This window comes from Astatotilapia calliptera, chromosome 18, assembly GCF_964374335.1.
Source record: "Astatotilapia calliptera chromosome 18, fAstCal68.1, whole genome shotgun sequence".
Lineage (NCBI taxonomy): Eukaryota > Metazoa > Chordata > Actinopteri > Cichliformes > Cichlidae > Astatotilapia > Astatotilapia calliptera.
The window spans coordinates 8,510,094-8,654,272 of record NC_137439.1 but is presented as its reverse complement, the minus strand read 5'-3'; the positions used below and the strand labels follow the sequence as shown (position 1 = coordinate 8,654,272).

The 144,179-nt window shown below is 39.2% G+C and overlaps 4 protein-coding genes and 1 long non-coding RNA gene across 16 annotated transcripts; 4 read left to right on the top strand and 1 right to left on the bottom strand.

Annotated features, from left to right (window-relative positions):
* Positions 1 to 21,435: 21,435 nt before the first annotated feature.
* pold3 (polymerase (DNA-directed), delta 3, accessory subunit) lies at positions 21,436 to 27,422 on the top strand. The gene is made up of 12 exons (XM_026150737.2): positions 21,436 to 22,091; positions 22,605 to 22,660; positions 23,067 to 23,166; positions 23,274 to 23,313; positions 23,552 to 23,684; positions 23,843 to 24,089; positions 24,168 to 24,240; positions 25,032 to 25,179; positions 25,415 to 25,518; positions 25,818 to 25,906; positions 26,025 to 26,106; positions 27,018 to 27,422. Exons 1-12 carry the CDS (start codon positions 22,035 to 22,037, stop codon positions 27,218 to 27,220), a joined length of 1,332 nt encoding a protein of 443 aa, XP_026006522.2. The 5' UTR covers positions 21,436 to 22,034; the 3' UTR covers positions 27,221 to 27,422.
* Positions 27,423 to 33,081: 5,659 nt separating this feature from the next.
* Positions 33,082 to 37,558, bottom strand: LOC113011233 (sodium- and chloride-dependent GABA transporter 2-like). Its single transcript, XM_080293155.1, has 6 exons — positions 37,386 to 37,558; positions 37,168 to 37,302; positions 36,900 to 37,037; positions 33,685 to 33,763; positions 33,383 to 33,515; positions 33,082 to 33,296 (listed from the first exon to the last, which is right to left on the bottom strand). The coding sequence occupies exons 1-6, from the start codon at positions 37,537 to 37,539 to the stop codon at positions 33,090 to 33,092; spliced, it is 846 nt and encodes a 281-aa protein (XP_080149281.1). The 5' UTR covers positions 37,540 to 37,558; the 3' UTR covers positions 33,082 to 33,089.
* A 16,103-nt stretch (positions 37,559 to 53,661) lies between these two features.
* On the top strand, positions 53,662 to 75,407 carry LOC113010145 (kinesin-1 heavy chain). Of its 2 annotated transcripts, XM_026149035.2 has the most exons (26): positions 53,662 to 54,049; positions 61,808 to 61,895; positions 62,016 to 62,089; positions 62,173 to 62,277; positions 62,818 to 62,866; positions 64,291 to 64,346; positions 64,444 to 64,531; positions 64,624 to 64,748; positions 64,958 to 65,062; positions 67,146 to 67,291; positions 67,578 to 67,726; positions 67,829 to 68,016; positions 68,330 to 68,398; positions 68,613 to 68,819; positions 70,113 to 70,256; positions 70,376 to 70,567; positions 70,658 to 70,775; positions 71,287 to 71,342; positions 71,819 to 71,928; positions 72,145 to 72,246; positions 72,398 to 72,458; positions 73,118 to 73,189; positions 73,383 to 73,487; positions 73,653 to 73,869; positions 74,409 to 74,544; positions 74,803 to 75,407. In XM_026149035.2, the coding sequence occupies exons 1-26, from the start codon at positions 53,924 to 53,926 to the stop codon at positions 74,804 to 74,806; spliced, it is 2,892 nt and encodes a 963-aa protein (XP_026004820.1). In that variant the 5' UTR covers positions 53,662 to 53,923; the 3' UTR covers positions 74,807 to 75,407. The 2 variants fall into 2 exon arrangements, with proteins under 2 accessions (XP_026004820.1, XP_080149280.1); XM_080293154.1 differs by lacking the exon at positions 53,662 to 54,049 and having other exon boundaries at positions 61,323 to 61,895.
* Positions 60,260 to 60,535, top strand: LOC145422017 (uncharacterized). Its single transcript, XR_013903385.1, has 2 exons — positions 60,260 to 60,395; positions 60,449 to 60,535. It is a non-coding gene; the product is annotated as an uncharacterized LOC145422017 (long non-coding RNA).
* Positions 75,408 to 79,816: 4,409 nt separating the features above from the next.
* Positions 79,817 to 140,805, top strand: LOC113009932 (rho GTPase-activating protein 12-like). Of its 11 annotated transcripts, none has more exons than XM_026148606.2 (19): positions 79,817 to 80,013; positions 90,051 to 90,819; positions 126,000 to 126,266; positions 127,967 to 128,182; positions 128,557 to 128,637; positions 128,924 to 129,052; positions 129,205 to 129,267; positions 129,693 to 129,767; positions 130,372 to 130,433; positions 132,909 to 132,990; positions 135,050 to 135,151; positions 136,010 to 136,108; positions 136,598 to 136,700; positions 137,051 to 137,170; positions 137,592 to 137,690; positions 137,883 to 137,960; positions 138,548 to 138,682; positions 139,061 to 139,166; positions 139,445 to 140,805. In XM_026148606.2, the coding sequence occupies exons 2-19, from the start codon at positions 90,124 to 90,126 to the stop codon at positions 139,617 to 139,619; spliced, it is 2,688 nt and encodes an 895-aa protein (XP_026004391.2). In that variant the 5' UTR covers positions 79,817 to 80,013; positions 90,051 to 90,123; the 3' UTR covers positions 139,620 to 140,805. The 11 variants fall into 11 exon arrangements, with proteins under 11 accessions (XP_026004391.2, XP_026004395.2, XP_026004393.2 ...); XM_026148607.2 differs by having other exon boundaries at positions 79,822 to 80,003; XM_026148610.2 differs by lacking the exon at positions 127,967 to 128,182.
* The last annotated feature ends 3,374 nt before the right edge of the window (positions 140,806 to 144,179 follow it).

Genomic DNA, 144,179 nt, shown 5'->3' with positions numbered 1-144,179 from the left:
AACGTTTTGCGGTGCTGCAAATGCTTGCATTTGATGCGGTACTTGGATTGTTTTGCCACGAGTTCCCGGCATGCAATGCGCAAAAATCACGTGATTGCTAAACAAGGGGGAGGGTCCATCCGGCCTCCTCGGCTGTAATTGGTCCAGCCCAGAGTCGATCATGACCAATTGGCCAATCCAACACCTTTCATTATATATACCCTTCCTAAAAAAAAAAAAAAAATCCATCGGCCCATAACAACAAAAAATCGCCAGCGGCCCACCGGGCAAATGCCCGGTATGCCCGATGGCCAGTCCAGCTATGCCTGTCATCAGCTATAAACACTTGCAGGACGTTTAGGAATACTTAAGTAAATTTTGAGCTTGTTAGACAAATGAAAAGTAGAGTAATTTGAGGCTTTGTTGGATGTGAAATGCTCCTGAATCATCAGAACTGGTTGAGGAGTCACCCAACTCCCTTTGAAATTGACTCGTAGCTAATAAAATGTGAAATGTGTAGGCAGGAAGTCAACTGAGACTTCCAAGGAACATTTATTTATTAAATTTATTTATCCAACGCACATGTACAATGACCCAGTTAGAGTGAGCTGAAACCCAACAATCAATCAGAAGGTTACATTTCCTTCAGCTTTCAGTCAGTTTATCGTGGTTTTGAGTTCCTATTTAAAATCATTTCTTGTTTATTTTGTACTTTCAAGTCACTTAGCACTACTGTGAATTTGACTTCCTGTTGTCACCAATTTTTCCTCCTTTTTCATTTTCGGTCCCACCCTCATTTGTTCCACCAGTGTTGAATTTGTCTCGCACGTGTTCAATTATCCAGGCGCTGTTCCGGCTCCTGTGTTTCTTTCTGTCACCTGCTAGATTTTCTTGTTACCTAATGCAGTCAAGCCTTGCAGCCATCCTCCTCGTTCACTTTCCCTGGTTATAGTACATGTATACTTCTTGTATAGTTTGTGATCCTTTCTGTGAATAGTAACACAGTTTCGGATTAATTAACTGAATGGCTGCGCAGTTAGTTGAGCAACAAACTGGCAGAAGAAAATAAAATTTATCTTCAATCAGTCTGAGAGAAAGAGTCAGTAGAGATTTCTGTGATTTTATTAACGGATACTTTCTCTTTCATTTTGAGTCAATCGTAAATATTCAGTCCCTGTAATATTCTGGATATTCATAATTGAGCTATTTGTATCTATTAGAGCTATTTCTTATATTTTGTAACTTTGTAATATATTGTATTATTGAATATAGTTCAGCCTGTTACTGTTCTTATTGTCTTGGAGCAATTGTAACCACATAATTTCCTTAGGGATTAATGGGAAAAGTGCAGTCCCCTTTTATCACTCTGTTACAAGAGAAAGGGTATAAAGTATAAGCAACAATCAATTAATAATCTTCGGTAAACTCTGCATTAAAAGAGTTGCAAAGGTACCTATCTAACTCTAAAAGATTATATGTAAAAGCGTGCTACACTGAAGTGTTTTCCTCTTGGAGAAAAGGACCACAGAGCTGTCAATAAACTGCAATCACCGGAAGATTTAAAAATAAAAGCCATGCTGATGCTTGGTCTTAAGCACAGCTTGGTATTCAGAGCCTTAATAAGTAACACCAGTTCCCCTATCGAGACATGAGCCTTCTTCTTCTTCAAACCGGCACAGATTTCATGAGAAAGAAGTCAGTTCAATTCAGTTTTATTTTTACAGCACCAGTTCACAAAATCTAGGTAATTTCTGAATAGCTTGTGGCCATGTATTACAGTTTTTCTCAGTCGCTTTGGTGCGTTTCTCAGATCAGAATTGAAATTCTCATAACTATTAGTTCAACCTCCGCAACACTCAGTCATTTGTGCACATCATAGTAGCAATTTCTCCTCTCTCTGAACAAACTGCAAATGATTTTGGACATGAATCAGTTGCTTCCATACATTTCCCTGCTGCTTTCTGACATTTCCATTTGCTTATGTCATGTCAGTCAAAAGTAATCATACCTATGGATGCTGAATAGTCATTCCCAATAAAACTAATAGTCATACATCCATTGCTTGAGTCATCACACACAAAATTGTTGAACTAGTTATCACATGCCAAATATTGGCCATCTGTCAAGCAAATCCTATACCTTTCTGTATCATTGTTCCTGGAAATGTCTCCGAAATTGAACAATTGATCTCAGGTGAATTACAGCTGTCACTCATGAGGAGGCTCTACCAAATGGGTGATTTTATGTTTACATGTATTCTACAGTGAACAAGTGACTGTAGCATATTTTTCTTTTGCACAATTCTGTAGGATTACAAACACTTCTACACAATGGAAATGTGAAACGTACGTATTCAGTGTCTCAGTTACTCCCAAGACTCCCATAACATCTACAGTGACTTTACTGCACATTTCAGATGGCTGTACAGGTAGGCCATAGTGCTGTTGTCAGCATTTTCAGGTGTCACCAATTGTTTTTGCAATGGGAAACACTGAAATTATAAACTGTCATAGTGGAAACATGACAATGCCATTTGACTATCTTGTTCATAAAGATGGTGTCAAGACTTTTCATTTTGATGGCACTGACAGTTTCGTTGACATGGATACTTGCTTTTGAGGTATGGATAATCAATTCTGTGCATGTGACGTGCTTTTGCAGGCTATCCACTAGGTTTTGCAGTTTGCACTAATTGTTTTGGGAAATGCACTAACTGCTGTGCAAATGTTAATGGTGTTCTGAGGAACGCACCAAAGCGACTGAGAAAAACTGTAAGTTGTTAAATGGGAGGGACTGAAAGCAATCAGCTCAACATGTCAGACAGCAGGGAGCTTATTGAAATTTAGCAACATCTTTTTAAACTTAGAAAAGAGCTATCCCAACACATTAGGTCAGCTCACCCCATCCACATTTTTTTGGGAAGGTCACTTTGTTCTTTAACTATATATATATATATATATATATATATATATATATATATATATATATATATATATAATATATATAATATATATATATATATATATATAGATAGATAGATAGATAGATAGATAGATAGATAGATAGATAGATAGATAGATAGATAGATAGATAGATAGATAGATAGATAGATAGATAGGGTTGGGATTATATATACATAATTCCAGTGGCCTTTTTGAGGTTAGCTCAACTGTTTTGTTTTGTTTTGTTTTTCTTAGTGTTTTTTTCTTAGTGTTCAGAATATCTTTGTTGGTAATTAAAAATTATAATTACCACTTATACATGCAGACATTTGAAGTTGCTGGCTGGCATTAACATATGAAGTTTTAACTCTGAGATCTTATTCATCATTAGCTTACCTCACAGATGTAAATGCCACAAAAGAGCTCCATAAACACAGAAAAGAGCACACATGACAGATTTATGCTGCGCAGCCTCCTCCCACCCCCCACAGTGCAGTGGAAGTAGTTAAAGCCACCCTGTGCCCTGTGCAGACAGATCTAAGCATCAGATTCTCAGTTTTTCATTTGATGTGGTTTCTGGATGAGTGAGCCACACGACGACATGCAGAGAGTTGATATGCAGCTCACTCTGAGGAGGATAATCGTCATGCAGATCTGGCTGCAGAAATCCGCAAAGAAGCCTGTTGGGCTCTAAGAGTGTGTGATTACCATGCAGACCTAGTAACCAGAGTCAGAGAAGAGGTCGTGTGGCTGTGGGGCAGCTCCTGAGTGGGTGAGAACATATCCACAGCCCTGAGAAGTCTGTGTTTCCTGTCCACTATTAAAATTATATGAGCGCTCCTCTGTTTGAAGATTTCTGCACGCAGCCGCTTAATGAAAACCAAACAAATGCGGAAATATTTCTATTAAAGTTGAGCAGACTGACAGACGGCCAACTTCATTAGAAGAAACTATTAGCATTCATAGAAGAAGAGATGTTAATAATGACTTTGTGCGAGTCAGTGGAGCTGGAGACTGAACCTTCATGGTTGGAGGAATCAGAGGTAATGACATGAAGGAAATATCTGCTAGAGATCTACCAATTATGACCCTTTTTAGCTGTAAACAAATCGTTGGGGGACTCTTTAATTTCTCACAAATATTTAAATCTAATCAAGTGTGTGATTCCAAAATTTTATTTTTTCTTCATTTAATTTCAAAGTGCAACTAGTGGGACAAAGAAACGTGTGTTATTCACACTGCAGGGTTTTTCATCCCTTAAATGTAGTTTAAAGTTGACCTATAGTATGTGTGTTTTTCTTTTTTTTATGTCATATGCTGTCAAAAGTGCTGAAAGCTCATTGTAGACATGGCTGGTGCTCCAAATAATAAGGTTGGCCAATGTAATTATTTCCTGTGAGCTGCAGACTCTTCAAACATTGAAATTCAAACACTAAATTTAAACACGTGTCACTGGAATCCTTAAAATTTAAAACCTACTCAACAGAAACTTACATGTCAGTTCAAAAATTAGCTTCTAATTGTAACACTGATTTTAAGGGATTTAGTCCTACAATAACAATATTGTTTTGTTTGTTATTTTTTAATTTCAGTAAGTAAATTATTTACTAATGTGAGATTTATTTCTGTTTACTTCTGTTTCTGTTCATAAATACATACTACATATCTTCCACCAATTTGTGTTTTTACAGTGATGTGGAAAAAGTATTTGGCCCTGTCTTGAATTTTCTATTTGTTATGCTTATATGTTTCAAACAAATTAGAATATTATGCAACGATAACATGCAGTTTTTTAAATGATGATTTCATTTATTAAAGGCACAATGCTATCCAGACCTACCTGACCCTGTGTGAAACAGTCACTGCCCTCTAAACCTTATAATTGGTTGTGTTACTCTTCTCTTACTTCTCTTTCGCTTACTCTTGTCAATCTTCTTTGTAGTGTTGTTTTACTTCAGTCACACTGGAGGCCATTCAAGCATGAACAGCCTGTATAAGTTCATGCCACAGCATCTCAGATGGATTTTAATCCAGACTTCGGTTACAGGAAACACTTAGAAACACTAAGTTTCAGGGTGTGAACTGATGGCCAGAAGCAGACTTCACAGTTCCATCAATTATGGCAAGTCGTCCAGGTCCTGAAGCAGCAAAGGAGTCCCAGACCATCACACTACCACCACCATGTTTGACTGTTGGTAAGATATCCTTTTAATTAAATGCGGTGCAAGATTTCTGCTAGATGTAAAAGGACTTCATCAAGCTGTATATGTAATAATAGACGAGGCATTGCGTTGGAGGCATGTCTGTAGGCCACCACTGTTCCAAGAATTTGGAGAGACAAGGAATCACTTACATTCACATCCAAATAATTAAAATGACAAAACAAGACTTTATTTTTGGTGTTTGCTAAATGAGAGTGAGGAAATAATGCACAAGGTTTTTAAATTCTTTGCAAAGAGGCAAAACTGTCTTATCAGAGCTCACACAAATGATTTTTCTGAATGATATGCACCATCTTGTTTGGAAATTGCACCATTCTTGCTAAAATGGTAATGAGTTGTTTGTACAAATATGAAAAGCAATTTCAGAACTCCCGCACTGATGAATGCAACAATGCAACAACAACAACAAATCCTTGTATCCTATTCTGCCTCTTCCTTCCTCAGCACCCCCTCACCCTAAATCCCTTTCTTAGCCAGGAATATTTGATCAGGATTATTTTCCAAGTGATTTTTTCCCTCTGATTTTATCAGGATAAAACTGAGGTCATCGGTGTCGAGTTATGGTTATTGTTCCTTTTGTTGCAATTTTTGCATCGATAATAGCAAAAGGACATCACAGGCAGGGCAAGGGGTAAAAATCCCCCAAATCATAAAGCCGTCTTTATGTGGGAGATTTAACGGTAGCAAGTCTTCTAATCACATGATCATATCAGTTTTTTACTTCCTACAGTCTGAAACCACCAATATAAGTGTTCCACTTCAAAAGAGCAATGAAGTCATCATTTAGAGATATGTTGGGAGGTTAAAACACATACCAGGAGACTAAAGAGTTACTCATATTTTGGGGATATTTTTTAAGTTTGTTTTCAAGCTGATCAGGAAGTACAGTGGTGAGGTGGTTAGCACTGTGTCCCTGTGCTTGAATTCACCATCTGGCCGGAGCCTTTCTACGCGGGTTCTCTAAAGATACTCCAGCTTCCTCTCTCAGTCTAAAAACATACAGTTAGTGGGCTAAGTTAACTGGTGGTTCTAAACTGCTCATGTGTCATGTAGGTGTGAATATGAGTGTGAATGGTTGTCTATGTCTCTGTGTTAGCCTTAACAAACTGGCAACCCATCCAGGATATACCCAGCCTATTGCCCTATGGAAGTTGGGATAGGTTCCAGTGACCCTGAACTACATGACTGTAAGAAAACTGATGGATGGATAAGTGGATCTTCGAATGCTTAAGGGGTACAAGGAAAATAATTAACACAAGAACGCCAGAACACACTCTGATCTTGATATTGTCCATAGTTACCCTTTGTTAAATTTACCACAAAATAGGAAGCTATACAAGTGTCACGGACTCGGCTCTGGGGACTCGGGGTCCATGGGCAGTGGGGACTATGGTTGTTGTTATTATTATTATTATTATTATTATTATTATTATGATTTGGTGTGTTGTCTGCACTGCCCCTGTGCACATCTGTATGTAGGCAGGTATGTGTGTGTATTGCCTTTCTGCTGTGGCCATGTTACAGGCACCTTCAGCCCTGGGGGCGTGGCCACACCCGAAGTCCTGGCCGCACACCTGCTCCTCATCTGGGCTCGTCGGGGGAGCTATTTAGATGAGCGATGGAGCTGGATTATTGCGTTTGACTACACGTCAGTCTTCTAGCACAGTCAAGTGTGAGTGTATGCCTGCTGGGACAAGTGTGTAACGGCTGCCTCTATTGTTTTCCCCTCAGGAGGAGTGTGGGACGAGAAGGAGCAGTGAGCACGGGGAGTGCAGGGACACTGGGGCAGAGAGCACTACACGGGGACTTTTGGAAGAAGACACTACACGGGAGTCTGGGAAACGGGGGATTTATTGTTGTTTACTTCACCACCTTGTAAATAAACACTGTTGCACTGAAGAGTCCGGCGTTTGGGTCCTATTTCCCCATCCCCCCACGGTCTGCCAGCCAGACCGTGACAACAAGTGTACATACATTTACATACATCCATTTTCTTCCACTTACCCAGTTCAGTATCACTGGGACTTAGAGCTTATCCCAGCTGTCTCAGGGCAAAGTAAAAACTGCCAGTATGTTACAGGGCTAAGATAGACAGAGCCCAGTCACTCTTTAGAATCACAGCTTAACCTAGCCAAGAAATAACCCACAAAAGCAATGAGAAAACATTCAAAATCCACACAGAATGACCTGGACTTAAACCCAAGCTGGACCATTATCCAGCTTGCTACTACAGACACATAGACATATATTGACTAACGAAAATACAATGTTTTGTCCTGGGCCATGTTGGCCCAGTGTTCTTAGTTTTCTTGTATGTTTGTATTTTGTTCCTTATTTAGGCAATGTTTTCTGAGTTGCCCTGTTGTGTTGTTCCCTAAGTGTTTTCCCTTCATGGCTTTTACCCCCTGTGTGCCCCTCTGTGTATCTGTGAGCCCTCGTCTCTCCTTTGTGGTTGTTTCATGTTTCCCCAGCCCGTTATGTCTGTGTTTTCCCCGTGCTCTCTCTCCTCCTGTCTGAACCTCTGTGCACTTCCTGTTTACTTTGTGACTCTCACGCCTGTACATGTCATGTTCAGTTCACCCCGCCCTGTCTCGTTATGATTATCAGTGTCACCTGTGTTCCCCGTGTGTTCCCACTTTCCTCGTTAACCCTCTGTGTATTTCTGTCTGCGTCTCCCTCTGTTCGGCGTGACGTTGTCCCTCATGCTGTGTGTGGAGCTCCCTGTGTCTCGCTGTAAGTGCTTAGTTTGTGGCTTCCCAGTTTAGTTTAGTTTGTATGTTTGTTCTACCGGCAAATAAAGCTGTGTTTTGAGTTCATTCCCTCGAGTCTGTGAGTCCTGCATTTTGGGTCCAACTCCCGCCTGCCGCACAGCGATTCATGACATGTTTGGCTTAAATAAAAATTAGATCAGTGTGGAAGTGCCACAAATTGGGGATTCATACTAAAGGAATTAACACATTCTCCTTACAAGCAAAAGCACCCCATGTTAGCACTACCTCTCTGTGGTGACCCTTTGTGAATGAGCAAGCAGCCAAAAGTAGCTTAGAGTCACAGATTGCATTTTCTCTAATGACCACTTGACACGGACTCTCCAGTGCCTTGCTGCTACAGAAGGTTTTATTCTCTATAGCTAAGTTCGCCTGTTTATGTATGCAGGTTTATTTTATCAATTGATTTTTTGAAACCTCCTGTTTACATTTTGTTAAGGCTGTACAATTTTTTTTTTTTTAATACACTTATCTGAACAATACACCTATGTACTGGAGTCAGATCCTAGAGCTTATTAAATTGTTTGTATTTCTGATACTGATTTTTTTTTTTTTTTTTTAGTTTTTTGATGGGCAAGCCAAAACACACTTTAGAATTTAATATGCTGTTATGATGTGGCTATACTATGATTCTCAGGGCCCTGTTGAGATTGTGGACACCGGGCTGAAATCGTGACATTTTGTTTTTGACACAGCCATTGTAAGTGCTGAGTCTATCTGTCACCCTTTCACCATCTCATGTTTTGTGTAAACCACCTGGCCAGGGTTTTGGCTGTGCATACGCCATCCTCTGCGAGAATAACAATAGCCTAGGGGCTAGAATCCGGTGTCTATTGTCCTGATGTTGTGGACGGCAGCTCAGCCGGCGTTTATCATTTTCTATGCAGCGAGCGGCCGAGCAGATATTAGCTTGGCCTTATCAGCAGGCACCACAAAGGGCTGAGGGTGAAGTGGAGCGGATGCTGAGAGGGGAAACAAAGCTCCTCGGGGAGGCGGCTAATGATTGTCCCCGTTGACAGAGCCTGACACTGGGCCTGGGGCGCAGCCACAACAGCCTCTCTACGGAGGAACCGCCAGGAACAGTTACTGTGTAATTTCAATGTTAGCAGCAAAATCTCATCAAGAAAATCCCGGGTACATAAAATCTGTGACATCAGAATGGTTAATTATAATTCAGAGTTGAAGCAGCTGGTTGTTTGGAAAACAAGACTAATAACTACAAGGTCACTGGATCAGATTGAATGGGGGAGCTATGAGATGCAGACATGAATTATTTCTACTGCTTCATATTGAATGGACTGAAGTGAGTTTGAATATGTGCAGTTTTTCTCTGAGGTTGCAATCAAATACCTGAAAACATCCTTCCTATTTGTTTGGGAGTTTTATCCGTTTTCCTTGAACTCAATGAAGTCAAGGAAATATGAGCAGGAGAATTCATAAGGACTTTGGAAAACAGAACCAAACATCACTTTCAGAAGGCTCCTTAATAATACAGTATCAGACGTTGCTGCTATGGGTCTACTATAGTGAAACTACACTGGCCTGAAAATGACCAACCAAAAGTTCATCCTAGATTATTTGCACCGTCTGTTATTACTGTGATGTTTTATGCTGGCTGAACCAACATGCACAACCTGTTGAAAAATATCCCTTTATTACCAAAGGATGGAACTGGTGACCAAACACTAATAACACCTAATGTACCAAATAAGGGCATAAGCAATGCAAACTGACTGACTGACCAACCCACACATCTAATCCCTCAAACTAGAAAACAACATTATAACAGGATTAAATAGAGTAAATAAATTACTAAATAAAATAGAGGTGCATTCAGAGTTCAACTGTGGGTTTAGCAAACTGTTTAAAACATATCAGCAGGTTATTGTTTGGTATGGTCATGCAAGCAATAATTTAGACTATCCAGTCACGCTTTTGTGGACATCACAGTGAATTGTGTGATCACTATTTCCTTTCCTTATTTAAAGGATGATACATCATTTCTTAAAGTGCATTTCTTTAACATTTGGAGAATTTGACCAGCTCTTATTTTCCTTCCTTTCCTGGGTCCTGTCACTGTGTTAGGAACCTTCCAAAGCTAAATTAACTATCCTGTCACCACCATCCAGTCCTGCTTTTGTTTCCTGCGTTTCACCCCATCAACACCAGATATCTCCAGTCTTCCCAATCACCTGTTTGCACACAACCACCTGATAGGTTGCCAGTCCTCCCAGTCAGCTTATCTGCGGCCCCCCTCCCCACTTGGCTTCCTCTGTGCATATTCTGCAAATACATCCTTCCCAACTGGCTGGGTTTTCTGTAAGTGTTGTGCCATTATGTTCCACCGTGTTTATGTTTATATCCAAGTTTTGGGCATGTTTTGAATATATGAACTCATTTTTGGTTGCTTCTCGTATTTTTCCCTGCCATGGAGGTTATATGATTAGCTTGGTTTGACTGTTTGCAAGATTGACTGATCCAAGAAAGCTGGGTCAGTCATCAAAGCAAAGAAAGCTGCTCAGTCCCTAATAAACCGTCTCCTTCCTCAAGAAGCTGTTTTAAAGGGGATTAAACCCACAGGGTCGGCCTTCTATAGAGGTCTGGAGATGAATCAGAAAGGGATTAAAATCAGACAGCAGGTAACAATGACACAATAATTATATTCATTTATGACTATCTTGAATGATGAAGAAAATAATCAAAGCTAACCCTGTCAATGGTAACATTATGAAGCTGGCACTGTACCTTGTCCCTTCATCCCAGCCTGTACCTGGGGCCAACACACTATCTCCCCTGACTGATCTATTATAAATAATTGTGGCAGCATGATTATTCTGAGCATTACAGATTTTATTACATGATTCTGGGGGGGTTTTTTTCAGCGTTAAAAAAATTGCCAAAAAATATCATATTACACCTCCCTTAAAAAATGTTGCTGGTCTGTCTCGCTAACATAAAATCATAGATGACTTTAAACTTCTTGAACCTGAATAATCAAAAACCACAGTTGATGCTATTCAGACTTGCCGAGGCTCACTCCTCCTTTAATGGTGATGTTGTTGTTGTATTCCTTTTACTGTTTTGGTGCTTGCTGTTTTCAAATGTGCTTATAAATAGCTCAAACTTCATAATTTTACATTATACAAATGGTGCCTGTTGATTTTTATACAATATGTACCAACCTTACCAAATATATGCTTAAAGACATTCATAGTGGTTCTTCTCATATGAATGTTGTTGGTCTTATAGATAAACTGACTGTTGTTCTGCTAACTTTTAAAAGTGATAAACTTCCTGTCACCAAGTGTCATCAACTGTTTTGGTGTCTGGCAGGTCTTTATATGCACCAGTCTGTTTCTCCAGCTGAACTCTGTATGATATGATATTTTTGGCCTAAACCTCCACAAATGCAGCTCCTCGTTTCTGTCTTGGCGGTCCTGACCTTTTGATCTTTGTCTTCAACGAAGACCATTAGAGTCTATAACCTTTAAAACCCTCTCATTATTTTGTATTTCTCTTCCATGCTTTTCCGTCTCCGCATGTCACAGCGGCGTTTTTTTTTTACCACAAAAATGTACAAAAAGTGTAAATTTGGCTGAATTCAGGAGACTTTAGCTCCTAAGTAAGAGGCACTTTGTTGAAGGCTGGATTAACCTACACGGTTTGTTGCCGGATTTAAAGTGCTATGTTTTTCTTTTTCTTCTGCACCTGCAGTGACAGCTGTAAGAACTTCAAGCACATTTTCATCTACTTTTTTTCATTGTCCACATAAATCAGAAAGCAGAAAACATTGCAAAGAAGTTTTTTAGACTTTGCAACGCTGGGAAACAAAACCTCGATACAGGTTTTTATCCTGGATACAGACACAGATAAAATGACATGGACTTTGTGTCAAGTAAAGGCGTGTGACTTAAACAGACAAAATTGGGGAAACAAAATTATCAGTTACCTTCATCAGAACTGTGTACCGTAATGAGGACACTGTAAGTGCCATATATCTTTTTTTTGTGAAGGACTGCTGTTTTAATAATATCATCATAATATCATCTTCTTGTTATCTTCTTCACACACACACACACACACACACACACACACACACACACACACACACACACACACCCTCTCACATCATCCATAGGTGACTGAGACAGGACTCTCTTCTAGAAACTCTAAACCCACCGGCACAATCTACATTTCAAATGCCTTTAATTTTAAATATGTTCATATTGTCTATTTTGTAAAATAGTCAGATAGTCTATTCTTATTTAATTCACTTAATGTACAGAATTCACCTGCTTGCTGCATACATGCTACTACTGCATGTTCACCTAATGTATATATTATATATAATGTTCTTCCTCTCGTGTCAGGTTACATTTCACTGTGTGTTATACTTGTATAACTATGCATGTGACGAATAAAGAACCTTGAACCTTGTTTAGTATAATAGTTGTAGCAGTCAGTAAGCATTTCTTTTTGTGCTAAATCTGGCTGAAATCCCAGCTATTCTCTAGTAATGAAATATCCCCAGTGAAAAAAAAAATTCAAATTGGTGATACTGTATTTATTTTGGGGTTTTTTAGCCAAACATGTTTATGCAGTAATTTGAAATAAAATGCTCATTATGCAAAACTGTCTGTATCACATGAAAATGAGTCTCAACCTTATTAGACATTTATAAGCTACAGTTAGATGTGATTAAAAAAAATACAAGTCTGTGTTTCTGTGTGTATATTTCAAACTCCTGTCTATGTTTAACACTACCACACGTCTCATGTCGATTCCCTTTTGTTTTCTCTCTCTTTTCATTGTTATATGCAACATAATCAGGGCATCCGTGTAAGGTCTTTAGTAGTAGTGCACAGATAATGTGCAATATATTTAATGTGTATTACACATAGAAATTCTGAAGCATTTAAACAGTTCTAATTTTATTGAAATAAAATCTCATAAATACCAGTTTCTGGTTTTATAAACTGTTTATCTAACTCAGTTTGCTCTGAGGCTGAAGTCTACATCAGCCTCAGAGCAAACTGACTCTGGGAAAGAGGTACGGTACACTCTAGATGCCAGTCCGCCACAGGACTAATACAGGGAGGCAACTGCTCTCGCTCAAATCCACACCTACGTCTCGCATATTTTTGGGCTGTGTGACGAAACCAGAGGAGAAAACCCACGCTGGCTGGAAGGATTATATTTTCATACTGAGAAAAAATTATTAATAATAATTACTTATTGATTTCTGACAGAAGGATAGCAGCGTGAGTGAGAGGAATGGTTTACAAGATGGTAGTGAGACCTGCTATGAAGACTGGCACTAATTAAAAGACAGGAGGGTGAGCTGGAGGTGGCAGAGTTGGAGATGTTAAAGCCTTCACAAAAGACAAGATTAGAATTGAATACATGAGAGGGAAGCTCAGGTTAAGCATTTTGGAGACAAAGTTAGAGAGGCAAGGCTGAGATAGTTTGGACATGTGCAGAGAAGGGATTGTGGACATACTGACCATGTCACAGTCCTGGGTCTTAGTGTTTTGCGTTTTAGTTCATTTTGATGTTTATAGTATGTTAAGCTCATTAGATCTCCTATGTTCATTTGCTTATTAGTTCCCCCTCGTGTTTCCAACCCATGTTAAAGTCTCCCCTGCTCTTCATGTGTTTCATGTCTGTGTCTTACGTTGTCAAGTTCTGGTTGTCATGTCTGCGTCTCATTATGTTTCCTATTTTATTTGGAAGAGATCCTGTGCTTTTATATTATGGTTTATGTTTTGAGTCCTTTGATGTACTGTTTCTTGTTTCCCTAGATGGTTATCTTAGGTTTAGCTCTTTGGCTTTGTTATATGGCTTCCCTGTGTTCCATGTTATGTCTACTGTGATGTTTTGTACCACGTTTCAGGTTCCTATGTTCTGTCTCCCCAGTTGCTGTTAAGTTTGCGTGTTTTAGAATTCAGTCAGTGTGTTTCCTGTTTTACTTTGAAGGTCCATGCCTCATGTGAGTGTTTCTAGCGTTGCTTGTCTCGTCAGTCCTGATTTCTCCCAGCTGTGCCCTCCTTCTGTGTCTCATTCCCTCGTTATCCCTCTGTGTATTTAAGCCCTGTGTTTCTCTTTGTCAGTGTCGTAGTCTCCCTCATAGCTGTGTGATTTTTCCCTGTGGCTCCTCGTGCTTTAGTCTCCCCAGTTTAAGTTTAGTACTGTTTTTTGTGTTTCACTTTATGCCAGCATTAAAGCTGTGTTTTTGAGTTTACGTTTCGTCTCCGTGAGTTTGCGTTTGGGTCCTTCTCCTGCCTGCCACACAGCCGAAACATGACAGACCAAAGGTTGAAGATGGAGCTGTTTCTTCTTTTGTTGGTTATTTCCTTTGTAACATTTATATCTTTCAGAGGTCTCTGTATATCTGAGTATGTTATCCATCTCAGTAGTGTGTGTGTGCGTGTGCGCCCGCCCCCAAAAGACTATATTTTAAGTTCCTGCTCTGCAAATATTTTGATCTTTTCACATTCTTGTGACTGGTTTTTAGTTTACTTTTTGCAATCTGCCTGCCTCACAGTCAATTTGTGATAATTTGGCCTTTATTGCTGTTTATTGCTAAGCTTTTCAAAAAGACTGTAGACAAACCACATAAAGAATGTTCCTTTTTTGTGTCTGCTTGAAAAAGGTCAGGTCTTCTTGCACTTCTCTTGCCTACAGTGTGCAACAATGTTCTGTTTTGGCGTCTTTATTTTTTCTGTTATACCTGCTCTCTTTACAGCACATTTGTAAAAGAATTTACACTTTAAAGCTCTCAGATCCTTCTAAGTTAAGGATCTTGCGGAGATGTTTTGACCATTAAAAGGTAGATATCTGTCAGCTTTTTTCAACAGTGCGATAAACAGGTCCCTCTTGTGCCCTCTGATGAGATATGTCCCTAATATAATTGAAATCTTGCTAAATTATTTATCTGGGGCCTTAAGGTGATTTGGCTTTGACTTTGGATGCTCATGTGAAATCTCTGATACATTGTTCCAAGATTATTTGTCATGCCTTCATTCCTCCATTATTCACTTGTCTAAACAAAACCTCCTCGGATCATCTGCAGTTTGATCTGCTGCGATGCTTCTCACACGTCACACCGTTGCTGATTCTGTTGCAGTGCCACCCCATTAACTTCAGACTCCACTTTCAGAAGATTGTGGTTTTGACTTGTACAGCTTTGCATGGTCAAGCACCAACATATATCACAGAACTTTTACATCCAAGCATCGCCAGTGGGTTCCCTGAGGTCATGTGATCAAGGGCTACTGGCTGTGCATGATACAAGGCTGAAAATGAAAGGCGACAGAGCTTTTGCAGCAGTGGCTCCCAGACTCTCCCCTACTGAGATTGAGAACTGTGGACTCAGTGGTGTCTTTTAAAAAGCAGCTAAAAACTCACTAAACCTGCTTTTGGTTAAGTCAGCTTACAGTTTTGTAAACTGGTAATGAAGAAAGTGGCTATGCCTTAAACAAAAACAAAAATGTGTTTTACATTTCAGCAGCCACCCTTTGTTATGGACCATTTACTGTATGACTAAAGTGGCATGTGCTTAAGAGGTTTCTTCTCAAGCTACAGTCCACTATTATTATTGTGATGTTTCTGAGCAGCATGCTGGGTGAATGTATAAAGCATGTTTTGTTGATAAATGTCATCACTCCCACTGTTACAGTACCTCCCCACCTGCAGCGAAGACAATTAGAATTCAGACTTAACATCTTATCTAATGACTACAATCCTCTCTGTAGGTGGCTGTGAGGAAAACATAACATAACACATAAGTGTGGGGTTCCTGATATGACAAGCAGTTGAAGCTTTTGAACCAGGCACCCGTAGGAGGCTGCACAGTGTGTCACTTGTTTGCTGTTGATGTGTGGAAATCTGTCTGATCTCTACATGTTGTTTCACACACATCTTCTTCCCTGGCAGTTGCAATGGGGTGTGTGACCGCTGTCAAACACTCCGAGGAGGTGTCGGCGTCTATGCATCCGCAGAGATATCGTCTCCTCTGAGCAATCAGTAATCGATTTTAGATCCTAAAACCAATCGGGGATTTGTGTTGAGTGAAACCTAAAACCTCGTGTAGAGGAAAGGCTTCAAAAATGAGCCTGCAGGCAGCATGATAGATATCTAATACATTCATTATGCATTTCTGAGAACAGATATCTTCCCTGTTGATCTGAAGGAACAGAGGAGTCAGAATGTGTTATCTGAGGGCATGAAAACAGCGGCAGAAAAAAAATCAAAAATGTTACCATCCTTTGAAACGTATATAAGATATTTCTTAGAGCTGAATAAAAGATTCCTTCTTATACCAGGATATTGCTAATAAAAGAATCCATTATCAAGGTTTAACCTTGGCCAGACAGAGAAGATCTCATCAGATTGATTTCTAAAGCTGCCATTTTACTGTCCACACATAAAAACAGGACTTTGTGCTTTGATACGATGTGTTTTGATTTTGGTTTTTTGTTGTAATTCTCCTTTTGAAAATTGTGTTTGTTTTCTGCCTTTTGATGTTTGTCTGAACTGGGTCTTTAGATTTTAGATTTGATCAGATCCAAAAACCATACCAAAGCATGGGCTCTTTAAGCACACACACGCAAGTCAAATATTTTACACGTCCCTTTGAGTATCTGAGTGTGCTGAGACTAATGGATCGTGTTGCCGCTGCAGAGCACTGCAGAGATCTGTCTGCAAACTATTAGAGAGATCATTCCCTCTCTTCTTCACAGAGACTCAAAGAAGAAAAAACAGTGATAATGGGAAGACCAAAATTTGTTTAATTATGGGGGGGGGTTTCAAGTAGAACTAGACCCAGAAACATTAAAATAAAAAATACAATGTTGAGGCACGACTGCGGGGTTTTCAGGTCACATTTGAATAATTAATCCAGTTCTCAAACGTTTTCTGGCACGCCCCATTTCAGAAGCCAAGAAAAACTTCACTCCTTGCACAAAATTTTCCCATGATTAACACTGAAAAAGGATTCAAGTCAAACTTTAGTAAATTAACAGTAAATTATGTTTTAATCTCTTTTCCCCAATCCGCATACAGTCCGCCCCACAGTTTGATTAATGGATGAATAAATTACTCATCTTAGAGTAACTTTTCTGTTGATTTTGTGCAGATCTGCAAATACACTGAACTGCATTGGTGGTTCAGATTTGAATTCAGATTTTGTAAATGTGTAATCTGGTATGTGTGGTGTGATCCTGATCAAGGTTCTTGTTCAGGTGTTCCATAAATGTAAATATATATACATAAAAAAGAAACTGACCTCTGTGTATTAACGCATCGTGTAGATACTGTATACTTTTAGTTTTCCAAAATAAACTCTAGGCCAGTCAAAGTTAAGATAAACATAAACTGATACGACTGTGATGATGTGAAAGCAATTTTAGTTTTTCCACTTTCTTTTATTCGGTGTGGTCGTTCTTTGTAGATTGGTAGATGTACATTTTATTGTTTTGTATTTGCTCATTTTTTATTTTTTTATTTGCATTCTTTTATTTTGAAAGCTGTTCAGTCACCTGTTAGGACCCAACAGGAGTTGGATTCGTGACAAAAGCGGACCAGCAAATCAAATTATATCACGGGAACTAGAAACAAATGAATTTAATTACATTTTGGGGGCCATGGCAGGGAGGTCAGGATGGGCTTGGTTTTTCATACACTTAAATGCTGTGAGAGTTGTGGGAGGAGACGGCCAAAAAGAGCATCCCAGTAATGGTGAGGCTAGTTTGACATTTTATCCTTTCTCCTCCAGTGTCTGGGAAATCATCCTGGTTTACCATCCTTCTTTCTTGCTGCAATCAAAAGTTCTTCTCTGTTTTCTTTCAATATTTAAAAGTTCTGAGGATTATTAAAAAGTTAAAATCATAGAAGCTTGTAGTATGTCATAGAGGAATATTATGAAGATCACAGTCACATCAGTGACAAAACAAAACTTGTGTGATTGCACAACACCGCCCAAATAAACTGTTCAGCCACAACATTAAAACCACTGAAAGGTGTAAGAAACAAGAAAGATTTGATACCATCTAATGTTCTGCATGAGTTTCTGCAATGATGTGGAGCACTACATGTCAGGGTAGCATCTACACTGATGCCACTGCTGCAGGTCAAGTGTATCTAACGTCAAAGTCATCCCTGATAGCAATCATTCAAAGAACTTAACAAAATGGCCAAAGGCCCTGATCCAGATTTTAAACCTACCACATGTGAATCCTGCTGAGCATTCAGGACGCGCCTGAACAACCTCAGTTAAGGAAGCACCCCCACAGGACCCAAAGCCAACATCCACTTCCTGGTGCCAGACATCACAGATCACCCTCAGCGGTACCTCGTGCACGCCCTGATGGATCAGAGATGTTTTGGCAGCACAGGAGGCAGCCACAGAGTGTCAGACACCTGCAGGTACCGCCGACACTTATCAACATTCCAGATGTTACAAGCATAAACGTATTTTTCTGTCCACGTGAACCAGCATGTTAAATATGGCACAGCCACTGCATCCCAAAGAGATTGCATCTGTAATGTAAAACTTTGGACTGAATTTCTTATCTAGAGTGACACGTCCAATATTGTTTGTTTGTTTTGCAAACAAAGTGTAAAATAAAACCAATAATAAACCCCTTGATCCACGCAAATACAGCCAGTCACGGTGTTGATGTAATCGGGGAGTGAACAGTAACAAATGCAATATAAAAAGTATCATAAACACTTCAGCAAAAGGAGCAATAACACTGTATCAAACATTACCCCGATTCTGAAAGCAGCTGTGATGAGCATTGGCTTTTAGAGGTGCAACCAAAGGAGATCCAGATTTTCTTTCACGTGCAGGGCTGGATTACAGAGGTTTACTTTTGACCCATTAGTTCATAGCAGAGAGGCAGTTGAGCCAACCAGAGGGGGGCACTGGGACACTCAAGTGACATTCTGGTGTGACAAGAGGAGGGCTGCGGTTTGATATCAATTCACTGATTTTGCTTACAGTGAATCAGATCGGCTGACTGAATCTGAATCCTTTCATTAAAACAACAAACCTTGTTTAACCCGACCTGGTTTAGTGACCTGATTTTGTAAAATTGACTGGTGTTATGGAAACATCTATTTAAAAAAAAAAAATACATCTTTCTTTGAAATACAGTGGATTGATTTATGATTTGACATCCAAGTGTGTATACCTTCATAGATTAGGATTTTTATGTAAAAGCACATTATATATAGACTAGTCATGTTCCACATGCTTGTGGACACAATTTTGCCTCTATACACCACTGCAGTGGAACTACATAATTCCAGCTATGATTTTTATTTAAAATCTTCAGACAATGAAATTTGTTTGTACAAAAATATAAGAATGAAAATACGGTAATAACTGACTGAAATCTAGAAGCTCATGGAAATTAACGAATGCTGTATTGTATCCTCAGGCCTTTACTCAAGCCATTTTCAGCTGCTGCATGTTTGCGCCTTAAGTTTTGTCTTCACTAACTAAAAAGCCTGGTCTGTTGCGTTAACATCAGTTGCCTTTGAACTTCTGCCTTTGGAATTCTGAGAATTCCAGTGAAAATGTCAACCTGGAATAAACAGAAGGTCTCTTATCTGTTTAATATTATCATGGACTAACAAGGGAACGGACCTCGCATAAAACTTTTTATGACTCAATTTTCAAATTACTATTATTAATCTCTGAAACTGGAGGACTATGTATAAAACTGGCTAAAAATCCTAAATAGCTACTGCAATACTTTTGTTCAACTTAAATTAAAGCTAAAAATCTGGACTTCAACTGCTTATTGATTCTTTGATTTAAAATCTGTGGTGCTGCACATGGGCAAAACTGCAAAAAAGGTCTTTGTCCAAATGTAAGTGTAGATTCCATCATCTTTAAGGGGATTTTAATTTCAGTTTTTCATATATTGTTTACGTTTTTGCACTCGTACCATTGCAAAGAAGTCCACAAAAAAAGCCAAAAAGGTAAACGTGCTTGTGTGCAGCACAATGAGAAGAAAGACAAAGAGGATCACAATGTTTCTTCATTTAAACCAAATCTGATCCACCTGAGGATTTCAGTGTTGCTCTCTGTCTTCAAGGTGAGACAATTATTCTTGTACTTTGTCATCATTATGGGAATATTTTTCCCTCCTCTGCTGCACGTCGCTGCCCTTCTGTTTGACATTTCTATTAGAAGTTACCGTGCAGGCTGACTCAGAGCTACTTCAATCTAAATATTACATCAGATAGACTCTGAGAACACACCTCAGATAATCATATATACAGCGTGTCACTCAGATTTGACAGCTACATCTCATTAACAAGGCTTTTTGGACCAATAGGTTTGCATGTGCTAGAGTTGAAATCGAAATGGTCCGATAATAATATGGATTCGCTTGTTTAAAACCATTCTTACTTTTCTACTTGTTTAGCACATTTGTTCAGGGTTAGAAATGTTCCTCTGGTACATTATTTATTTATTTATTCAGCTTCTTAATTTTCTTGATTGATCCATAAGAGACAAAAAGTCTCATTTTTTCCCCATCAACATGGGAGAGTCAGTAAACTTCATTCTGATTAAAGGAAATAAATAACTTTGAACTTTTTGAACCTACTCTTTCAGATTTGATACAACAGAAATGAAGCACACCAATGCTGTGTCGATCCAGAGGCCACATATATATCTGGTCGATGCATTTGCGAGATTCATATTTTTTGATTTCTCCAGTGCCTTTACTACAATCCTTCAATGGTCTTGTGTTTTTGGAGTATCTCTCCTGCCGACCACAATATGTGCATCTGCAGAAAAGTGTCTCTAACACAGTCCTGAGTGTACCATATACCTTGTCTACGGCAGGCTTCAGACATCAGCACAACAGTGACACTTTGTTCCTGAAACTTTTTGACGACACAGCAGTTGAGCACGAAGAGAAAAGAGGAACAGTTTTGGACCTCTTCATCATAATGTCACAAAAACCATTGTAGAGTACACTAGGGGTGGGAGAGGGAGCCAATCAACACCAATAATTATAAGGAGCACTGAGATGGAAGTGGTCTTCAACCACAGATACCCTGGTGTGCAGCCCAACAGTAAGTTGGACTGGAATAGCCATATACAGGCGATGTACAGTAAGGAAGAAAGATTAGATTAGATTAGATTAGATAGAACTTTATTAATCCCTCGGGTGGGTTCCTCTGGGAAATTCGATTTCCAAAAAAGCACAGCACCGACAGAAGTTACATTATTTCCTTACTTTATTTCCTAACGAGCCTAAGGTCATTTAACATATGATGTTATCACATCATATAATCCTATGTTTTGAGCACCATACCTTTTTTCTTGTGACCTGAGAAACTTGCCTGAAAGCTGAAGACACACTGGGCAAACCATTTTTGTTCTGTCATTTTCAAAAGAGTTTATTATTGCCTGAGTTAGAAATATCAAGCGGACTCCCCATGAGGAAAGAATGGACTTCTCTACTGAACAATCTGAGGCTGCTGCTGTTGTAGTTATTGCTCTTTGATATGATGGAGGTGCAAGAAGGTTGCTTTATTTTCTACAAACTGTTCCTTTGCCTCCCACATAGACGGTGAGGTAAAACTGAAGCACATTGTTGGGCTATTATAATAAGAGATAGCATTAAAGTGGCCCCTGGAGACCCATCATCATTATTGTTTTCCACATACATAGGTGCATTATAGTGCCCATAATGAACTGATGCTCTCTCAGCTCCACTGCATTCACATTGTGGATTTTGCTGTTTCAGAGAGTTTGCACTAATTTTTAACTGTCCCGTGTTGGTTTTGGGGTACAAAAAACCGTATTAATAGTGATAATGTATGTGGAATATAGTAAAAAATAAATGAATGAAGCTCCTGGTTTTTTTTTTGTTTGTTTGTTTGTTTTTTGGTTGTTTTTTTTTTTACTTCTATCATTCATTTGATCCAGGGAGTGACTCACAGCCCCGTCTGGCCTGCAGAGGGCAGCCTAAAGCTTTTCACCTCACAGGAAGGACGGGCGGACACGTGACATGCAACAGGAAGTAAATAAACTGCTTTCCCGCGCAGTTAAATTGGAACAGCAAGTCGTCTGCTTTCAAGGAGAATAAAACAAAATGGATGAGCTTTATTTGGATAATATTGACGAATACGTCAATGACCATAATAAAATAGTAAGTGCCTTCTTAATTCGCGGTATTTCATTTTGTGCGATGAGGTTTTCTGGCTGAGCTCTGGCTTCGACATGATTGGCTGCTGAACTCCGCTCAAAAAAACTGCCGTTTTAACTTTGTCTGGTTTTCACGATAATTTATGTGTATCCAGGGGCATTTTTATCAATTTTGGAGATGTTCAGGGGTCTTCGTGTTAATTCGGCTCTGCTATGATGTAGTAAATGGCAGTTGAATTGAAGAAAAGCTTATTTTTAGTTGACCAATTTCAGTTACTGCTGGAAACCGCCAAGTGCGTGACAAACACTGCTGTAGTAAAGACATTTCAAACACTGACATGAAGTCGATATTTATTTATATCTGATAAGTATTAGATATTTCCCAGCTCATGTAGCTTAATGGAAAGCAACAATAATCGGTACCTTAAAGAACAAAGACAATATTTGGATAATATTTATTATCCGTCATATAGTCTCTGTGTAAATACAAGTGTCCTGTGTGCTTTCTCTACACCAGGTAACCTATAAATGGCTGAGTCTCACTCTTGGAGTTCATGTCAACACAGCAAAACAGTAAGTGGTTACTTTGACATGCCAGGAACTAATAAAATAATATATGATACATTTTTACTATCTTCAAAATGTCTTGTTTGTCCAAGCAACAATCGCAAATTTACATTAATTAGGGTTTACTGTATTTAGCGCCAAAGAAGCACTACATTTGACAGTAACAGTCCAATGGAACGTCGCTTGAGTTTTTCTGCACTTGAGTTGCACCGTTTTTGTTGTGGTAGTGAGATGAAGACATGCGCACGTTTGCATGTTTTGGCATGTGTGTGCATGCAAAAAAAAAAAAAGGTGCTGTGTGTTTTCTTTTAAAAAAAAGATCATTAACACTTTGTCATTGGCTGATAAATACATAAATGCCATAAACACAGATTTACCTAGGAAATACATTTAAGTTGTGTCTTGTGTTCAGAATGCTCTACCATTACCTGGATCACAAGAGGAAGGAGAGTTCAGCTCAGCTGCATGCCACCTACCTTGTGTCAGGGAAATTTGTGGACAACGGTCAAACGGTGAGACCTGTTGTAGCATTTTTTGTGATTTCTTTTCTTTTCTTTTTTTTCTACATGCCCAAAGCTGCAGCTTTAATGATTTTTTTTACACTGTGTTTGCTTTTCAGAGTCACAAGGTGTCTGTTGTGAGAGAGGACCAGCTGGAAGGTGTGTAAATATTAATTCACATGACATCATTCGGTTGTGTTGCTCTGTAACAGCAAGGTTGGCTCGTTGTTTGATTCTAATTTCGAAAGTAATATCCTCAGTTCATAATCATCACCATCAATAAATAGTATGCTTTTATGTCAGTGAGTCTTGATTTTCTTTGTATTTTGTTTTATTTAATGACATATTTGTTGTAAATGAAGCAGCAGTGTGTCACGTTTGCCGTTTTCTTCTGCAGATTTCAAAGCCAAGATGAGCTTGGTAGTCAGCGTGCACGTCTACAGCGTCCAGAGAGCGTTGCTTAGAGACAGCGGCCCACTTTACGCTGTGGACTACGACGCTGTGAAAGACAATCTTAAAAACTGCAGCAGGTATGCTAATCATGGTGTTTTTTGATTTGCAGTGACCAGTCATCAGCATTTTTACACCATCTGTGTAAAGATTAGTTTAGCCACTATTAGAATGAAAACATAATTAATGCATAATGTTATTTATATTATTTAATAGTTATTTTTCTTTTGCTTTTCAGATACAGCGCAATCCACTGTGCCAGCGCAGTGCCCATGTCTTCTGTGGAGCTGCAGCAGGCGAGGGAAGTCCAGCAAGCTCCTACACCTGAGGCTGAAAACAAAAAGGCTGGCATGAATGGAGACACCAGCCCAGTTTTAAAATCATCCGCCAAGCCTCCAAAAGGCATCATGGGAATGTTTGCTAACAAATCTGCTCCTAAGAGTCAGGATAACACCAAAGAGATGAAGCCTGAAAAGAAAGAGGATGTACGACTTTGTCAGTTGCTCTTCAGGGTACTCGAGTTTTTGCTCTGTTTGTTTATAATTGTGTTTTTTGTATTTTAGATCGAAGCACCCAAAAGCAAACCAGTCGCAAAAGCCAATCCAGTGGCAAACTTCTTTGGGACTCAAACATTAAGTGAGTAATAATTAAAGTATTGTGTGTCTGGTGTGCTTTATTAAAAGGGGGATTAAAATTCATATGTTCCATTTAGACTGCTGTTATTTTGTTTTAGGTTTCTATTTTAACCTTGAAACTGTTGTGCTCATAGTTTGTTTTTATTATTATTAGTAGTAGTAGTAGTAGTAGTACTATTTTGCTCTTTATTTGACACACGATCTGCCTTTCAGAGCAGTTGTACAAATCACATCATTATATAAATGAATGTTGTCTTTGTCATGTTCTTATTTCACATAAACCTAGTAAAAGCATCATAATTGAATGTGTTCCTCACCATGGTGAAAAATAATCAGCGAGTGAGCCAACAAGTTTTAAAAAAAGTACCAAAGTGCTGCAGGTTGTAATCAGCAAAAACGGTTTTGTCTTGCATAGAGTGTAAGGTTTTGAATGTATAGGCTGTAAAGCAGAAGCCACTTGTGAACACGATCCAGAAACCCTGCCATCTTCTCCGCCAAAGCTCATTTAAAATGGTCTGAGGCAAAGTGGAAACCTTTCTGGTTAAAAATAAAAATGTTACCGGTAAGTTTTACTTGGAAAACATGGATGCCACGTCACAACTTTTTTTGCTGCAGTGATCTGATGTTTTCAGTGTTTTGTTGTGAGTAATTGAGTTTGTATTTTAAATCAAGTTTCCACGTTTATCGATGTGCATGCTGTTTTGCGACATACAAAAGTAACCCAGAAAGATGAGCAGTAATTATTTGATTTGAATATGTTTACTGAATAATTGTTCTTTTTCACTACTTCAGAGAAGCCAGAGAAACCTGTGAAGGAGGAGGAAGCACCTCAGTCATCTTCCAGAGCAGCGCAGCAGCATGAAAGGTCAAAACCAGAGGAAAAGCAAGAAACCGTTGCTCCAGTGGAGCCACAAATAGACACAAAGAAAGACTCCAGAAGGTGTGTGCTGGTATTCATGTGGGAAATGTGACAAATTGAATTAAATATTCCTTTCAGTACATGAGGAAATAGTTTTCTAATCATGAAAAGAATCTGCTTTCCTCAATCAAGTCCCACTTCCCTGTCTCTAATTGTTACTTAGAAATGTAATTTCAAAAGTTATAAAGGGTGTTTATTTCTGGCTTTAATCTAATTTAAATTCTTTAATTCCCTTTTTTTTTTTTTTTTTGGATAGCAAAACTAAGCGGCTAGAAGATTCTGACGGTGAAGAGGAGAAGATGGAGAAGAAAAAGAGGAGGAGGATTAAGAAACCGGAGCCAGACAGCAGTGATGAAGATGGTTATACTTTTATTTTATATTATTCTCTTATTCTGATGTTTTCTATTTTGAAAACCTATTTATTTTAAAAGTGAACAAACAGTGATATAATTGGATTAAAGATATAAATGTATATTTTGTATTAGTTTTGCTGCTGTAGGCACACTAAAAGCAATTCCAAACATTGTAATTAATTGGATTGGCAAACGGCTTGTGAGGACAAAACTTTTATTTCAGTTCATTTCAGTCTTTGGGAAAAGAAGAACTTATAAAAGTAGACATTTCAAAATTGATAAGATAATCTGTTTTCCCCCTTCCAGTTATTCCAGACTCTCCACAGCCAGTCGTGACAAGAGAACCATCATCACCAAGTCCTAAAAAGGAGGTTGAACCCGATAGACATTCCCATGTAAGTGTTTGATACTCTAGTTTTGATATAACTGGAAACTTTGGTAGTCTTTCATTCATTTTTTAATGTATTTTTTTTTATGTATTTAACTCGGAGCATGCGTCTTGTTATTCTACAGCCGAGCAGTTCTGAAATGAAAATAAGGAAGAGAAGACAAGTCATGAAGTCTCATACCTTTCTGGACGATGATGGATGCATGGGTATGAAAAACATACAACAGTGAAAATCCAACCAGTGCAGATAATAATCAAACACTTTTAATGTATTTATATATAGTGCTACAGTATATGTGACTGTTTTTAAATAAAGAGGTCAGGGTCTGTACAAGTAATCGATATGAGACAAAAGCTCAGGGCTGGGAGATTTCCGCTGCTGTTGTTAGTCCTGTCTGCATATAAAGGATATTCCTTATATGCTTATACTCAGGCGCACAGTCGCTTCACTTGTTTATACTTGTTTATGAGGAATCTATACATCCAGGGAAGAGCAGTAATATTCTGTGAGAAATGTGTACAATGCTCAACTTAATGTTTTTTCTCTGAGAGATTTAATAGCTGCTTTTATATTTTTACAGGTCTGACTTTTATTATTATAATAAAATCTAATCTAACTATTATATTTAATATGATTTAATTATATTTAATATTAATCTAAATCTACAAGCTAAGTTACTAAATCTTTTAGGTAAATCTATTTGAGTGCACCCCATCCATTACATTAACTCATCAATGCATGCAGCAGGCTTCAGTTCAACACTGAGATGACGGTTGTCAACCTGCAGCAAGCTGTGCAATTTAAAATCATAGATAACTAAGATCATAGTTTAGTATCATTTCTGCATACAGAGAGCTGTGTTTTATTTTGTTGAAGGTGGTAGATCAGAGCAAGCGCAAGGATCACTTTTTGTCCTTCACTCCACCTGAACTCTTTTTAACGGCAACGTGTCTTTGCTCTTTGACAGCATCATGTTCGCTGCTGCTGTTCCATCAGTCTTACCAAGAGAAACGCAGCAATCTAGGCTGAATCTGGCAGTGTCCTCTTGTCCACAGTAGATTGATTAGTTTGGTTGTTTTGTATGAATTTGTAACTCCGGGTTGTTTCTCATCCACAGTGACAGAAAAAGGCTACGTGAGTGAATCTTACTCTGAATCCGAAGATGATTTTAAACCCTCCAAACAAGCTTCAAGAGATCCCATTAAAGCAAAACCATCAAGTAGCAAAGAGGATGAGAAGAAAACTCAAAAGAAAGCATCAGCAAACTCAAATAAAGGAGCTAAACAAGCTTCCATAATGGGATTTTTCCAGAAGAAATAACAGATGGTGATGGATGCATTCACTAAGGACAAATGAGCACTGCTGTAGACTTCCTGTAATGAGACTGTGGCGTATCTGAAATCAGCTGAAACAAGTCAGAACACTTGACAAATGGACTTCAACACATGGACATTAAAAATTACATTTTAGTTTCTCTGTTTTATGAATACATGTCCAACTCAATAAACATTAAAAAATTAAATATGTGTTTTCACTTTCAGAAATGTAGAACCATCACAAGCCTGAAAATCTGAACACATTAACCAAACCACCACATTTTAATGGACCAATCCCGTCGTTTTTTTCTTCCTCTGTTCATGTCAAAGACTTCACCTATTGCTGCAGTAGCAAATTGAGTTGTTATTATTATGCCTCCCTTTTAATATATCATGTGACCAAACCAGGGAGCTACCAAAACCTCATCAGAAATGATCTCAAACAAAGGGTGGCTGTCAGGATGTCATTCTTACAGAAATCTGAAGAAAAGGCTTATGTATGGCAAATTACACAAGACCTGGACTGAAAATCAGTGGCTACAGGTCTTATGGAGTAATTCTTCCAAATTTGAGATTTTTGTTTCTAGTGAGTGGAGCTCAGGAGAGCGGTACGACAGTGAGTGTCTACAGCCATCTATAAAACAGGGTGGAGGCTCTGTCATGGTTCAGCCCATGGTGTGAGGAATCTTGATGAGCTGATGAAATTTAAACATTGAAAAGTAGAGTTCCAGAATAAAGGTGGTCATATGAACTACAGACTTGCCAGCTGGTAACAAGTGCACCTAATAACTGCACCTATTTTGCATTTTCCTAATAATATAAAAAGAAATGAGGGACAGCTCATTACTTTTCCACAGTGCTATAGGCACATTGAAATGGGGGGGGGGTCTTTAGCAGCTAGAATATATTACTTTACTGATCTTTATTTCAAGTTTTCCCTGATTTGTCTGCATTTTCTATGTGTATCCAAAAGATTTTTGGAAAGTTATTGAGTAAATTATTTGTCATCGTTTTTAAGTTAAGAACCTTAGATCTAGTTTACTGACCTTTTTTATTTCCCTCATTGTACGTCCTCGATTCTACTCCTCAGCTCCTCTCCTAATGGATGCTTCAGTAATTTTGTCAAATCACTGATTTGTTTAAAATGAGCACCTTTCAGGCTCATTTTAAACCGATGTCAGTTAATATGACATTTGACACAACTGATCCTAAACTATTAAAACCACTACTTTTAATAAAACTTACTAATTAAGGTGCAACAAGTGTGACAAGAGTTAGTGCAAACAATGAAAAACAGAAAGGTTGATTATTCTAAATAGCTGTAACATGAGTCAAAACTGAAAAGGTAATTTTGGTTTCTTTAGTCCAGCTGTGCCACACCTCTGTTATCCCTTGAATGTAAAAGCACTTCTACACACCTGCACATCCTTGATCTCTTTAAGCAAGCTTCCCCTGTCCTCTTGACTCAGAGACTCAATGAAAATAACCTAGATGGGTTATATTCTTCTATTAAAAAATGATTATTAAAAAGTTTGAAAATACAACAACAACAATGGTCTGTCTTGTTTTTGCATTTGAATTTTATGTAATATTCAGCATGTGGAGTCACTTTTAGTTTCCATTAAGAAAATATATTAACATTTTCCTCAACGGGTTCCCAAAAAAATGAAAAGCCAAACATAAAAATGACAGTAAAAATACAAAAATTGTCTCAATGAAAAAGGAAATGTATGGATCCCTGGGATAAAATGATAAAAGATTTAAATAAATACCTCACCTCCAAAAATAAATGTCAGTAAAGATTAGACACATGAATCTGTCCAGTTACAAATTCAGTCACCTGCTTTGGTGCAAATGAAACTGGCAGCAGGCAACAAGACAGCCCTCAAAAAGAAGGAAATGTTTAATCCCTCCTGACTCATTTTTCTGCACTTTGCTTTGTGCTGCAGTGTTTTATGCTTCCTAATTAGAAAGACTGTTTTCCCTGAAGTTGGTCTGTCTGACTCTGTGTTACACTTTTGTGATCACAAGCAGTGCACATAAGTTATATAGAAAATATGGAAACAATGACGAAACTGAAACAGCAGTAAGAAAATAATCTGAGTAGATTCCACAAAAATCACAAGCATCTTAGACTTGACTAATATTAAATGAAAATAGTGGAGTCCTTAGAACTAGTTAGAAATTGTCAGCTATTGGACTGTTTCATGTTTGCTATTAAATCTGATGATCACAAAACTGAAGATCGAGATCAAAAGGTGGCAGCTTAGTGAGGACCAGTGACAGAACATTTAAAGGAATCAGATTCATACAAAATTCATACGAGACAAAGAAGCATTTGATATAAAATAAAATAAAGTAAAAACATATCTGTGATGGTTTAGGAGTGCTAGCTGATGCTAGTAGGTGCAAACTGAAGAGTTTAATGTTTTTGAGGCTCTTGAAGATATGCAACAAAGCATAAAAATAAATAAAATCTAGACTAAAATTGTAAACCCAGAAAAAAGAAAAAATATGCATACAAGATCTATTTTACTTGGCCATCTGCCCTTGTAGCATTTGGCTGAATAATCAGTTGATTAATTGGTAATGTGATTTTACAGGTTACATTAAGCTGTCACTGGTTAAGTCATCATTTCAGCAGCTGTTCCCTCCTGTCCCATTGGTCTCCTCTGCCAGGGCAGATGTTCAGTGGGGTGACGAAGAAAAGACAAACTCTGGAATGACTAGCTAGATATTTTGGCACCCAGGTGAAGTATAAGTAACTTAAAGTTATCATGATCTTGCAGATCACCGACTGGGGGGTGATCATGGAATAAAATAAGTGTGTTGATCTATTTGGAAGATACAGCAGAAAAGCATCGGTATAACACTAACCTGTCTGAAGGTACCAGCTGTCAAACGCATCTGTTCAAATACCAACATTGGCAGCAAGAAAACAGAGCACAAAGTCCTGATCCATCATAGTGCTTACACCCACTCAGGGTAAATGTACAAGTCATTAATCTTGAGGTGCTGCTAATCAGCACAGAGAGGATGGAGGGAAGATGAAAAGGTGAGGAGGTTGTGTTACCCACAGTTATTCAGCACTGGAATGAATTATTGCTGAAAACCAGCCAAATACTGAAGCTCCATCAGGAAAATGTTTAATGAAGCTGCAGATGAAATAAGGACAAGGCTCATTATGTCTTCTATAACACGAGTGTCAAACATGAAGACTTGGGGCTGAAGAGCAGGTCATCTACTAATTAACAGGTTGGTGGTTTGATCCCTGGCTGCTCCAGTCTGCATGACAAATATCCTTGGACAAGAGTTGCATCCATCAGAGTGTGAATGTGTGTGAGTGTTAGATAGAAAGCACTTACATAGAAACAGAATAGAAAAAGATGCTTCTGTGTTGCAAGTTGCATAAAGTGCTTTGAGAGCTCGGGAAGAGTAGAAAAGTGCTAAATAAGAACATAAATAAGAACCCTTTTTAACTGCCCTCGGTCTTGTTCGTCCTGCTGGATAACATTGCAAAGTGACATAATTGTATTGTTAATATACTGCATAAATATTCCGGGTGTGGTGATGCAAAGCCAGCATTACACCAAAGGATTGAAAAAGCATTGAAAAGAAGTTAAAAAAGGTAAAAATATTGAGTTAGGCAAGTTGCCAGCTGTTACATATAGTTTTACTGGTAAAGGCTCCACCCCCCTGTGACCCTGAAATGGATAAATAGTTAAAAACAAATGGATGGATGTTTGGGCTCTACTCGTCCAACTCACTAGAGAATAAATTAGGCTGTCTGTGGTTTTTTTGAACTAAAATGAGTTTGACACAATCATACGTCTTTTTTCCACAGAGGAGATGACCCTCACTGGTCATTAGATAGAATTCAGGGCACTTTAGATTGGCTTCAATTTTTTAAGATCTAAAGGCTCCTTGTTTTGACTCACCAGTGCCAGAACAGGAAGGATGTACTTCTGAAAAAGTTTGAAGAAAATAATTGGTCATGTGCTCAATAAAATCCATAACAAGGTCATAAGTTAGACTCTGAGTTTAGACAATGTAAGCTAAAATGAGCCAGTGAGCTCGGTAAAGCGAGGGATTAGTGGCTGTAGAGGGGTTCGACAATTTTGTATGTCATATTTGTTGTGAGCAAATGGCTGTGATGGGGGTGGATTAATTTAGTGCAGCTGTATTCGAATACTCTACTTATATCCCATACTACAAACACTGCTGTGATATTTTGTCTCTCTGCGCAGGTGTGTCATATGGCCAGATCTAAGATGACTTGATTTAAATATATTTATGGTGAACAGTTTTCTGCTCTGTGAATTGTATCATGGAGATGGGGTGATATTTTCTCTCTCTGTCAGGGCCTACTATATAGCAAAGCCTAAAGGCAAGTTTGGGTTGCTGAAGCCGGAGTGATTACTGGCCTTCTACTTACAGGGTGGTGGGTCTTGGAGGACAACCACTGATCCCTGTTTAAGTGGTTGACATGTAAAATGAAGCTGACTTGGGACACTGGACTGTTTTGTCCCTTCATATTTTTGGTCATTGTACTAATAAATTATCTTTTAGAATTGTATTGGTTGTCATCTTTTGCCAACGGCTGGTCAGACCTAGAGTCTCTGTGTGTTACAGTAGTTTTTGCTAATTTGCTGAGGAATGATGGTAAATCTGAGCCCCAGACAGATGGTTTGGGGAATAAACAGTGTTATTTGTGAAGGCAACGGGTGAAGGTACCTAGAAAGAAGTTAATATGAAACAGTATTATTCCCCAAATTAAACTCCATTATCTAATTTTACCCATGTTTCACGTGTTCTCAGAGCTGGCCCAGAGCAGCTGAGAGCTGAATGAGAACAGCAGGTAGACGAGAGCCCAGACTTGGATTATACTATAGCTGAAGTCATGAAGTTTAATGATTTGCATGCCTGATTATCAAAATAAATGCTTACTTTGTCTGTGGAGGTTGGTTAAAGATTTTTGGGAACAGTAGCTGGGTGAGCCATATTTGGCTCTTACTGACAATTTGACAACATCTAGGACTGCCTCCAGCTTGTAGTTATCATAACACCTCACTTCAAAGTTTAGGTCCTTCAATCTTTTCTCCAAATTGTAATGATCAGCTTTGGTTCCATTTCAGTCACGTAAGACTAACCTTTAAAGTTGACACAGTTTCTTGTATTGTGTAACTAATCCTTCTTGGTGTACTGGCCAACTAAACTGAAACTGTGAAACGTGAAAACAACATTTTAGTTAACTAAAATAAAAATAACAAAACAATATAATATTGCCAAATATCCTTATTTTTCTGTTAGTTTGGTTAAAAATACAATTTGCCTGAGGGATCGGTGGTTTATTGAGACTCTGGATGTCTACAAGACTGTGAGTCAACTGCTTTAACAATCTGTGTTTTTATTGTAGCTGTACTGTTTGTTGTTTTGTTTTTCTAAATCTCGCCTCTGACATATACCCTCCTTCACGTTTATAATTAAAAAGATGAAAACTATCGCTGAAACGACTAAAAATAAACTAAAAATAAACAGTTTTAATCAAGAAACTAAACAAGAAAACTCTGGAAACTAACTGAAATTAAACCGAATTAAAAATAAAGACAAAATAATGACACACGAACCTTTTTTCATCTATATAAACTGCTGTGTATCAAATAAACCTTTGAGTCGATTGGGAAGGCAACCTAAAGCAGTCTCTGTTTTCTTGTTCTCCCAAGCTGCTCCCGAGCTCGTACTAACACGCTGAATGGCATACCTGAGTGTTACTTTAAATAATTAGGAATCTTAGGAAAGGACAGAACTCTGCTTATCGCTCACGCCACGGAGGAAACCCGGGAAGGCAATTTCCTTCAATCAGTATTTTTAAATTAATGGTATTTATTCAAGTTTGTCATGCTGGCAACCACGATGGTGTACATGAAATTAAGTAAGCAATATACCTCAAGGTTAGCCAGCTGGTTCACATCTGGATACAGGTAGAAGTAAATTCCTTCCCATGCTCCTGGTAAAGTGAGCCCTCTAATGAGCAGTATTAGGAGTATCACATAGGGAAATGGGGCTGTGAAATAGGCTACCTGAAAAGAAAAAAAATAAGTTTATTTAAAATCTTGTGATACAAAAAAAGAGTTCAGCTTAAAGTTATCAAAATACTTCCAGTGACCTTTCCAGAAGATCTGACACCTTTCCAAATGCTGAAGTAACAGAACACCCAGCTGCCCAGTAAACAAAGAGCCAGCTCCCACCTCACACCGCCCATTTCCTCGATACCTGCAGACATACCCAGCATCCGACGCCTCAGAGAGGGAAAATTAGGAAAAACAAAAATCATGTTTTTAATTAATTTATAATTTGTTATGTTCAATTAAAGTAATTAGTGGATTTATACAGAAACTTGCAGCGATTGCATCAGAATTCAAATTTTACTCATGAGAGCTCTTTAAATTATAAGTGAATTGAACTCACTCCCAGAACTCGACTGCAGCAGAGGTGGCGTTGGTTAGATTTGCAGTCCCGTTAGATGAGTAAAGACCAAGACAGTTAGCTGGATTGGGGTGAGATAAGTAACTTATAACAACAATAATAGTAATACATTTTATTTATAGGCACCTTTCAAAAGCCTCAAGGTCACCTTACATTAGTACAGAAATTTAAAAACACACACACACACCACTAAATGGGAATAAAATACACAACTAAAACCCCAAAACAAAAGCATAAAAAAATTCTAGAATTCTAACCACAGAGAAGAGATTTACAGTAATCAAGCCGAGATATGACAAGAGCATTGACAAGTATGGCAGTATTGTTTGAGTAAGTGAGAAATGAAAGCAGTTAATATTGCGAAGATGAAGGTAGGCCGACTGGGTGATATTGTTTATATGTGCTGTGCAGTGTTGGGGAGTAACGGAATACATGTACCGCTGTTACGTATTTAAAATACAAAATATGAGTAACTGTATTCCGTTACAGTTACCGTTTAAAAGGGTGGTATTTAGAATACTGTTACTTTGTTGAAATAAAGGGATTACACGGCAGTCTTTTCCTGTTTCATATGTTAGGCTATGCCCTCTCTATTTTTTGTAATTCCACACAGGTGGAAACCCAAACAAAACACACATTAAGAGGCTCAAATGCCCGTGTCTCAATCTCGAGTCTCATAATGACGTGAAGAAATATTTTTTTAAAATGATTTAATATGAAGGCAATAGCAGAGTGTTACAGACATAGCCCTAAAGAATGTAGCCTCATGGGCAGTGTAGTCCGTGCTGCAGGGAGAATGGACTGCCGTACACGTTATGTATCTATGAGCGAGGGAGGGAAAAAAAGGTGAGTGGAAAAGTACGAGTTGTCATCGAGCAGAAACGGGAGCTGGAAGCATGTAAATATAATAATAACCACTGCAGCCAAAAAAGAGTGCCTGACGAGCCCAGTTGTAAGTAAGCTATTAAGACTCGAGTGTACACCGTGTTCCTGTTTTCCTCCAAAACAACAAGTTCCGCTGGAGCAGCCTTTCAACGCTTCTCTCTGTCTCTCGCCAGCAAAGTTGACCAAGACAACAAAGTAAAGCTAGTTTTCGGCTATGAGCCCGACACGGAAACCGACGTGTTAACCAGAGGTCCCTTTACTACAGTTCGGAGCCGCGGATCTGTTTTATATAAGCGCGGAATAGTTTTCTATACGAGATCGCTGCAAAAAGTGCAGCCTTACCTAATGTCCACCCTACTGTTACTCATTTTATATTAAGATTTAAAAATCTAGTTGCTATTGAGTAGCCTGCGAGTAGCCTTCAGTAATAGTAATGAATCACACAGGAACAGGACATTCATTAGTTGTAAAAAGCATGATAATATATTAAGTAATCCAAAGTATTCAGAATACGTTACTCTCATTGAGTAACATAACGGAATACGTTACAAAATACATTTTGGGGCATGTATTCTGTAATCTGTAGTGGAATACATTTCAAAAGTAACCTTCCCAACACTGGTGCTGTGGAGGAGATAGTACTATCAATGATGAAATCCAGACTCAGGAAGGTATGCAAAGGGAATTATCGGTAGATAATGAAAAACTGTTAGGTTTAGACAGAGTAGATGTTGTAACAATAAGAAAACATTCAGATTTATTACCATTAATTTCAAACAAACATTCAAAAACAGATGTGGGTGGAGGAGTGGCAGTGGGTTTGGAATACAAATAGAGGTGGGTGTCATCTGCATAACAGTGAAATTAAATGAAATTATTGCAGAAAGGCAGAGATAAACTGAATTAATCAACTGGATTGTGATCTGTGTATGCAGTTGCACAAACTGTGAACAACTGGAGAGGTATCAGGGAAACCAAGCAAGTGCCATATTGTTGATGCCAATAGAGGCTGATCTATAGAGTAGGATATGATGGGAGATTGTATCGAAAGCTGCATTAAGATCAAGGAGAATGAGAATAGTGATGAGTCTGGAATCACCTACAGCTAAAAGATCATTTGTAACTTTCACAAGAGCTGTTTCTACACTGGAAATTAACATAAACCAGATTGAAACTCTTCATTTAAATTATTTCCAGTAAGGCGTTTATGAACCAATAAACCAACTGTTCAATAATTTTGGAAAGGAAAGGCAGATTCTAAATTTTTAAATTGTTTGTGTCTGAACCATTTTTTCAGCACTGGAGTAAGTATTTCAGTTTTTAAAAGTGCTGGAACAGAACCAGAGCTAAGGACGGAGTGTACAACATTAGTAATAAGTGGGCCAAGAGAGGGGAAGGAAAGTTTAACAAGATTGGAAGGCAGTGGATCAAGTTGACATGTCATTGACTTTACCTTACTAATAATGGAAGATATTTGAAATACTGAAGTAAGCTCAAAACTGGATAAAGAAAATGACAGTCGGGTAGGTGAAAAGGTGCAAGCAGAACACGTCCCTGCATTGCAGGAAGAAGGCAATTGTTGATGAATATTCATAATTTGGTATAAAAAAAAGTCCATATATTTATTACAGAGTGCACCAGAATGTGTTAAAGCTGTCTGAATGTGGAAAACAAACTACATATATTTCCTTCAGCAGACTGAATAATATTAGTGTAGTAAGCAGATGTGGCCACAGTTGTTCCAAGAGAGTAACAACAGTAACTAACTAAACTAAACTGAATAAACTGAACATATATATATCTATTTCTATCTATATATGTATATCTATATCTATCTATCTATCTATCTATATATATATACATATATATTCAGTTTATTCAGTTGATGTATATTTATAGTTAAAGAATATAATTTGTTTATGACTAAAATACATGTCTGTATGAATAATAAGTTTAGTTTCCCTGAAGAGATGCTCCAGGTGGAACAGGAAAACAATCAATTTAACCATTAATGTGAGGTAAACTGTTATATACTGCTATATACTACTATATATACTATACTACAGTAATATACTATGCTATACTACAGTAATAGCCTGATAGATAAAAGAAGATGATAGATAAAAATATACAAAGCTGAAAATGGAAAGACTGATTTTGTGTTTATACTGTTTTCTTATGAGTGTTCACATCTATTTCGGGGGGGATTATGTTGTGATTACAGTCATTTCTTGCGACTTACTTTTATATATTTACAAATCTAAAACTGTTGCTAATATCATGCCTTTTTTGCTGATTGAATGTTGCCTTACCTGTATTCCAGGTGTTCTCACAGCTGACCCATGGCAGCTGGGAGCTGAATGAAAACACGAGGTAGAAGAGAGCCCAGACTTGTATTAAAATGTAGCTAAAGTCATAAAGTTTCATTATGAAAGCTCCATATCCAATTCCTATGATGGAAATAAAAATGATGGTTAAAATGTTGTAATCTGTGGAGCTAATACAACATGAGCATTTAAAACTTCAAATATAATTTCTTATTTTCCCTGCTGATTTAATATTTTAACTGAGCAAATATACCTTGTGCCAGTGGACACAGTTTCCTCCAGCAGGTGATAAATCCTTCTTGAGTGTACTGACCTAATGAAGTCTCCATTAGGAACAATGGTATCCCACACACCACAGCTAAGAGACAATATGGCACCAGAAAGGCACCTGAGAATATTCAAACCAAGATGATTATGTAGCATCGAATGTGATCTTTTTTATGCTACTCGGCAATGATCCTTTTAACTCACCTCCACCATTCTTGTAGCAGAGATAAGGAAATCTCCACACGTTGCCCAGACCCACCACATTTCCTGCAACGACCAGAAGATATTCTGTTTTGTTGGCCCACCGTCCTCTGTCTCCAGCAGTGTTCTGACTTCGCTTTACTCTTCCTTTGTTCATCTCAAGGCGAAGGATTTCGCCTGTTGTGCAGTAGAGAGCTTTAAGTGTTTTGGTGTAGTTTCATTAAGTTATGAACAATATAAATTATTATAAGGCTTTGGGAATGCACGTGGCAGTTGACCGGTAACAGTCTCCGCAGCGTGCACTCCAATTACGCGCGATGACCGAAATCTGTGTAGTTATCTCAAAAACAAGATTTTAGTAAGTCATTTGGGTCACAGTAATTTGGCCAAGTGTGATGAAAGGGTTAATATTGGAATATTAACAGTCCTGTGTTTTGCATAATCGGAGTTACCAGATATGTGTTCCTGCGTTGGCAAAACGTCCTACCATATGTACTTGATGCACATTCCTGCTGTCACACAATTCCAGCATAAATTTAAATAGTTAGGACGGTTTGCCACTTAACTTTACCCATCAGCGTATGCTTCTAGCTCATATTCATAAAGGTAGGACGGTTTGCGACTTAACTTTATTTTAAAATCGGGTTTTAAAATAAAGTTGCGCAGAAACAACGGGTAGGATGGTTTGTCAGGACGGATTACCAGAACACCCCGGTCGGGTTTTTTGTCCCAGGCTAGGACAAAAAACCCGACCCCGGTCAGGTGTTTGTGCTGACAATCATCATATTTGATGATTGTCAGCACAAAAGAGGGAGAGAGAGGAACAGAGAGGGAGATGGAGAATGAGGACAGAACAGAGATGGAACAAGAGCAGGTGAGACACACATGTTAGTCAAATGGTTGCTTACCAAAAGTATCACCGTATCATAGGTACTCATGCATCTCGTACCTAGTGTTTCTTTTTAGGTTTGCTATTTTTCAAATTCTACATTTATTAAGTTATGCAGGCTTGTTTGCACAACAAGGCTAAATAATTATATAAACTTTTCTCAATCTAAATAGTGGACTTTGGTAGAATTAAAAAAACAAGTGTAGTGCAGGTATATGATGATTTTTAGTGCTACTATCATCTAGTTCTGATTCTGGTTCTGTCTTGGTTAAGTCCTCAGTAGTCCTGATTTTGAACTGTTGTAGTCCTGTTTTAATTCCGGATCAGTTCTGGGTCTGGTTGAATTGGGGTTTAGTCCTCGTGTCTTGATACAGCCCCGACTTTGTTCTGCCTTGCTGCTTAATTAAAAAACTAGTTTAAGGTGTCCTGCATGTGATATATATTTTTCCCTATATGAAGCCATTCTTTTTTTAACAAAACTGAAAACAGAGACTATTAATCTTTCAGTCATTTCTAACCGCCCCCCCCCCCCCCCCCCCCAAAAAAAAAAAAAATATCCCACATGCATACTACCCTTTAGGGCTAAGCCCCAGGTGTTTCAAATGTCTGGCTCCGCCTCTGGTCCCAGCCCGCCCCAGTTTGCAGATATCTTGTGTGGAAAATTCACACATGAAATTTGTTGCTTTTTATGGAGTTTTCGCAGTGAAGAGAACTGAAACCGTTAAACAGCAGCCGAGACTGCAGTTAGATCCTTCAGCATCCTGCGCAAAGATCGCCTGCAAACCGATGATTGGAGATGTTCGGGAGGTTCGAAACTCGTCTCGCCTTTCTACACAACTTAATTAAATCTGATTGGATCTAGAACATGTTTATCTCCTTTTTATTCTTTGACGAAAGTGTGAAATTTCATCACAGCTTTTTGTCCTGCACTTTCAAAATAATTGCATTTTCAGTAACCAAACAACAATACACATAGATAACTGAAACAATAATGTCACATAAACAAAGACGAAAAAGACAGTTACGTCCTTTGAAATTAAAGGTTTGGCTTTAAGTCTGATTTGATTCTATTTTCAAGACTTGCGGACTTTTCGACCACTTACAGACACTTACAGGAGGAAGCTAACCATGTTTTTTTTAATGCTTGCAGACCTTGATGACGGTGAAAACTGAAACTGGTTGAATTGAAGAGCCAAACCATGTCATTTCTATTTTTTATTTAGTTGTCGTCTTGTTTTCGTCAGGAAAAAAAGGCCGCTGACAAAACTAATATTGGTCAACAAAAGTAACACTGCTTTAAAGAAGGAGCGGACCCGGAGAAAACGCGAGTGTTCACAGGTATTTGTGAAAGAGTGAATGAACCAAAAACATTTGCAGTGACACTTCCCTTTGTTAGTGTTGTCAAAACTCACTCTGAACAACTCTCAAAATATCTTCAGACTGTTTCAAGGTGTTTTCATTATTAATTCTATCATTATTTATCATTACCCAAAAAGATGAACATCAGTCAAGCGACCTTTGAACATTGTAAAGATTTTTCTGAAAGGATTAATTAGCGTTGTGGATGTATTCGCTGCTGGGAGGAAAGGCACCTATTATAAATACAGACACGTGGAATATTAAACATAAGTTGGTTTTCACAAACACACACACACAAAGAAAATTAAATTTCCTGAACTTTGTAACATCCAAGTTCTCACCTGTTCGTTAAGTGATGAAGTATTGACCCTGATTTCAACTCCAAGCGTCTACTGCTGATGAATTAGGCTCTCCTCTTTTTAAATGCCTTTTGGTGGCCCGTGTTTGGGCTGGAAGTCCAACATTTGATCTTTAGAATGTTTTAAATTATTAATTAACAGACAGTTCTGCCTGAATATGTATGTTTAAACTAGTCGCCCTCAGGTCTGCTTTCAGTGTGAACATTAAACTTAAGGTCACATATTTGTCAGAGTGACCTAACCAGGCAGAGACATAAACAATAACCTATTGTGGATGTGGATTGTAGATGTACTTCTGTACTTTTTCTGTCTTCTTCCTGTTTTTGATTTTCTAAATGTTTTTAAGGTGGTTTTAGAAACTAGTTATTAGGGGACTGGGTAGGTTGAGATTGTTCTGCCTCATGCAGCAGGTGAATCGGTGGGCGCAGTACCCTTTCCTGTGCTGCCTCTAAATACAAATAAGGCAACATTTTTCATGACTTACAGTATCCCGCATATCATTCCTTCCCTCTAACTCTCCCTCTTCACGCAGACCACTCCAGTTACTCTCCTGCAGCAGTTCCACTCCGCAAGCCTAATTTAGTCAGACGTGCTATGTTACTTTGTAAATAAACCTTTTAATACACTCATCACGTGTCCGAGTCTGCTTTCCGGGTAACCGTGAGCATTGCTTATGACAGAACGATCTGGTCAACCCATTGACCCCACGTGCCCAATACATTTACGTCAATGCGCAATTTCAAGCAACATGAAAAGTCCTAGGCACCGTGGTTCAGCAGCTCCGAGAAACCCACCAGTTATTTGAGCGCTTCGGTGAGTTCCTTCGATCCGCTCATGCAAAATTGTTCTCAACTCAGCGTTTCACGGAATCAAGCCAGAACCGAGGTCGTCGTTCTGCAGCAACCCGCCACTAAGCCCCGGGGCTCAGCCCTGTTCCCCGCCTCACTGGATCTGTTCGGGAGGAGTTGAGAGCTGGGCCGCTGTGTTCTCGTGTTGAAAGTTTTTATTAGTTCTGACAGAGCATTTAAAGACACATAACGAAGGCAAGGAAGAAAGCTTAAAAAAGAATCCGATCTGGCAGCATATAATAAAAGCGCAAAGCAAGGAAAAAAGAAAAATACGCACATAAGATGGATTCTTTTCAGCGTTTGGCTGAATAATCTAATGGTTTATTGATTGAAAGATATAGCTAATGTGACTTTACAGGTAACATTAAACACGGGAGGGGGAAGTCATCATATTTTCTGTCATCATACCACAGATGTTCAGCAGGGTAATAAAGGACAGACACGGCTGGAGTGAAGCGAGAGGAACGGACCACGTTGAGCTTAGACGGTGAGAGATCTGAAATAAATTATTATACAAACAAATCTGTCTAACTGCCTTCATTCGGTCCAAGAGAACATAGGATAAAGTCCTGCGCCATCATAGTGCTTACGCCTAGGCAGCGTAAATGTACAAGTTGTTTCTAATCAACCAGGTAGAAGATGGAGGCTCTCTGAAAAGGTGAGGATGTTATGCCAACCACAGTTATTCAGCAATTAAGTGTATCATTGCTGAATAACAGGGGGAATCTTGACTCCTAGTAAGAAAAAGTGTTTAATCAATCTGAAGTATTTAGTTTTAGAGACAAAAACTAAACCTTTACACCCCAAAAAGTTGATTCTGTTCATCTGGACGTTTTGGGAATTCCTTACCTGGATGATTGAACTTGCATCAACACATAAACTTTTACACCTTTCAGCTGTGATCTGTACATTTTAATGAGCATGCAATGACAGTAAACTCAGTAAGTGTTCTTCTTAAGACATGTTAAGGAGAAACTGTTACTGCCTGTTGCATATTTTGATAAGCACTTAGATTATACTTGCACAATCACACACTGGAAACGAAATAAAACTGTGCATGAAGTATAAAGCAAGTTTGCTATGACAAGAGAATATGCTGAGACTATTTTATGTTTGCATCTTATCTTACCACATTCAAAGAGGTACAGAAATATGAGTTCACAAAAAAATGATTCATTAAATCATAAAATGAATTCACAAAAACGTGGTGAAAAAAAAGGTCTTCAGCTTTACAAATGTCAACATTTTGTTTGACTGCTTATATTTCTATGCACGTCACTGGTTCTTCAGTTGGACAACAAAGTACGTGCAAACGCTAGAACACAGGAAAGGACTAGCGATTCGTGAATAAGTTTTTAAATTATAATAACACAGATAAATCAGTGCAGTGTGTTTTAAGCAAAATAGCACGAGTATCTTGACTCAGCACGGACCTGTTTGGAAGTGCCTGGTGTTAAATACATCTGTACAGCTGCGAATAGTGGTACCAAGAGAACAGAAGACAGACTCATGGTCCATCCTAGTGTGTACCCCCAGTCAGGGTAAACGTAGAAGTCATTCATCTAGAGGTGTTGGTAATCAGGAGGTACAAGATGAAGGAACACTACAAAACAAAATTCTTTATATGTGGTTGTTACCTGGTAATATGACATGATTATAGTACGTCATTCAGTGAAGTAATCAAGACGTCTCTAAAAGACAATAACAAGTCTTAGCCTAGTGAGTAATATCACGGTCACTTAAAGCCTTTAGACGCTGGACACTTAAAATTCACTCAAATATTTTGTGCGTTCAAAAATGAGTTAAAAAATTTTTGAACTCATTTTTAACACTGACTGTGCAATTTTGCAGGACGAATTTATGGCGTTTACTTTTTCAGAGTCAGATTTTTCTTATTTTTGCATGTCAATAAAGAGATCTCACCAATCAGACCTCTAGATCTGGCAAGAAGTAGGCATGTAGCGAAATAGTAAACCATTACTATTTTACACACAGCTAGAAGCTGCTCTGGGTCAATCACGCTGTTTGGAATTATTTCTTTGCCTTCACAGATGTGGTCCCAACTCTGCCAAAACGAGCTGACATCCTGAAATATGTACCGCAGCAGTCATGATGCAGCTTCAAATCCTGGATCAAACCATAATATTATTCCTGCTACTGCACTCTCTTGAGAATTGGATTAATAAGAATCTCAATTTAAGGAGCTTAGAACGAAAAACATCTGGACTAAAGAAGCACAGACGCTTTTATTTCCAAGCTGAGTACCTTCACAGACAAGAATCTCAATTTCTTCCTGCACTTGTTGAGAAACATGAGGAACAGCTGATTATGTCAGTAAATCTACATTTTTTGGGCTCACAAGTGTCAGGGGAGAAATGATGCATTTCCAGCATCATTTCTAGAAGTTGAAATTCTCCAAGCCTCTACTGTTGGTGACTGAAGTGCACTCTTTTTAAAAGTGTGCAATGCCCTGTTTATACTGGAAGACAAACATTTGAATTCCTAAGTAGTCTTAAATGATTGAAAAAAAAATACACTCTGTTCTGAACACATCACTCTCAGGCCTTCGATGATTTTAGTGTGAACATTAAACTTAAGGTCACATCTTTTTCAGAGTAACTTATTCAAACCACACAGGACACTAGGAATGACCAACCTCTTTGTGGATCAGGTTGCTGACACTTTCATGCACTTTCATTAGAAAGTTTGACCTATAGAAACAATCATATTTTGAAAACAAAGGTTTTAAACTGAGCTGAGGGCTCAGGTTTATTCATGACCTGGATGGGGGCTTGGGTGGCTTTTGGGTGGCGTTTTCCTGGTGGCTGCGGGCAGCAGAGCTTGGGAAGGGTCTGTGCTGGTGGACGTGGGTTACTGGCCAGGTAGCCTGTTGGCCACTGGTTGGGTCTGGGACAGGCTTGGGGGCTTGGGGATGCAGGGGTGCTTCTCCTCCAGGCAGGGGCTCCTGGTGGGCCTCGGGGGCTTGGGTCCTGGTTGGTGTGTGCATGGTAATATTTAATATATATAATTCTTCCTTCTTCATTTTCCAAAATGTAATCATTGGCTATGACCCTTGACATAGGGTGACAAAGCCTTCTCTGAAACAAACTCTGCTTTAAATGAATCACTCTCTAAGATGGTAAAATAACTAAGCTTATAGTTAGTTATTTTACCATCTTCACACACTCAGTCTTTGTACAAGAAAGTTATGTTTTCAAATTAATAGTACACAGTTTTATTGTGTAAAAAAAAATAACGCATAGCCAAAGTAAAGTAAAAGAAGCATAGCAATAAGGGCACACATTTTTGGATCTGGCTACAGTTGCCGGTAATGAACAGCTGCACAAAGCCAGAAGTTGTCATGGTTTATCCATTACCAGCAGTCTAATGAAACTCCATGGTAGGGCAAGCTATAATTTCTGGGACACTGACTGTGGAGCTAGCAACTCTTCCTTATTGTCTAAAATTGTAATTCCTCAAGTGTATAGTTTTATCAGTCTTTCTCAAATCTATTTAAATTCTTCTCCAAATCGGCCAGCTGTACAGCTTTTCTGATTTCTGTCAAACCACCATCACCAACACCACCTCTGCTGTTACTGAGTTCTGGGAGTACTTCCACATGTACTTTAACATTAATCAATAAACATGAAGTTTATTTAAAACAACAATAATAAATTAGCTTTATAGTAAAATCTAAAAAAATAGTTTAATTCATAGCATTTACATTATAATGCCACGTCTCTTTCGATTTTTACATAAAGTTAATGACAAATTTATCCTGATAAAACCTGTACTGGCTATGTCTGCTTCATTTTATGAAAAAGCATCAGGTCCTCTGGAAAGGTTCCAGATCCATAAAAAATAGAGCTGTGGTACACAGCAGTGATTAGACTAATGAACATGAAACTAAAATATTGTCTTAATGTTTTCCTTTGAAAGTTGCATATTTCACAGCCACCTTTCCCTACATGATACTGCTCATCAGGTGCTTAAATCTAGCTTGGGAAGGGATTTCCGTCCAGTTGTAACCAGATTTGAATTGCCTCATAACTGTGGCAAAAGCTTTTGTCTCCCTCCTCTGGCAGTGCGATTATTTACATGAACACTGTGACCTGTTCTTGAAAAGATAAAACAATATAAATTGATGTAATTGTTGTTGTTCTCCTTTTTTCGACCAGATGCCTTTGTCTAATTGCTGTTTCTTTTTTAACTTAAAGTTAGTAAGGTTTCTCTGGTAACTCCCAGTTGCCGAGCACAGAAAACAGTACAATGTACTGTATAAATGAGAAGGAACTTACCATATAAGTTACCTACAGGTGATCCTCCTGTATTTCTTAACTACTACAATGCATTGTGGGATCAAGAACCCCAAAAGGAGGGAAAAGTAAGAGCGAGGCCAGCCATTACACTAGATTTTGTACTCTGGAGCTGCAGAAATTGCCTTCACGTTTATGTGGTGAATATTAAAGCTTTTAAAATAATGTATTTAAAAAGAATATATGTTTTTATTTAGAAAGAGTGGTTAAATTTTTAACCAGGTCTTCCCATTAACACCTGACCTGCCCAGAGGGTCAGTCAATGAGCTCGTCAATAGCTTCAATGCTAACATGTTAAATGTAATGGACACTATTGCTCCCATTAAGGTGAAGGTTATCTCTGGAAGGAAAAAGTCTCTATGGAGAAACTCCACACTGGTGAAAAATGAAAAAAGAGAGTGTAGGAAAGCTGAGCGCAGATGGAGAAAAACAAACCTCCAGGTTCATTATGACATTTATAAAGAGAAACTTCACAATTATAATTTACAACTGAGGAATGCAAGGAGGTCCTACTTCTCTGACATCATCACTAAAAACAGCCATAATGCTCGGGTCTTATTTTCTACAGTTGACAGGCTAACAAACCCTCCTGTGTCAGTGGCAGCTGAACTTCATTCGACCATGGCCTGCAATGACTTTGCCAAATTCTTCACTGAAAAAATCCAAAAAATTAGACAAGCAATTGGTACATCAACAGCAGATCCAGGATATGTACTGTGTCCACCAAAAAACTGTTTAAACACCATGAAACAGTTTCAACCTATTAACAGCAAAGACCTGGAGGACATCTTAGGTCAACTGAACTCCTCCTGCTGTTTAGATGTCCTGCCAACAAGTTTTTTCAAAAAGGTCTCAAAGACTTTAGAGTCAGACCTGTTACAGATCGTCAACTTTTCTTTATTATCAGGTGTGTTTCCAGAATCACTAAAAACTGCTGTAATCAAACCTATACTGAAAAAGGACAATCTTGACAAGACACAAATGAACAACTACAGGCCGATCTCAAATCTCCCGTTTTTAAGTAAGATCATTGAAAAAGCAGTTTCTCAACAGCTCAGTTACTTCTTAAAACAGAATAATTGCTACGACACCTTCCAGTCAGGTTTTAGACAGAACCACAGCACTGAAACCGCTCTGACCAAAGTGTTTAATGACATATGTCTGAATACAGACAGTGGAAAAATGTCAGTCCTAGTTTTACTGGATCTCAGTGCAGCATTTGATACAGTTGACCACAACATATTACTCAAACGACTGGAGAACTGGACAGGTCTTTCAGGAACTGTACTAAACTGGTTCAAAACATACTTAGAAAACAGGAAATACTTTGTATCAATAGGTAACTTCACATCTGAGCAGACAAGTATCACATGTGGAGTTCCCCAAGGTTCCATCTTGGGACCCCTTCTGTTTAACATCTACATGCTCCCACTGGCACAGATTATAAACAACAACAAAATAAACTATCACAGCTATGCAGATGACACACAAATATATATCACAATGTCACCAGGAGACCGAGGCCCTGTACAGGCTCTTGGTAAATGCATTGAGGAAATCAATGACTGGTTGTGCCACAATTTTCTCCAGCTAAACAAAAACAAAACTGAGGTAATAGTCTTTGGCGCCAAAGAAAAACGATTACAGGTCACCAGAGAACTTCAATCTATACATCTAAAAACCACAAACCAGGCGAGAAATTTGGGTGTAGTGATGGATGCAGACCTAAACTTAGAAAAACACATTAAGACAATAACAAAGTCAGCTTACTATCACCTCAAGAATATATCAAGGATAAAAGATCTGATGTCTCAACAGGACCTGGAAAAACTAGTCCATGCATTCATCTTTAGTAGGCTTGATTACTGTAACAGCATCTTTACAGGTCTACCTAAAAAATCAGTCAGACAACTACAGCTCATTCAGAACTCTGCTGCTCGAGTCCTCACTAAGACCAAAAAAGTGGACCACATCAGTCCAGCTCTGAGGTCCTTACACTGGCTGCCTGTCCGTCAGAGGATAGACTTTAAAGTTCTGATGCTGGTCTATAAAGCTCTGAATGGTTTAGGACCAAAATACATCAATGACCTCCTGACCCAGTATGAACCTTCCAGATCCCTCAGGTCATCTGGATCCGGTCTTTTATCAGTTCCCAGAGTCAGAACCAGACACGGAGAAGCTGCACTCAGCTATTATGCTCCTTATATCTGGAACAAACTCCCAGAAAGCCTCAGATCAGCTGAAACACTCAGTTTATTTAAATCCAGGTTGAAGACTCACCTGTTCTCAGCTGCATTTGAATAAAGCACCAAATCCACACTTTAAGCTTAAATTTCAAAACTTACATTTAACTACTGATTTTATCTACTGTTCTGATTTTATCTGTTTTGATTTTATATACTGTTTTGTTTGTTTGTTTGTTTGTTTGTTAATTAGTTAGTTAGTTTATTTGCTTGTTTTAATCAATTTTAAATCATGCTTTTTATTTGTTCTTGTTTCTAATATCTCTGTAAAGCACTTTGAATCACCTTGTTGTTGAATTGTGCTATACAAATAAACTTGCCTTGCCTTGCCTTGCCTAAATTTGTTTGTTAACTGCTGTCTGCTGTAACCAGAAAAGTCAGGAATATTCTCTTGACTTATTTTAAAAATAATCGGGATTTGGGTTTAATATTATTTAAGCTTTCAATTTTAGAGAATACAAAGGTTATTTTTTTGCTATGACACTATAAGTTTTGGCCTCCAGTGGCAGGATGAAGACCAGTATTCATAAATACTATAGTTAGCTGTCTGCTTCTCTCTGGGTTTTACACAGCTGTGACTGCTAGCTAATGAGCTAAAGTCAGTGATATAAATAACTGGGAAAAGTGAAAACTTCATGTTTCTACTAATGTATAAGCAGGAAGAAATAATTTTAAGACTCTAATGAGTTATATAATGATACTTTTGCTTTACAGTTGCCTCTACTGCAGACTTTGAAGGGTTTCAGACAGAGTTCCACTAATCCCAGTTTTAGCCTCAGCCCGCTAATGCTAGCCTCTGATTTGGGTTGCTAAAGTAAAGACTGTTAGCTAGCTGACCAGCATGAACTAAATTCCCAGTTAACGGACTACAGTTGTAAGATTATTGAAAGGTAATTTTCACCTCAGCCCATTTATCATTATGTCCATGTTGTAGGACATAAGAATGTTTGATTAACATTTGTAGACAGACAAATTTTCGCTCTTGTCTTCACTCTAACCTTTGTTGAAAACGTGATTTATGTTATGCTGAGCAAGTCATTTAAAGCACCTGGCTTATTTTTGTGACACTATTGAGCTAATGTGATGAAAATATAAATATAATGTGATTAATAAAGTATGATATAAGCACAGTGCTGGTGCGTAGGGGTGTTATATGCCTTGTGGGATGCTTATGGGATGCTGCTGACATATTAGAAATAGTTTTGTCCGTGAAGCTTCTCAGTCATACGGGTCAGAGTAGTCTAAGTTGCTTAGAAAGAAAAGCTTCTGGACTTCTTTAAGTTTCGGGAAGATGTTTCGGGCAGGCCCAAGACTAAAGGAAAAGAAAGACAACTCCGAAATTCCATACTTTGTACAGCAGATGTATACCTGTTTTCACACCTTGGCTCGTGTGATTAGGCAAAGGTTCAATAGGGGGTCCACAACTCTCTTAGGGACACTCCTAATAGGGCTTAGAAATCTAGGAGTCTCCACCAATTTCTCTTGGAACTGAAGAAGCTTCTTGAATGAGAGGTGAAAAGTCTTCAAGAAACTTAAAGATGTCCACACGCTTTTCTTTCCAAGCTCTTTCCTAGCTTAGACTAGAAATTGTTATGTCTGTATGAAGCTTTTTAGCCTAACAGTAAACAGAAATAATCTTTCTTCAACAGTTGGATCCTTAGAGATTATTCTCTAAACCCTGCACTGGAAAAAATATCCTTCACTTCACCTGTGATCACACACTTTAGTTTTCCAGTGCAAAGGAAGCTGGCAGAGGAATGCCCAAGAAAAGAGAAAACTTTACAGAGTTGATTTGTGGCAAACAAAGTTAGCGTTCATATTTTATCACATTTGAATACTATTTAAATTTATAGTTTTGTATGCCTGAATTTTACTTGTAAGAATTGCCTTAAGGTGCAACTGTAAGTGCCTTTAATCAACAGTTGTTGTGATTTTGGTCTATATAAATGAAATTAATTTGATTTTAATTCAATTATACTTTGTACAACCAAATCACATATCTGTAATGCAAAAAAAACTGAACAATAGCAAATCTAAACCTTCAACCAGTGCTGACCATCATTTAGTAACATTACTGAATCTATGAGTGTTCTGTCACTAGTAAGTTTGTTATCAGCTTGACAGTTACAAAATATATAGTTTAATTAAGCTTACCATTATTTTTAAAGTGCTAGTTCACAGCAACAGTTGTCTCAAAAGTCTTTGTATTGTAATCCTAGTTTATGGTCACAGTGGTTAGACAGTGTTTCTAGCCTCTTTGGGGCTAAATGCAGTAACAGAAAGTTACGGATCATTTAGACCATTGTGCATTTAAGTCTTGCCTGTAGTTTAACTGATGTGTGTCATCTGGCTTTATAGATCAGTACAACCGGGTATAGGCTGCATAGTATTGGAAATGTGTGCAGTGTTTGCACAAGCGAACCAGTTACAGTATGAAAAATATTTATTGTACAAAATAATGAACTTTTTACAAAAGGATGTCACACATTCTATCACAAAGAAACCTTTAACATTTTGCCCTCTCAACTTATTTAACCAGTTCATTTTCATCTAATTGCTATGAACCGTTTTAATTTATTAGTTTTGGTTTATTTCTCAAGTTTTGCAAACTTTCAAAGATGTCCTACATCCTGTCAATTACAGACACCTCTAGATAAATGACTGGTACATTTATCACACCCCATGATGGATTATGAACCTCTGTCATCCACAGCGTTCATGGTACCACTGCTGGCAGCTGGACAGATGTGTTTGACAGCCGGTACTTTCAGTTAGGTTGGGCTTACGATGAAATGTTTAATCATTTACTGAGAAAACCTTGTGTTCTTCTTGTGTGGTACAGATTTTTTAACATGTTTAGACAATCTTAGTCAAGTTCGACCTTTTCGCATTTGTCTGTCCTTTTCTCATTTGTAGGGTGGAACAAGTGTTAACACAGCAGAAAATTCATTAGTTTATGATTTTTATGGTAACAGCTACTGGAAGATGGTCAGATTAGATAAGTATGACTTCTTCAGTCTGGTGAAGTCACTTGGATAAGTGATGAAAGGTTTCTCCCACTAAAAGCGCTACATCCAAATGAAAAGAATCAGCTTTTTGGGATTTGCACCTTATACTTTGTACTTCATGGTAGAAAGTATAACCAAAATTAGACTAACCAAAATTAGACTCAGATGCCACATTAACTGATGAAATAGTACCTATTATTTTGAAATTTGACATTGCCTATAATGAGTATTTTATTTTTGCTTCTCTGGATATATTTTGATACTAATTATGATATATTTAAGTAAAATGTTTAATGTGTTTAGATGTAAAAGTGTCTTTTTAAAGATCTGAAAAAACACTGTTGCTCTAGTTTTCAGTTTCACCACATGATGATGAGGCAGTTGTATGACAGACTTTATATCACCCATTTTTAATTTATGTCTTTCCCATAAAATGACTGGATGTAACTGCGTGAATGACAGTGTCATTGTTTTCCCCTGTGCAAACACTCATCAGCACATTCTTGCCTAAAGCCTAAGGCATTTACAGTGAAACTAAACCTACACACTACATGACTACAATAAATAAGAAACAGCTGTCAACTAATAGGCTTAGCTGGATGCTGAGCTCTTCAGTACACATATGATTTGAGAGGCAGGGGGCTCAAATAAATGTGTATTACAGTGCCACTGAGCAAAATCTCTGAAAAACCTTTGGCAACATGGTGGATCAGTGTTGCCCCACAGCAGGAGGATCTTGAGTTTAAACCCAGGCAGGGCTGTTCTGTGTGGAGTGTGCATGTTCTCTCCATGCTTGCGTGGGTTGTGTCCAGGAGATCGGGTTTCTCCCACTTTTGGGAAAAAAATTCCTATAGGCTTTTGTGAGCCCAGGATACACCCACAAAAGAGACTGATTTCATGAGCTTCACTTCCTGGTTAGATAATGTGACATGTGAAAGGTCATCAGGTCATTGAAAAATGATTCTAAATATATTTTGAAATGTGAAAGGACATCTCTTCCTCATGGACACTTCTGGAAACGTCTCACACTTAAACTCGAAACACTTAAAAACTCGGTGAAAACAAGATACAGTATTTCACTGGAAAGAGGCTAATACAGTAAACTCACACTGCAACTCACCATGATATTTATGTATATGTAGATGCACATGGCTGGAATAAACTTTTTTTATGTGTTTACCTATATATTATCAAATGACATCTAGTAATAGTAGTCTGTGTACCTGGAGTTAAAGTTGGGATCTGCCTGATAAGACAGATAAGAATAAATGGCAATCAAATTCCATTAATCAATTTTCTTCCAAGGCTGGAGCCTATCCAAACTGTCATAGGGCGAGAGGCGGGGTATACCTTGCACAGGTTGCCAGTCTGCTGCAGGGCTAACACCCAGAGAGACAAGCAACCAGTTGCACTCACATTCACACCTGTAGGCTATTTGGAATGACCACTTAACTATCTGGATGTGTTTGGACTGTGGGAGAAAGTCAGAGTTCCTAGAGAGAACCCACACAGACATGGAAAGAGAGGCCACACAGAGAGGCCAGATGGTATATCAAACTCAGAACCTTCTTCCTGTGAGGCAACAGTCCCACCACACCATTATGCTATGTGAAATCAAAATGATCAAATTCTATAAAAGAAAGATTTTTGAATCAGTGACTAGTTGTGATAGAAATAGCTACTAAACTTTCATGATTTTTTACCATTCATACCTCCAGTCAACACAAGGATATTCAGTGGGTAAACATTTTGAAATGAGGATGAATTTAAGAGTTTTTAACAGCATCAAAAGACAAGTGTTGACTTTTCATGTTTCAATCAAATTTAGGCGTAAAGGCATTCATTTTTAAATACCATGAAAGGCCAGACTCATCCCAGATTTAGCTGAATAAAGAGGGACATAATAAGAGCTCATATGACTGAATAGCCCTTCCTGTTGTTATTACCAGTATAGTAGACATAGTCGACAATGTGGTCTGTGGGGACTTGTTGCTCAGTTATAGCCAGACTACCCTGTTAGCTCACACAGCAGCGCCACACCCTTTCATCCCTCTGTGAATACACAAGTGGGCCAGTAGAACTGGTATTCGGATTAGCTAAGCACTCTAAAAGGATATCACTCAGTGTTTCAGGGAGTGGCCTGAAAATGTGTCCAGCCGCTAGCGGTTTGCCATGGCTTTTGCTCCATTATATGGCATCTGCTGAGTGAGGTCAGGCATGATGAATTTTTAGTTATGAGGAGGTCTCACAGCTGCAACCTTCACAGCATGCCGTAGTTCTGTCCTCTCTCGGAAGTAACAATAGCACTACTGTTCCTAATATTTCCCTGGCAGATTAGATAAACAAGACTCCCACACTGTGGAACATAAATACATTTTGTCTGTTTTATTGAAACTCATAAATATTCAGTGAAACATTCAAATCTAAGAATGAAGAATAAGTCTAATGTTATGATGCTAAATTTGACACATTTATAGTCTATGTACATGGTTTACAGAGGTTTAAAAGCACAATGGATGATATATAAATACATTTTCTGCATCCATTTTTTTTCCCTTCTGAGGCATAAAGTAAATTTTAGGCAATCTTATAAGTGTATGAAAATGCCATTTTTATGGCAACACAGGGGTAAGTATTTATTGAGCTTAGGACCAAAACTAATTTATGACATGTCTTTTATAGTAAAATCATAATATATACACAACATTATTGTGGTTGTGTGCAACTGTGGCTCAAGGAGGTTAATGGTTGAATGTTTGGTTGAATGATTGTGCACATTCCCCAAATAACAAGTATATCTTTGGACTGTGTGAGAAAGCTAGTATAACCTGGAGAGAACGGATGCACACGCAAGTTGAGGGAGGACACGCAAACACCACACAAAAGGAACTCAGCCAACAGGTGGATTTGACAACATCCTCTTTCTGCGAGGAGACGGAGCTAACTACTGCATCCGCTGTGTCACCAGTTTTATTCATACATAATTTTAATGCTGATTGCTTTCTGCATTGTTCTAATTTCTCATCTATTGAAAATAATTACAGGTGTGCCATGTTTTTAACTTAAAATACAAAGTATTGAGTGATGACTACAAGAAATGATCTGAAATTAAGTACAAGTGAAAAGTGGCAGCAAGGTACAAATACTTTAAATACTTTGGGCAGCTGCTGTGAGCTTTTGTGTGTATTTGCTGATTAATGAAGATTTCACTACAGAAAAACAGTAAGGAGGGGAGCGCCTGCCGGGGTGACGTCATTGTGATCCACATCCACGGTAGCAGGAGGGGTGAGGTGGCCAGCCGCTGATCCACCGGTATCATGGCTTCCTAACAGGACGGGGGGAAGTGACTGAGTGGAAAAACAAGGATTTTTGTCTAATGTCCAACTGATCATCGCCCTTTCTAGAACCTGAGATTGGGACAGAGGGGCTCGGCCTCCCTTTTCGCCTCTCACGGCCGCCCCTGAGATCCAGTATATACTTTAATTCTTCTCGTGAATTTCCATTCTTGAACCGTGGAAGATGGCCGACCCGGCGGAGTGCACCATCAAAGTGATGTGCCGTTTTAGGCCCCTGAACAGCTCCGAGGTGACCAGGGGCGACAAGTACATTCCCAAGTTTCAAGGGGAAGATACCGTCATTATCGGGGTGAGTTGATTTGTGTTGCTACCTGTTTGACAGAGCCCTCCGGCACTGGCAGCCGTACGCCATTTTTGTCTTTCGTTGACGGCAGTTAGCACCTTAGCCTGGTAGCTAGCGGCGCTAACCTGCTCACGGTTGCGTTGTTTCGCTGGCCCTCGGCTGGCGCCTCGATTCAGTGGCTCACATATAACGTGCTAAGTCTTCAGCTTTAATTTTATATACAGACTCCGGCAGGATTTAATTCCACGTTTCGGAAACAAAGCCCAGTAGTTGTTGTCATAAAAATGTCACCACTCGCGGTTGCCCTGTCATTGCTAGCGAGCTGTCATTCAACAAAGCCACAAACACAGCGACAGGTTAAAATGTCGTCGGCGGCCGCGCGCTTGCCTGCCAGTCCCATCCCTTATAAACTACAATATTATAACGATATAAATTATTCATAGAGTGTGCATCTGTAACGATAACTCTATTATGAACAGTTTGCGTCAGCATAAAGCGTAAGCCAGCTTTGATTTGGTAGTGGCTAGCAGGCTAGGCCAGCTGGTAGTTGACAGATTAGCTGGCCTCGGCTAGCTGGCTAGTATTAATACTGTAGCTTAATCAGAGCTAACATCAGATAGCCGACTAGCTGGCTGTTGAACCAACCCTTCTGCAGACCAATCACGTTTATCAGAGTATTGGATATGAGGGTGGGAATGAGGAAGAGGAAACGTGGACACACAATAACTGGGAGTGGAAATGTCCATTATCATGCAGGCCAGTTGTACTCTGTTGGACTAAAGTGACTGGACACATTGCAGTGCTATCTTATAAAATCCATGTGTTCTCTTTTCAGGATGTTTAAACTAGAGTTTTTTGTCTTTAGTTTAATTACCCCCCTTGCACTTGATAAGGATAAAAGGCTTTGGAACAGTTACCATCACAACAAAAGAAGGAAATGCCTTGCAGTACCACGTTACCTCCATTTTACTAAACCAACAAAGAACTTGACTTGAGAACCATTTGCAAATAATGTGCACTTGATGCTTTGTCATCGCAGGCCTGTAAAGCATGTCTAGAGCAGGAGCTGTTCACACAACTTGATGCCCTGCCATTGCATGCCTCTACACAAAAGGAAGTTACCCGATCTTTATGTATTTCACAGTTACTTGTAATTAAGAAGCAAACAGCCCTAAACCTGAACTGACATATAAATTTTACAGTGTATGCTCAACAGGTGAAAGGGAGTGGCATATTATTTGAAGAAAACGTGGTTAAATATTAGTTTTTCTTGATGGCAAACTGCCTCACTCTTTGTGGACTTTGCTATCTTTATATGATATGATCACCAATGGAAATACAGCTTTAAGAGAGATTACAAGGCAATAGAAACTTGTCGTGAATTTGAGTCACGTCTTCTCGAGTAAAACTACTAATTTAGGTGGTGATTGTAGAGTACAACACAGCCATTCATTTCCTGTCAAGCAAAAACAGAGATGACCGTTAGAGCTGTGTGCTGAGTTCTTGAATAGTTTTGCTGACAATGACTTCAGGCCTCCAGCTAATAGCAGGCACACTGTCTGTGCAGCTAAGGCATGATGCAGCCCTGCCCAGTTCAGAGTGCCAGTCATAGTGGCAAAATACCAGTGCAGATTTTGAGAGACGCAAGTGTTGCGAGCCAGAAGCGAATCGTCTCTGTTGGTAAATCTGCTTCGAGAAGTACAGGACCGGCAGCAGCTCAGGGATCCTGTGTAATCCCCTGGTGTTTTTCTCTCCTGGTTACCAGCTGTTGGACCAATCAGAGCAAGTGGGCGCTGGGCAACCACTGCGGGTGGGGAGGGTAATTATTATGGTGATGTATTTTGTTTTGCAGATGCTCTTAGCTCATACTTTGTCCTTTTTGAAACAATTCAGGGCATGGACTCTGAGCTGGGACTGATACCTCAGCATCAGTGCCCACACTTCCAGCTGTAAAGAGAAGCAGCTAGACCAGTGCAGACCATTTTGATAGTGCTTAATGCTCCTTTTTAGCTTTGATATTAGCTGATTACCAACACACTTTGTCTTTTCGGAGGAATTCACGCAATACATCAGAGTTCCCCTGTAGCTCACTTTTAGGTACTCCCAGTCTTTTGGCTTGAAAGCGAGAGGTAGATGAAGTTTCCAGATGAGGTGGTATGGGTGTCGTAACTAGCTTGATTTGCCAAGAAAGCTTTGCCATCCTAGTGTGAGTGTGCAGCAGGTGAATTATTCATGCTTTCTTTCGTTCTCCGTCAGTGGTACACAGAAAGATCAGGTCATCACCCCCTTCCTTTGCTTTTACGTTTGCTATTTTCATACATTAGCCTCAGATGTCCCTCAAGAACAGCTTTGAGGTACTTTTACAAAGTGTAGTACTGCAAAAGCGTGAAAGATAAATGGGAGGAAAATTATTCAAAAGAGGATATAAAAGGAAATGTTGTATAAAAGATTATATGTACTGTATGTACTGTATGTATATGAGTGCATGTGTGGTGGATAAAGAGCTACACACTAGTTTCTCCTCTTGGAATTGTTTGTTTTTCCCAGTGGGAAATAACTAAACATTATAATAAGATGCTTCTCAAGTGAGCTGCTGGTGGCAGTTGGTGGATAGTTCTGCTCTGGAAATGTGGCCATGACATGACCACACCTGGTCCTTCACCTGCTGTTAGAGGAACCTTCCAGCTCACATAGAATTTCCAAGGACAGATGCAAGCTGTAGAGTAAGGTGGCAGCACTGAAGTAGGTCCTACGTCCTAGGACTCCTAGACGGCTAGGTGGTTAGCAGCAACTAAACTCTTAAAACGAGAACTTTTTGATTACACATGTAAACGCTAAAATGAGTCGCTAGTATTGTTGGATGGTCTGCCCAAGTAAGATTGATGTGTTTGGTAGGGTTGTCACAATACTAGAATTTGAAACTCGGTACTGATACCTCGGGAAATATTTGATACCATATTGTTTTCACAAAGGGGAAGATTTTGACCCCACCCTGCAACAACCGAAGTGATGGCAAAGTCATCTCTCGAAAACTTGTTAATTTAACCTGTTAATTTTAATTTTTTCTTTCCCAATTTGAAGTTAGAGTTAATAAAATAAGTATTTAGAAGTTTTTACAGAGTATTTGGATCATTTTATCACAGATCATGAAGGTAAAATATGTTTCAGAACCTAGGCACTGATACCTAGGTCACAAACACCAATACCGGTAATACTTACTCTCTAAATAATTGAATTATTTTAGAAGAAGAACAGTATGAAAAAGTTAAGAATAAACACATAGTTAACGTTCATCGTCTATCTGCAGCAGTGTTGTGTGAAGTTGTGAATCGGCTGGAGGAGGCCACTGTTGGTATCGATACTGTTGCAAAGGTGTGTTTTAATTCGATATAAATTTTTAGTATCACTTAATACAGGAGTATTGATATTTATGTATTTAATTGTGAAAACCCTAGTATGGAGAAACACAGGATAAAAAAAGTGCTTATGCAACATATAAGACGAGATAAATCAGATATACTGTATTTATCCCAAACCATGGGAACTTACTGTGTTCCAGCAGCCAAAACATTAACCATAACAACAAAAAAATCTAAATAACATAAAAAAGCTAAGTAAAATAAAACTGGACAAAACGGCGAAATCAGGTTAAAAAAATATGCAAAAGGAGCAAATTGAAACAGAAATGATATGAAATGGTTTGAAGATTTTCTGTCCTTGTGACAGCAGCACTTAAACAGATGACAGAGAAGAGTGAAAGCAGTCAACACCTTTTATTTTTTTCTGCCATATGTAAGAAAAATCCAGATTTGGGGAAAAAACCCCATGGCTGTATCATGCTTCGAATATTAAGATGCATTGGGTGTTGGTAGAATAATCTAATTGTAGCTCTATTGTCTAAGATATAACTTAATACGCCTGATAGAAAACCATCAGGAAGCAAGGGGTGTGACAGAGCACTCATAAATACTCTAACAATACATTTCACTGCAGTTACAATTACACACAGTAATCCCATTAGACATAAGTGCAGGTAACAATGAGGACTTTAAAGTCAAGCTCTGTTGTTTGCTGACAGCGTCTGGCAGTCCTGATAGTGGCTCAGCACTCTTGTTTTGGGTCAGTTTCCGGGATGTGGCTAACTGGAATGAATTACAAATGTCTTAAGATGCTGCCGGTAGGTATTGCACAGAGCTGTGCTTTAGATGCGACCGTCTGTCAGGAGGGGATTATGAGCCGGTGTGCAAATTGAGGACATCTAAGCACAGCTGCAGTCGTCTGAATGATTCCAACACCGGTAAACAGGCTGTTGCGTTTGCTGCCAGGCTATGAAGTATCTGTGACTTCACCTTGAGTAGTGAATGTGTTTGCTTTTATTCCTGGCCTCAAACTAGTAAGCTAGTAAGTGGAGCCTTCAAGGTGACAGCAGTTGCTTGTCGTCATTTTCATCTTCCTAAACAGGTGTTAACGCTGAATCTGACAGTAACTTACCTGCTGCCATGTCTGTTTTTAACCTGGGCTATCACTAATGAGGCTCTCTTGTGCTCAGACTGTTAACACATCACAGCTACGTCCTTGCCTGTACGGCTGAAAACAAGATGAGAGATCCAAACCTTCAGAGATAGCATGCCATCCCAGCTGAACTTCAGATTTGCTTGTAGCATTAGTTTTATCGCCCTGCAGTTCATCATCTTCTTCCTCATCTTGCACTTCGTCATCTTGCCAGCTATTGATTGCTATCTGACTGAAAGTCTACTTTGAAGTTTTGACTAGCCTGTGGGTCAGAGTGAGATACACTTGGCTTTTTTGAAGCAGGATGGCTCTTAAATTAGCACTAAAAGCTCAGGGTATACTTTAGTTTATTTCAAATGCTGGGAGAGAGATGTGGGATGAGAAAAGCTATATTAGATGGGAAATGCAAGCATTTAGAGGTTAACTAGAGTGCAGCTGACAAAGGCTGAATTGGGTGAAGAGTAAAAAAATACAACAGTATAAAAGCCGCCAAGGTTTTAGTTTAGGTTTATTTATTTATTTATTTTGTCCAACATCAGATGACATCCCTCCTATTAAAATACATTTCCTGGTATCTTTCAGTTTTGTCTCTTAAAAAAAAAAAAGAAAAAAAAAAGGAAAATGTGTTTGGGGAAAAAATGCTTTTAAACACTTAACAACTGATGAAACACACCTAAAGTACAATTAACAGTGTTTCCCCACACGTAGACTTTACAACCATTAATGATTTTGCTGGTGAACAATGCTGCCACTCTTTATTTTTAAGGTTCAGTTACTGCTTACCAGCTAGTCCTTCTGGTGTCATGTTCTGCCATTGGCAGGCTGATTAGAACCATGTTCTGGCGAGTCTCTTGTGTCACGATCAGGGATCCACCCTGACATCACCATCTACCATTATGATGGTAGGGCTGGGCGATATATCAAAAATTTATCGTTACCGAAATTTATGACTCTCATCGACGTCATTTTGCCCATGTCGGTAAATTCGGTATTTAAAAAAAAAAAGAAAAGGCATGTGCAGGTTGGCGATGTTCATGTCCCTTTAAGACGCTGTGCTACGTTACAGACTTGACGGGGTGGAGTCACATGACTCTACTACCTGTTGAGCAGACACTGTGCGATTTTTTTTTTCAGTCGCGCGAGTCAGCTCCTGCTCAAACTGTACGATTGACTCGCAGGGGTTAGAAGTTCATAGGTCACGATGCAGGGTCTCACACTATACGGCCCGATGCTCTGATGCGACCTGAGTGCTCACACTGTGTGTACATAAAATGAAGGTTATAACAGAAATTCTGTCGCTCGCTCTCCCTCTCTGTCTTTCACTCACACAGACACGCACACCACCACCATCAACTTTGCTAAATTGCTAATGAAAAACATTGATCAGGCAGCTGTGATGGAGCAGCAGTGTAGATCCAACTATTTTCACGGTTGTTGTGGTCGTGATCATTTTGTGAGGCCACATCGAAAAGGCTCGGATAAGCTTTCCAAAGTTCTACAAGTTGTGCGTCCATCGCTTGTGTCCAGATCACACGCTGCACTGCCGTGCCGCGCAGTCTTTTTCGCTGACATTTGTGTTTGCGCGTGCGCAGTGTGACAAACTGCGGTGACACCCTCACGACGGTCGCGACGACCAAGCGATTGATGATCGGGAGCTCGTCGTGAGGTGTCAATCGCTTCTCGTTACCCCACGTATACTATACGATGCATGACGCACGATGAAGGCCAAAATCGGGCCGATCGCCAAAACGGTCGCACGACTCAAAAATCGGCTCAAAATGGGCCAAAAATCGCACAGTGTAAACCCAGCATAAACCCAGCATAACAAGACGAGACACGGGTGAACAAATGGAGGACGATTTAAATGTTGAAGCAGCAGCGACGGAGGTAGAGCTGGTGGAGGAGGAAGAGGAGATGCTTGTTAACAAAAAAAAAAATGCATCATCAATCGTTTGGCAACATTTTGGATTCAACAAGGATGATATTGATCAAAAAATTGTTAAATGTAAACTCTGCAAAAAGACTGTTGCGTCAAGTCAAGGTAACACAACCAACCTCTTCCACCACCTGCAGCACAAGTTTTTGTTTAAGAGTTTATAGTTTTCACTAGTCACATGGCAGTGCTTAGTATTTATTATAGTTTTTTCTGTGTTCAATTGACATTTGTGTTTGTGACATTATTTGTTTACAAGTTATAGTACCTCAAGGCCTTAGCAGAGATAGGCCTTTGTCCATGATGGCATTACATTTGCACAATCATTGTTTATTTTGTGAATAGCCAATGTGAAACATATTTATTATTAAACTATTTTGTTTACAAGGGATACACATTTTTTAGAGAGCATGGTTACATATTGTATCCTACACTTTTTATTTTGTTCAGTTAATAAATCTTAACCACTAAAAGTACTTACTTACGGTGGCCCTGAATGTCTTCATTTATTTTCAGTGACATTTTACAGTCCTTTAAAGTGGTAATAATATAATTGCAATGAATAGGTCTAGGGGGAATAATATTATCAAAATAACTGGAGGAACTATGCTGCCTGCCACAGCTCCATCAAATAAAAAAAAAAAAAAAAACGTTTGTTTTTTTTGGCACTTGGGGTGGTTATCGTCCATTTATCGTTATCGAGGTTAACTGCTCAATTTATCGTGATATTGATTTTAGGCCATATCGCCCAGCCCTAGTAGGCCTTATGTTGTAAGCTAGAAGGCCACAAAAAACAGAACTTTTGCAGCAGGTGGAGAGGCAGTTAGTGGGCTGCTCCACTGTGCTGTGAAAGACTGCAGAAGAAGAACTACTGTCACCAAGTGCAGAACATCTGTAGCAAGAAACTGTTTGCATAAGCAGCTGATTACTCATCTGTTATTTATTGTAACAAAGTATTATTTAGTAATCCAAGTAAATAATATTGTGTAGTGGGTCCCCATGTCTATCTTTGAGTTACTGTAGATGAATCTATGCTGCTGCTGCTGCTGGACATTTTTTTAAGTTTGTATAACTTACAGCCTGCTGGACAGCTTCCATCAGGAAACACCTATCCGATTCTGGGTGGGAACATGGTCCGTAGTGAATTCCTATTGTGTCTGTTAGTGAAAGAAACTATTGTACACACATCTGTTTACAAAACGCAAGTCGGTTTATTTTTCAGAGATTGCAGATTATTGGCTTTCTTTTTTTTCTTTTTTCTTTTTTTTACTGTCATTAATACTCCTCCTCCTTTTTTTTCTTATTTTTTCCCCCTGCAGGGTAAACCTTACATGTTTGACAGAGTGTTTCAGTCAAATACAACACAAGAACAAGTGTACAACGCCTGCGCCCAAAAGATTGTAAAAGGTGAGGGGTCGCTTTTATTTTTGTAATCATTTTATATTTCTTTGTTTACAGGCATTTACACAGCAGATCAGTTGAATCTTTGCTTTACTAAGTTCTGAGTTGTTTTGGGTTTTCTTGTAGATGTTCTCGAGGGTTATAATGGGACAATTTTTGCATATGGGCAGACATCATCTGGTAAAACACACACCATGGAGGTAAGGATGGCCTCCAAGTCTTGTCTTCAATAAAATTTTCATTTGACTTTGAGACATTACAGTAATTTGTTCTGTGTTCCCAGGGGAATCTCCATGACACAGATTCAATGGGAATTATCCCCAGGATAGTGCAAGACATCTTCAACTACATCTATTCCATGGACGAAAACCTAGAGTTTCATATCAAAGTAAGAAGACGGGATGCACAATACAGTGATCCAACAGATAAAAAGTTTTTTATAAAAAGTGCAGTTTTTACTCCTTAAAACTGAAGTTACATTTTCAGATATATAGCTAAGATCTGAGACTATGAGTGCAAGAGACAAGCTGCTTAGTTCCTTCTTTTTTTGTAGCCTGCGGTTATTCTGTGTTTCTTATGCCTGAGACAATATAAGAGACGGAGAAGGGTGATATGCTTTGAACTGCAATGTCATATTTCCTGTTTGACCCACCTCCTTTGAGCTCTGCTCTTATGTTAAAGCCCTTACTGTGAAACTGTACTAAGTACCAGATTTTAACTGTCTGCTGCTGCTGTATTTGAAGTATGTGTGAAGAAATGAATTAAATCATTTAATCAAAAAGATCCAAGAAACAATTACAAACTACACTCTTCAGACCTTCGCACATCTTTCTCTTAGAGTAAGGCAGATCGATGAGTGTGCATCTGGATTGTTTAGTTTGTTCCTTCAGTTTGGCCCTGCATAATGAGATTGTTTATCTGTTTACAGGTTTCATATTTTGAAATCTACTTAGACAAGATCCGGGACCTTTTGGACGGTAAGTGTCAAACATTTCTCATCTCCTCTAATTGTACCAAACTTTGGTAACACATGTCAAAGGAGAAGTCTGTGAAATGGAAATTAATGAGCAGCAGTTAGAAGCACGGTGTGGCAGTTGTTAGCTGTATATGTACAGAATTGCAAATGTAGGTAATTTTGTAAGTGCAACAATGTATAAAAACATCTAAAAACTAAGCATAGGAGCAGGCTGTTTCAAGAGAAATATTTCTTTTGTTTATTTGTATTTTATTTGATCTTAATCACGTATTTCCATGCTTACACATTTTGAGTCATATATGTTTACACTATCAAGTACAACTTTATAAAGTGCTCTATGAATAGTGGGATGATGTATACTTTCTTTACCAAGTCGCTGGCATCTTGACTCAAGATAGCAGAAATAGAAAGATGACCAAAGGGAGGGGCGGTTTTTAGTTGGTTGCATGAGGATGCAGAGTCAGGACAAGTGATTTTACTGATGCTTACTGAGGTCTAGCAAGCTTGTTAACATGTGAGTTTGTGGCCTTGTTTTACGTATCTTGAATTGCCATCTTCACTGTCTCAGTGAAAATTGCAGGTAAAGGTAAAGAAAGAAACTTGCCATCTTTAATTCAAGATGCACTGTATTATCAAAAATCACTACTACACAAGTGCGTAGCATGCGTGTTATGCTAACAGTACAAGTACACACTATATATTCATATCAAAATGAGCTGCAGAAGCTGATCCTCAGTGTTTTGTTGTGTCAGTTGTGCTGTGCCTTAAATCTCTCTCAGTACCAGTTCTTATATTGCCCTACATTGCATAATAAGGTTTTGTCGTCATTTTTTAATAAACTACGTGTTTTATTATTAATTGTAAAAAAGTTACAGGTCGTCATATTTCTTGCTGATTGGGTTTTTCTGGCTTTGTTTGTTGTAAACGATCTAAAAGGAAATGGTTTAGAAGTCCAAGACAGTGAAGATGTAGAAATGGCAGAAGACTGAACACACATGAAGATATGAATAATAAAACTTTCTGGTCGGATAAAGGGCCTTTATATGGCCAGTGCAGGAACAGCGAGTATAATGGGTCCATAAGTTTCAATACATCTACAAGTCTCGCCACTTGGCAGCATTGTGAAATGCCACAGGGCACTAATTTAGACAGTAATTTTGAAATGTTATCTAAATTTAATTTAATTTGACTGGTCACTGGAATGTACTTATACAGAGAAACCAGTCAAATATTGACAAAACAAAAAGCACTTGTTTGCTGTTTTATGGTTTTAAAGGCTTTTTCCCTGCCATTTCTGTTGCGTCTATAGATTTCATTTCAGGATTCTTTCTAATGTCATGGCTTTGTCTTTTATAATGCCTTTGAATTAAATGTTTATAGTTCAAAATTAGTTTGTAAGGCTGATTTATTCCAATTTACTTCCAGTGTCAAAGACCAATTTGTCAGTGCATGAAGACAAAAACAGAGTACCTTATGTCAAGGTGAGACCTACTCATATATATCAGATTTCAACAAACTGGTAAAACCTGCTGGAAAGAGAAGACCAAGAGTCTAACCTCATGTTTTCCTTTTTTAAAGGGCTGCACTGAGAGATTTGTCTGCAGCCCAGAGGAGGTCATGGATACAATTGATGAAGGAAAAGCTAACAGACATGTAGCAGTTACAAGTAAGATACCACCCTCTGTCATGAATCTATTTACTGTAGATTTTGTATTTTATAGGCTGATGATGTCTGACCCAATGTCGCCTCTCCCTCAGACATGAACGAGCACAGCTCCAGGAGTCACAGTATCTTCCTGATCAACGTTAAACAGGAGAATACTCAAACAGAGCAGAAGCTCAGTGGAAAGCTGTACCTGGTAGATCTGGCTGGTAGTGAAAAGGTAAGCTGGAACATTTGTTACATATTGGCCTCAGTGGTATTCATTCTGGTATTCATTCTGCTCTAGCAGTAAATTAGTGATAAATTATTGTAATATAAATTGTTCCTTTTGTTTTTTTGTTTTTTTTTTTTCATGTAGTGGCAAATAATTCGGGCTACAATCCATTCTTTTTGTTGACTATTGAACTTTATTTATTCTGTGATTCTCAGGTCAGTAAAACAGGTGCTGAGGGAGCAGTGCTAGATGAAGCCAAGAACATCAACAAGTCCCTGTCATCCCTGGGAAATGTCATCTCTGCATTGGCTGAAGGAACGGTCAGTACTACTTTGTTATAGATTTTAGACTCTTACTGTGATTCAGCAGTGTAAAACAAAGGAGGTTTTTTTTTTCTTCCATTTAAACTTGAACGTCCCACCACCCTAACACGTGCAAATGCAGCTGATGTCAAAGAATGTAGTAGTCACCTCACAAATTACTGAAGAACTACAAACCTGCAAAAACTACCCAAAAAACAAAGCATTTGAGGCATTTACTAAAAGTTCACTTATGGCCCTCAATCATATACCGGCTCCCTAAATGCTATGAAAAGCCCCGCTTTTAAGAATGCTTCAAATGTGTGCCAATTTCTCCTTTTTAAGAGGTCTGTTTATGAGTATTTTTTGATCGTGTCTAGGATTTTTATTATTTATTTTGGATGAATAATTATCCATTTGCTAAAGGTGTTTTATATCTGAAGTCTGTCTTTGGTTCAAAACATTATGAAAAATAATTTGGTTTTCACAGCATAATGTGGTGTATTCAGCATAATAAGCATTAAATCTGTTATAACCTCAGGCTATGCTCTTTTGCCTCATGCTTCTGTTGCATTTTGAAGCAGACAGGCATTACTGTTATTGTAGTAAACAGAAGCAAAGTCGGTACCGACCAGCTGCACAACCCCAGGCTTGGTGTGCTTGTTGAAAAACCACAGTCCTTTTCTGTGGTCTTGATGTGAAAGTAACATTTTCAGCCTTCTACAGGTTCTTTGTGCTGCAGTAACACTTACGCAGATTTAAAAAAAAAAAAAAAAGCAAAAACATTTCTCCCAGCAATTTTCATTCTGATTTCACCCTTTTCATTTTGATCAACGATTGGTCTGATGTAGAGACTCTTGGCTTTGTAAACAACCTGAGGCGGGCAATGGTGTAAAACAAATGAGCTATTGTCCACAGATGTCTTGCTTACCGTTACTGTGTGTAGGAGTGTGATGTATAGGAGGCCGTTTCAGCTTAGCCATTTGGATAAATGTGAATCATATATCAAGTTATTATTTAAATGTCTGTTTTTTTTTCTAAACTTGTGAGACCTGTAATATAGGCGGATAAAGGTTTTTAACCCTCAGCTGTAAAAGGCTGATGGGGTATTGTCGTCAACAGCGATGCCTCTAACCTAAACCATGCCTCATGACCAAAAAAATGTACCCAACTTGTCCACATTTCAAGCATTCAATATGTCTTTTAGTGGTTAGCTTTGTCATTGCTAACCATTAAAAGACATATTGACATCCAGTTGATTCTTTTAAAAATAACCTATCAAAACCAAGTGGTAGAAGTTGCTCAGGCAGGTCAAGTTAATGTCAGTGCTGTTTCAGAACAATATAAGGACTCAAAATGCCCTACCAAATGGTTGAGCAGAACATTAAAGGGTTGATGTTTTATTCAATATGACTCAAACTGAGTGACTGAGCCCAGAAACTTGTAGGATTGGTAGCTATCTTTGTGTGTGATGAGATCAGGCAGGAAGAAAAGAGGAAGACCTGAGAGGTTTGGTGTGACAGACGAGAGTGTTAAGGATAGGCTGAGTAAGTAGGTGATCTACTGTGGCCATACCTAATAAGAGAGGGGCCGAAAGAATCAGAAATTTTACCTAGTTAGTATTGTTAATATATGCTGTAAATTTGTAGGTAAATCATATTGAAAAAAGCTGACTTCCAGGCCTTTTAATGTTTCTTCACTTTTTATTGGTTGTTTAATTTCTGGTAAATATATTAATTGACTGCGCCTGTCCTTCAAAAGTGTCCTCTGTCGAAAAGGTTGAGTATCTCTGTTGACAATGCCACCTTCTCTGAGAACCTGATGCATATCTTATCCTGTCACTGATATTAGTCACTAATGTCAGTGACTACACATGTGCTGTGGTTTAAAAAAAAAAAAAAGCTTTTCTTTTTCTCTAAAGCTTTTATTTATTAATTTTATTTCAGGGAATTGAGCTATATGTGATGACTATAAAACATTTAGTTATTATTAATCCTAATTTCATATTTATGGGACTAATTGCAGAGCTGATGTTTTACTTGTGTTTGAATACAAGTGTGCTTTTCTGTCATTGAATTTTATGTTTTTTGTTGCCCATTTCAAGGCTTACATCCCTTACCGAGACAGCAAGATGACCCGTATCCTGCAGGACTCGCTGGGCGGTAACTGTCGAACCACCATTGTCATCTGCTGCTCACCTTCCTCCTTTAATGAGGCTGAAACCAAAACCACCCTAATGTTCGGGCAGAGGTCAGTAGGCTGATGGAAAATTTTCAACTGTGTTGGTTTTGTCAAAACAAATCCGCTTCACGTCCCACTTTGACATTACAGAAAATGTTTTCATATAAATTAAGCAACTACATTAGAAAATGTAATTATAAATATCAGATTTACAACAAAGCAGAATATAAAGTTATAAAAAAAATACTTGTTAAGTTTCAGATGGTGCATTTATGTGCCATTTTCCTTGTAATGAATAATGATGCATGAGGTTTTTCTCTGGTGGAAAACAAAAATGTATTTCTTCATAATCCAGAGCAAAGACCATCAAGAACACAGTGACAGTGAACATTGAGCTGACAGCAGAGCAGTGGAAGCAGAAGTATGAGAGAGAGAAGGAGAAGAACAAGACCCTGAGGAACACCATCACGTGGCTGGAGAATGAGCTGAACCGCTGGAGAAATGGTGAGGCTGTCGTCTAATCCTTTCTCAGTGCCGTTTATGTGCGCATGAAAGAAACAACTCTTCTTCCATCTACTGAACACACGTTTTCCTGCTGCTCCTCAGGTGAGAGCGTGCCAGTGGAGGAGCAGTTTGATAAGGAGAAAGCCAACGCCGAGGTGCTGGCCCTGGATAATGTTATAAACGAAAAGGCGGCCTCCACGCCCAACGTGCCCGGCGTTCGGCTCACTGACGTGGAGAAGGACAAGTGTGAAGCAGAGCTGGCCAAACTCTATAAACAGCTGGATGATAAGGTGCGTTTGTCAACCTGTGTGTGACAGGTTTTAAACAATTACTACTTAGTAAATGTGAAAATGCGACAACAGTTAAGTTATACCAGTAACTAAAGATTGATTCCCGTCAGACTTTATTCTGCTTCCTTTTCATTGGGAAGTAGAAGTCTGAGTCTTCTTTTGAAAATCTTCAGTTATTAAATGAGAAAAATGTTCCTTTAATCATCCAGACCATTCTTTGTTTAACCAGTGGTCTTTCACCTTGTAATTGTCTACTTGTGGTGTTTGGCCTGGCGTAAATGCTGATGTTGCCGTCTGTCTTTACCCTTTACAGGATGAGGAAATCAACCAGCAGAGCCAGCTGGCTGAGAAGCTGAAGCAACAGATGCTGGACCAGGAGGAGGTGAGTACTGGAGGTCTAACAGGTGGCGTGGAGGCACAGATGCAGAGTGAACTCGTGATCTTTGTAGCTTCACAGGAGCGAGGAAAAACGTGAAGCTGTCACATCACTATGAAAAATGTTTTTATTGGACTTAAAATGCAGTCAGCTTTCCTTATTGTTGCAATGACACGTTTAAAAGAATAAAACAAAGTTAAGCTGCTTTTCCTTCATCCAGCTTCTAGCCTCTTCCCGCCGTGATCATGAGAACCTCCAGACAGAGCTGAACCGCCTCCAGGCGGAAAACGAAGCCTCAAAGGAGGAGGTGAAGGAGGTGCTGCAGGCTCTGGAAGAGCTGGCTGTCAATTATGACCAGAAGAGCCAAGAGGTGGAGGATAAAACCAAGGAGTTTGAGACCATCAGCGAGGAGCTCAGCCAGAAATCGGTGAGCCCGGAACAGATATCAGCATGCTCATAGACTCAGTGATACTTTAATTTCATTCAGGTGCCTTTTACGTGTCCTTTATAGTGGCCATGTTAATATGCAACACACAGACACAGCGCTATAATTAAAGCCTTTAAAACCTGCGGGGATTAAAAACTAGAACTGACACACACATTCACCCGGCAAACATGTGCATATTAATTGGTGCTGCAGAACCTTTGTTTCTGTAAGTAACTGAACCATGTTCCATAAAGTGGAGAAGTACTTGGCAGACTGACTAAATGCCTTCATTCTTATTACGTGCCTCAAGGCAAAAACATTAATTTATGATTTTACAAAGGTAATTACACCCTCAAATAAGTCTCAATGCCTGTTTACAAGAACGTATTGAAAAAGCAGCAGAGGAGTGAGGGAGCAATGCCTGTAGTAGTAGTAGCCTTTTGGCCACATAAGTTGTCGTGTGCAGGGTCAGAGAATGTGGAGGAAACTTTAATTGGCATGCACTGATCCAGTTTTTTCCACTTGCAGACTGGAAATCATTCTTGTGTCTGTACAGCAGAATCCGTCTGGATATTGCTTCCCTGACTTTTTTTTTTTTTTAATCTAACAGACACATATAAAAAATAACATAAGATTATGGAATTTATATCTATCAGTATGCTAATTAGATCAAAATGCATAGAATAAATAACATCATAACATAAACATAAATAACATGCTTCTCTCATTTTAGCTCAGTGTGAGAGTGAGTAGGTCACTAGTTGCTGTTATTAATTATAGGTTCACCTGCTCACATACAGCTGAAATAATATTAATTGCACAAGTTTTACTTGCAAGTGCAATAAAATATTCCCAGCATGTGCTATACTTGAACACAGTGATAGAGAGATGCCTGACAGGGAAAGATGAACACGCATGCACCAGTACACCGGTTGTATTGTTGTATTATAGAGAATAGCACTGAATTAAATTCAAATATTGGTTAAGAAGCAAGAGGGACAGCTCAGGCTGAAGAGCTTGGAGACAGTTGTGAATATATTGGACAAAGGAATATTGAAGATGGAGCAGATAGGAAGGAGGAAAAGAGGAAGACCACAGAATGTATGGATGTAGTGAAGGAGGAAGTGCAGATGGTTGGTGTTGGGTTGGGATAGGATGAGATGGAAGTCGTTTATCTGCAGTGACCCCTAAAAGGGATCAGCCAAGAGAAGAAAAGGAGGAGCAGTGACAACGTTAGTGCTGAATCGTTCAATAGCAGTTAACTTTGTATTAATACTTTCTCTTTTCTTGCAGTCCATCCTGTCATCTCTGGACTCTGAGCTTCAGAAGCTGAAGGAGATGTCCAACCACCAGAAGAAGAGGGTGACTGAGATGATGTCATCACTGCTTAAAGACCTAACTGAGATTGGCATCGCTGTAGGCAGCAATGACATTAAGGTACTGAGCTGATTTCTGCACTTTCTGGTTCAGCTTCTATCCATCTTTTCCAGTTTTTGTTCCTCTTTTTCTCATTTCTTTTCCCACTATGTGGTCTTAACGTCGGTTTTTCATTTCAGCAACATGATGGTGGCAGTGGTCTGATTGATGAGGAGTTTACAGTGGCCCGTCTGTACATCAGCAAGATGAAGTCAGAAGTGAAGACGATGGTGAAACGCTGCAAGCAGCTAGAGGGAACCCAGGCAGAAAGCAACAAGAAGATGGATGAGAACGAGAAGGAACTGGCTGCCTGCCAGCTGCGCATCTCCCAGGTATGTGGAAACGAACCGAAAACGGCACAGTGAATCACGGCTTTCACTGGCACCTATGTATTTACATGTGCCTCTTTCCTCTGTCCAAAGCACGAGGCTAAAATCAAGTCCTTGACTGAGTACCTGCAAAATGTGGAGCAGAAGAAGAGGCAGTTGGAGGAAAATGTGGATGCTCTCAATGAGGAACTTGTCAAGCTCAATGCTCAAGGTACGTCACTCTATGAGGGAAGGGCAGGAATTAAAGCACTGGCACTCACTCAAAGTCCGCTTTAACCTCCTAAGACCTGAACTCTTCCACGGCATGGATTTTTAATTTCTCTTTGATATTTGGTCATATTGGGGCCCGATGAATGTAAAAACAAAGAATTACCAGATTTATTTATTTATTTTTTTTACCTTATTTTTGTTTTTAAGAAAAATAAGAGCCAAGTATGAGGACAGTATAATGTCCTTGTAAGTGGATACCAGGCCCTTGTAGAGCAAAATTCAGTATTTTGGTCTAAATAAAATGTGATGTCCACATATGTGGACGCCAGGTCCTAGGAGGTTAAGACGACGTGCAGTCTAGCAGAAATAAACAAGCTTTCACGGCTGGTTAAACTCAGTGTGGTTTCCTACAGAAAATAATGAGTTCACTTTGAGGATCTTTTGTACAATGCATTCAGCACTTTGTCCTTTTGATGTCAGTGAATAATGGGGAATTGTTTTCTGTTATACAGAGAAAGTCCATGCTATGGAGAAAGAGAACGAGATCCAGACTGCCAATGAAGTCAAGGTGTGTTCCTCATTCCCAATAAACAGGATGTTAAAAAACAAACAAACATCAGTTTTATTTTAGGGAAGTATTTTATTATTGACAGGAAAATTACACACTCACGTATTTTATTTTTAATTTCTGTTTCTTAATTTTATTGTCTTATTTCTGTGTTGGTGTGTGTTTTTACCTTTATTGGGCTGGCTGTTTCACATCAGCTGATGACGGCCAGAAGAGACATTAAGAACAAGTGGTCCTTTGAGTCTCATTTTGTCCTGCCATATAATAGTGTGAGATCAATTGTGGGTGCATAAAATGCCACATAAAATGTTCTCAGTGGCGGCCTTTGGCTGACTATTGTTACTAAAATATGTCACTCCCATGCTAATGCTAAATGTCATCCTGGTAATTTTTTGTATCCCATTATCATTTTTGCTTGTTTATTAGTCAGTGAAAATTTCCTTTGACTCTGATTATCTGTTTATGTCTGTGTTCAGGAAGCAGTGGAGAAGCAGATCCACTCCCATCGTGAAGCTCATCAGAAACAGATCAGCAGCCTGAGAGACGAGCTGGACAACAAGGAGAAGCTCATCACCGAGCTGCAGGAGTAAGGCTTTACAATGTCCGGCTGCCTTTTTCGTCAGTCTTTGTCTGTGCACATAGATGCAGTAGTGGGACATGGAAACCCACAGTCGAACAAATATTTATGCAAAGTTTAATTGAAACTGCATGGAGGTTCATGAGAAGAGTAGAAAAAGTGCACTCAGGACTTGGATATGTTGACTGAGACATACTTACTATGATTTTATTTTGTTTCTTCTAGTCTGAATCAGAAGATCATGCTGGAGCAGGAGAGACTCAGAGTGGAGCATGAGAAGCTCAAATCCACCGATCAGGAGAAGAGCCGCAAGCTGCACGAGCTCACGTATGTTTACTGTCCACTGGCCGCCATTTTCTGTTTGTTTTGCTCTTCACTTTCAAGATGCAACAAAAAACAACTCTGTCAACGCGCAGTTTTGTTATAGTTTTTTAGAATTTCATATGTGATGTATTATTGTTCTTTTGTTCTTCTTCAGGGTGATGCAGGACAGGAGGGAGCAGGCCAGACAGGACCTGAAGGGTCTGGAAGAGACAGTGGTGAGTTCATTGAAATTGTCTGATAAATAAAGTACATGGGTTTGAACAGTCTGACCAGGTGTCTTTGACTACTCAGCTTAGTATTCTTTTTAATCCCAGGAGAAGGATGCCATCTGCTTTTATATTTAACTCCCTTGATCTTATTTTGAAACTTAGCAGTCTAGTCCCCGTTTCCTCTTCCGCTGGCTCGCTGTAGTGGTCGTCATTGTTATTCTGTTTTACCAAAGTCCAACTCACAGTGTTGGACTGCAGCACTCTGTAGTCTTTGTTCAGCTCTGGAAGTCCTCTGAAAGCTAGTGCGCCACTCTAATCAGAACATACAACAGATGGAGAGCTGTGCTTTGCTGAGGTCTCTCTGAGGCTGAGGAGCAGAAGCCTGCAGTCCAGTACTGTGGAGTTGAAGATGACTTGTGGTGCAGAAGAAACATTGGGCAGCCGATTCTATTGCTGCATGATTAATTTATCACAAAATGCTCTGCTGTTAAAATATTTTGAGAGGAGCATGTTATGAACAGCATTATTTGGCATGCTTGTGTCTTACTTTTGCATACATACACACTACCATTAAAAATGGGATTCACCTTTGTAGGAAACACACTGTGTTTGTTTCATTATTCCTGCAAATGAGTTTAGAATACACTTTTCTGTTTTTATTTCAGGCTAAAGAGCTGCAGACTCTGCACAACCTGAGGAAACTCTTTGTCCAGGACCTGGCCACCCGAGTAAAGAAGGTGAGCATTCACAGGATGACAGGCAGCTTACCAAGAAATATTTATGTCTGTAGAGAAGAACTTTGAGTTTAAAAAGAGAGAGAGCACACCAAAAATCACATGCAGCAATAAACAAGGATGTGGTGACAGATGGGAGGCGTGTATATTAATCTCTGTTCATGAGTCACATCTGTATGTTTTTTATTTTGTGCAGAGTGCTGAGATGGACTCAGATGACACAGGTGGGAGTGCAGCTCAGAAACAGAAAATTTCCTTTCTTGAGAACAATCTTGAACAGCTCACCAAGGTTCACAAACAGGTACGAGACAGACGTGCACACCTTTTGTTTTTGTTTTTTTGTTTTTTGTTCATGCCATATTTTTGTTTGCCTGTTGTAGCGCAACTCATCTTCCCTTGTTGGCACTTATGTATGAAGCTAAAATGACTAAATGATTTCCACGTTTTCACGCAAATTGTCCCACAGCTGGTGCGTGATAATGCAGACCTGCGCTGTGAGCTTCCTAAACTGGAAAAGCGTCTTCGAGCTACGGCTGAGCGGGTCAAGGCCTTGGAGTCTGCTTTGAAGGAAGCCAAGGAGAACGCCGCCCGCGATCGCAAGCGCTACCAGCAGGAAGTGGACCGCATCAAAGAGGCCGTCAGAGCCAAGAACATGGCCAGGAGGGGACATTCAGCCCAGATTGGTTAGTAGGAATGAACAGGGCGAGGAACACCCCTCACCATTCTTCCTTTTAATTACGACAGAAAGTCAACATTTTAATTTTATGGTGGCTCAAAGGAGAACATCGTGTTGCTGTTTTGCAGAAGATTTTGCTAACCTGTATATGAATATCATTTAAATAGAAAGCTGAATTTACTTTGAAAAAAAAAATACACCAGCTTTGTGTTGGTGTATTTTTTTTTTTTTTTTTTTTATATCTACTGGATTTCTCAATTATTTGATACCAAATATGAGTATTTCTTTTTCTATCTCTTTAGATTATATGTGTTGAAAGGTACTTTAATGGGAACCTGTTAGGCTTATGTCTCTGCTTTTTCCCCCTGAAGTTCTCTAAGATTAGCTTTGTATGATTGACAGTTCAAAATAATCCACATTCATCTTATACCAGGCCTCGGTGCATTCCTGCTGTTTTGGCTCCACTGTAGCTTTTGTCTGATTGGCTGCCTGTCATAAAGCAAACGGTCGTCTTCTAAAGGTAACTTGTCTTCCTCTTCTGCTCAGCCAAACCCATCAGGCCTGGGCAGCAGCCAGTGGCATCCCCCACCCACCCCAACATTAACCGCAGTGGAGGAGGCTTCTACCAGAACAGCCAGACGGTGTCCATCAGAGGAGGGGGCAGCAGCAAGCCTGACAAGAAGTAAGTAGTTTGTAGTTGTTAGGTTTTTTGTTTTTGTTTTGTTTTTTCTCACACAGCAATTCTTAAAAGTACACAATAACGCATCAAAAGCCAGGCATGGTAGACTTTCATTAATATCCAGGAGTACTGAAGATATCCTGTTAAAAATCATTTTTATTTATTGTACAACTGAAAACTTCTTAAGTTAAATGAAAGTAGTCTTCACTAATGCACTTCACTAATTTTTTTTTTTTTAATATATATATTTTTATTATGTAGCTGAAGAGCAGCAGAACAGAAGGACGACACCACAGAAGAAGCCAATATCACCCCCCGCCCACCCCGACAGCCTGTCATTCCATTACAGCGAACAGACTCCTCGTCGCTGCTTTGGAACCACGAAGGAGTTTCTGAAATATAAATATATATATATATATAAATATTCCCAGCTTGTACAGCTCCAGCCCCCCCACCATCACACCCCCCTCTCCCCGACGTTCTAATCATGACTTATCTCTTTTTCTCTTACTGGATATAATAAAAGAAAGAAGACAACAGTTTTAATTTACAAAAAGCCAAGATAATATTCTTATTCAGGCAACCAAACGCAGTCTTGAGCGAAGCCTCGGCGAGCGAAACCGCAGCGCGACTCGAATGTGTAGCTTCGGGTTTGTTGATTTTATTTAGTTTTTTTCTTTTTCGTTTTGCACAGTCTGTCGTCATCTGTCGTCGTGCGAGTAGTTCTGCACTGTGCCAAGCTGAATGTAACGGTCGAAAGATCCAAAAAATTCATAGAAATAAACACCTAATACTAAAAAAGACCAAAAAAAAAAAACGAAGAGGAGACCCTACAGTGAGAAACAGCTTGACCCTATAAAGCTAACCTCTGTACAGTTCATTGTTATTATTATTATAATTATTATTATTATCATTGGCTGTTAACCACACTTTTCTCTGGGTAGATTTTACATGCTTCTTTAAGGGAAAAACAAAAAAGTACAAAAAAATGTTTTGAATTGACTAGATGGCGTCGAGCACTACTGTTCTGTCTGATCTTGTTGTACAGTTGTAAAATTGGCACTACTGCACACGTTTCCCTGGAGAGACGAGGCTAAACACAAGGATTAAACTAAAGCCAAGAAGACGTGCAACAGTGTACCGTAGGTGTATTTACCTAAATACCTGTGGAGGCCAACTGTTTTTAATATTAAGTTAAAAAAAAAAAACTATACTCGTTAATGGTGGCTTCATGAGAAAGATGCAAAGAATGTAGAATGAAGGGAAAAGAGAGGAGGAGGATCCGGTTAACACAACAGACTTCCACCTTTTAGCATAGCCTATGCTACGTAGCTAAATGTACTGTTTTTACTTCTCTCAGTGGTTAATAATGACGTGTTAATGGAAGCTGTTTAATATCTCTCTGCACATTGGAGCACATAGATTGCAAGTGTATAGATGGAAATAGCACACGAAGCTCGTCCTGTCCTCGCTGGGTCCCTGTCGGTAACTCGTCTCCTTTCACTCGTGTATTCAGGACCTCTTCTTTTTTTTGGTTCTTGTTACTAGTTTGACTGTTGAATCCCTACAGTGTCATGTTTTCTTTTTCAAGGGTGCCTCGCTTCTTCCGTCTTCCCTCCCCACACCTTATAGATTAAAAGACCCGTAACTGTATGCGCCCCCTTTCGGTTATAAATTAGCAGAGTGTCATGCTGGGTTTTATGTACTGTATCTCTTTCTTTGTTCCATAGATGGTGTAGATTTCTATTTCAAAGTGGGGGGTAATGATGGGCGGGTGGAGTGGGATCGTTCAGTTGATGGGTTAAACCTTCGCCGCTGATCAGCCAGTCAGGGAGAGCGGGGTCTATAATTGCACAATGATCTTCTGTTATCATCTGGAGGAAGGGTCTATTTAACTAAATCTAACCAGGGGTGTAGATTTTTTGTGTTTTTGTTTTTTGTTGTTTTTTTTTTAGTGGGTTTTTTAAAATTGTTATTAATTTCCCATCACATCTTTATTTTAACCCTGTGAAGCCCCACTGCATTTGGCAAAGAGCTTGTTGTGATTGTAATCCCAGCATGAGAACACTAACATCTTGTGCAAGTGCAATATACTGTAAAATACACTGTATATCAGTCGGCCGGCAGGTGTGATCAGGGTGCGGTTGCAGTGGTAGTACCTGCCCAATCCTCCTTTTTGTGTTGCGTTTACTTTCACTGGTGTCAAGTCCTCGGTGTGTGCTCTCTTTCTTTGATCACTCTTTCTGAAAAGCTGAGACATGTTGCAGATCTTTTGTTTTGTTTTGTTTTATATAAACCTCATATTCTATATCAAATCTACTGCAGCTGCTGTAATGGAAAGTTAACAAAAGTGCACAGATTGTATAAAAAATCACATATGACCCAAAGTTTTGAGTTTGAAGCTTTTTAGGAAGACTGGTCAAAGAAACTTCTACTGAAAAAGGATACGTTTTGAGACTGGTGGAACGAATGTAGCTGGAAAACAAAAGGAGGGGAAATGATTTTGGCTAAAACCTGTTATCTCCATACAGGAAAGCTGGGTGTAAAACAGCACTTCTTTAGCTGCACTCAGATTAAAAAACACTCCACATGTGGCTGTTTTTGAGTGGAGGAGGGGAAGAAAAGTTTTGACAACTGCTTGTTGTCGCTGAAGTGTATTCAGTTGTAATAATTACGCTCTGCAAGATGCAGGGAGGAGTAGCTCCCTGCATCTATGACAGGACAGTGTTTGGTGTCTTATGGAGACGGTTTATACCATCTGTGTAACCTTCTAGATTTAGCTGAGACATTGCCGCGTGGACCTCAAGATGTTCATCCTTTGACCTCCCACCAAAACTGGACACGAAATGGGGAATAAATACAGCAAAAAGATAAATACGTGTGTTTACCTAAATTAAATTTTGCATTAATTCTAAATTAAAAGTGTAGCCACTTTTTTTTTATTACTGTGTAATAGTTGGTCAGTTTTTAAAAGGACAGTTTTGGGGCTCCATCAGTGGACAAGGTACTGGATCATTCCTGGAGAACTGGGGCACAAATGGCTGGGCTCTGATACGGACGGAGACGGGACGTTAATGAGATCAGTTTTGGATTGACTGCATGATGTAAATGTATGTGTGATTAAATAATTATGAGGAAAAAAAACTGCCCCCTCTGTGTTCTGTCATTTGACTCTTGTGAATGTGGAGATGGGTTTCACGTGCCTGTTTCTCTTTTACGTACATACACTGGTCGACTACTTTTTTTTTTTTTTTTGGTTTGTGGCTTTGTTCTGAGAACTCTCCTGGAATTAGAGATGGGGTCTTCTTTCATGCTTTAACACAGTCACTTCAAGCAAATCCAGGTACATATAAAATATTTCCCCAGTCTTAAGTGGAGGGATTTGCCACTGAGTGGCATCAGCCCACTAGATGGTTTTACAAAGTGTGAAAATTGCTGTGAGGAAAGCTGCAGTTAGCTAACACAGAAAGACAGCAACTCACACCTACAGCCATTTTAGAATCACCAATAAATCCAATTTACAGTCATGGCAAAAAGAAAGTACACCCTCTGTCAGTTCAGGTTTTACATATAATTAAAGAAGGGCGTAAAATTTGGTGAATACGACCTCAGATGAATGAAATACATGACGTATTGCATGAAGATGAAGCCAAAGTGCAGAAGCAGTACACCTTACTGCTTCATCGTGAATTAAGAGGACAAGTAGCATGTGATCATTTGCAAGTGTGAGCGCCTTGACTAAAGCAAAGGTCTTGGCAGTTTGCTGGTCTGAAGCATTTAGGTGTGTGTAAACACAAGGCCAAGGAGGAGAGGGACCAGCAGTGGTCTTAGAGAAGCAACTTGCTGCCCATTATATTTAAGAACTGACAGGGGATATACTTGCTGTCCTGATGACTGAACCCATCTTTGAAAAGTTTGCAAACACAGAAAAGTGCCAGTCGGCTGGTGGATTCAAACCTGTGTGCAGTGTGTCGCCCAGCACAACAACTAAAACAAGTGAAAATATAGGACATTTTCTCAGTATGCCGGGGATGTCCCAGCCACAGTGGGACACCTGATTCCCCCAGACTCAGGATGTTAAAGTTGTAAATAGTAAAATTCTATTGTTTCTTGGCCATTGATCAGTGGTCATGACAGTCTGCATGTTAATGATCATGAAACTGACCTCATGACCCCATTGTTAATCAGTGGTGCTAGGTTTGGTCTTTATGCAAATGTACTGTTTATAAAGTTGGGGAAACCTGCAGTCGGCTGAGACTGAAGAAGTCACTTTGATGAGTAATGAAACATTTCTCCCACTGAAAACACAATGTCCAGATCAGCAGAATCAACTTTCTGCGATACTGTATCTTTACAAAACCTTTGCAGTTTTTGTGCTTTTGTAGAGCCGCTGTGATCCATGCATACTAACAAACCTGTAATAACTCCTGAGGGAATACTGATGCTTTTTTCTTTTTAAATAGATGGTTCATTAAAGGCTCATTTGAAGTAAAATCTTGGCCAAATATGCCTCATAAACATCAATGACTTTGATTTCTGCTGTTGCCTCAAGCCATGGGTGTCAAACATGCAGCCTGGGGTCCAAAATGGCCCACTAAAGGGTTCAAACTGGCCAACTGGATGAGTTTGTCTTTATAGTGTTTATAAAAATAAGACAAAGTTAAAAGTAGTGTAAAACTTTTGATGTAGAACAGTGCAGCTTTTGGTCCCATTTGTAGATGGTCTGTGAATTGTAACACACAGGGAAAGGAATGGGCATTTTGTAAACCGTAAAATGATAGTTGATTGATTGTTCATTTGCTGGTCACTCACTTGACAGCACATTGGGCTGATTAGCACATTGTATGTGTGCCATGAACTAAAAGTTTTTTTTTCGTTTTAAAAGCAGACACAATTACGCACAATGTATTTGCAGTTCGCGGTCATCACCGCCAGGTTGCGCTAAATCCCCTTTTGTGTCCGGAACACCTGAAAGTTCGAACCATGTGTATAACTCACAAACAAGAGAAGAGGTCTCACTACGATAGCTAGTGATTAGTCATTAGCCACTTACAACTACAGCATTGCCTGATAAAATAGTGCTAAGTTTAATTATTTTGTTAAATGTGCATGTACAAGACCGGTGACTATGGTAACTTACAATTAGTTAAACCGGAAAGTTTTATTTTTGTGTTTTCCGGAAAATATATAGAATAGCACGTCTTGTCTGCATAGACGATCTTTGCTTGAAGGTAGTTGCGAAGTTCTCGGGGCAAGCGACTCCACGGGAGCGAGCACTGCTGTAGATTACACACCGGCTAGGGAAGAGCAGGACGGACTGGAACGCCGCTCTCCGACAAACCTGACAAGTAGGGAAATAGTTTCACATGGTGGTCGGTCGACGGGGAAGTTTACTGGGAGTTTAACTACACCCGGGAGCACCGTCGTGTCGGTGTGTTCCCCCCTGGGAGCAAGCGGAGGAGGTAGGTGAAGGTGCGTATCTGTGCCTCAGTGCGGGACACTGAGGAATGCTGTAGCCCTGAAAGCTAATTAGCTAGCTAACGTTAGAGGGCAGATTAAAGCAAGACCGAGGAGACCTGCGAGCTGAAACTGAGAGTTAAGACCACAAAACGTGACGTTAAGGTGAAGGTTAAAGCTCTGAACCCACAAAAGAGCCCAAAGCTACTTTCAGACCTAATATATATTAAAAAAAAATCAGAGAAACTTGAATCCTTTTGGGAATACCTTCTAAATTAGCGTTAAGAAAGCGCAGAAATCAGTGTTTACTTTTCTAAGGAGTGTCTTAAACAGATGTGTTATAGTACTTTTTGACTGGCAGGGTTAACCTTATTACCTGAGAGCAGTGAAATGGATCTGCCATAGAGCAGAAATCCTCCCGCTCACACTTTTTTAAATATATGAAATAGTGATAAATGGCTTTTTAAAGTTGATCTGATCCTCGTGGTTTGAAAGCTGCCGTTTAAATCACAGTAGAGCCTATAATCATCACCTCAACGACACAGTCCTATCATGAATTATAATGAAGAACCTTTAATTGTTTCAAAAATGTTCATTCTCTTAAGTTTTGAGGTGATTTAGAAGCAGATGTGTCTATGCCATTAATGAAAGTCTTTCTGACCTTAAAACTAAACCTGTACTTTTTAAAGGGCATAAGTGAGTGTCAGTTGAGCAAGTAGTTAGTTATTTGAGAGTTTGGATACTCTCCCCCAAATCTGCTATTTATGAAAATAAAGCAATATTTGTTTATGAAGTGAAAAAGCAACCAATTTAAAGAGACTGTTAAAGCAGTTTTACTGTTTTTATTTACTTTATTTTTGTAATGATGGGCTTGAGAAAACCTTGCTGGTGACAGAGCTTCACGTGGTGAACAGAAGAGAGATTTTCTATAAAACCTCTTGGTCTTATTGTGGCCAGCATGCCTTTAACATGTTCTTTATTTGTGTTTTGCTTAAAATGTGTACTCTGATTTCTTTCTTTCTCGATTGAGGGAGCTGCAGCTGGCCGTAGTTGGTCGAAGTGGTTCAGGCTGTGGCTTTAACAGTGATAGGGTGGGGGGATGCCGTGGGGAGCTGATTTTGATTTCTCTAGAAGAAAATTATGGTGAGAGCCAGTGTCAAAGTAGGACAGCCAGTGCTGGATCCAGGCTGTTTGAGGCAGCTTGGGCCTATATTTGGTGGCTTCTTTGTGCACGGGGCACAGTGCACTGCTTCTGCTTGTTACAAATAGATACATCGAGAATTAGTTTTACACATTAAAGGGTCTATTTTATGTCCTCACTTTTCCCCCACTCTGAAACTATTCTGACTTTTGTTTGTGAGCTGTTTGCTGGTAACTGTGGTTTTTCTGCTCCAAACAAGTGAAAAGCAAAATATAGATATGGGCAGTATAAACATAACATTGACACATAAATCTGGACACAAACAATTGCTTATTTGATAGAATTATGGTTCATTTGGAGATGTGTTTGTGGTCCTCTGGTGAATGTAAAGCCAATATTTTTGGTTCCTACCGACTCCTGAGGGAAATGTTTGGCTCTGTAGCGAATAACATTTTTACTACTTTTTGTTCCACTGGGTTGCTTTGTGTGTCTGTGAGTTTGTTTTTCTTTTTGTGTTTTGTGGTTGTTGTTTTTTTAAGCTGTTTGCAGTGGCTTGAAATGGGACATTTAAGAGCCAGAAAGCTAAACAAAGAGCTTGACAACTAAGAGGAACCACATACATCATTTAGATGATAATTTAGATAATTAAAAAAAAAAACATGGTCGCAGTAAAGATTTACCAAGGGTCAAACTGAACCCAAATCCCTCTAAAATATCCAAACTGCTAAAGCTTTGCTTTTAGCTTCTTCTTTGCTAACTTACCTCTCCATTTTGCAACCATCGTTCTGCAGCTAACAACACAGAATTTAATTCAATAGATGGATTCCTTAAATAAGCTCATTGTTACCAGTCTAACTTTGTGAGATGGGATCAGACTGATATTGGATCCAAATATCTGATATGTGGTGCATCCCTGATTATCACCATGTTTTTAAGAGTATTAGCTATGTGTCTCTTCTAGTGGTGAAGTGGGTCTGGACATAAATGTAAATACCCATACCCCATTTTAACAAACTGTGCCTGTAAACAGGCAATCAGGACGTCTATAAGGTTGCAGTGTCACAGATATGCGGTCACTGCCCTTAGCCTTGGTCTTGCCAAAGAGACTGACCATCCAACCTTGAGCAACTTCCTCCATGTCCACCCATTATTTCCATCATCACAGCCTCTTTTGCTAGCTGTTGTTGGCAGCAAGAGCAAACACACGCATGTGCTCTTGACATCTGAACAGTGAATGACCCAGTGGAAAATAATTAGTGCTTTTCGAGACTCATGCTAATGTTCTGTTACATCTGATCGGCGCCCACAGGCCAGAGTGATTTGCGCTTTGTGTTACAAAGTTGGATAGTTCTAATAGATGTGACCAAAGTTTCTAATAATGAGGTCAGCTTGTACTACCTAAGAGCCAAAAGCTCGCATTTCAGACGGCTCTAAAAACTCTGAAGTTTTTTTTTCTCTCCTTGGCTCTGAATGATGTCAGTGAGAGCAGATATCTGTGATCTGACATCCCACCCACCTGCTGTTCACACCTTCCGTACTGTGGGGCCACCAGTTGTAATAAAAATACAGATTAAGATGAGGCAGATCACATCCCAGCAAACTAAATGTGGAGCAAAGAGTATGCTTGCATGAGACAAGTAACTGATGCTGAGAGTTCATTGGCAGTTTTTATATCATGCAGAAATGTGGATGATTCGTACGCATTTGTAACCCTTTCGATACATACAAGTGTAAATGACCCCCGTGTGGGGGTTGTGAGACAAATTTCATGCTGCCAGCTTTGCAGATCCACAAATGTAAGCTGTGTCCATCATCTGGGCTTCCTCCGTATTCCTTCCTTAATGTTAGCCTGCTGTTATTGTACAATGGTAAAATTAACATCAACACAACCACAGTGTTTCCACATCTGCAGCTGAGCACTCACTGACTTTCCCCAGCAGAAAAACATTTCAGGATGCAGCAGCAGCTTATTTGATTCATCGAAGCACGTGCTTGTGAGTCCTCAAACATTACACACAAATCACTGCACACATTTGTTAATCTTAGTGTACGCTGGTGGATAATGTCATATGCATTTGTAACCCTTATGAGACATATTTCTCTCCATATTATATATCCAACTTAAAAACCACAAACAAGATGGTTTGTTATAATCAGTATTTTTTTATTTTAATGTATATTTCTCACATTTCCCCTTGCAGTAAGTACATTTATTAAGGATAAATGGAAGCTCTGATTTGTTTTCATGGCCTCATTCATGTCCATTTTTCCTCCTCCAGTGACTGTTAAAACTCTTAAAGTTGTTCATTTTCATAGTGTAGAATACACCCGTTATTACCACATCTTTTTGAGCCACACGATGCTTGTCAGGCTGACGGGATAATGATATTTCTTTGTTCATTAATAAGAGAAAAGCAAACGACCAAAGCTATAAAAATAAATGTCCAACAGCAAAGACTTAAATTGAATTGAACACACATTACTTAAGATGTGGGTTGAAGCTCTGGCTTATTACACCTACCTTTTTTTTTTTTATATATACAGCATAGTCTAAATGGCAAGTCATTTATAGCAAGATTTCATCTCTAAAAGACCAAAGAAAACATATTGAAAGTAAATGTGTTGGCTTTTGTTTAAATATAAAAGATCAGGGGAACGGGGGGGGGGGGGGGTGCACAGTCACCCTAATCATATTTAAAGGCATGGAAGCAGAAAGATTATCAAGTTTAGACCATGATGCTGAATAAATTGAGTAACTTATGTTTCTGAAAAGTTCATGTTCTCAGCCTGTATTAGTGCTTAAATGAGGAAAGTGCGGCTGATTGCCATCTCTCCCCAACCCCGTTCCCTTTAAATACCTCCACAATGGGAATTTGCTTTCTCTGATGAAAATAACTTAAACTAATCACCAGTGGCCCGGCTCTGAATCAACAGTCTGAACTTGGCTAACAAGAGTCATGTGAGACTCGATGCAGAGGAATTTCGCCGCTGCTGCTGCTGCTGCTGGTGCTTCACTCGTCCCTGTTTCAGTTGAAATATTTAATGTGCTCACAATGAGAGAGTATTTGCAGTGTGCTGATTTCTGTTTTGCTGAGGCAAGAGAAACTGTGAGGGTGTGTTTCCTGCATGTGCTGACAGCAGCGGATTTTTAAACATACATATCAGTTCCAACACTTCCACACACTTCAGCCGAGGTCCTGCTTTCATGGGACCCACCCATCCACTCTGTCTCCCACTGCAAATCTTATTACCATCACTCTGAATTAAGGGTCGTCTTCTGATTTTGCTGATTGGACTCTGAGAAGATTTGTTTGCTAAATAGCAGCACTGAAGCTGTAGCTTAATCTTAGTGGGGGATAAGTGAAAGAGACAACAACCCCCAGGTACTTAATCTTCCAAAGACCTTTCCATATGACGAATTGGAGCATTAAGTTGATTGTCTGTTTTGTTTGTAGTCTTCCTCATTTTAATTCAAAGGGTATTTTCAGAACCAACATGCCAGACTCTCTCATAGAGGGATTGCATTTTTGACACCTTTTTCATAATTAATCATCACTTTTTTTAAAGCTACATGTTAAAAAGGAACCCACAAACTTTAAATGATTTGTTGGTTTTTACATGTTTAGCATTGTATGACTTGAGGTTTACCTAACTTAGTAATTAAAAGCTGTACTCTAGTTTAAAATCAGTCTTAAATTTAAAAACAGTGAGAAGGAAACATTCAAAGGTATGTTTTTTCTGAATCAAAATTGTTCTTTCAAGGGTCACTTGGCATATAAGGCCTCAGTGCCACAGGCATAGAGACTGATTAATGAACCTGTTGCAATCTCTGGTTTCTACAGAATTGCTGAGGTCATCTTTAGTTTCCACAGAAGATGGCGACTCTTCAACTACCCACCTAGCAGTAGTGAAACTTGAAAAAGTGTGATGCAAACTGGAAATGGAGAAGGTTTGCCTTCAGAGTCAAATTTGTGTCCTAAAGCTGCATCAAGGGTGTTTCAAAAGGCAAAACTTTTACTCTGAAGGTGAATGGTCTCCATTTCTGGTTTGTGTTGCACTTTTACAAGTTTCACTACTGCTTGTTGAGTAGTTGACAAGCTTTGCGGACAAAATAGCGTCTTCTGCGCAAGAGGTACTTTTTTGGTACCTTGGCTGAGGTTCCAAGTGAGCCGAGTCATGAGAACGACTTCTTCTCAAAACTCAAACTGCCATTTTCAAAACCTAGCAACGAGGGAAATGGCTGCACAAAAACCAATACCGTGGTCTCTGAGTCTGACAAAAAGCCACAGAAAGCGCAGCAGGTATACCACTGCCACGACGTCATGGGACTTTTGGTCACATTGCTACAATGACCCCAAGCACATTAAGGTGGTACTCAGTTGTAATGGAATAAGACCAAAACCAAGTCGAGTAGAGTAAAATCTGAGTAGGTACTAGTGGAAAACAGGCATTTGACTGGTTCACATATATAAGACAAAGAGTCTGTTGTCTAAATTTGTTCCTGTTATTTCTGGCTGATTATGAGCAAAAATGTGTTTCATGCTTGAGTAAATTAAACCTCACATTGGAAAAACAAACTGGTTGAGATTAGATTTTTATGACCCATGTGGTTTTTCTTTGAGGGAAGACCAAAACCCTGCAAGGGGTGGAGGGATGGCAGGAAATTAAATCTCATCTCACTGTCTTGAGTCCCCAAACCTTCCAGCCACTGTGATTATTTCACTGGGCAAACGATGCTTGTAGAGCCCCTTAATATTAGCAGGTTAGGCACGCCATTTGCTCAGTTATTCCCAGAAAGGCGGTCGTGCATCTGAACTCTGTGCAGACTACAGAGTTTTTTTGTTTTTTTTATCTGACTCCTGTTTAGTGTTGACTGTTTATTGTTCTTTTTTTTTCTTCCTCTCCACTCTCTCCAGCCATAACTGGTTGTGCCAGGTTGACTGCCCACCCTGAGTTTGTTTTTTTTTTCCCTTCACCACTATCACCAAAGTCTTGCCCATTAAGGAATTCTTAGCTACACTATATATACTCTGGGTTTTTCCAGCAAATCTTGACTTTCCCCCAAAGAGTTTTTGACCTTCCCCCAAGGAAAAATCTTCAGCATTGTAATAAAAATATTTTGTTAGCAGTTAATTTAAGTGGGTTTTTATTATTAAAATCCATATTTTTGGACCCAAATTACAGGAAAATGCATAGATTTATGATAAGTATGTTAACAAAGACACTTTGTAAACCTACTAAGGCCCATTTTGAGCTGGGAAAAGCTCTCAAAAACTAATGGACAAAAGCACTGTTAAGCTTCCTGCCTTTTGATTTCTTTATTAAAGAAATAGGTTTAAATTAAATACTTTTAAAACTATCTTTTTATTACCACATTTGGTTTCATCATATTTTTCCTTGACTACAAGCACTGTTTCTCATTTAAAAAATAAAAAATAAAATAGTGATATAGTGATCGACTCCATGCCTTCAGCATGAGGGTTGAGGATGTTAACAAGGAAAGCTGCCACTACTACTCATGCTATAACCATCACATCTTATTCCTCGCTACTCTGCTGTTATTCAGTGAATAGCTGTGAATTAGCACCAGATGCAATGTTTTATTTTCATTTGGCTAATGGACTTTCTGTTCAGCTGATAGATTCGGTGAGATTTCCCTCAGTACTTGTTAGCCTGAACCCTCGAGTTAATCTGTGGCGATATTATCCCACCAGTCACTGCATCAGCAGTAATCCCAGCACTGCTCGCCTAATCACAGATATTTATTAAGCTAATGCACGACTGAAGGTAAACAGAAGCGCAATGCTATTATTAGGTAATAGCTGCCAACCGCGCATTTAATGTTCAGCTGCAGCTTTAATGGTGACACCCAGTGGAAACTACTTTTTGATTAATCAAGTGGTTTTAAAATAGCGTAGCTCATGCTGGTTAATGTGTGTGGGGATATGCTCATTAAGCATTCTCAGGACACTCGTACAACCACAACAGTCTTCACAGTGACCACTATTTGTTGTGCGCTTTGTCTGGTGCCCATTCCAATGTTTTCACAGAATTCGTGGGGTTATATCACCAGCTGCAGATGGTGGCCTCGCTATAGTTTCATGGATCATGGGTGTCTCTTAAGTGAATCTGCATGTGTTGTGCAGCGATGCTCATCATTCATCATGAACTCAAGACGAGAGGAAACACACAGAAGTGTGTTGGTTACTATTGTAGAGATGCAAATTTCTCCCCACCTTCTTTTTTCTTGGTATGTATGTGTGCTTTTTGTTTTTCTTTTGTGAGTGTGTGTGTGCACGCGCGCGTGTGTTTGTGGAGGGTGTCGTTAGTTTAACGACATTTCCTTAACTGCCCCAGTGGCTTACAGGGACCATAGGACTTTGATACTGAAGAGAAATTAGTGCTGCTGGGTTAAAAAATAGCAACAATGCACTCTTTGTCTTTGGAGGCATATTCTTGGTTTGATAATGATGTAACTCACTGATAATTTTGTAGGATTGCAGTTATGACTGTCATTGTAATATCCTGCTGCTCATTCTGCAGTAGCCTGTATCGTCGTCAAGTGAGTCTGCTTGACTATCGCACTTTGTTTGAAATTGTTTCACGGCTGACATTACAGGTCCTTTAACCACCTCGTGGTTTTGGATGCCTTGGGACAGTAGATTAATTTGATTTGGACTATTTCATTAAACAGGAAGGAATGAGTTGCGATGATTTTTTTTTCATACTTTATTTAATACTGCAAATATAAACACTGAGGTCCCAGTGGCTTTAGTATTTTAATTATTACCAGAGATACAACTGATTGGTATCTTGTTTCTTTTCATCAGTTACCAAGCTCAGGCTTAGTTTATGTGCAGATCTAAAGTTTCAAAAGCAAAAAAAAAAAAGTTGGCGTTTTAAAAATAAAATCTATATTCCTTTTCTTTCAAGTGTTAGTTTTGTGTAAGTGACTGGCATTTTTGCTTAAAATATAAAGAAAATTACAAAAAGAATAGATCGTCTTTCTTCTCATAAAAGAACTGCGTGTTAGTCTAATTGATGGTGAATGGTTGTCTGTCTTTCAGTGATAGATTGGCGACCTGCCCAGGGCGTACCCCGGTCGTTGTCCCGTGGCAGCTGGGATAGCTTAAAGTTTATAGGTCTCTAAATGTCTCTTTGCTTTATCAAGTTTGCCAACATTTGAGAAACATTATACCCAGTTGAATATTTGTGACCTAGTAAATTTGTGCAGTCTGCAACAATTTGTCATTGTAGTTATTGCATTTTTACATTGTACATATGAGGCATTCAGCTGACACTTGTCTCCTAAAGTGACTAGTCAGAACTTTAGAAGTCATTTTTGTCATGTACCGGAGGCAGAAAGAGAGAGCTGAGACTAAATCTCTTTTTGTAGTGAGAGTTGACTTGAGGGTAGCCTAAGATTGTAGTTTCTTTGAACTATTAAACTTATTTGATCATAATATATTTATTTTCCTGTTAATTTGAAAATCTAAACAGCTGAGGTACCTCTTTCTATCAAAATAGGCCATACTCAGTCATACCCTGAAGCAGTAAAGTCCAACCAGGAAACACTAATTTTATTTAATCTAATAGTTTTGGTGTATTATTGTTTAACTCAAGGTTGGCCACGAAGTTCACTATTGATAAGATGTTTCTTTTAATATAAGCCTTGACTCCATTAAATAAATCATATTGGCGTACAGCATCACATCATTGTGTAAGAGAGTGTGCGCACATGCGTGTGACTTCAACAGGAAACTATGTGTGTGACTTAGCTAATCCAAGATGCCCTAATAGCTGCTGGACAAGCTGTCCTTAGTAAGGAGGAAGAAATAGAGTAAGACATAAAAACACAGTAAGTGGGAGAAAGCAGCGTGACTCATGTTACTGTCTCCACTTCTTCCGTCTTATCTTACGTGCGGCTTTGAAGCTCTGAGCTGGACGGTACATTCACCCTTGAAGAGGATTAAATCTTCTCAGTTTATATCTTATTTGTTTGTTCTGATTGGGTTAGCATGTGAGTGTCAGGCTTTCAATGGCATTTTTATTTTTGTCTTTATTTTGATTAAATGAGAGGAGAAGGGAATAAGTATTTTCTGACTTAACTATACCTCAAGATTTTTTTTTTTTATGGTTTTAATGTTCATTGTTAGTTTTGATTTAAGCTTATTTCTTCAAGTTATTTTCTCTCATACATAAAAACACAACTTTTCATTTTTCCTTAAAATTGTTAGTTGAAAACATGTTGTTTTAATGACAATTTAAAAAGAAATGCATACGATACCTTTAGTTAGAAAGCCATTCAAAGTTTTTATTCATTTTATTGTTTCAAAGGTTACTAATACAGAAAAAGTAAGTAATAAGAAGAGCGTTTCTCTATACATACACTTTAATTAGGTGGCACAATCAGGAATATTTAGGTATGCCACATTATATTTGGTGAGAAAGTCTACCACCTCTGCGGGCAGGTCCCTGTAATGGTGGTCCCAGAAATTGTTTGGCTGCCTCTCCAGAAAGACTTAAGTCTAACTCCACCACCTTGGACTATAGCTGCTAGTTGCTGCCACATAGACTTTGTTAAGCTGCAGTCCAAGAGAGTGGACAGAGTACATTTTCAGGAAAAAAAACTCACTAATGAGACAACTGAGATTATGATTATATTACTCCATTTAAAGGTTATAAAGTATTTTGCAGAGATGCTCCTTATTGACATTGTTATTTAATAATTAATTTCAATCTTTGGGGAAAAATGGAAAAACTTCACAGGTGATAACTTAGTTAGATGTTATACATACTGGAACATTAGAACATTGTGGCACCCGAGGTGTATATATAATAAGTACAATAGCAGAGTTATTCACACTGAAATTAAATGTATATTTAATATATTCTCTTTGTTTTTTCAAAGGTCTACTGATGAAGACATGGTAATAAATATTTTTCTTTTGGGGTGAACAGCCTGGTGGATAGTAAGAGGCATCATGGCAGATCTGCCTATTGCCCCGGGCCAGATCTACATCGAGGTAGAATACGACTATGAGTATAAGTTTAAAGACCGGCTCATTAAGATCCAGCAGGGGGAATGCTACATGCTAGTCAAGAAAAGTAATGAGGATTGGTGGCAGGTGAAAAAAGAGGAGGCGTCTAAAGCTTTTTATGTACCTGCTCAATATGTCCGAGAAGTCCGCAAAGCCCTCATGCCACCCCCTAAACCAATCCTCCATCTTCCGAGTGCTACTGGTAATCCATCTTCACAAAGTGCAGGTGCACGCTGGGTAAAACCAAACAATCTGGATCTGGGACTCAACAATCATCCCGCTGAGAACCTTCACAGAAATGAGTCCAACTATCAGCGCTCCCCTTCAGCACAAACTGGAAACACGGCTAAATTCACTCCCCCGATTCAGCGCAGGGACAATAACCACCATCATGCCCCCACCTTTCCCACTGACCATGACAAAGCTCTCGCTGAAGCTCTCCATGGTGGTGTCCCACCACCCCCTTACAAAGGTGGGTCCAGCACCCTACCCCGCAGTCGAGCCAGATCCCCAGAACTGGTCAGAGCGCCACTGGACGTGGACACCACCCAGTACTGTGACTCTGCGGGTGAAGATAGACGTACAAATGACTCTGAGTCTGGAGACGAACTGAGCAGCTCTTCCACTGAACATCTCCAGGTAACATCAAAGCTTTTTGTGCGTGCGTGTGTGTGTGTGTGTGTGTGTGTGTGTGTGTGTGTGTGTGTGTTACTGTTAATGTTGGCGGTGATGTATACAAGAATTTTGGGGGGGGGGACATTGTGGAATAGGACTTTTGTTTCACTTTTATTAAATTATAGCCAATACTCACATATTGGATATATCAGATCCAGAGCAACTTTTGTTTCTTGTTCCTTGATTACGGCCTTAGAACGAATGTAGCAACTATTTTTGTTATTTTAGGTGTTTGTGAAACTTTTCACATCAAGTGTTTAATATATGCAGACTATTTCTGAGCAGATGCTATTAGGTTTGCTAGTATATCAATTATCCTACTTTCTTCATAAAGTGTTATGAAGAACTTGAAAAGGGAACCTGAACCTGCCACACCCTGCTACAGAGCAGTATCTGAGCCCTCGTTTATACTCTGTTGTGGACATAGACACGGGCAGCTGGCGACATAATGGCTAAGTAGGCATTCCTGTTATTTTCCACTTCAAGCACAAAAACAAAGCAACGTGTATTGGTGCACTGCAGTGCAACGTCACATGATAACAAAAAACTGGCTGGCACTTGGACGTTGTCACTGACCTTCTTGGTCACTATCCAAAGTGTGATGAATTTACATCACTCTGACCCGAGTGGACTTGTGGTCGCAGAAAGTTTAAATGCCTAAATGATTCATGTGCAGCACAGAGATTCGGTTTTCAGATAAAAAATCAGACCAGTATTCTGTTAAACAGAAATGGGTCATAAAGTGTTTTAGTTTTAAACTGTTGGTATGCCCAAATGACTAACATTAACATTAATTTGTTCAGTGTCAGCTGATTTTTGCCTCTAAACTTTATTTTGGATAACCTAATAATCTTTGCCTGTCCTGGATTACTTAAACTTGTTCAAAACCTTTAATGTGTTCTGATAGCTTCAAAAATTAAAGACGAAACCAAGTCCCAAAAGAAAATTTTGCCCTCTTTTTTTTTTTTTTGCCTTTTATGTGTCTAACATTTTCCAAAGCCACAGTTTGATTACTGCAAGATAAACATTTCCTACACTTTATGTCATTTGTTAGCAGAGGCTAGAAGGTTGACTGTTAGTTTGGTTAAAAAATAACTTTTTTCAGTTAATCTCAGAGAATCAAGGGTAAAGAACTATTCTCATACTGCCTTATATTACACTAGCCACTGCATCCAAAGCGGAAACTCATAGTATTTTTTTTTTTTTTTTGCCGCACGCACACCTTTATGCTGAACGTGCACTGCAGGTATATCCAGTTAAAAGACACACATCTCCTGTTCCATGAACAGAGTTCAGCTGAACTTCTCTTCCTGTTCTTATTTTCCATTTCTAAGTTATTATTTGCACTAGACATACACAAAAGTCAGCTCCTTCATTAGCACCATCATTAGAAGTACAATAAAAACACTGAAAGAAACTCACATGTTTCGGCTTGAACCCGTGAGCAACACATTTGATCGTGTATTGAGTAATAAAGACACTGTCTTTACCTTCCCTGTGATAATAAAATGACAATTGTAGGATTTTTTGTCATTGACACGTCACGTCTTCTAAATGACTTATTTGTTTTACAACAGGTCATCTAGTTAATCTGTCAACTGTAGTTTCATAGGTTTGGATCTCAGTATGATGCATCACGCACTGACGTAAGCATTGTTTCAGTATGTTGTGCGTAAAAAGGTTATCTGAAGGAAAGTCCTTTTTTACAAGTCCATGTATTTTCTGAATGCAGCCCAGTTCTCAATAGATCTCCTTCCTTGGTTATTGTGTCTGTGTGTATTTAAATGGAAGGACAAAGGTCAAAGCAGTCAAGCTTGATTTTGGTTATGTATACAACCAGTCTGGCTTTGTGTGCCAGTAAACTCTGTGATTTTCTCTTTCTTAGGGCAAATACAACAACTCAGTCTCAGTGATTTTCACAACATTGGCCGTCTTGCTATGTACTTTATGCTGCAATTGACAGTCTCATAGCAGTTGGTGTTGGCAGGGAGAAAGAACTTCCTTTTCATAGAAAAACATTCCCAGTAGAAGCAGGCTCAGGGTGGCTTTTTGCTCGTTGTGAGAATCAAGATTAAAAAGTGTATCCACTGTTGTGCAAACTGCATCAGCATCATTCCTGAAATATCTTCCTTATGAGAACAGACCTTTGCACAACAGAAACTGACACTCGAGGAGGAAATTGTATCGTGTGTGTTGTGACCATAACAGCAGTGGCAGCTTTATAGGTGACGACATGATGAATGTCTCCTGAGAACTTTCCACCACTGTGGTAGCGATCAGACCCCCCTAACTCATCATGTGCTCCCCTGTTAAGCTCTGAAGACACATGCAAAAGCGATATTTCCAAAATATGTAGGGCAAGAGAAGTGGCCTGAGGCGTCCCGCTACTGGAAGGAAAAGATGTGATCTGGTGTTCTTCACTTACTGCCGCTGCTTGATAAGGATGTGTTATCTCTGAAAATCTGGATTCGCTCTGTGGTGTAGTGTCTTCCTGTGATTGTAGGCTTTTCATAAGGGACCAGAACCAGTGTCATCAATGTGATCTATCAACCCATAACATAGTAATGATTCAGTGATTGACTATTCTTCAGGCCTGCAAAGCTCATGAAAGCCAGAAGGTGGACGCTTCCTACTTAAATCCGGTGATGTGAAACTCATCCAGTGTTAGTGGGTTTGTTTTGTTTGTTTTTTCCTCAGTCCTGGCAGCAGGGTGCTGGTGACACAAACTCTGGGTTGAGTTAGGACTTCCTAAAACAAGCAGAGCCCTCATGTTGTTGCTTGTAAACAGTGGCATTGCCATAATCAAAACTGGCCTAAATCAGCAGGTATAGGAGGAAGAGAAGAAGTCAAAACCTGAATTAAAGTCATTTTCCAGGAGGTAAGGAGGTTTTCAGAACTGTTATCTTTCTCTGTATAATTTGACTCTCTGATCTTCTGCACTGATATACCATTACAGTTACAGTAAAACCCAACACGATCACATACTCGTATCTTGAACCTGGCAGTGCCGCGGCAGCATAAAAGTAAGGTTACAAAAATCAAGAGGTGCATGACTGACCGCAATGACACCAAAGTATGGCTTGCGCCTGCAGGCGTGTAGTGTCGTTCACTCATTGATGAAGAGTGTACTGGGCCCATTCGCCTTTTTGCTTCCCTGCAGCCTTTAATTTAAAGTATAAAGAAAGAAGTAATGGATATAAAGCCAAAGCCGCAGTCTGAATGCAGGAAGGAGAGCTGTGTGTTTGTGTCCTGCTGCCAGGTCCTGTTTCTTATTCCCAGTTCATCCAGCTTTTGACAAGCTACTTGAGTAGGTTGTAGTTAGTGTGCCAAACACTTATCTGCTGTACTCGACCTGACACCAAGGCCCACTTTGTCACTACTTTTGTCACATGTCCTCCTTTAAACTACTGGCAGTATTTCATCATTACTTCATCTGTTCATCATTATCTCAGACAGCAGGGACGTTTTTTTTAATGAAGTTTGGGAATGTTGTCTGTCCAAAATAGTACAGATGTATTCAGAGATGCATTCATCTGCAAGAAGAAGAGTTTACTCCTCTAGCTGTCACTTGAGCGTTTGCTCCAAGACTAGTGAATCACAACGACATTTTGCAAGCTTGAGAAATTCAGTAGTGAGAAAGAAATCCAGGCAAATTTTCTATGACATAAATGTGTGATGTTGTGCAAAAGCAATTTGCCTTGGCTGTGCAGACCTTTGTTGTAATAGATTATTAGCTGTGTTGCACCATCCAATTTTAATTAAACATCTCTCTAAAGTGCTTTACAGTAAAGGCATGCTTTGTTGGGGGAGAGATGAAGTTACATATATGCCTTTTATGTGTCTAACATTTTCAAAAGCCACAGTTTGATTACTGCAAGATAAACATTTCCTACACTTTATGTCATTTGTTAGCAGAGGCTAGAAGGTTGACTGTTAGTTTGGTTAAAAAATAACTTTTTTCAGTTAATCTCAGAGAATCAAGGGTAAAGAACTATTCTCATACTGCCTTATATTACACTAGCAACTGCATCCAAAGCGGAAACTCATAGTTGAAAGGTGACGTACTGCAATACTATTAGAGCAGTAAGAGAAACAATGCAGGTATGTTTGCAAAACATCGCTGACCTGTCACTGCATTAGTATTCCATTCCTTCTCGCAGTTTCCAGCTCAGATATCACTCGGTACTTCCATGCATACAGTTAAAACCTCTAGCAACACTGGATTGGTCATTGTATTCGCTGAAGGAGATGCTTCCCTCCTGCCACTGAATATAATGGCTGTCAGATCTTGCTGTGTTTTTAATTTGCTGCTTTACTGCACTCTCATCCGTTGCCTTTCATCATCCACCTTCCGTCGGGATCTTGATCGTCGGTCAGCATGTGGGGGAAAAACTGAAGCACATACTATATGTCTACTATATTAAAAGCATTTTTTAGTCCAGCCTGGTCACCCTGACATCTTCTCTAGTGAAAAGACAGTGAGGGGTGTTAATTTGTATCCTGTATTTGTAGCAGCTCAAGTAGATAAGAGTGACTACTAGAGCTCCTTGATTATGGCAGAACTCATTTTTCCAGTTATTTTGCTGAATATTGAAGTAATGATTATTTAATATGATTGCAGAGTTTGAAAACCTTTTTTTAAATTTACTGAATGGGTTTCCAGGAATTTATAATGCTTCAAACTCAAATTAAATAAATGTGTACAGCACTAAGAGTGAAGTAAAACAAACGAAGGCAAAATAGAATGCCATCGAATCGTAGTTTCATCTCGATAATATTATTTCAACGATCAGTGAAATCCAAAATTGTAACTGATAATAAAATTAAGTTAATCGCACACCACCAATGAAGCAGTTTTGTAATGCAGGAAAAGGGATGTGCTGAAAGTCAAAATGTTGTTTTGTGTCAGTGGACATCAAGTGTGTGTGGTATAGACTGTGACGCATTGACACATTGTGGTTAAACATTGCAGCTCAGTTATTGCCTGTGTTATTATTAGCTATTGTGTTATTAGCTTTTAGTTATTTGATCACATTCTTTGATAATGAATTATTTTTAAATGCTGCTGTTATCTGTGGCATTTGTATAGCAGTCAATGTTAGATTTTTTTGGAAATGTCTGAATTAAGGGATTATTTGCCAGTTTATTCTTACACAATAACATGCAGCCAGTTATTTTCTTGATCAAAGCGGAAAAACCACAATGGTTAGCGTTGCTGTCGTCTGTCTGTCTTACCATCTCGCTTGTTTACAACTTTCTATCAGAAGAATAGAGAGGGGTGTTGCTGCAGGCCTGGCTGTTGGTTGGGTGACTGCGTAACATCTGAAGACCAGCAGTTAACATTAATAAAATGCAAATAATTAGTTCAATTGTCTTGGAGTTAATTTATAACTCTGGGTTTTGTTTCCATTAGTGCTTCTTAACATTTGTGTTTCTCTTTATGTAAACTAGAACCTCTTTTAAAATATATATATATACTTTTCAGCAACTTTTTATGGTGTCTTTAATCTAGAAACTCTGCTGAAGGTTTTAAAATTATGTAAATCAGCTGTTCTTTTGCTGTCTCACTTTTTAAAAGTAACATTTAAGAGTTACCAGCTTTCAGTACCCCCTCCTCTGATTGTCACAGTCAATTACACCCACTCAACCCTGCAGACTCCCATCGTTCTTAAATGGCAGCTGTAATCAACTAAAAACCTGTAATGACTCTCAGCAGGATGATTGATTGGAGGACTTCCTCATTTCTTTGATTACTTAGTGTGGCAGGAAGTTGAGATGGCAAGTGTGTGTCTTTACACCGTCACACCTTGTTTCTACATGACGTGGTTGAACATTGATGTGCATCTTTAGCACATGAAACAAGTATTTTAGTCATTCTCCGCACACTTACGCAAGCAGAAACACACACACACAGTCTATGCACTCTCATTAGCATGGACTCCTGTTTCTGTTCAGTTATGCAAAGACACATTCAAACAGACAAATTTGTACACACACACACACACACAGCGTCTGAGAGATCTGTTAATAGGAGCCAGGCCATCTGCACTACTGTTAAATCTCTTTCTCTGCCTTATTAAAAAAGCTTATTATATCAAATGTTGGCAGGAGGATCCAAAGTCTTTCAGTTCCCAAATGTTTTCAGGGTTAGGACCCCAGATGGAAACATAATAAAAAATGGGCTCTACTTTGTAAGGATTTTAAATAAAGCATGAATTAGTTGCTGGAGAATATATTTTTCTATTAACAGATTAAAATAATAAATAAAATAATAATTTTTTTATAATAAATTATATTTTTTTTAAAAAACTTTCACTGCTGATTTACAGCTCTTGAATTACAGCATCTGCTTACCTTTACTGAACTAAAGTTGAGAGAGAGGTTCCCTGAAAAAAAAGAGCTTGCTATTTTTACCTACTTTCCACCGTTTTTCCCCTGACCTCTGCTGTATGTTCCTTTCTTTTTTTTAACCTTATCATACTCCATCATGTTTCCTACCAAATTGTTAGTGGATTACAGTTGACCTTCTGTCAGAAACATACTTCTCATACATCTAGGTCACCATGCAGCCATCCACATGACTGGTAGCTCAATGACAGGTTGTTTAGTATGGCTTCAACCAATAATACTTCTTTTATTAACAATTAACTGAGGGTTTTATTGAATCGTCCATTGCCTGTCACAGTTTAGAGAGGCTAAACCTACCTCTGCCACTTGCATGCTTTTAGCTAAAAAGGGGCTTTTAGTATACAGCATGCATAAAAATACATACAGAGGAAACTTTTATACCTCATTTTCCCCACCAAATTACTAGTCCTAGTCCTAGCTTGCATGATTTAATGAAAAAGGTGTCTTTGGTGCAATTATTGCCCTGTGTTTCTTGAGGATACTAATTTCTAATGGGAGTCAAACCTCAATATGACTTCACAGATGTGGCCTTTCAGGAAACTCTCAGCCAGTAAACAGCAGATCATCTGAAGAAAAAGAAGGTTAAGTCTGCAGATAGCTGTGATGTCAGTTTGGATGCTCATCACCGATGCTATGAACCAGCCCTGAGGACTTTATAGTACTCTTCTCAGCCTGGGACACACACAAACCCACAGAGTTTCAGGCAGTCTGGCAGCTGACCCTTTGCAGTGTGTTTGGTTGTTGTGTAACAGAGCAACGGCGAGGCCAGATTTTACACACTTAATTTATGTCTCTGTCTGTTTTTTTTTAACACTCTTCTATCCTGTTACCTTTGCCTTCAGTCAGATTCACCTGGGCCTCTTCAAAGCTCTGATTTGGCCGCTTCCACTTACCTTTTTATGTTGATACACTGCAGTCTTACCTCTCACTAACATTTAAAACATTTAAAAGTAATAACTTTAACCTGCGACTTGAAACATAAAAAGGGTTTCAGTAAGGCCATTGAGTAATTTAAAATGCATTTCCAGTATAAGTTTTTTTCTTTTCTTCTTTCTATAAAAATCCCTATACACATTAGAAGAAGACTGAAAAATCATTACTTTTTTACTCACAAATTTTGTGACTTAAATCCAATATTGCCATAAAGCTGTCAAGCTCATTAATTTAGAATAATTTGCAAAGGGTCTTTAACAGCCAGTGATTTCAGAGAGAGCTACTTGGCTATGAGACTTTTAGAGGGTGAATTTTGCTGGGTTTTTTTTGGAGGAGAAGGCATTCATAAACCTTCATAAACTCTGATGGTTGCATCATTAGGACATAGATAACTAATAATTAGTGCTAAGTACAGTAGAATTTCACTCATCAAACCTGGAGCACATTGTGTTCTAGTGTTTGTTATAGAATTTAATTAAAATGCTCCAAAAGGGACCAGCATCATAAGAGGTCCAGCTCAGTTATTCAGAGACTTGGCTGCAGTTAGCTGCATTGGCCTGTGTTAGCCCCTATCAGTCAAAGAAGCTGTGTTCCTAATTTTAAGCCTCATCAGTATCCAATCTGATGCACTAAAAACCTTCACCTATTCTAAAGTTTTATGGATGATAACATAAGTCCCTTTTCATTGAAAAATGATACTGTGATTGTGTAGAGTCATAGCCGGAGTCGATACTGGTGACATGTCACCTCAGCATTAAAGACTGGTGCATCCACAGTTCTCACAAAGTCAGATGTCTAGTTTAGGAAAGTTGTGTAACAAGAATTTGATCAAAATTGTAGGAGTTGTGTTAAATTTCACAGCCAAGATGCAAGTATTTGCAGCTTCCACATTGATGCAAAATCAGGCTTTTCTTAGTACAAGAGCTGCTCTCTGCCACATCATACTGTAGACTGATGAGCAATGAATGACTGAAGTTAGACACTGTAGAAATGCAACTCTCCCCGAAGTATAAATACTCTCCTTGATACTGACTTTCAGGGATAATCCAATGTAAACCATTGCTATTCTCTGTATTTCTTTGATTAGAGAGACAGATGAAACAGAAGACAGAGAGAGAGAGTGTGTGTGTGTGTGTGTTTGTGTGCACGCACTTCATGGAGCTTTTCTTAATCCCTCTGGGAGCTTCATTTGGATATGTATGTGTTTCTGTGTGTGTTTGGTTATTATGTCAGCTGCGATGTCCTGTGTTGTGCAGAGCGGCATTATGGGAGGGCAGGTCAAGCGGCGTGTGTCGTGGAAGCGCAGGGAGAGCGAGCATCACTAAGCTGTGTGTGTGTGTGTGTGCTCTCTCTCTCTCTCTGTCCCTCCCTCCCTGTCTTTTTATGTAAGGATGTGTGAGTGAATTGGAGTTTGTGTATGTGCTCACAGAGTGACATTATCTGGTTTGCCACAGTGACATGTCAGTCAGAGAGTTGGTGAATAGGCAGGGGCGGCTGCTTTTCTCTGCACCATCACTGTTCTCATCAGCAACGCCGGCTACAACACTTATTCTTCTGCAGCGGCAACTCAGCTACAGGACAGTATGTACCCAGATGAGAATGAGACGGTAAGACAGCCGCTTTATGTGTGCATACACTGGCAGGGGGATGCTCTTGAATAGAGAATTTTTGTAAAACTACATGCACATTTTTTGCCTAGTCAGCATAGCCTGCAGTGTGTTATACTCTGTTGTACCAAAGTAATGTGTTGCGCAGTGATTAATGCTCGCACATATTACTAGTGCAATGAAACTCTTGATAAAGCATCAAGCTGTTTGGGTTGCAGGAAGCACACATGCCAGCAGGCACTGCTGCATTTACAGAGTCTGTTGCAAAGAGTAAATTGTCTTTAAGCGAAGTGCTGCCTGTTTTGAATGTCATCAGTCATGCTGCTGTATATAGTGATTTAGTTATTTATTTAGTTTTATCTTGTTTATGCAAGGATTTATTTTCTTACAGTTATATGCATAATCATACATTCTCATTCACAGCTCTGTTTTTCTTTCCATTCACAAAGCAGGTGATCTTGCAGCTTTAGCTCACAAGCTTTGGGCAGATTTGTGTTTATTATCCATTCTCTCAGTGTGAGTGTTCACAGTAATCCATACCATTGATTAGTGAAAATCTAGCTGCTTTTTACTCCCACTGATCCAGTAAACTCAGTAGCCGGAAGGGACACAGGGGAGGTTCAGTCTTATCCTGAGATGTTGGAACTGATGGTGCCATGGGACAGGATAGCTAAGAGGATGCACTAAGCACTTGGTATGCTTCATTACATAAGCGCCAGCTACGTAACATTTGTTTGGACAGCTGGCTTGTGAGACGAGCTCGGGGCAGCAGTGATGATGGCAGAGAGGACAGGGAGGAGGGTGGCAGACAGGGCAGAGTATCCTGTGACATGTAATTCAATTATAGATGCGCTGTATTTTAGAATGATAGTTTAACAAACAATGCTTAGTAAGAAAGTTATTAATCTTATGTTTTTAAATAATAATTTTTGGCCATTTATTGATTGTCATGAGTAGTGGGTGATTTGGGTTGTTTTTGGTTTTTTTGCCCTAAACCTTTAATACAACATGCATGCAAGACGCTACAATCAGCAGCTAAGATTTATTTATTTTTTCCCCTTGTAACTGTAACATGCATTAAATGAATTCTCAGACCACAAATACTACAACATATTTACCTATATGAAAATAAATACCTCTCTAAAATGTCTCCTTTACTAGGTTTAAAGATGGACTTTCAGAAAATTTTACAATTTTCACATTTAATGCAACATCCATTTAAAAACAAAAAAAACAAAGATGATGGAGAGCCTGAGGTGAGAAAAAAAATCTTTAACATTCACATTTTCACATGTAGAGTTTTGACAAGCAGTAATATTTGTGATCCACACTATTTTTCTACTTTCACGTTTTCACTCACGTGTAGTCATGCTGGCATCATTGCACCTAGAATAGCAGTGTATTTTATGAAGAATAAATGAGAAACTAAAAGCTTGCACTGCAGCTTTCACACTCTGCAGATCTATCCAGTGGACTTGCCAGTGGGTGGGTTCTGGTTGCCTGGCCACATGAAACTGTATACCTCTTCCACAACTGCAACATCAGATTATTATGTTAACATGGCACAGTTCCTAATTAGGGATATACCCAACTAAGCAAAAGGATGATTAAACTTTCGTGCCTTCTCACGTTGGCATCATAATAGTATTTATTGAAACTATACATAAATGATTCTCTATCTCTGTGAGGGGAGGCTTCAGTAAAGCAAAGTGTACAGTAAGACAGAACACACCTTTGACAGTTCTTTTAAAACTTCCTTTCCTTTATGTGATGATCAGTCATTTCCTAACCACCATGTATACCCGAGCAGCCACCGAACCACAATGAGCCGCTACGGTATGTAATCTCTTGGTCCAATATAAATAAAGGTTTGCTTTTGGCCCTACCCATGTGTACTTGTTTGGCTGAGGACTGCTTGCACTATTAATTTCTGACTTTCCAGTAGAGTGAACCACCTGTGTGTGCACTTTGCCCTCTGCAAAGCTCAGAGTCAGAGATGATTAACTTGGCAGCATGGGAACATGATTTTATAGTTCTATACATCCAGCTTCAGTCTGGTTAATATAGCGTGGGTCTATGAGGAAATGTAGCCCTTGCATGCTATATTTAGGAGAAGTCCTAGAAATAAAGTGACTGTAAGAAATGTTAATTTTTTTTTTTAAAGATAAACCAATTAGACTGATACAGAAATATAAAGTTTTATGATTTTATTTATTTTAATAACATCGAGTTTGTAGTTCACCACAGCATCATTTCATAGCCCAGAATGGCAAAAGAATCAACATCCCTGCCTATAATCTTAAACAACACGCATTTAGTTGCCGATTCACAGGTCTATAACTAGGTAACATCTGCTGTTGTCCTGTTTTTAAACCCCCCTGAAAGAAAGCCTCTAGGTCAGGGGTGCTCAATACGTCGATCGCGATCGACCAGTCGATCGCAAAGGTAATATTGGTAGATCGCATGGCATTAAAAAAAATAGATGCCAGCCTATCATCCATCCCGTCACTTGATTGATACAGGGAAGCCAGTCAGATGACAGCAGATTTTTTTCTGACGCTTAGGTCGCTGCGCATGCACAAACAGCGGCGCGAAGTGTAGTAAAACTGACAAGCTAGTCAGCGAGTTAACTCCAATTTTTAGCTCTCGGTTTTTTCTCTTAAACCTGGCCGTCAGCAGCTACTGTCCGGACTATGCATCCCTGGCTGATTCAATTCAGTGCAAGTCATCAGAGTAAACTCAGGTAATGACAAAAAATTTACATAGTTAATTGTGTTGTGAAATATTGGATATTGCGGTTATGCATGTATATACATTGTAGATATAAAGAATCCTCAATATATTTATAAATAAGTATATGTTTTGGATTTTTGTAGTGGGTAGATCATTTTGACTTGGTCATCTTATAAGTAGCTCACATGCGGAAAAAGTGTGAGCACCCCTGCTCTAGGTGCAGGAGTTGTCAATAAGATGTGTTTAAGGGCCTTTTCATCCTCTGCAATTTATCAGTTTTTTTTGAAGTTGTGGCTTCTTTTTTTTCCAGATTTCATGTCTTTATTGCAATTTTTATAATAACTTTTTGCCAGATTTCCTTATTCACAGAACACACATATACAGTAGCTGTATATACAGTGCGTTTCTTCAGCTAAAGCTTAGATGCGGATAATGGAGTCAGACTTTAGTCTTTACCAACAAAGACGTACTTTCTCTTCAGAGTCTACAGTGGGTTTCTAATGTGTCAGTGGGACACTGTATTCTCGGCAAATGAGTTTCTTTTTCAACTCTTACACAAAGCTCCACAGTTGAGCCCCTGCTGATTGTTAACCGTCTTCTTACAGTCACCCTGGCTTGAACTTAAATGGCAAATTGCTGGTGGCATCGGGTTCTTATTTTGTATTTTGTAGTTATATAAACCTTTGACAAATTCATGAAACAAGTTGGGACATGCACCTAGTATAATTTCTTCCCCGCAAAAGGAAAAAGAGCATGCCTGCATGTTTCTTGAGGATGGGAATGCTTTTTTAGGCAGTCAACTGAAACACAGCCTGACGATGCTCTGTTTAACCACGTCAGTATGAAGGTTTGATGGAAAAAATGCTGTCTGACTAAAATGAAACCTGATCATTCAAACCTTAAAATAAAAATAAATCTGCCAAAAGATGAATAGTTTTTTGGAGAAATTTAAAAATTTGGCTGTTTGAGGTTGACAAAGAAAGGGTGGTTTAAAGAATAGCAGCTTAATAATAGCCAGACATCTTTTAGCTTATCAGTTCATCATAATAGCCAGACTGCCGGTAAAGAAAAATACTCTGTGCCTCTTCCTGGTTATCATGTACTTGAATTTCGACAGGTTCGAACAACTCTTCATAGCTCAAGGCCTCCTTATTTACCTGATGTACCTATGACAGGTTTAGGCAAGTATTTGCTGAAATGCCTCGGCGTAGCTGAGTTAGCAGCTTGTAGCGTAGGCATAGTTGTCTGAGAGTTGCAGAATTAGTAATTGAAATTCAGAGATCTTTTCTTGAAATCAGGCTTATCTGCTGTCATCAGCAAGTTTCATTATTAAAGTGCAGTCCAAAGATTGATTAATTAATCCTGAATGATTTTATCTTGCACTTCGAAGCTAGGAACAAGTTAGAACTACGAAGGGCAACTGCATGACTGGCTGACTGCTCAGATGACTGTGCTAGGTGTGTGTTGGTAACTCTTCCAGCAGTCACAGTTTATACACAAGTTGTATACAGTTTTATACATATGCTCTGAACTTGAATTTCATGAATGTCGGCTTGCACATTTCTAAATAAACAATTTGTAAAGAAATTTGCTTTATATGTGGGATGTCCTGTTTAATTTTGCTTAATAAAACATAAATGAACATACACAGAATGACTAGGGTCATTCTGGGGAACTGGCTGCACACTGTCAGCTCTTCTCCTGCAGGATAAAAGCTCCTTAACTTCCTGTTTATACTGGGCTCCTGCAGTAATTCCATTTCAGATTAGATTAGTAGATTATTCTGGGAGACCTGTATGCGCTTCCCTCCTGCTTTTGCTCTTCCTGTCTTCAATAATAAGTACAAAGCAGATGTAATACACCAAAGCACCCATTGTATGTATAATGTTGTGTCCCTCAGAGAAAAACCAGTGAACCCCCTTTGTTTTTGTCAAACTGGTTTTGCCAGCAGGTTTTTGTGCCTTGCTCAGGTTAACTGTTTGAGAAGTCAGAGACGTGATCCACAGTTTTGTTCATTTGCATTCAAGACCTGTAATACAGGTTCAGCACCAGTGCTGGTATTCTGAGTAGAATAAGGAGGAGGAGTTTTTCGCCAAGGACAACTGGATTTTCCTATACACAAACCTTTTATCTGTGACTTCACAGAAGCTTGTCTTTGTCGACGGTTTGGCTCACTGTATTCAGGTGGTTATTAAAATGCAAGCTTAATCTGATTCTTGTAGTTCTTGCTCTACTTCACATTGTATTAGAGTAAGTGCATCAGGGAAGTGTCGAGCGGGACACTTAAATCTTTCCACTGTGCAAATCTCTGCAGCTTTGACTACCTGCATGGTTGGAGATAAAATGTGTGCAGACAGAAAAATGTTACTAAAAATATGATTCATTTTTACCCAGACTTGTAGTTGAGGGGCACAACAAAGACATATTTCTTTCCCCCCCAGAAGAAATCCCCAAAACATGTGAGAAAGAGATTCAGACTGAGGACGCACTGATATTTCCATCAGATATTAGTCCAATCCTGACTTAAAAAGCTGGATAAGGATTTCATGACAGTTAATTTCAGGTTAGTTGTTCTACGTTTACTATGACACTTGGCAGTAGCAGTGCACCAGTAGCTGAAGGCTGGCTAATAGCAAAGGCTATTCAGTTATGAGGTAGTTTTTACTCACCACATTGACAACTAGATAGTTGTTGCAAAGTGGAGACAATTCATCATGGTAATCCAGAAAACTGAGCTTTAAAGAACCCGACGTGGTCTGTGATTGGGGTTAGGCACTAACTAACTGTGTAACATATTTTAGAATGATAATGTATTAAAAGTAAATTATGTGTGAAAATACAGTGGGGCAAAAAAGTATTTAGTCAGCCACCGATTGTGCAAGTTCCCCCACTTAAAATGATGACAGAGGTCAGTAATTTGCACCAGAGGTACACTTCAACTGTGAGAGACAGAATGTGAAAAAAAAATCCATGAATCCACATGGTAGGATTTGTAAAGAATTTATTCGTAAATTAGGGTGGAAAATAAGTATTTGGTCACCTCAAACAAGGAAAATCTCTGGCTCTCACAGACCTGTAACGTCTTCTGTAAGAAGCTTTTCTGTCCCCCACTCGTTACCTGTATGAATGGCACCTGTTTGAACTCATCATCTGTATAAAAGACACCTGTCCACAGCCTCAAACAGTCAGACTCCAAACTCCGCCATGGCCAAGACCAAAGAGTTTTCGAAGGACACCAGGAAAAGTATTGTAGACCTGCACCAGACTGGGAAGAGTGAATCTACAATAGGCAAGCAGCTTGGTGTGAAAAAATCAACTGTGGGAGCAATCATCAGAAAATGGAAGACATACAAGACCACTGATAATCTCCCTCGATCTGGGGCTCCACCCAAGATCTCATCCCGTGGGGTCAAAATGATCATGAGAACGGTGAGCAAAGATCCCAGAACCACACGGGGGGACCTGGTGAATGACCTGCAGAGAGCTGGGACCAAAGTAACAAAGGTCACCATCAGTAACACACTACAACGGCAGGGAATCAAATCCCGCAGTGCCAGACGTGTTCCGCTGCTGAAGCCAGTGCATGTCCAGGCCCGTCTGAAGTTTGCCAGAGAGCACATGGATGACACAGCAGAGGATTGAGAGAATGTCACGTGGTCAGATGAAACCAAAGTAGAACTTTTTGGTATAAACTCAACTCGTCGTGTTTGGAGGAAGAAGAATACTGAGTTGCATCCCAAGAACACCATACCTACTGTGAAGCATGGGGGTGGAAACATCATGCTATGGGGCTGTTTTTCTGCCAAGGGGACAGGACGACTGATCCGTGTTAAGGACAGAATGAATGGGGCCATGTATCGTGAGATTTTGAGCCAAAACCTCCTTCCATCAGTGAGAACTTTGAAGATGAAACGAGGCTGGGTCTTCCAACATGACAATGATCCAAAACACACCGCCCGGGTAACAAAGGAGTGTCTCCGTAAGAAGCATTTGAAAGTCCTGGAGTGGCCTAGCCAGTCTCCAGACCTCAACCCCATAGAAAATCTGTGGCGGGAGTTGAAAGTCCGTGTTGCTCGGCGACAGCCCCGAAACATCACTGCTCTCGAGAAGATCTGCATGGATGAATGGGCCAAAATACCAGCTACTGTGTGTGCAAACCTGGTAAAGACCTATAGTAAACGTTTGACCTCTGTTATTGCCAACAAAGGTTATGTTACAAAGTATTGGGTTGTATTTTTGTTATTGACCAAATACTTATTTTCCACCCTGATTTACGAATCAATTCTTTACAAATCCTACCATGTGGATTCATGGATTTTTTTTTTTCACATTCTGTCTCTCACAGTTGAAGTGTACCTCTGGTGCAAATTACTGACCTCTGTCATCATTTTAGGTGGGGGAACTTGCACAATCGGTGGCTGACTAAATACTTTTTTTGCCCCACTGTATGATGCATATGACTCAAACTTGGGTCTTGGGTGTGAAAGGCAGAATGATTAACTTCTTCACCATCAACCTCTCCAGCCTCCAACTTTCTTGTGACTGGGGATGGGAATTGATAAGATTTTCACGATTCCGATTCCATTTTCGATTCTGTTTAACGATTCGATTCTTTATCGATTCTTCTTTTTAAATTCGGGGCGACTGGAATCGATAAGGGAATCGTTTGCAAAATGGCAAACAATTCCAAGGAATTGAAACGGTGGGAACCGGTTCTCAACAAGAACCGGGTTTCGATACCCATCCCTACTTGTGGAAATTGTTCATCTCCTGTACATGAAGACAAATAACCACACACGAGAGAAAACAGACGGATTAAAAATTGTGTTCAGGCATGAAAAAAAATGTGTCATTCAACAAGTTGCCATCAGCTCGGTTATCATCATCTTCATCTGCATCATAGCTGTCACACATGTGAGGAGGTAAGCTCACAATGAGGTTCAGGGCAGGGAATAGGAAATTTGTAAGTCCATGAACAATAGCTGCAAGCTGCAAAGACTTTCACACCAAGCTGAAATCAAAGAAGTAAATGGCCTGATTGCTAAAATAAACATTAAAGTTAAGCTGTTGTTCTTGTCGTTGTTGCCACTGCTCCTTTTAAATGTCAGTGCATTCTTAAAGCAAAGAATTGTGAACTACTGATGTGGCAAAGCGTAAGCAAACTCTCAGCTGTAAATTAGCTAACCCTTTTCTGCTTACTGTAGCTGTATACAAACACCTTTCGATTGTACTGAGAGCCTATCATAGAGGTTTCACACGCAGTATCTGCAAGTAAATGTTCTTTGCCCCATCTGGCTTTGTTGAAATTTTGCATATTTCCCAAGCTTATCAGTAACTTTACATTATAATCATAAAGGATGAGGGGTAGTCAAAACGACCAAAATTTGACATGACTTGCAAAACATTAGGGTCAATGCTGCTGAACATCTACCTAAGAAGTTCGTTGTTAAACTTTGTCTTTCGACTGCTTTATTGTGCAGATTTCTAGAACACAGTCAGATGTTTTTAAGTTAAGATTGTCAAAAGGAAGTCACAATTGCAGGAAGCTGATATTCCACCGTTTATTGTTCATGGACAAAACTAACTTACACCGCAGTGTTCTTAGAATTTCATTCATTGTTAATGTTAAGAACAAAACAAACTGTCCACAAATGTTAAGATTTGTAGTATCTCTCATATGGGGAGAAAAAGTATTCTTTGGTAGTTTGTAATAGATTTGGAGCTTGCTATAGCTTTCCTTTACAAAATCTTTTTTTCTTAGCTCATTACCGCGTCTTTACTTTTGTTGTGTTATAACATGTTTGACTTATACCAGTGTGCAGTTTTCTACAAGCTCCTTATAAAATTGTAGATGTTTTTCCCCCTCTCCTTTTATGTCTCTGCCTCCCTGCTTGCCTATCACAGTGACCTTGCAGAATTTGCATGGTCATTGAAATAATCACAGCCAGCAGGCTGCTCCTCTCTCTCTCCACGTTGCTTCACCCCTTCCCCAGAGTAGATGGAAAACTGCCAGGAGTGATTTTGAAGACAAGCTACAGTGGTTTACAGCACCTGTGCAATGCAATTTTCCACTCCTTTTTTGTCATTTCCTACCACAACTTCACTATAATACCTACGGTTATTCTAGCAGGGCAGCTTTTCTGAATATCAAATATTATTTTTCTTTAGCCTGCTTTGCATTCCCAAACTCTAGTTTCACAACATGGCATCTGGTGGACTTATTTGCTTGTTAGCTGTCACTGCCGGGTTTTGCCACCTTGCTCAGCCTAGTTTTTAACAGGTGAGTAAAAAGTTACCTGTTAGGAATCAAAGAGGTCAATGTATAAAAGGATTTCTCGATATTTTAGTTTTCTAACAGCACAAATATTGTTATGGGGATGCTCTAGATGTGTGCTACACTGGTCACCTGCAACATTAAAAGTAATGTTTACGTTTGGCCCCCTCATGCAGCCAGCCTAGCCCTGAACCAGCAGATCCTTTGAGTCCTCTGAATTTCAAGATGGGTTGAATGTTAATTTAGACTGGATCTCTGGACTTTGAAGCAGAGCTCAGTCGTGTGGTCTCTTTATAATGTTCCTTGAGTTGTTCCTGAGCAGTTTCTGTTGTTTAGTTGGGCCATTGACCTGTAGTGGGGTCCTCCGCTAATGCGGCCTTTTTTAGGCAAGGGTGCTTTGTTTGCATCAGTGTTTAGATGGTTGTTAACAGCAACGTACATAAAAGGACCCAAGCTTGCAAAGTGTATTCTTTTATAATGAGATGATCATTGTATAATAGTCGGTGTCAATAAATGATAATTGAGGATAGAGCCTCATTTACTTCCATGATCATTGTTATTACATCATGTTGGGACAGAGAAACCAAAGATATCTTTGTTTGTTTTTGTTTTTTTTAACATTATAACATTCTGAAGGCCTATTTCACCTTAATTACTATTCTATAGAAGTTTTAATTACTTTAGCAAATCACTACAATCACCTTCTGTCTAGTTTTTCTCCACAAGTTTCTCCCACAAAGTCATTTTTAAAAGGAGTTTTGGCATGCTACGGGCTGACTACAGGATTGTACTTAGCCAGAGGGATCTTTCTTCCTGACTCTTTCTTCTTCATACCTGGCCTTTACTCTCCTCCTCCTCCATAAAGAGGTGTGCTGTTGAGGCATGATTCTGTGAGGAAACTGGGACTCGTGGCCTCATCTCTGTAGCCTGGAGGAGGGGAGAAGAATCTGAGGGTATATATATATTTTTTTTCCCTTTCTCGCTCTTCACCACACCTCTTGAATGTGTGTAAAAGCAGGTCGATACACAGCTCTGTGGTGAACAGAGTGTGAAAAATGAGCTAGGAAAAATGCACAGAGTGATGGAAGGATTACAAAACAGAAGATGTTTTTGTGCTGATATTCAAAATCCTTGACCACATCAACTTGTGAAACCACCTCATCAGATGAGAAAATGATTTATTACTTTACTGAAAAACGACAGCTTTCTCCCGTTAATAGTAAAGGAAACATAAAAAGAGAACATTTTTTAAAAACTGTTGCAGTTTCCTTTTTAAGAGCAAATCTGTTATGTTGGCCTGTTTTCCAAAGAAAAAAAATGGTAAATGGTCTGCATTTGTATAGCGCTTTTCTAGTCCCTAAGGACCCCAAAGCGCTTCACACTACATTCAGTCATGCACCCATTCACACACACATTCACACACTGGCGATGGCAAGCTACATTGTAGCCACAGCTGCCCTGGGGCGCACTGACAGAGGCGAGGCTGCCGGACACTGGCGCCACCGGGCCTTCTGACCACCACCAGTAGGCAAACACGGGGTTAGTATCTTGCCCAAGGATATTTGGCATGCAGCCTGGGATCGAACCACCGACCTTCTGATTAGTGGCTGACCTGCTCTGCCACCTGAGCTACAGCCACCAAAGTTCAGTGGTTTCTTATCTGGGATACATGACGATGATGATTAGTGAGGCTTCAGCAGGAACTGTGGCAGGCCAACCTATATGGACTCAATCTCAGTAAAAAAAACAGCATTTAAACTAAACTGCAGTTTCATTGTGTCTTCCCAGCAGTTATCAGGTTGTTTCTATTTCTGCCTCTGCATCTGATTTGGGGAGTATGTGTTGTATCCTTGGACTGATTGCTCTAGTTGTACATTTATTTTCTCATTACTCTCCACCAATTACTCTGCACTGTCGTTGACCTTGTAAAAAGACTTCGGAGGGAGCATTTGGGCGCATTGTTGAGCTTAATTACACCGAGGTTTCCTAATTGCTCTGTCATTTTGTCGTTGGATGCTGCTGCTTAACTTTTCTGCCACACAATTATTGGCCCCTTCGCTAGCTATAATGCAGTGTTTAACTGGCTCACTGGACCTAAAGGCATGGAGTGGTCTCATGGTGAATTCCTATCAGTTATAGATCATTAATTTCACTTCACTTCAGGTCATTCCAGCTTCATTTTGTGTAAATGGCACAAACTATCAAACCATCTCAGAAACATAATAAGGTCATTGCCCTATATTATAATATTTATGGCTAATGATGTATATGTATAAATATGTATATAAATGTATATCAGGAAATGCACTTAATTTATATTTGCTTTTAAAAGCACAGTGAGTTTAAGCTGAACATAGTTTCTAGCTTCATGGTTTTATTTAAGGCTCTGCTAAAGTAGCTTTGCAGGGTTCACAGTTCACTCTATTCACCTTATAATGGCCTTGGTGCAGCTCCTTAGTTCTTTCTCTCTCTGTTTTTCACTCCACTTTCTTTAAGTCAGCTCTCTTCTGGTTGGCTACATCTCGTAAACCGAAGGTTTGAGAAGCACATGGCTGGGATTTAGATACTCAAACAGCTGAAGCCTTTTGACCCTGATGATAATATATAATAGTCATCCTCTCTCTTTGACATCATGACCTCATGTTTGTGTTGTGAGTGGACATTTTTTCTTGACCATGTATTTTATTTTTGTGTTGAGTATGAGGAACAGATTGTTTGCAAGACATTTCCAAGTAAATTGAGGTCAGTTTGTTTACACTGCACATTTAAACTTGAAGGTTCGAAAACATAAACCCACCCGTTTAAACCATATATATAAATAAAATAACAAAAAAATAAAAGTTTAAGCAAGTATTGATTTGATGATTCACTACATAATCTGGAAAGGTCAACACTACTTAAAAGCTAGTGGCGAACTACTGTGTCTACATTAACAGTAGACGAAGAGTGGATGCTGTTTTATATGTTCAGTCCAAGTTAGAGTCAGAGAGATGTGTGTGACTCTTGGCTTTCTAAACAAAGCCAGTTTAGGTTTTTCCATAAGAATGTCCTATTTACATGGCAGTCCAGTAACCTAGTTAACCTAATCAGGCCAAAGATGTAATGACCTCTTAAATGCAGGCTGTTTATTACATTTAACCACTGCAGATCTGTCTGAGAAATGGAAAGTGAAGTTGAAACTGACCTGATATGATTTGGTTTATACTTGATTTGGTGTGTTTTGTTCCAGATGTTTTAGTCATGGAGCACTGTGCCCTATCGAATGTCTACCCTCTGTGCCTGTTGTCTGGACATCTGAAAAAATATCACAGATAATTTTTATCAGCTTCTGAACCTATTTTTAGTCCACGCTGACGGGCGTTCTGGTAATCAGGTGGTGATGACAGATTTGTTTTGCGCAAATGTGTCACTGAAATAAAGTCTGTGCGGAAGAGGAAAGGAACAAATGGTATTATATGGTGCTGCTATAACATAAGCCCCCGCACCTCTGCAGTATTTTCCTCTGATTTACAGTAATCCTTAAACTTCTGTGTGCTGCCTTGTTGTTTTCTGGGGGGTGTGCTGCCAGTGAAAAGGCCACATTTGTCACGTCTCAGACATGACTCACTCTTTTTCCGGTGCCCACTCATTATTGAGGTCCACTGCATTTAGTGCCCATTACATCTATAGCTCTTTTAGATTTCTTTAATGTTTTTTATGCATTGAATCTCCAGTTTATTTAAGATATTAATGTTTCATGTTTGTTTTTCTTTGTGAATCATCGTCTTCCTCCTACTATTTTGTCCTCTATCTTTTGTCTCAGCCCTGAAATGTTTGCATCTGGTTAGTTATTACTTTCATCTCATGTTTGCCCATAGATGTCCTTTTATGTGACTTTAATATTGTACTTTAGTGGCAATATTGAGTCATCTTACAGTATGTAGGTAGTCTTTGATGTAGCTTTAGTCTGAACACCGCCTCTTTAATCAGCCCTATCTCCAATTGATTTCTCACCCACATGTTTGACTTTAGAGACGTTGTCGATGTATAACGGAAGAAAGTTTTTGTTTTTTATGACTCCTGAGATAGAAAACAGTTGTTTGTAATGACCTCAAGGTTTTTATATCAGTGTTAGCATTGTGTTTGTGATTCTAGAGGCTCTTCTGACCTCTGCAGTTGTTCCAGGAAGTCTTTAGGTTTATGACCAATGACGGATTTTTATATTTTTAGTATGAGAGAACTGTTCTGATTCAACCTTTGTATTCTAGTAGAGAGGCTGCTATTTTAATTGTGGCTGATTCTCATGATGACTGTTTTCATGTATCATTTAGTCTATAGATTGCCATCAGATGATAAAACCAATAGTAAAAAAAAAAGATCCAAATACTTTTGGCTCTTTCCTGCAATCAGCTAAATAGAACTATTTAATGTTCACTTTTATTCTTTTTAAAAATCTTATACATTTTAAAGCTCCGTGTTGTTTCTATCTCAGATGGCCTGGTTTTATTAATGTACATTTTGGTTTCATAGAGTGTCTAGCATCACACGTATGTTATAGAAGGCTAAAGCCGTATAAGGCTGTATTAACATTGTGAAATATAAGAAAACCGGGGACCCCATTTGTGAGTGGATTATATATTGTTTTTTTTGTTTTTTTTTAAGTTAATTGTTATTTGTTATTTTTGTTTAACGGTCAGTTTTTTTTAATATTCATTGGGACAAAATTTAAGAAGTTCATAATAGATATGATGTAATACTGAGTATTTGGTGAACTGTAGATAACTATTGAAGTCCATGTGTGACAGGGATTGCAGTCATTACCCATGAAACAAGGAATTCCCAGTGAGATTGTTGAAGGACTTCCTGCCCTCTGGGAAAACTTTGACTCGGGAGGTAGAGTGGGTCATTTACTAATCAGAGGATTCGATCACTGAGTTATTCAGTGAAGTGTCTCTGGATGTGCGTGGTAAATGAAGGCAGCCTAGTATGGATGAACAGTATGGATGGATATGTGAATATTTATATGGAAGTGTCGTATTTAAAAAAAAAAAAAAAAAAATTACTCCAACTCTGTATTACAAGACAAACAACGCTTAAGGCCACTGACTGACGGATCAGTATAATAGTCTCAAAGAAATGTATGTATTGATGCGTTCTCAGGCTTCCTGTGTTGGTAAATTTAACTGACATTTTAACTGTTTCATGCATGTTTTTCTTTTATTTCAGTTAGCTTTGTAAGTATTCAGTATTGTTTCTGTTTTCTGTCTATTGTCAGCCATTTAGCTTTGACTGAATAAAGTCTACTTAGATAATTGCAGCTCCCCTCCAAGCCTCTTTATCTTCACTCTTGCTGAATCAAGTGCTTCATGGCTGTGGTCTGTCACTGTTGTCTGGGTTAATGGATGCATAGCTTCATTCAATGTCAGTGAATGGACACCCAACACATTTGGACTGCTTGAAGGACCCCAGTCAGTGTTTGAAGAAATAATACCCAGTCCTGTCTGGATTTGTTTTTTAATGTTTTAGTGTGCCCAGCTGGGTCAGAGTGCACAACAGTGAAGCTGTGTCTGTCTAATAATAAGATCAGACAAAATGTGTACAGCGTGGCTGTACAGTATTCAGTGGTTTATCAAATTTTATGTCTCTTTATTTTTAGCTTTTTTTAAGGTTGTAATAAGTTTTGGTGTTCAAAAAAAAGTTAAAGTGATTTATGTTAGTTGGAAATGAAAAATGTAAGGTTTTTCAGACTGACCTTTCACCTGTGTTTACAGATGGTATATTTACCTTTCAAGTGAAAGTGTGGCGTTTACTATCTTTGTTTTACAAAGCCAGATGTTACAGTGTTGGCATAAGAAGGTGGAATGCTATAAACAAAGCTAGCTTAGGTGACTTGGCTTGTGAAAGGCAACCATAGATGGTATTTGTATATCACATGGACAGAGATACCTGTTGATTACTGCTAACATAAAAATAAAATAGTGCTAGAATTTAATCTGCTGAGAAGATCTAAGCACACATTTCTTGGATGGGCTTTTGGGCTGTGTTAACCCCACATAGTTTCATAAAGCAGAGAATTACCCATGTCGACTAGAACAGTGTACCAGGCTGGAAACGTGTCTGATTCATGGTTAACTGTGAGCATTTTAAGGGAATTATATGTTTATATAGTTTACATACTGGTTGTTTTATGTGATCAAATTGTGATAGATGTGTTGTGATTGTTGTTTTAGTGGACTCTAGTTGAAGAACAGGCTGTGTCCCGTTAATGTTCTCTGATGTTCTGCTGCTGAATGGGAAATAAACCGAACGTGTCCTGCCTGTCGCCGAGGGATTACTACAACAACAGTGCGCACACACATGCACAGCCATCTGCCTCATCACTCACAAATCAATTCAGAGTTCTGCTGCAGCCACACTGAGGTTAAACAGTATCTGACAGTGAATTAAAGACTTCGTTTGCTTTCAACAGCCTGATGGCACGTCAGACGTTTATCTTGACTACGAGAAAATGATAATCTCCGTCTGCGGAACACTCATTTATAATGGTGTAAATCACACACACACACACACACACACACACACACACACACACACACACACACACACACACACACACACAGTGAAGCTTGATTCTGCATGTGCTTGTCAGTTTTTGCTTGATAAAAGACTGAGGGGTCCATAAATTGAGTTATTGCACAGGTGATAAACGGTTCTACAAAAAAGGCCTAAAAAGCTGAGAGAAAGGATCAGACAGGTGCACAAAGCTGCAGGTGTCCTCTTGTACTGTCTCCCTAACCCTTTAAACCACATTTTCCTATTTTCAGTTCAGCAGGAAATGTTTGGCATGCTGTATGGGCAGCTCTGTTGACATTTTCTGCTGCTGGCATTGACGAGTAAATGTTTTCGTCAGTGTAGCTGTCTCCACCTCCGCTTGCTTTGTCCCTGACATTTCTGCATTTGTTACGTTAACCACAAAAAGTCTATCTTGGCAGAAAACCACTGAAATAAATTATAAAGGTTTTGACTTGCGATCCATTATAGCACCAACAAAGGCAGAATTTTCAGGGGTTTAATTTTCTGCAGGAAAAACTGCACTTTTCCCCCAAATGAGCTTAACTAAGAATCTTTAATAGTTCTGTACAGCTTGTGTAAGAAACCCATAGTAAAGCTAAGCCGTGTTTACATCATCTTACTGTAATGATCGTAGCCTTTGTATGTGTATATGTATGTCCTATTTCCTCAATAATGGCTGGGCTGTAGCTCATGTGGTCATTGGAGTACGAATAAATGTAAATTATAGATAGAGAAAACTGTAGAAAAAAGTGCTTGTATGAATAGTTGTGATTTGGTGAGCGAGGCATATACAGCAGATGTATATGTTTCTTTTTGGGGGGAGGGGGATGTTATGTTTTTGTTTTTTTTTGTTTTGTTTTTTTTTTATCTATGTTAACTAAAAAAAATACTATAGATTCTTTTGATTTTCATTTCATCTCCCCCCTGCAAATGTGATGTTACATTCTCAGTTTGCTTTGTTTCATGGTCATGTCATACAGGTCATTAGCCAATGAAAATACCCCTGATTAACCTCCTTTCTAACATAAACAATTACCTAAACAATACGTTTGGAAAATGTTTTATTCATTATGACCCTAAAGGAGTGACTAAGCCCATAAGTTCATCAGGAACAGAAGTCTGGGCTGGGGCCATTTTCCCATTGACCTTCTGTGGTCTTTTCACAATCACGGGAGTCAGCCCCTGGCAGCAATTAACAGGAATGCAGGTTTAAAGTTCATTTAAACACACTGACTGCCAACAACAAGCTATGTGAAAACCAGTTAAAACCCACACCTCACATATCTACATGGAAGGACACATTCCCAAAACAAGCTCAAATTTGCAATTTATAGTTGACTGATATATGCTGATGACATGACTCATTCAGAGTGTCTGCATGGGCAGTTTTCACAGTTCACTGTCAGGGTTGAAATTTGGTTAATTTAAAGGCGCATGAGTGATTTGTTCAGCATAGCAGCAGCCTGCTGCTGTGCATCACACAAGCTATTCGAAGGAAAGGGTTGGCACTGGGACACACTGTGTGAAACCACCTTATTGAGATAAAGTCACCAGAATTTCACACGTAAATCATACATAATAGAGAACAGTGCAGAAATTAGTTGAATTAATTAAGAATCTTTCCTTAAAAAATGACTCATAATAACTGCTTTGTTTGCTTTTTAGCTTTTTAAGGCAACTCTGTGGCTGAAGCTTTTTAAGGCCAGCTGGAATAGTAGTGGTCTTGTAACCAGAAGATAATGAGGTTAAAAAAATTATTGAAAATAGGCCAGAAACTCTCTCTCTTTCGTGAACCATGCATCACCACTTAAATGAGTCTTTAAGCAAAGCATTTAATGCCCAGCTGTGCTAATAAAGTTTTTTTTAAAAGCACCAAACAGTAGGAAACTGTTGCTTCAGGCCTGAGAGTGTGTTCATTTATAAATGCAAAACAGATTGATAAAAGTAGATCCAGTCCACTGTGCTGTAGCGTCTTAAGTTAAATGGGTAGTTTAAATAGAGTGGAGCAGACCTGAGTGTGAACACCTGGATTTGAGTTCCCACATCTCAATCTGGGCTCTTTTAGTTTGCCTACTGTGGTAATATGAGTAAGATTTGCAGTTGATTCAAGTTTTAGAGATTTTCAAATATTGTTTGAAAAAAAATGCTAAGGCTAAAGATGTTGTTGGGCATATTTGGCTTTACAGAAAACACAGGCGGTTAGTAGTTGTGATAGCCTGATGTTATCATGTTATAAAAGTGGCGTCAGTGTGCGATTATCTTGCAGTACAGCACATGTATCAAAAAGTTTTATTTACCTCAAACCTTATTTTTTTGCAGTAATCCAAAATCTTATGGAAAAAGTCAAAACTTTGTAAAGACTCTGGACAAGCTTAGTGTTCTTAGGAAACCTACTCAGGTTCATAACGTGCTCTGTTTATTGTGGCTGAGAATCAGATTCAGTGAACTGGTCTCTAAGCCTGTGGAATGATATTGTGACTGGGATTAGCTGAGCAGTAGGACGGCACAGATAAGGAAGAGTCTCTGTATCTTTGCTTCATATCTTCATCCTCCTCATCTGTGTTGGCTGGATTGACAGAGCTGGATTGAGATAACAGGCGTCAAGATGTCAGCATCAGTCAGTTGTGATTTAGATAGCCTGCTATGATGCAGTCCTCCATTTATCTATTTAAGATACAATGAAGCGGCCCAGAATAGGATAATCTCAACCACAGCTTGCTTTTCTGTGGTGAAAGTGAAAACATCATCTTTTCAATCTGGTTTTTCCCTTTTATGCTTTTTGTCTAAAGGATTTCTTTTTTTGATACATTTTCAAAACCAAGATAACAAATGCACTTTCCAGGCTAAACAAACACTACTTCTCTTAGCTGTTCTTAAAATCCCTCTTTAAATATCTAATGTTTCCTACCTGGCAACAGGATGGTTGGCTCGATGTCTGTGTGTTAGATAACAACATTAAATCCTCTGCTGGAGCCCGGATTGGAGGAGAAAGCTACATCTACATCTTCGGAAGTCACATCCATTTGTATTATGTGTCCTGAGCAGTGACCACACCTGCCCCCTTGCCTGCTACCCTCTTACATAAAAACACACACACACACACACACACACACACACACACACACACACACACACACACACACACACACACACACACACACACACACACACACCTTTATATATAATATTTATACATGCCAGCTGTCCTTAATGGACCCCTCCAGCTCTCAGCCAACCGCTGTGCTGGAGTATTAGCATCATCAGCTGTGACCAGTCAGGTACATGAAATTAGAAGATTAATCGGCATCTGCAGAGTCTTAAAAACAACACTATCCACATCCTTTATCCTAAGGCACCTCTTCAAATATTACCCATTGTATTTTTAGACTTTATTAGAAGAACACATGTGTTAATGTGGGCACAGCTGCAAGCCCATGGAGTGAATAGATGACCCTGAGTAACACCAAGCCTGTTTCTGCTCATTTGTTCCTCTGTTTATGAATCTCATTAATGTGTGTGAGAACTTTACTGCATTGGATGGAAAAAAAATAAATAAATAACATGTTCACAATTTCTCTGGTTTATCAGCTTGTAGAGATTTCCCTAGTTCCCTATGGAAAAGATTGGCATCAATATTTGGATAACGTTCAGCCTTATCCATTGGACTGTGTTTAAGTAGTTGACCTTCCTTAATTGACTGATTAATTATACAAGGTATTTTTTCCACTTATTTCCCTGTAATATTTTTTAAATCCAGCACCTAACCCAGTGGGGACTCATATTTAAAAATAAATAAATAATTTAAAATAATTAATTGATTCAGAATGTTGACATTGTTTTAGTAATTAATCACATCACTGGGGAAAAATGCTTAAAACTACACAGGTTCACTGGTTTCAGTTATGTAAATGTGAGTATTAGCTTTTTCCCCCCCTCTTATTATCATGTTAAATTAATTGAAATGAGTCATTTGGAGACGTTACCTCAAGATAAAAGAATCTGCAGTAAGCATTTTTCACTTGTTAATTTTTTTTAAGCCTACATTATTAATGTAGCTGATGGTGAGACCAGCCATGATGTGTACTTGGAGATGGTGGCACTGAGAAAAAGACAGGAGACTGAGCTTAGGTAGAAGAGTTTGGCGACTGTACATAAAAGTTTGTCAATCCTTGCTTATACCAATGTGACATATAGATGACGGCTCAGTTATCTGCAATAAAATACCAAGAAGCCTTTTTAAGTTAAAGATGGATTTGTAAATGTGATATTTATAAGGTGTAGGATAGTATTGTTGAAAAGGATAAGATTGACCATTTGTAGGAACTGAACACGTATCTGAAGTTATAACTGTAAATCAGTGACTTTAATAATATTAATGAACATCCTGTAGCATGCTGGGAAAAGTACAGATTTATACTTTCTTTTTGTTTTGTTTTTTTGGCATGTGATTAAAAACAACATTGTAACTGTACCACATACTGAAGGCATTTTGAGTTCACCCAGGTCTTGAACCCACCTCAGGCTGTTCTCTTTTTGTCCCTGCATTGTCTGCTCTTTTCTCCTGTTGAATGTCACTTCTCTTGGGTTGCGCAACTATCTTGGGTGGGGCCTGTGTTTCAAGGCCTTTCTGTGTGTTTGTCCATGGTTTGCTGTTCTTTATTATTCAGTTGGGTCATATTTGGTGAGATTACCTCAGACTACACTGAAATAGGCATCAAGCTGCAATGAGCATGTGTTTTACAATCATGGGGTTTGTCCGGGTGTCTTTGTAACTTTTCCAGACACATTAAATGTTATTTTTGATTGCAAGCTCCTTCCCTCTGTGTTTTTTATTGTTTCCCTTTCCCTCTGTGTTCTTCCTACAGAAGAAAAAATGTCAAGTTTAGTTCACTGCTCGTGCTGTAAAGTTCTCACTGCGTTGCAGTATCTGTGATGTAATCAGCTCGGCTCTAACATAGCCTCCTTTCTTCCTGTTTCGATCAGGTGTTGTCATGCTTCCTAGCTGGTTTCACCTGTCACATGTAGCTATGAATTAAAGTTTACCAGTATACCAGTAACTACACTGATCCCAAAGTAATTGGGTAATTTTGTTTGGATCAAAAAAATGATTAAAACATGAACTTTCCATTGTAACATGAAACCTGTATCCCACATGTGAAGAAAAATGGGGAGTTTTTCTGCTTCCGTCAGCTACATTAGTGCAAAAAGAAATGTTATAAAACCCTTCCAACTACATTATGCAATACACTGTAACCACCGAACATGACCATGTAAAGCACTGCAGTGAAAAACCCCTCCAGTGAAACTAAAAAACTGAATGGACAAGGAAGTAGAAGAGGGAAAGGGCCGGCCTGTCTATTTTTGTTTTTGTGGGCATGATTGTGCATGTGCACACTTGTATGTGTGCACACTAGTCAAGCGCGCACACTTGATTCACATCAAAGTACCTGTGTGTGTGTTTATGTTTGCATGGCCCATATCCCTGCAGGTATGTGGTAGAGCAGGTTCATCTGTGTCAAATAGAAGAGGTAAACGTGGACAGACACACCTCTGCCTCCTATTCCTCCTGCAATACTGCTACGTCTCTTTAGGTTTAACTTTGTTGTCAGGCTGCCACCTAAAGGACGGTGCGACCTTAACCTTTGTCTCTTTGATTGGTAAATTCTTTAAAGCACATGTGTAAACATTTTAAGGTACCCAATTATCGCAGTTTACGCCGTCTTTTGCGATGGGCCCATCGCACAGGCTGATATCGCGATGACAATAAATTTTCGATTTATTGTGCAGGCCTAATATATATATAATCTCTGTAATCATCAGTTTGTAGTCATGATCACAATGTTGCACGTTGATCTGTTTTCAGAGTGTTGCTGAAATGATTTGACTAGAAACCAGACATTTGTTTTTGAAAAGCAGCTGAGCAGTTTTACAGTTGACCCCATATTTACGAGAACCAGGATAACTTTGCATAAAATGAACACACTGCTCTGAATCTCTCAGCAGACGAGTCTAAATATAAACAGCATCTGCAGCCAGTTCTCTCCAGTGTTAGCGCTGATGGATTCACTGCCTGAAGCGGAGTCTTAGGTTCTTCTGTTTTTCCTGGTCCTGATGCAGTTTATCTCTGAGCTGAATAACACTGGGCCGGGTGGTTATTATTCAGACTGCAGGCTGTGCTGATAAGACTGTAAATTTAGAACTGGCAGCATCACTCAGTCCCTTTCGTTTCCCCACCCATTAAGCGGTGCTCTGGCCTATAATAGGAAATTAAGATGCTGAGCTGCAATCAGAACTGTTAATTGGCTGCTGCTGCTGCTGTGTAGTGAACCCTCAGGCTCAGACTGTGGCCTGTACACCGGGTGCTGTGGTTGTACTTAATTTCTGGTGGAACTGTGGTTTGGTCAGCCTGTGTAATTATTAGCTCTGTGTAAAATGGTAAATGGCCTGTATTTGTATAGCGCTTTACTAGTCCCTAACATCCCTAACAACTAGTCCCTTTACACATCCAGTCATTCACCCATTCACACACACATTCACACACTGGTGATGGCAAGCTACATTGTAGCCACAGCCACCCTGGGGCGCACTGACAGAGGCGAGGCTGCCGGACACTGGCGCCACCGGGCCCTCTGACCACCACCAGTAGGCACTTTACCCATTGCCTACTGGTGGACACAACGACCAAGACTGTCCAAGCCGGGGCTCGAACCAGCAACCTTCCGATTACAAGGCGAACTCCCAACTCTTGAGCCACGATCGCCCTCTTTCTTCTCACAGTTTGGTTTCTTAATGATTTCTGTTCGTGCCGTCTCTGAAAATGACCACTGTCATATTTGGAAATATTTGTTTTGGGAAATATTTGATTTTCCTCCACAAGGAAGAACATAAAACATCGTTAAATGTTTCTGATAGTGTAGCATTTCCAAACTTTAGTGCTGCACACTAAAATGGGTTCTTTCTTCTTAATTTAATTTGCCTGCTTGATTTCCCATGATTCCTTATTTTTGTTTTACTTTAATTTATTTAATCCTAAATGTTCATGGTCATTTCAGACAGAATTAAAGAATTAAACATTAAAAATGTTTATCATTTGTTCTAAAATACTTCTCACAGCCCACCTGCAATAACTACAAAGGCCACACTTGTTTCCACTTTTACCAGCTTGTAAACTGTAGAGGGTTTCTGTGTTCCTGGCATTGACTCGCAAGTGGCTCAGATTTATTGTGGCAAAGCAAACTTAATCAGCTGTTCACCCACTGAGCTGCATCGGATGCATTATACAAGCTCTCCTCTTATTGTCTGTATTATAAGATGGCACTTTAAACACTAGGGTTACTCATAAATACCTAATTTTATGCTTCATAAAAATGTCACAGCGAGTGCTTTATTTCGGATATTTCACTGCAGGAATCCCTGTGCAGAAAATGTGCGTAGGTGCTGACACCTGACTCCATTGCAACCTGTACTTAAAGCACAGTGTACTGACAAAGAGAGCAGCTTCCTCATACTGAGAGGTCAACCTCTTAATGTTCAGTGGCTTCAGAGCTCCGTATTGATTAGCTGGTCAGTCTGATAACACCAGATGTCCAGCACCAGCTGCTCAGGGATATACTGCTGCTTTAACAGAGTTAAGAGACTCCCTGTGCATTTTTAATGAGCCAACCTGGCAGTAAAGACTTTAGTTACATAATAGGGGTCTATTTGATAGAGCATATACAGCTTTGGTGATAAGCATGTTGTTCTTTTCTGTACTCCTGAGATGCTCAGATTGGTACAGGCATGAAGGGGATTTTTATTCTTGTGTTTTTACAGAATTGATACAAAAACAAACTCTTGTTTTCTGTTTCATTAGAACTTCTCATCTCTTTTAAAAATACAACCCTTTGGTCTGGCAGTAATACACAAAGTGTCTACTTGTCCTGCACAGATTTGATGGAGTATGTAGAGTGTTACACGCATATTGTCATTTACATAAGATAAGATAAGATAACCTTTATTAGTCCCACACGTGGGAAATTTGTTTTGTCACAGCAGGAAGTGGACAGTGCAAAAGTTATGAGGCAAAAATTAGAATACAATAAGAATAAATACAGTACACAACTGTACAGAATAGAATAAAATAAAATACTATATACAGTAGAATAAAATAAAATAAATATACAATAAGATAAAAATAGAATACAAATACAAATACTATATACAACTGAGTAAAAATACAACGATGACAGAAAGGATTATTGCACTTAGTATTATTGCATATGTATGGATGTGTGTGCTTGATCAGTTAAAGTCTTTATTATGGAGTCTGACAGCAGTGGGGAGGAAAGACCTGCGAAATCTCTCCGTCCCACACCGTGGGTGCCGCAGTCTTTACATGAAGGTAATAGCAGTAAAAGGATGTGGATGTATATCACATATAATCAGAAATGACAAAAATCACCATCATCTAAATATCCTCCTTCGTTCGATTGCAAAAGCTTATAACAACAAAGAAGACTCTGGCCTGCCAAAGTGCAGTGAAGCTAACGTTTGATCCAGCTTCAATTAAACAAATGAAACAAAGTAAATGCACTTAAGGCACTGAGACATGATAGTTGCTGTGTATCAAGGAAAATAGCCTTTTTTTACCTACATTACATGCATGGATCGCATGTGGCTTGTTGCTGTACTGCTAGTAGAAAAAAACAAAACAACACTGCTTTGTTGAATTCGCAGAGTTGTCTTTTTTTCCACTTAAGCTTAAATTTCCGAGCAGCCTTGAGGAAACTGTGTTTTTCGTGGCCAAAACTGAAGTGGGCGACCACCTCTGTGGCTTTTTAACGGTCGATTGACTACCAGGACTTCCCCTTTGACAGATCCATGCACTAAATCACATGTTTGTGCAGCATTATGCAGGAAGACCACAGAACAGTCACCAGTGTTGCACGCTGCATGCAGTAAAGCAGACTGACAGCTTCAATCAAATCACTCAAAATACTAAACAGGGACGATGGCAGTGATCCGTTTGATGAAACGTTTTTCGCGAGCCATTTCAGTCCATGAAGAGGATGACGTATTTACTATTTGTCAACCACTGGAGGTAATTTGTCGTGCATTTTAATTAATGGGTGGAAATTTGCTCAGCATTGCAGAAGCTTTCTACTGAATGCTGGCTGTAACTTTGAAATCTAGAGCTTTGCTTGATAACCCGCGTGGTCAGAAACTTTTAAAGAAAGTTTGGACTTCTGTGAAATGTTTTCACAAATAGAGGGATGAAACTGTTTTAATTATATAATAAGATACAGTATGTATATTGTGGTCCTGTGATACTGTATTGAACAGCTAGCACTTCTACGGAATATCAAGTTCTCCTTGGTACCTCCAGCTGTTTGCTTGGCTCCTGCATATTTCATCCCCATTGATTCCCATGCAATAAAAACATCACAGAGCCAACGTTGGGAGGCCTCAGGGCACTGGCATTATTCATGCCTCTCTCTGCCCTGTTGCTCTGCAGCCGCGCTCCTTCTTTGTAATGCCAACATGAAATAATCATGACAAGAAGCCCATTGACTGGATCACTGGTTCATCTGGGTTTTAAAGGATGCTCTGTCATTAGAGCAGAGCTGTACTACACAGCAATAGAAATGTTCTTCTTTGACTGAACAGGAGCTCTCTTGTTCACATGGCACTTGAATATCACCATATTTTACGTTCTTAGGAGGTTAGACTTGTAATCATGTTTGCCACTGGTTAAAGTGACGGTTACAGACTCACACTTAAAAACATTTGAGTCATGGTTGGTCAGGTTTTCCAGCTTGTTATACAGGAACATTTTTGTAAGTGTTTAAGTATCAAGACCAGATTGCTGCATGTTGAAATTAAAACAGGATCTGAAACGTAACTCATATTTTCCTTGTGAACTTGAATAGCTCAGTCCAGCCAGTATCATTTTTCACTGTCTGCAGAAAGTTCTTCTTCTGAATGATGTGTACGGGGGGACAATGCAAGTTAAAAAGGAATTCTTATCGTTAGCAGTTATCCTGTTAGTTTTTAAGTAAAAATGTCAATCAACACATTAGGGTTTGCCAGTAACCAGTAACAGTCCTTTTCTGTGTTCAGAGTTGTTCAGATGAGGTTGGACAAACTCTCATCCCAGTGTTTAGGATGCATCTTGAGCTAGTTTAACTTCCTCTTTTCTACCTGACATGGGTTATTGCCACTCCCGGTTGTATAACAGCAGCAACTTCCTTCCCTTGTCCTTCTCCAAGTTCATTCAATGATCTGCTCCTCCACGGCTCACAAAGCCTTGAAGTAGAGCTTGTAATTTCTCTCTGACTTTAGTCAGTTACTCAATGCTCCAGTGCAGCTGAGAGAGTAGAGTAAACCTCAAACCTACTGTGAAGATTAAATGATTGACTTCATTTGAAACTCTGTAGGAATGGAGTGTGGGGGTGAGCTGTTTGATGTATGTGCCGTTCTAAAATGTTTCAAATGAAAATGTCTACCAGCTTGTGCGTGCAGCTGGTGATTTACAGCCTGAAAGCTGTGAATATTTTACATCATGCCCCTTCACTTACTGTCCAGGAACTTTTATGTAACAGACTTACATCCGGTCACAGATGAATCACAGTTCCCTCTTTCTTTTTTCCCTTCCTTAGACTGTGTCTTCTGGCCAGGGCCGCCCCGAGTCACCCGTCTACAGCAACCTCCAGGAACTGAAGATCACCCAGTCTACCCAGCCCCCTCTGCCCTCAGCCTCCCCGCTCCATGTGGTTGGAGACTGGGAGACCCATAAGGACCAGAATGGTAGGCACTTCTACTACAATCGCGCCACCCAGGAGAGGACCTGGAAGCCACCTCGAACCAGGGACAATAGCACCAGAAACTTGCAAGGAGAGAGCCACAGCACCGGAGAGAGCTCAGAGGTAAACGCAATTTACCGTAGTGGAGGTTAGTGAAGTATCGCGAGCATTGGCAACACTTTTGGGTTGCCTTTTCCTGAGCCATGTGCCCTAGTATCAAGATGCATTACTTTGAGTTTTAACAAGCAGTGACATAGCCTCGTGAATAAATATGAAAACATAACATTAGACTGATATATCATTTTAGATGCTTAATATATGAAATGATGGATAACAATACATTTTAATAATGAGTTGTGTTGCTGTGAAATGTGCAGCAGTTTCATTGAATCCAGTCTGATTTGCAAATGCAATATATGACACTTTGGTAACCATAGATATTTTGGTAAACAGTAACAAATAGAAATATAAGCAGCTGCTTGGACTATGAGTAAGCCTGTAAGATGATCAAAATGTTTGGAGCAAGTTCAAATTGTTTAACACCCAGCAAGAGCACATAAAGTGACGTGAAACTGCCCATCACATCATTGGTACTGTAAAAATGCTTTAGATAGCTGTTACAAACATTACAGAAATCAAATACTTTTTTCATTTTAGGTATTTTTATCTTGAAAATCAGCAGAAACATAGTAGACAGCAGTCTACAAGTCAGGTAAAAATGCAGCTGTAAGAATCTGAGAAGTAGAGATCATAAAGGGTCTGGTCCTTTTCCTTTTTTTGCCATACATGTCAGCCTCTGATCAATCACTGCATAATTAATATGTACTGTCCCTTTTAAATAAGCATTAAAATAAAGCAGGTGCAGCCAGCCTTTATACAGCTCTTCTGACAAAGTTTATATTTTATTAAATCCTTTAATCTAAATTAAGTCCCAATTGTTATCGCATCAATTTTTATAACAACATGAACTCGGAAATGTTACTGTTAAACCTTCGAACAGGTGAGCCATTAATCACCTGATGTTGCAAAAATGTTGACAAAGTCAAACTGGTTCTCACAAGCACACAGTTACATAAACCCGCTTGTACACAGAAGTTGTTCATATATACTCACCCAGCGTCAAAGCATGAGTCAGAGACAAATATTAAACTGAAAACAAATATGCCGTGGCAGTACTTCATCACATATTGTGGCTGTCTTCTCACTCACATTGCTATACGCGTAGACAGACGGAGGCAACTGCAGAATTGCTCTTTCAGCCCCGCCAGATTGTTTTGGGAGATTTGGATTATCAGACAGAATATATCTCGGAGATAATGAAAGTTCTTGTTTTCTTTCTGACGCAACAACAGAATGATTTGTCCTCGAAAAGCTATGAGTAAAAGTCCACAATGCTGTATTTCAGTTCAAATGAGATGACTACAGCTGATCAACAGTGAATGACTATTTTTATAATCAGCTCACACACATACACACACGCGCTAGTGACTTACCACATACCCCTGAGTCATCTCTAATACTGACTCAGCCTCTGTTTCATTAAATGACTGCACCACACTGCCACCTTCAGGCCCAAAGCAGGCACTGTCCCCTCATCTGTTCTGTGCCACAGTGCGGGAGCTGCCTTCATCACTGGCCAAAATCAAGCAAGAACATTTTTAGCACTCTGTTGACGTTTCTGGGTCTCTATACTGAATCAAACTGGTGTTGGGTGTTTTACTGATGATTTATTGTTTCTGGGTGCATGACTGTCTTTTTTTCTCTCCAACGCTGTGGTGAAATTTGCCCTCTCCTGTCTCTTTCTCTTTTTAAACAAATGGCAGACCACCCCTCTCTCGCTCTCGCCGTCTTTCCTCCCCTTTCTCTCGCTTTCTATTGGTCGACTGCAGCCTCTGTCATCGGAGGACACCTGCTTCAGTACCTACTCTACCTACTCTAGCCAGTCAGACAGCCAATATGGCTCACCGCCACGTGGTTGGTCGGAGGAGATGGACGAGTACGGTCACACGCTGTACGTCAGTGACTATACTAACGAGAAGGTACCGGCTGCTCCGCTCCAATCTGTCTTTACTGCTGGGGGTTTCTGGGACTGCACGTGGGAGCAGGTTTTGATTTGATTTGCTGGAAAGTTCTGCTTGGGGGGCACAGCACAAATGTTTCCTGTTAACAAGGAAACTATGATGATACCAAACTATACACACTTTTACCTATTATTTTCTTATTGTCATAATTTGTTTTAATGGCTTTTATGTGTAACTAAAAGGAAACCCAATTAGGTCAAATCTACTCAGAAAATAAATTAATAAAATCTTAATCAAGACAATATAAAAGAAGGCTGAAAATTAATATATAAATAAAATACATTTTTAGGATTCAAACCACTGAATGATTTTTCTCCGGTGTGTCTGCTCAGTGGTTAAAGCACGTTGATGACCAGGGAAGACCTTATTACTACAGTGCAGACGGCTCCAGGTCAGAATGGGAGCTGCCGAAGGTGAGACGCTAAAACAGTCGAGCGATGAGAATTAATGGCGTACTGACCTGTCGTACAGGTGAGCACAGTGTACGTGCTGCACAACCGCACAGGATGGACCACATGTGATGGGGCGGTAAAGCTTCATACTTCAATGCGACAAGCGATAACTAGAGAATACTTGCGACATCTCTACTGCACCTAATAATTTAATATATTATTGCAAGGGCTTTTTTTTTTTTTGTTAATGAAAAAATGGTTTTATGGGTATACTGAAGTCATGCAATTCTTTGTTTCTTCAATGAAGTACAACCACTCCCCTCCCCAACCCTCTGGGGATGCTCCAAAGACCCGCAGTCTAGACAGAAGAAATGTGGAGCCCATCGTCCTGACCAAGTGGAGACATAGCGCCCACGTCCAGGACCCAGCTGACAAGGTCTGACACCCCTATACAACAAATTGTCAAATTGTACTATTAGCCTCATGCACCTTACTTATCCTTAAGGTTTCCTGCTGCACCTGGATTTAAAAATAGACCGAGATATTTGTTGAGTTAAGATTTTCAGTTGTAGACTGATTGCTTTGCAGCGGCTGTTAAAAACCAGGCGTTTCCGAACAGGCTCTGCACGCCCACATCCATACAAACACCAAGTCAGTGTCTGTTCCTTCAGCCTGCATGACCGTAATCGCACAACCGGAGTGATTATTAAACCTCCTTTCTAACTCTCAGTTGATTTTATTTTTAATTTAAATAATTTGCATTAATCACAAACTGGACTTTTGCAGCAATGTTGGATGATTGTCTTTAAAATGTACTGATTAGCCTGAACATGAAGTAGTTATAGCTGCATGAAACCTCATAGAAACTGTAGTTGCATCCACATCTTAATTAATAATCCTTTTGTGTCTCCTGGAAAACACACAGGTACTAGACACACATTATAATCTCACTGCTAATTACCATCACCCTCTTTCAGTTGTCCGTGTCTCCTTAACCTTGCATCATATTCTCATTAACCTTCTTTTGTTAGCCCATTTGACATTGTTTCTTTTTTTCATCCCTGTCTCCTGACTAGGACGCTCCTTTGGGTCTCAAGCCCCCCTCTCCTGACTCTGACTCCTGCCCTTCGTCTCCCAAGCCCCCCGCCTCTGTTAGTACTCACCACTAACCTCACCTTCTTCACCTCCTGCAGGGATTTAACGTGGTCTCAGATTGTTGGATGGTGACACATGTTGTATGGCAGGTTTCCTGCACAGGTCTTTGTCCCAGTTAAATAAAAGAAGCTCAACATCCTGAAGGAAAACTAAAGTCCAATTGAACAAATACCTTAAACCTGTGTAGGAAATCCTGTTAATAAGCAGCACTGTGGATTATAAAAGCATTTCTTGGCCTTGGTTAAGCACACAGAAGTTTTTATATTGTCAGAAATTGTTTCCCTGAGTTGGTTAATTCACCAAAAATCACCGTGTTTGTCTGAATGTTGCACAAGTAGTTTTAACGTTAGTTTATTCTAATACATTTTCATTCATTCAATTCTGCCTTTCAGAAAAGTGGTATAGTAGATTTTTGGATTTTTTGCCTACAAGCTAAAGGCTGTTATTATTCTGGTGGTGGGATGTTTGGTGGTGGCGGTGGTGTTTTTATACAGCAGTAGCAACCAAGATTAAACAGCATCTCTCTCTGTCTCTTTTTGTGGGAATTATCAAAATTAATCAATGTTAAAACTGTGTATTAATTTTTTTCCCCCTCTGCAGCCATCTGAAAAATGTGGAATTCTGAATGTGACAAAGATCACTGAAAATAGCAAGAAAGTGCGGTAAGTAGTAGTAAGTAGCATGATGATTAATATTATGGTTAAAGGGATTGATGAGTTTGCCAGTCAATTTCTCCATTACCCATAAAAGAATTTCAATATATGAGATTAAAAATAAACTGAAGCTGCCTCGCCATAGTTTCAGGTCATGTCTCCACATATAACCAACATTTGTGACACAAATGGTTCTTGTATAGTGCTTTTCTACTCAAAGCGCTTTACACAACTTGTGCATTCACACCAGCACATTTTTCTAGGTGCTTTCTAAGTAACATTCATACACATTCACACTCCGATGGATTGCAACATGGGGTTAGTATCTTGCCCAAGGATATTTAGCATGCAGGCAAGGAGCAGCCTGGGATCAAACCACCGACCTTCTGGTTAGTGGCTGATCTGACCCACCTGAGCTACAGCCACCCCTGTAGCTCAGGTGGGCTTACAGGTTTGTACCTGGACTTTTCAGTCCTTTAGTGTGTGTGAAAAAGCCGATGCCTATTTATGACTATTGGATTTATTTATTTGCTTTTTAAATGGAGCTTCAGGCGACAATGTGTTTGCAGAGGTACTCGTTTAACTCGTCTTCTTTATTTTTGTTGGTGAACGACTTTGCTGTGTGTGATAATGGTGCAATGAAGACTGTAGGAGAGACAAGTGAAATATTTTACACAGTGGAAAAAAACTGAATTATTTAGTAGAACTAAACTACAGAATCAGCTAATGTTGTGACTTAACACCATTTTAGCTCTTCAGCTGATATCTCTGCCACTACATCAAATAATCGTGGTCAGCCAAATCAGTCAACATTGTACATTGTCAGTGTGTAAATGTTTCATAACACCCGGCGCTCCTGTTTGTCGCTTACACGTTGTGCATTATGGAGGTTGGATATCACTACTCTTATTAGGTGAAGGTTAACCTTCTCTGCCGCCATGGCAGCAGTGCCGCAGGGGGATGATAGGACAATCGAACTATAGAGAAAATCCAACCCCAGTGAGTAATACTCTCTCAGTATTATTATCAGCACAGCAGAGGGTCTCTCTTATTAGGCTAGTCCCCTCATGATTTAAAAAATAATAATAAAAGCTTTTTTGCACATTTCCCTGTAAGTTGCACCAGGAATCATTGTGTTGTTAAAAAATAGGCCACAATTTGTCCAAATTAATTGCTTTCTCAAAGAGGGTCCACACTGGAAACAATTAACTTATGTAGTACTTTGTGGCTGATGGTTGGTCAGACTCCAGTTGCCTAGGTAACCCTTGAAAGTATTTACCAACCCTGTAATGTCAGTCAGCGGTATCCTTTGCTCTCGCTTTTTGTGAGAGGAAGTTGAATAAAGGACCTACCTGCTCAGCAGAGGTATTTTGCCCATCATTATTGAATGTTTGACGTTCTGTAGTCTCTGGACACCATGCTGCTGCTAGGATATCTCTTTACTGTCAAATATTTCACAGCCTGTCTGTGTAGGTTCTGAGTCATCCAGGGCATGGTAGTCTATCTTAGAAGCTTTTTTGAACTTCTTCCCATATGAGTATGAGTATCACAGCCTGCTATGCGACGCTGATGTAATGTGTTTAGCCCATGCAGATGTTTTGTTTTTTTCTTTTATTTACCACATTAGGGTTTCTTTGTAATGATAAACTTAAAGATTGATGCATGCTGTCATTACTTTTTTCTTTATAAATTCCAAACAATGCAGCATGACACACGATACTGTTTTTCCAATATTTTGGAAATTATTTTGTTACACCAGTTGAAATACAGGCTATAGACGCCATTAGAAAAAAAAATAAATTAAATGGACGTAGCTTCTTTCTATGAAAAGTGAAGCAAATGTAGAAGAACCTGAACTTGCATTCTTTTTATTAGCCACAAGGAGGATAGCTAATAAAAGGCTGCAAAAAGACTTAAGATCCTATCGAAGTATACGAGAAATCGGCTCATACATTTCACCTCAGTAAACATTTTCCAGATGAGTTAATGTCCTCAGTCACTCCTCTCAGGTCATACTGAAGTCTGTTTGGTACATGCTGGTCATTCTAAGGGTCAGAAAGGATGTATCCAGGTTATACTATTTGGTTTCTGATGGGCAAGTCACTGGCCAGAGCTTCACAGTTAGACCCACCCCTTGTTCATCACATTCGCTTCAAAAGCAAGACGGCGATGCTGATGGCAACGATGCTTATCTTAAGACTTTAAAACTAGACTTCATAAACTTGTGGGTGATGTTAAAGTGACTATGTCCGTCTTTTACCCTGTCGGATGAGTGGAGGACAAAAAGATTGAAAAACAAAAAAGGAGGCAGTTAAGTACTCTCAGTAAATTAACAATAGAAACGATCCCGTGAATGTTTCTCCAATTCTTTTCTGTCTTGCATGTACATGATGTAGTTGTCTCTAATCTCAGCACTTGTTTTAAGTACATGAAGTATGTTTTTTTTGTTACTATTATTATTATTATTATTTACATCCATTACAGGAAGAACTGGACTTCTTCCTGGACCGTCCTCCAAGGTTCAACGCTCCTGTTTGCCAAAGGACAGGGAGGTGGAACTAGCTGGGTGAGTGATAGAAACTTGCTGCCATTAAAAGCTGTCGTTTCGTATCAAAACAGAGCCACACACTGTTTTGTGAACATTAAAGGCCATTGAAAAGAGTTACTAATGTGGCTCTGCTGCTCTGTTGTATTGAAAGACCTCCTTCAGGGACTTTTTCATCTGAGTTCACTTTCTTACGCTTCTGACACAGCCTGTATCGAACACCGACTTTCATGATTAGATGTATGCCCAGCAGTATCCTTTTCATTATGTACAGTTCAATTTTGATTGCAGCTTTGTTAACACAGTCCATAACTTCATACATTAGGGAATATTTTGGAGGTAACCTCTCCTTTTGGTGAAGTCTCACTAACTCAGTGAGGCCTGAAAAAGGTCAGTCTCAGTGGAAAGGTCGTTCTGCTTATTTATAGTGCAGGTCAGTTCCTTTGATCTGAAGGGCAGATGTAGGAGTGTTAAGAAACACTGTGTGCATTTAAGCTTTTGAATTGGATGACTATCTGGTTTCTGTTATCTCAGTCTCAAGGGCAGCCTGGCTGCTAACTGTTCCTTTACCTGTTGGATATAGTTAGCTGGTGGTTAAGAAACTCGGTGACAGGTTAAACTTCCGAATTAATTAAGCATGCCTCTGTATTCTGTACTTATTCCCCTGCATCTGGGGTTATTATATAAACCCCATCTCTTCAAAATTTGCACAACATTTTTCAGGCTGTTTGTTAGGTCACTGAGGGGGAGTTGAATATTCTCTCTTCTGTATGTGTCCTTTTCTTTCCATGCCTCCATCTCTTTACCTTTGGCCTCATCCTCCCATCATCCTTTTCTTTTATTCCTCCCTCCATCCCTCTGTTCAGCCATACTATCAGAGCGGCTACTTCCCTGAATTGCTCCTGTCACTGTTGAGTAACTGGAGGCCGTCAGCTAAGAAACAACCTGATGTCTCCTTTGGCTGCTCAAGGCTCAACCGAGCCTCCTCTGTATGTTCTTCCTCCTTCCTTATGCGTGCTTCCAACTCTTCCTACTTCTCTGCATGCCATCTTCCTGCTGTCTGTCATGCTCTGACTAATATTCACTGGCATGACTCAAAAAAAGGGACAATATTGCTGTCATTACTTGCTAATCTCTGGGTTGACAAACAGGATGTAGATTTAATTTAATCATAGAGTTGTTTGGTTAGAAATGGAAAACTGGGATGGAGATCTGCAGGGCATCACAATTATTGATTTCTCACACAAGCAGGATTACCTTGAGTTTTAGATGTACTTGTGCAAACCAATCTTTTCTGGACTGCCTTTGGTTTATGAGCTCCTGATGTGAAACGAGTGCTACAGGTGGATTTTGTCATTTTTTTTGTTTTTGTTTAGCACACAGGAAGACTACAGATCAATCACTGGAGTTACGTTTTATATGCATGTGAATTTGGATCAAATGCATGTTTTTTTTTTTGTTTGTTTGTTTTTCTTATTGTTTAGATTTTTTTTTTTTAAACTCTACTATCAAAAAGTCATCAGTCTCGTCAGCCAATTGGCTGAAGGGTGAAGACACCTGGTGTGCCAAGAAAAGGAAATACTGAAGCAAAGTGTGTGCAATTACATTGAGTCCCTAGTACTGATTTAGGTGGTGATGGGCACTTTACTCTATCGTAAAGGCAGTTGGACATTTTAAATGTTATTTCTTGTCTTCCTTTGAAGGGAAGTGCATATTTAAGCCTTTGTTTTCAGCAGTAAATTAGGCAGCAGAGCACTGAGTAGGCAACTAGGACGACCACATCTAATACACTTGCAAGGAAAAAGCTGAAAATACAAGTAGTACAACTCTCCATTCATATTCACCATTAAGTGTTTGGCCTCGACTGAAACTATTCTTCTGTTTTCTTCCTCACACTTTAAAAGCTAAGAAAATTTTACAGTTGGGCAGAAACTTGACTGACGTGCGCACCGTTATCATTTGACTTTTTATTTTCTTTGATGTGAGCTGTTGCATGGTTCAACAATCAAAGAAAAAGGAGACCCTGTATATAAGCAGGCCCTCTGTTTGTTAATATGATTGTTTTTCTGTCTCTGTCCAGTTTGGAGGCGGTCAATCGAAACCAGAGTTCACAGTGGATCTGAAGGGCGGCTCAGTGGACTGGGCTTCCAAAGACAAGTCCAGCAAGAAGCACGTTATAGAGGTGAGGGAGATCTTAAATAACATCCAGTCTTTTGCTTTTATCGCTTTTTATGAGGCGTCACTGTTTTTACATATCATTTTTTATTCAGAATCAAAATAAAATCTATTAACTGTAGACCAAAATCTCTTGTTCGCCTCTGTCATATTATACATCTGTGCAAACATTTTAAAGAACTTCAACTATTGAAAAAGCTACAGCGTTGAAATCGAAATTGTAATTTCTTTTAAACATGAGAAAGTTAGTAGCGTTATTTACAGATGAAATAAACACATTTTTTACTTTATGAACAAACGTTGAAAACATGAGAAAGGAACAAAAAGCCATCACAAACAAAAAAATCCAGCACTTACTCCTGAGCTTTTATTTCTGTTTATTGTATCAAAAAGCGATTGTGCATGTTGTTTAACATTAGTGCTTGGGTATGCCATGTAAATGTGCAAGATTTGGCTATAATTTGTTTTATGATTTTCCTCTGCTGTCCCCAGTGAGTTGCTAAAGCATCTAAATACATAAATGACAAAACAAACACAGCCAGTTACTGAAACAGTAACATGTATGTTACTGCAGATTATGACGGCTTGCTTGATTGAAGTAAATGTTTCATATTCAGGTGGAGAAAGCATTGAGTGATGTTAATATTTCTCAGTTATGAAGTATAACAGGTTTTTCCTGGTTTAAGCTTCTCTGGTGGGTCTCACAATTTCTTATATGCAGGACATCCAGCAGTTATTGTAAAATGTTTAGAGAATAAACTATCGCTCTGGTGGATTCGGATGTTTTGTGCTTTTAATCAGTAGTCAGTGCTGCACTCACAAACTCAAAATGTTTATGAGAAAAACGATTTGTGCCTCTCTGCAGCTGAAGACTCGTCAGGGAACAGACCTGCTGATCCAGTCAGAAAACGACAGCGTCGTCAACGATTGGTTCAAGGCGCTGCAGGACACCATCAGCAACCATGTGAGCAGCAACACCTTCACTCTGTCAATATAGTTTCCATCTGTTTCAAACAGAATAAAGTCCATTTTAAATCATCTGCAGTGAGAAGATTTGTGGTTCAGCATGAAGGAATACGTCCGGGTTTGACATTGTGTGGGTGACTGATAAGAGAAACAAAGAGGACTGCTGTGTCGCAGTTACCTTTTTGCTCTGAGCACAAACTAAACAGCAGCTGCTCATTTTTACCCACTGAGGGAAAACGTTAACCAACAATAGGCTTTATGGTCTGAATGAAACGCAATTTCACATTTATGGAAAACCTACAACCAGCAACTGTAAGGGAAATAAACACTTCAAAGCTACATAAAAGCAGAGTAGCATGAAAATTAAACCGAGAAGATAGAGAGTTTATTGTTTTCTTTCCAGAGGCCAAAGAGCACCTTTTGAGACTTTTACAAGCGGTTGTATCTTATTTCCTTGTGCGTGTATTTTTTTTTCTGTGTGTATTAGGCCAGTGAGTCTGATGACCCCATAGAGGCGGACATGCCCGAGTCGCCTGGTGCGGAGAAACATGACAAAGAGAAAGACCGCAGAGACTCCAAGAAAGCCAAAGGTGTGCATGCTGTTAAATGGTGGGATTCATTCATTCAGGGTGTGATTCGAGAAATAAAACGTGACTAAAAATGACTGAAAGTAGCCACAAATCATCACATGCCAAATATTTACAGTAGCAGTAAATGACTAACGTGCATGACTCCTCTAACAAAGAGCAGAAGGGATACATGAGTGAAAGCACAAAGTACAACAACAAGCCTATTTGGTCAAAGGCCTCAGCAACCTCATCTGCCCTCCTTACCCTATAAAACAATAGCTTATCAGTTTCACTCCTCCAAAACATCATGGCGATCAGCGTGCTGAGACGAATGGTGGATAACACCGTCCTGTCTCGTGTCTCCTCCACAGCCATGAAGCCCTCAACCACCATGGACTCCGCCGAGCACAAGAAGACCAGGCACAAGCTGAAGAAGCTCCTGACCGGCCGTCCCACCCTTCAGACCGTCAAGGACAAGGGATACATTAAAGGTGCCAAAGAAACAACAGCAACACTCGAAATGTTTTCGGTTTCATTTCTTCTGTGGAAAGTTGAAAAGATGTTACAAGCAACAAAGGTTTGGAAATGTGATGACAGCAGTAAAGAAGCACACATCAGTGCTTTTTTTTAACCACCGCTTGCCGTTTAAGGTTAGAGCCGTACATTTGGATGCATCACGTGAGCTTTGGTGTGTTTCTTGTTATTTATTTTACTTTTAAGACTTTTGGCTTAAGACATCAGAGTCCAGTTTTCACACATAAATCAGGAATTTATGATTCGTTTTCGCCTTCTGTACCTTAAACTCTAATAAAAACTAAAAGCACTGAAGTACCAGAGGTCTAATGTTGAGATCTGAAAGCAAACTAGTGTGTTTGGTCTGTTTTATGACCGTTCTTTATTTTCTGTCTCCAGATCAGGTGTTTGGCTGTGCTCTTTCCAGTTTGTGTCAAAGGGAGAACACCACGGTGCCGAACTTTGTCAAAATGTGCATTGACAATGTGGAGAATAACGGTGAGTAACTTTGCTGTTAAGAGAAAATCATTCTACTCTCTGTTTTCTTCCCTGTCATAAAAGAAAGGTGAGGTTTACTGCCTACTGAAATAAGGTGCGACTGTGGTCTCCTTTTAGCTGATTGTGCTTTTCTGCTACTCAGACTTTAAGGTTAATTTACAGATACTGATAACCTGGTGTTGATCCCTGCAGGTCTGTCGGTAGACGGGCTGTACAGAGTTAGCGGGAACCTGGCAGTCATACAGAAACTCCGCTTTGCTGTCAATCACGGTAAGTGCCCTTGGAAACTGCCTCTGCCTTTAATTGCAGAGATACCACTGAAGTGAATAATGGAGTAAAAATGAAAAGTAAAGACGAAAAATATTCAAAACGTACTTTTTTGTAATAATAATCAGTTAAAGAGCTTTTAACACGATTTTAAAAACACAATTTGATGTGTGATACATCACCTATTTATGGCACAACACTTTACAAAGCATTAAATATTCTCACTTTTTAATGTAAATATTTCTTTAAAGTCATGTTAAATATTGTCAAAGTTCTACATTAGGAGTACAGGTAATCTGGTAATCCCTATGAGCCAAACGGAGCTCATTTTCACATTTTTTTTCAACCCTATGATTTTTATGGTGTTGATGTTCTAAGCACACAGCTCTCTAGAAGCTCCATTGACCTTTTGCTCAAACCAACCAGACAAAAGCTAAACAGAAAGGAAGAGAAAGCTAAAACTGCTTCATTCAGGTCATAGATGAGCATAATATTTTACATACAGTGTTATACAAGATATTTTGACTTGAATTCCTTTCTTTTATTCTCAATAAGATACTTAAGTGGTGTTCACATGTGTTTGTCACCAGATGAGAAGGTGAATCTGTCAGACGGGAAGTGGGAGGACATCCACGTGACCACAGGAGCCCTGAAGATGTTCTTCAGAGAGCTGCCGGAGCCCCTCTTCACCTACAGTCTCTTCCACGACTTTGTCAGCGCCATCAGTATGTGTCTCTGTATCTGTAAATAAATGCAGTGTCACTGTAGTATCCCTTAAGTGGAATCCTGTTAACTTTTTAAACAGCTGGTTCACAGAACCCAAACAGCAAAGACCCAAACTCAGTCAAGGACTACAGCTCCTGGGTTTTTATCCAGGGACTCATCTGTATTTACTGTAAGGGTCTGTAAAGACAGGCAGGGTCAGCTGCAGTCACCAAACCTCTCTCTGAAAACGCTTTAAAAATGAGTGTCAGTGAACCGAAGTGCACTTTTTCTCATCATTGTCTCACTGAAAGTAAAGATATGTTGGATTTTGTACTGGTGAGCTGGTGTAACTTTGTGATGGATCCAGACTTTGATGGATTTTGTCTTTTGTTCTGCAGAAATATCTGACCACAAGCATCGAGTTCAGTCGATCAAAGAGCTGGTCAGACAGCTGCCCAAACCCAACCACGACACCATGCAGGCTCTCTTCAAACACCTCAGGAAGTAAGAGCAGCACACCATGTTATTGATTTTTCCCTGATTGATTTTTCCCCTCCTAGGAAAACAAAAGTTAAATATTAAAAAAAATCATATTCAATCATAAGAGGGCTTCATTCTCAACATGAGCAAACTCAAAGGTGTTAAATAATGGAAGAAAATAAAAAAGATTGATCTACTTGATGACTGCTCAGTTAATTAACAAATGAGTACTGAGCACTCTTTGGCTTCCATATTACCTTGCACGGTAAATAACTGACAATGGGTTTATCTATTTTTTCCAGAGTGATTGACTACGGCGAGGAGAACCGTATGACGACCCAGAGCGTCGCCATCGTATTCGGCCCCACGCTGCTGCGGCCTGAAACGGAGACGCTGAACATGGCGGTCCACATGGTGTATCAGAACCAGATTGTAGAGCTTATACTGCTAGAGTATGAGAGCATTTTTGGAAGGTAGATGCCACAGGATGAGCTTCTCTCTCTTTTTTTTTTTCTTCTTTTCCTCTCCCAGTGCAGAGCTCTTCCTAACCTAGTGTGGCAGGCCTCGGGTCAACCCGGCCCAGCCTCGCCCTGCCCCGGTCTGGGCCAGCTTATCCTGAACTCTTACCAACCTGGCTTCTCTGGTTGCTGACTTCTCCGATCTTCAAAATCTTAGACCAACAAAGCCAACCGAAAATATACAATGAAAACATCCATAACTATCGACCAAAAAGTTTGGACTCTTTGCACTTTTCAGTCTCGTTTTCTCCCGCAGCTGTATTTGTGCCACTTTACTGCAAAGGTGGCGTCCTTCTGTCCTATCACTGGATTCCTAAAACTATTATTACTTACTAGGCCAAGCATGCCTGAACTACTGCACAGACTGACTGAGGCCAAAGCAGCAGCAGCAGGTCCAGTAGGCTGTATTTACAGATGAGGCAGCAGTATTGGGGGTTTATGATGCTGGATGCAGCTTGTATGTACTGTACTGTAAATCTCATTACTTGTATAGTCACTCCTGTATGAACCACACTGAGGAACCAACAGAAGGAAACCAAACTGTGGACTCTTTACCCTCGGACAGAAAAGGTGAAACATGCTGACGCTGTAACAAGAAGAGGAGGGAAGAATATTTTTTGTTGTTGTTTTTTTTATTTTGTTTGTTTAGTTTTTCTTTTTTTACATTTAGTTTAAGTGGATCATTCCCCCTCTCTTTGAATCTGCTTCTCTGTATTTTCTTGCTGAGAAACAGGACCAAGGTCCTCTGAACACAAAAAGGTTATCGCCTCCGGTATTGCATCTGCACGCCACCTTCTTAGTTTTTAGAATAAATCATCTAACAGTGGGCAGAACATCATCTTGGGGGGGACAAACCAAATTAACGATATTGTACAGTGTTTGTGCGTGTGCATGTGAATGGGGAGGGTGGATGGATTCATGAATGAATGAATTAAATAGCAATATATTGTAAAAATAGTAAATATAAGTACGCCTGGAGTGTTAAAAATATATATGATGCAAGGGAGAAATCACTATTGTGTGATCATTGTGTAACCAACAGACCTGAGAAATAAAATTATGAACTGGGATGTGGAGGTTTACCTTTGAGTCAGTACTGTTGGCGTCTAACTGAATTAAAGACCTCAAATAAGAGATACTCTAAATCTTCGTTCTTTGTTGATTTTGCACTTGTTCATGCATTTTAGTCACCGCATCACAACACAGAGGGCTGGGTAGGACCATTTTTTTAAAACTCAGCAGCAGATGGACATGGCAATTGTGACATCATCAGCTGGTTATTAAATACTCTAGCTGAGGATTTTCAGTATTGCTATTTTGCTGTTTGGATCTGTGAGTGAGAAACTGAAAACGGTGCATGCTCATAATCATCTACCTGTCGATTACAACCCCGATCCAGAAAGGCTGGAATGCTCTTTAAAATGGGAATAACAACAGGTCACATGTTTATAACTGTGTAGCATCCTAGCTTCTTTTAGTGATCGGCAAACATCTGGGAACTGGAGACCAGCTGACCTTTGAGAGAGGAATGGTGTCCTATTCTTGTCTGACAGTCCTCGGTCGCTGCGTCAAATATTTGGTTTCATGATGGTTTCAGATTTTGTTCAGCTGATGAAAGGTCTGGACTGCAGATACCCAGACTCCTCTATGTGAAGTCATGCTGTTGTAATAAAGGTGCAGTATGTGGTTTATCATTAACTTCATGAAGTATAAAAGCCTCTCCCTGAAAAAGACACCTAGATGAGAGCATATGTTTCTGTAAAATGTACAGCAGTGTTTGTGTCTCGCAAGATGTGTAAGCTGCCAATTCCATAGACACTAATATATGCACCCCATCCTCTCTTGGACCAAGAGCTGAGAACCCTCGTCCCTCATCTTCACTCAAGAAGGTGCAGCATCCATGAATTGTAAGAATTTGACATTTTGGCTTGTTTGGGGGTTTTGTTTTGTTTTTCTGACCACAGAACAGTTTTCTACTTTGTCACACATCCATTTCAAATGAGGAACAGTCCACGGAAGATAGCGGTGGGATCATATTCACATATGGCTTCTTTTTCTTCACGGTAAAGCTCGAAACTTCTTTTTTGGTGGCACAATGAACTGTCTTTACCCCTGTCCTCCCACTTCCCTCATAGTTTCTGGAGGATTTCCTGAAACGCACCGATTTCCATGACACACTCATGCTTGTTTTTATGTACTGGGGCTCGAGGGCCCAAAGATCCATTTTGCATCTCCTTGCTCACAGAGATTTTCCCCAGATTCTCTGAATCTTTGGATGATATGTCGTATAGATGATGAGATGTTCAAACTCGCCACTTTTTTTTGTTGAGCATTATTCTGAAGCTTTTTCATAATTTGTAGATCCATTTTCGGTGGAATGATGGGTGTCTGCCCATCTGTACTTTTGAGAAACTTTCTTGCTCTTTTTAAGCCCAATCATGTTAGGGAATTGTTGCCAATTAACCTTGTGAATATTCTTCCAGCTGTTTCCTTTTTGGTTCTGATTACCTTTGTTAACACCATTCCAACTTTTTTGAGACGTTGCTGCAATCGAATTTAAAATGCGTTAACATTTTCTTTAGTCTTAAAATTGGAAATGTTCAAAGTTTAAACATTACAAGTCATTGCATTCAGCTCTTATTTACATTTCACACAAGATCCTTTTTTCTTTTTGGAATTGGGGTTGTACCAGTTAAGCCTGTCATGAGGCACAAATACCCGGCTTTATTGTCCTTTTTTACTCTAATGTAGACTAGAATTTGCAAAATAAATCACATGTTGCATTAAATAAGACTTAGAAATTTGAATAAAAGCCATACACTCATCAGGAAATTGTTTCCTGAGCACTCAGACCAATGAAGTCAAAGGGTTGTTTTCCCAGTAGGCTTCTATCCGATCAGCCTTTTGGCTCTGCCCCCTGCAGGCCATTAGAAAAACTGCAGGGTTAAGACACTTCCACATCAGAGTCAGTTCTCAGACCCAGAAAGTTGATCATCTTTTATGAACAGTCTGTATTTATTCTTTATATTTGATTCAATCTAATTTTCTGTGAAATTAGTTTTGTTCTCAGAAGGTCATATATTTTATTTATCATAGATTTTAATTCATCCACAGTGTCAAGAATGTGACATTTAAACTCACATTTTCTGTGTATAAAAACGTCAGAATAGGTATGGGCTCAAATTGTGGTCATAAATATTTTGTACTTCCAAATCAGTTTTGTATGTGTAAAAAGAATTTGTGTGTGCATGAAAAAGATTTGTATGTGTAACGTGTATGTGATTGGATTGTTAAATTTGTGATTGACATGACATTGGCCAATCAGATGAAAGGAAGAAAAATAGGGTCAAAATCCGTACTTGTAACTTGAAACTTGAGTGCAGAGTTTCACACATATTTTTTGGCTAAGTCCACACACAAATCTTTTTTACGCACAGACAAATTCTTTTTACACATACAAAACTGATTTACAAATACAAAACTGATTTACAAGTACAAAATATTTATGACCACAATTTGAGCCCATAAATAGGCCAGGGCAGGGCTGTTTACAGGAGAGATTTTGACTTTCTGTTGCAGCAAAACAATAGGTAACTAATGAGTTCAACAATGGCTGCTTTTTGATCATGGAGCCAGCAGGCAGTGTGCACAGTGGGGTTATAGAAGCGGAGCACTGTACTGCAACAAAGCCTTAATTAAGGTGATGAATTCCCCCCCGTGAATTTCCTGCTAATGAGACACACCTGGTGGAGAGTAGTGAAGAGCCACAGACCTGCTTTATTTTCCTTTTTATTTCAAATAGTTTAGGTTGTCTTTTTTTTTGCACTTCTGCAGGCTTCAGGATTTCATGCTGATTAGTTTTATAATTCAAAACCTCTGAATGACAGCAACCCTGAGGGGAAGTTATCCAGAGGTGTAGTCACACCTCCCATCGCAGGACTCACGGAAGCAGACACGTGTGAAATAACGTGGAGATCAGACAGATCCATGCAGCTCAGAAACTGTGACTCTGCCGATATGATGTGCAGGCTTGTACAGACATCCAGCTCACGACCTGCGAGAGCATTTCATGTCAGAAACTCCAGTGCTCAGACAGAACGCTTGATAAGACGTTTTCCACAGAAAGTGAGCGGATATTTTTATATATGCTACTTTACTGTCAAGAGAAATGATTCCAGGAGTAGGTCATGTACAGTCTGTGTGCTACTCAGCAGGGAAATAAACATAAGAAGTTTTAATTAGAAATATATCAAGGTCATCGAGGCTGACACCTCTGCTTTGTAGTCACACATTGGATGATTTGTGTTCGCACTAATCAGTGTTTAAAAAATGATCAACATGCACACAGATGCAGACACTTGCCTACATATGCTATTCTGCATGCTTTTAAACCATTTAAAATTACAATTCATAGTTTTATATGTGAATTATATAATGTTAAATTACTATTAAACAAATGACTGACTAAAGTATTTTAGGCTTAATTTACTTCAACCATATTCCATATAAATCAGGTATC

What these genes read in the sequence shown, in the direction of transcription:
- pold3 (XM_026150737.2), top strand. Translation starts at nt 22,035, where the DNA reads ATGGATGAGCTTTATTTGGATAATATTGACGAATACGTCAATGACCAT. An exon ending in AATCTTAAAAACTGCAGCAG is followed by an intron (nt 23,685 to 23,842) that starts GTATGCTAATCA and finishes TTTGCTTTTCAG; the next exon opens with ATACAGCGCAATCCACTGTG. An exon ending in AACCCGATAGACATTCCCAT is followed by an intron (nt 25,907 to 26,024) that starts GTAAGTGTTTGA and finishes GTTATTCTACAG; the next exon opens with CCGAGCAGTTCTGAAATGAA.
- LOC113011233 (XM_080293155.1), bottom strand. Translation starts at nt 37,539, where the DNA reads ATGAACAAAGGAAGAGTAAAGCGAAGTCAGAACACTGCTGGAGACAGA. An exon ending in CTGCTACAAGAATGGTGGAG is followed by an intron (nt 37,303 to 37,385) that starts GTGAGTTAAAAG and finishes GAATATTCTCAG; the next exon opens with GTGCCTTTCTGGTGCCATAT. An exon ending in GCTGCAGTCGAGTTCTGGGA is followed by an intron (nt 33,516 to 33,684) that starts GTGAGTTCAATT and finishes TCCCTCTCTGAG; the next exon opens with GCGTCGGATGCTGGGTATGT.
- LOC113010145 (XM_080293154.1), top strand. Translation starts at nt 61,520, where the DNA reads ATGCTGCTGCTGCTGCTGGACATTTTTTTAAGTTTGTATAACTTACAG. An exon ending in TAGGCAGCAATGACATTAAG is followed by an intron (nt 70,257 to 70,375) that starts GTACTGAGCTGA and finishes TTTTCATTTCAG; the next exon opens with CAACATGATGGTGGCAGTGG. An exon ending in GGGACATTCAGCCCAGATTG is followed by an intron (nt 73,870 to 74,408) that starts GTTAGTAGGAAT and finishes TCTTCTGCTCAG; the next exon opens with CCAAACCCATCAGGCCTGGG.
- LOC113009932 (XM_026148606.2), top strand. Translation starts at nt 90,124, where the DNA reads ATGGCAGATCTGCCTATTGCCCCGGGCCAGATCTACATCGAGGTAGAA. An exon ending in AGGGAGGTGGAACTAGCTGG is followed by an intron (nt 132,991 to 135,049) that starts GTGAGTGATAGA and finishes GTCTCTGTCCAG; the next exon opens with TTTGGAGGCGGTCAATCGAA. An exon ending in CGACTTTGTCAGCGCCATCA is followed by an intron (nt 138,683 to 139,060) that starts GTATGTGTCTCT and finishes TTTGTTCTGCAG; the next exon opens with AAATATCTGACCACAAGCAT.